This window comes from Myotis daubentonii, chromosome 14, assembly GCF_963259705.1.
Source record: "Myotis daubentonii chromosome 14, mMyoDau2.1, whole genome shotgun sequence".
NCBI lineage: Eukaryota > Metazoa > Chordata > Mammalia > Chiroptera > Vespertilionidae > Myotis > Myotis daubentonii.
Genome location: NC_081853.1, coordinates 1,053,657 through 1,175,552, shown reverse-complemented (window position 1 = coordinate 1,175,552; position 121,896 = coordinate 1,053,657). Strand labels below are relative to the sequence as shown.

The following is a 121,896-nucleotide window of genomic DNA, read 5'->3' as shown; positions in this document are numbered from 1 at the left end:
TGGAGAGGACTTCTGAGGTCTCTGCCCTAACTTCCTGGGCGCTCATGTATCGTAATAAAAATTAGGATGAAAATTGCAGCTAGTTAACTGAGAGCTTACAAGTTCTAGACACTGTGCTAAATGCTTCATACCATTTCACTCACGCCTCATGGCTATTTTACAAACTTCCATTTTCAGAAGGAGCCTGCGCCTTTGCTCCCAGAGTTTTAAGTAAGCAGCCCAGGTCACACGGGGAGTAAATTCTAGAGTTGGGCTTTGATGCCAGCTGGTTCCAATCCCTACGTTTTTTACTTTGCTGTTGAGGTTGCTTCTCTTCAAGGGTGGGTCGGTCAGGAGAGTTAGCTTCAGGCAGGGAGAGTGCTGGTGACCAGGATTCTAATGCCGAAGGGCCGTTCTGCCGCGACCTCAGGCCGCGGGTCACCTGACTCTCCCAGCAGCTGTGGGCGGCCCGTACCGTGTCCTCCCCACTCCCGGGAGAGCGCGGCTCCGCGAGGATCCCAGCTGCTCGCAGCCACACGCCAGCAAAGGGAGGGCCCAGGGTAGGGGTCCGAGCCACCCACCCGGGAGAGCCCGGCGCCCAGCGGCCCGCCTCTGCCTCGCGACTTCCGGTTCCGGGTCGGCTCGCGCGTGCGCGGAGACGGCAAGGAGAGTGCGTGGGGGCGGCGGGGAGCGTGCGCTGGGACGTGGGGAGCGTGCGCGGGGGCGGCGGGGAGCGTGCGCGCGGTGACGTGCCGGCGCCATGTTGGAGGGCTGGCGGTAGCGGCTCGGGAGGTGCTCATTCTCTCGGTCTCGCTCTCTCGCTCGCTTCCCCGGCTCCCTTCGGTCCCCCCACCCCCTGGTCGCCTGCGTGCGGGAGTGTGTGCGAGGCAGGGGGAGGGCGTCGGGGGGTGGGGGTAGGCCTTCCGGTCCCCGGAGACCCGCGGAGGGAGGCGGAGGCTGCGAGGGACTCCGGAAAGCCATGGACGTCGAGAGGCTGCAGGAGGCGCTGAAAGGTGGGGGTAGCGGCCGCTCTCCCTTCCTCCGCACGCTCCGCCGCCCTCTCTCCTCTCCGGGGCGGGTGGCTCCTCGGGCCGGGCGCGGGGGCAGGTGCGCTTCCCGGCTCCCCTCCCCCTCCCGCCTCCCCGGGGCCGGGAGCCCTGGGCAGCTCCCTCCCGCCGGAGCTGGGCTTTGTGTCCGCCGCCGGCGTCCCGCTGGGGGAGGGGAGCCGGGAGCTCGCGCCGGAGCCCTGATCCGGCCCCGCTGCTCTGGGCACTGGCTCAGTTCTCGCCAGGCCCCGCACGCCTGGCGTCGAGTTAGAGGAAAAAGCAAAGGTTTGGGGGTACGGGGAGCAACTTTAAATTTGTGTCTCAGGAAATTCAGAGCTTCTGGAGTCACCATTCCATCCTGATCCTAAGGTGGTCGGTCGGCTTCCGAGCAACAGGTTTGAGAACAGTGGTTTTCTAACAGCAGAGTGATGGCAGCCTTTGGAGAGTTGCGCTCCGGTCCCCGGAATCATTTGGGGACAGCTGCGCGAGATGGCTGGGGTTTCCTCAAATGCAGATGTTTGAACGGCAGTTGGGTAAACAATGCCTTGGGTCCTTGGACATTAATTTCAATCGGATTTTCAGATGGAGCTCCTGCTGTTGTTCCCCGGAACACACTTTGAGAAACATGGCGTTAAGGATGGTTTGTGAAGTGAGTGCCCTCTTTAGGCAGATGTTACATGGAAGTACAGCTAGGAGAGTTGAAGTGGCTATTTGGCTGAGAGGCTGGTTTTTTTCCTTTGTTCTTAATATGAGGCCAATTTTTTCCCCTTGTTCTTAATATGAGGAAGGACTGGAAAGAAACTTTGTTTTTAGAGGGCATTGGAAATGGTTGGTGGGCTGATGAGGAATACTGATAACTGTTCTCTCTTCCCTTACCTAGATTTTGAGAAGAGGGGGAAAAAGGAAGTTTGTCCGGTCCTGGATCAATTTCTTTGTCACGTGGCCAAGACTGGAGAAACAATGTGAGTTGAAAACATATGCCTTGTTATGGACCGATGTATCATTCAGAATTGTTTGGGAAAGGGGGAAAAAGTGTATTTCAGAAGAACTGAATCTGTGTAAAGCCCTAGTCATTTAAAGCAGTTATTTAGTGCATATATACTTTATGCATGATTTGTAATGAATTTAAAAAATTTGTTAAACTTTTTAAAATGTATCTTATGCTTTGGTACATTTGGAAAACTTGTTGTCTGAAAGAGCCAGAGGAAGGGAGGATGGGTATTCCGTTTATGACCCTTTTTTGGCCATAACAGGCTTATTTCCAGGATTTTGTGGCTTGATTCTATTTCAGATTCTTTTGTTGGTGGTATTTTCTCATATCGTCCTACATCCAAGCTTTGTTGTCATATTTATGTATGTGGGTATTTAAGGTGTCAGTTCTATATATTCTCTTCAGAAACCAGAGTGATAAATCTGGCAGATTCCAGATGCTATAGTTTTGAGTGTCCTGTAAACTTTATAGCATAGCTAACTTGTTATATCTGCTCAGCATTTTATTAGGTTTGTTTCCAAATGTTGTAAATCTGAAACTTATACAATGAAGTTAGTTCTGTTTTCAAAAGGAACATTTCATTGCATTGTTGTGTATTTGGTTAGCAGGAATTGTTTTCACACTCTGTCAAAGTTAATTCCTAGAGAGCAGTGTAGTTTAGGTGACTTTCCTGTAGTTTTGTCTTTGGATAGGGAGTGGGGAGCTGGAGGGAGAAAGGTTTCTTTGGGTGCAGGGTTAATAAGTGGAATTTCTCTGGGCTCCCCTACTTCTTGCCTATTTTAAAATTTTCTTTTTGAAGTCTATACTATAAGAATGTAAGCTTCAACAAGTGGTGAATATTTTCTTTGGCTTTATTAACAAACTAGAGGCCCAGTGCACAAATTTGTGCGCAGGTGGGGTCCGACTGAGTGCCCTGATTGGGGGTGATCAGGGGTGGGGCCAGCGGGGGAGAGGGGACACAGGGGGCAGCCAACCCTGCCCGCTGGTAGAACTCCTGCTCCAGGGGACAATTTGCATATTAGCCTTTTATTATATAGGAGGATGCTTGTTACTCACAAGATTTGCTTATGGTTGTAGTGTAACCTTAACTAGCCTAATTACATTTTTTTAAACTATATTTTTATTGATTTCAGAGAGGAAGGGAGAAGGAGAGAGAGATAGAAACATCAGTGATGGGAGAGAATCACTGATTGGCTGCCTCCTGCATGCCCCCCTTCTGGGGACCAAGCCCACAACCCAGGCATGTGCCCCCAACTGGAATCGAACCCGGGATCCTTCAGTCCGCAGGCTGACACTATCCAATAAGCCAAACCAGCTAGGGCAGTGGTCAGCAAACTCATTAGTCAACAGAGCCAAATAACAGTACAACAATTGAAATTTCTTTTGAGAGCCAAATTTTTTAAACTTAAACTATATAGGTAGGTACATTGTTATTAACTTAATTAGGGTACTCCTAAGCTGGCCTTTGCTAAAAACGTCCTCAATCTGATTGAGGTACGTTCGCTGAGGTCGACCCCTTCCAACTCTCCCATCCACACTCGTCTTGTTTACTTGTTTCGTCTATCTCCTTTCATTCATCCTCTCTATATGTCCAAACCATCCCAACATACCTTTCTCAATCCTCGACACTACATCTTCTTTCACTCCACAACGCTCCCTAAAATTAACTTAATAAACTTTACTTTTGTCCCCCGCGGCAATTTGCGGACGCGACTAGCACTAACCACTGCACATGAGACTGCTGACTGACTGGCTCACTCAACTCGTGCATGAATCACGCGCACCTCCCCCGTGCCACGTCTCCCGTCGCCCAACTGATCGACACCCCCCCACTTCTAACGCCACTTCTTCAAAATAGACTCGCCCAGGCTGAAAACCGACTTCTGCACATGGGCCACGAAGTTTCAATCGCACTGTACGTGCGCGCCTGCATGTGGTATTTTGTGGAAGAGCCACACCCAAGGGGCCAAAGAGCCGCATGTGGCTCGTGAGCTGTGGTTTGCTGACCACTGAGCTAGGCATTAACTAGCCTAATTTTAGGAAGAAGAAAAAACTCGTTGCTTTAGTGGTAACATGCACAAGCTGAACCTCCTTAATGCTTTATTAAAATTACCAGCCAACTTAACACATTGAGGACGGATCACCAGAATTCTCATGTTTTCTTTTCTAAGGCTTGTGGCCAATCACAAGAATTCTTGAAAATGATATTAACTTGTAAGAACATGTAATAAATTCAAAATGCAATGGGTATTTAATTTTAAAGCGTGCCTTTAACATTTATGTAAAACGTTTTTTGTACTCATTCAGTAGAAACGTATCTGGCCACTGGGTAAAGCTAGCAATAGAACTACTAGTCCACAATGTGTTAGGACTGTGATTATGATGTGTTGTTCAGTTTTATATTTATATTTGTTGCATTTAAAAAATGGAATCATTTAGGTTTTAGGGGAAAAAAGTCATTATAATATCTAAAAAATTTCAAAATAACTGACTGGTGGCCATATAGATAAGCTTAAAAATGAGTACATGTCCGGTTTCAAAAATAAATTGATGTCTAAATCATAAATGCTTAGATTGCCACTATTTCTTTCAAGTCGCTGTTTGGTGTATACTTACCCCTTTCTACAAAAAGTATTTTTTTATTTTCAGAGTTTTGATACACAAGATTATGTTAAACTATTTGGAGATAAATACTTTAAAACCTCTCCCATTATTCTGCTTATCAGGTCTGTACAAACTACCTTCCCTTTTTGATAAAATACATTGGCCATAAATGTATAAACAATGGAAAGTTTCTAAAATACAGCTTTTTAATATCCTGACTGGATTACCAGGTGGCTAGATAAATTTAACCTGATTTTCTAGACAATTATTTTGTTCTTATTAGAGGACTTAAACAACATGTGTCTGCCATCCCTATTAGGTATTTGTACATTTTAGAGTATTTTGTATTAAAACTAGAGGCCCAGTGCACAAAAATTCGTGCACGGGTAGGGTCCCTAGCAGCCGCCGGCTGGGGCCTTCTTTCGTTCTGTGCTGCCCCCTGATGGTCAGCACACTTCATAGCAAGCGATCGAACTCCCATTCGGTCAAACTCCTGAGGAGACGCTTTACATATTAGGCTTTAACTTATATAGTCTAGAGGCCCAGTTCATGAAATCTGTGCACTTGAAGGGGGTGTCCCTCAGCCTGGATTGCGAGAGGGCGCAGGCAAGGCCGAGGGACCCCACTGGTGCATTATTAGGGCTGGGGAGGGACCACAGGAGGGCTCCAGGGTGTGTCCAGCCTGTCTCACTTAGTCCTGATGGGCCGGACCCAAAAGCAACCTAACCTACCGGTCTACCAGTCAGTGTCTGCCCCCTGGTGGTCAGTGCACATCATAGCAACTGGTCGATAGGTCGGCATTCTGCCTGCTGGTGGTCAGTGCATGTCATAGTGGGCAGTTGAGCAGCCTTAGCATATCATTAACATATTACCCTTTGATTGGTTGAATGGCTGACCAGACACTTAGTATATTAGGCTTTTATTATATAGGACTAGGGGCCCGGTGCATGAAATTCGTGCACTGGGTGTGTGTGTGTGTGTGTGTGTGGGGGGGGGGGAGTGTCCCTCAGCTCAGCCTGCCCCCTCTCACATACTGGGAGCCCTCAGGCGTTGACCCCCATCACCCTCCAATCGCAGGATCGGCCCCTTGCCCAGGCCTGACGCCTCTGACAGAGGTGTCAGGCCTGGGCAGGGGACCCTCATTTCCCCCCATCACTGGTTCTGCCCCCAGCCCAGGCCTGATGCCTCTGGCCCAGGCATCAGGCCTGGGCAGGGGACCCCCAGACCCCTCCGATTGCTGGCTCTGCCCCTTGCCCAGGCCTGATGCCTCGGCCAGAGGTGTAGACCCCCATCACCGTCCGATCGCCTGATCGGCCCCTTGCCCAGGCCTGACACCTCCGCCAGAGGTGTCAGGCTTGGACAGGGGACCCCCATCTCCCCCCGATCACTGGCTCTGGCCCCCGCCCAGGCCTGAGGCCTCTGGCCCAGGAATCATGCCTGGACAGGGGACCCCCATCTCCCTCTGATCGCTTGCTCCGCCCCCCGCCCAAGCCTGACGCCTCTGACCCAGGCTTCAGGCCTGGGCAAGGGGACCATCATATCCCCCAATCCTCGGCTCCGCCCCCAACCCAGGCCTGATGCCTTGGCCAGAGGAGTTGACCCTCATCACCCTCCGATCACCAATCACCGGATCGGCCCCTTGACCAGGCCTGAGGCCTCCGGCAGAGGTGTCAGGCCTGGGCAGGGGACCCCCAGCTCCCCGTGGTTGCAGGCTCCGCCCCTGCCCAGGCCTAACACCTCTGGCCTAGGCATCCAGCCCGGGCAGCGGCCCCGTGATCGCGGGCTTCGCTTTAGGCCCAGGCAAGGGACCCCTAGCTCCTGGGACTGCCAGCTTCGACGGTGTCCAGCTCCCATCGCTGGCTCCACCCCTACTTCCTGCTATCACTGGCCAGGGCGGCAAAGGTGCCTGATTCTGCGATCATGGCTGGGGGGCAGGGCAAAGGTGGCCCCAGGGCTTCCTTTGCCCTGCCCCCCAGCTCTTAGCTCCCCCCTGGGTTTCCGATCACTGTCAGTGGCAGGGGGCTTCTTCCTGCTTTCCCTTTCGCCTCCCTGTATTGTGCCTACATATGCAAATTAACCGCCATCTTGTTGGCAGTTAACTGCCAATCTTAGTTGGCAGTTAATTTGCATATAGCCCTGATTAGCCAATGAAAAGGGTAGCGTCGTACGCCAATTACCATTTTTCTCTTCTATTAGTGTAGATAGGATGATTGGTAGTGGTAGGTTGTCTATTGAGTATGGAAACATTTTTTTAAATTTATCATTTAAGCAACTGATGTTTATACATTTAGCTTTATTATACATTTAGTCTTTGTTGTTATTTTTTAAATCAACATGGGTATGCCTTAACTTTTAATACTGAAATTTGCAGTTTCTGTCATTTATGGCTAAACTGAGCTTTGTCTAACTTCTAAGGTTATAACATAAAATGAAAATGTACAGAACAGGAAGTCAGGTCTCACGTTTTAGGATGGATGAGTTGCTTAAGATAAGAATTCTATAGTTCTGTTTTTATTTTCAATAAGATGCATCATTAACAAAAGAAATATTACAAACTTTGTTTATAGAATGAAAATCAGTCGGCAAACTGTGGCCCCTTGAGTGTGTCTCTTCCACAAAGTACCACATGCGGGCGTGCATGTACAGTGCGATTGAAACTTCGTGGTCACACTCAAGGGGCCAAAGAGCCACATGTGACTCTTGAGCTGCAGTTTGCCAACCACTGGCTTAGGCTATTCTTTTTTTTTTTTTTTAGTTGATTTGACCTTTGTGTTTTTAGCTTCAGAGAGATCTTAGTATTATAAGTACAGGTTCTTACTGAGGAGGAGGTTGGTGGAAAATTAAAAAGCTTTGGAACAATTTTCCTTTCTAGTCTATTAAAAACTACCTGTGAACATCTGTTGTAGGAAGTTGGGGAAGATTCCAAAACATGGGGTACCAAACTGTTATGAAGAGGGAGATATCTTCTTATCTGTCTATCCGTAACAACCCCCAGGTTGTTTTCGGCAATTTGAAAAATAATACTTTTATGTTGAAAGATTACTTTCTTCTGAAAATGGAGCGACACTTTTCCAAAGGTTACAGTTTCTAACTTAATAAGTGCTGAATAAACAGAATCGTGGTGGTTTTAATAATGATATAAATAATTTGATGGGTTTTAGTTGCAGTTGTTCTTCTTGATAATCAAATTGTCTCTTTGGCCAGTGGGAACCTCTTCTAATTGATTTTAGAGTCTTTTGACTTGAGCATAATAGTCTTTGATAGAATCCTTATCTCTGGTATGAGAATATGTTCTAAGTTTATTTCCTGCCCTAGACCTGGAATCAGCCATTTCTTGAAGAAGCCCTGTCTTCTTTTAGTGGAAAATAGAGCTTAAAGACTACAATCTGGGTGCTAGAGATGCTTATTATGTTGAGTTGGTCATTCTAGCCCAGTGATGGCGAACCTATGACACGCATGTCAGAGGTGACACGCGAACTCATTTTTTTGGTTGATTTTTCTTTGTTAAATGGCATTTAAATATATAAAATAAATATCAAAATTATAAGTCTTTGTTTTACTATGGTTGCAAATATCAAAAAATTTCTATGTGTGACACGGCACCAGAGTTAAGTTAGGGTTTTTCAAAATGCTGACACGCCGAGCTCAAAAGTTCGCCATCACTGTTCTAGCCTCTTCAATGGACAGAACGAGATAAAATACTTCATGATTCATATTGATACTTCAAATTCAAAATTAGGACTGTTCAGGGTTTATTACTTCTTCCACACCAAAAATCCTGGTTCTTAAGGGCATAGTAGATTTAGGATATTCCATAATTACTGACTTTAACATTATACGCCACCAATATAATTACTACTAAGAATGTTAAAAATTTTTTTACATGCACTCTCCCAATTTTAGCTACAATTTAAAAAAAATTAGTTGGTGTCCACATTATCTGAGCATGATTGTTTATCAATCATTTACTTGTAGTTTTATATTAGTTATATATGTAGTGTTCACCACTAATCCTTACGTCGGTATATCTAGTCAGTTTGGTTGTCAGAAGCTCATTCTCTAGCCCAGTGATTCTCAACCTTCCTAATGCCGCAACCCTTTAATACAGTTCCTCATGTTGTGGTGACCCCCAACCATAAAATTATTTTTGTTGCTACTTCATAACTGTAATTTTGCTCCTGTTATGAATCATAATGTAAATATCTGATATGCAGGATGTATTTTCATTGTTACAGATTGAACATAATTAAAGCATAGTGATTCATCACAAAAACAATATGTAATTATCTATGTGTTTTCCGATGGTCTTAGGCGACCCCTGTGAAAGGGTCGTTCAACCCCCAAAGGGGTCGCGACCCACAGGTTGAGAACCGCTGCTCTAGTGGATTCTTTAGGCTCTTGGAAACAGTATTTACGGCGTTCTTGTGTGTTGCTAACATTTTGTGCCCTGTGTTCTTGAAGTTCGGTTTGTCTGAAAATAAAATATTTTACATTTTTTGCCATTGAGTAGCTTAAATATGTTAATTTCATTGTTTGTTCCCCTCCCCCAATTGAAGGAGTTACTGTCAAAAATCTGATGATAACCTGATTTTCTTTACTTTGTAAACCACCTATTCTTTTTGCCTAGATTCACAAAGGATTTTTTTCTTTAAAGTGCAGTGATTTTTCTAAACTACTAGAGACCTAGAGCATGGATTCGTGCACCTGTGGGGTCTCTTGGCCAGGCCTGCGGGAATCAGGCCGAAACCGCCTCTCCAGAATCCCCCGAGGGTCCCAGATTGTGAGAGGCCGGTTCTTGGGTGGTGCGTCCTGGAAGCGGGCTCCCTCCACTCTGGTTCCATGTGCGTCACCCAAGAACTGCAGCTGCCAAGTCACTGCAGCTTGGCAGCTCCCGCGTTGAGTGTCTGCCCCCTGGTGGTCAGTGCACATCATAACTACTGGTCGGAGCGTCTGCCCCCTGGTGTGTCATAGATAGTGGTTGGACAGTCACTTAGGTTTTTATATATATAGATATCTTAGTGTTTGCGTCAGTATAGTCAGGTAATGTGGTGTGTTTTTAGAAGATGTATTTTCAAGTTTTTCAGCTTTTTTTTTTAATTTCAGGAAAATGATTTTTTTACTCAACATGATTATTTTGAGATGGACCCAATATTAAAGATATCAATAGTGCATTCCTTTTTTACTTGAGTATTACATGAAAATACTACAGTTTTTTATATATTCACCTGTTGACGGATATTTGGGTCATTTTCAGTTTTTTAATTATAAAAAAAGCTGCCGTGAACATTTGTGTGCAAATCTTTGTATGGGCACGTGTATTTTCTTTTGGATCAAAACCTAGAAGTGGGGTGGTTGTACGATATTTACCTCTTAAATACTGTCAAACTTTTCCAGAGTGATTGTACCAGTTTGCATTTCCATTGGCATTATGAGAGTTGAGTTTAGTTTCTTTTTTTTTTTTAAATATATTTTATTGATTTTTTACAGAGAGGAAGGGAGAGAGATAGAGAGTTAGAAACATCGATGAGAGAGAAACATCGATCAGCCGCCTTCTGCACATCTCCTACTGGGGATGTGCCCGCAACCAAGGTACATGCCCTTGACCGGAATCGAACCTGGGACCTTTCAGTCCGCAGGCTTACGCTCTGTCCACTGAGCCAAACCGGTTTCGGCAAGTTTAGTTTCATACAGCCTTTTCAGCACATAGTATGGTGGATCTTTTTCACTTTAGCCCAGGGGTGGGCAAACTTTTTGACTGGAGGGCCACAATGGGTTCTTAAACTGGGCCGGAGGGCCGGAACAAAAGCATGGATGGAGTGTTTGTGTGAACTAATATAAATTCAAAGTAAACATCATTACATAAAAGGGTACGGTCTTTTGTTTTTTTAGTTTTATTCATTTCAAACGGGTCGGATCCGGCCCGCGGGCCGTAGTTTGCCCACGGCTGCTTTAGCCATTCTGATCAGTGCATATTGCGTAGAGGTTTTATTTTGTAGTACCCTAATGACTAATGATGTAGAGCACCTTATGTTCATTTGCTATTTGTATATCTTTGTTGGTAAATTGTTTGCCCAAGTGTGCCCATTTTAAAACTGGGTTGTTCTTGTGTTGGGTTTTAAGAGTTCTTTACATATTATGGATACAAGCCTTTTATCTGACACTAGAGGCCCGATGCATGAAAATTCATGCACTGGAGGGGGGTCCCTCAGCCCGCCCTGCCCCCTCTCACAGTCGGGAGGCAACCCTGGGATCAGGAGAAGGCAGTGCCCCATCACAGTCGACAGTTGGACATGCCTCTCACAATGTTGTTGCTGCTGCTGCTGCTGCTGCTGTTGCTCTGTGACATCTCTCTGTACTGTGGCTCATACTTGACACGCTGGGGTTGCGCCCCGGGTTCATGATGGTCAAGGCCTGGCTCTGGGGGTTCAGGCCTCCCATTGCCTGCTGCTACAGAGGGACAGCAGGTCGTGCCCCGCTGGCTTGCATGGCATTCAGATTCAGCAGGCTAGGTTAGAGGTGAAGGCAGGGCTGGCTGGACGCTTACTTGTTTGTGTGCTATTTGATGAGAGCTGCCATCAGCTGAGGTTTTGACTTGAGGATGTTGAGCATATGCTGCTGCTGGGGGAACTGGGAGACTTCAGGGTCCGCAGCAGGTCCTGCATGGCATCTGGAGAGATGTTCTGAGGTGGCTGCACCTTGGGTCTGCATAGACATCACGGGTCTGGGCATGCCTCACATTGACAGTTGCTGGGGGATGGGTGTCGGCTGCCACTGCTGGGGCTCGGGGGGCAGAATAACAGGCCCACTGACCTGGTTGGGTCACATTCAGGCCCATGGGGGCCATCTGGCTCTCAGGGGTCACTGTGCCTCAGGGGCATACCGTTGTTGGTGCTCACCCAGTACAGATGCTGCTGCTGCTGTGCCTCCCGTGCAATCTGCTGGGCGCCTCCACTGTTGCAGGTGGTCCTGGGTGGGGGGCGGTGGGGCTGGCACCTGGTTAGTGGGCTTCCCGGTGCAAACTGTGGTGGGGGCTGAGTTGTGGCCACGCTGGAGAAGTTGGCTAGTGACATGCTCACAGGCAAGGTCTGGGCATAGTCGGGGCTGTGGTGTCCAGGGTGTGCTGAGATGCAGTGTGAGGGGTCAGGGTGGTGCTGAAGGAGGGGAAGGAAGACTTGGCTGAGGCACAGTGCGGTTGTTGATGGTGGCATCTGCTGGCACATGAGCTATGCGTGCTGCTGGCGGTGCTATAGCTTCTGCTGGCTGAGCTTCTGCTTGATGTTGAGGTAGTAGGGAATGGGGCATGTGTTTTCTTGGCAGTGTTTGGCACGGTAGCAGCAAAGAGCCATGAACTGCTTGCGCACTCCGCAACCTCCATGGGTCTTGTGCTGGCAGCCCTTGGTGTGCTTCACAACCCATCTCATCTGGCAGGACAGCTGCGGGCACTTGGCATTGCGGCACTGGCGGACATGCCTCAGGGACTAGATGCAGCACTGGATGGCCTGGTGCCTCCACTCCTGGAGGCTCCTGAACTGCAGCTCACCACCACCCCTGCGGGAGCAGAGGCAGCTCTGCCTCTGCTCCTGCTCCCGTGGTGGCCCACCTCCTCCACTCTGGCTCCCGCCTCCTTCACTCCTGCTCCCCGCCCCCTTTGCTCTGGCTCCCCTGCCTCCTCTGCTCTGGCTCCCCGGCCTCCTCCACTCTGGCTCTGCAGCGGCGGTTACCGCCTCTTCCCCAATGGCTTCCTTGGCAGCGTTAGCGCTCTTTCTTGAGCAGCCAGCAGAAGAGTTCTCAGGACCCCCTCCTGCCTGGACTCGCCAAGAAATAGGCTGTTTTGGAGCCAACTTTCATTGTACTTGCTGCGGCGATGGAGCAAGCATTCTGCCAGGCTGCTCACGCTGTCCGCTCTCAGCGGCTGCCCTCTGGGACTGGAGGACTCTGGCGGGGTGCTGCCATCTTGTGGCTATGGGTGCCGCCATCTTTGTGGCAGAGTGACGGTTAATTTGCACATTTCCCTTTTATTGGGTAGGATACTTGTGGCCTGGAGCACGAATTCGTACACATTGAAAGGAAATTAATTAGAAGAGATATTTTAATATCGTTATTCGCCCTTTCCTTGTAATAGAAGTGTCAACCAAATTCACAATCAACAATGACAGATCGAAACACACACATGCAATTGGCACCAGCCAGAGCATTATATGTATCACGCATGTGTGAGTCAACTTAGCCTTTTATAGATATAGAACAAACTTGCTTAATTAGACCTGCTTTCTGATTTAGCTAAACTTTTTCCAGCCTAGTGAAGCACCCCAACTTCTCTTTCAGGTGATTGTCAGCAACATAGCAGTAAATATCAGTATGAAGCAGATTATTATTGTAGATCACGCAGGGAGAACAAAGGGTAAAATATTTAACTGCATCAGTGTTTGACGATATTCTGCACAGTGAGGAAACCTGAAATTATTTTCAAGGTCCGCCGTTTCTTCTTTTCAGTCAGGTCAAGTTTCTAAGCTTTTAAAATCTCCGTTTTCTGGCTAATGAAAAGAAAATAGGATTCCACCGAGTCTCCTACCTACCTACTCCAGGACTTCTGTGAGGATCAAATGAGATGAGGCATGGAAGACGCTTCACAGACATTTGGTTAAAATGTAAAATGTTTCCATTTGGCTATAAAGCAGGTCCTGTTCCTGTGCTGAAGAAACTGCAAGGATGCTAGTCGCTAGGAAGAGGAAGCTGGGTGTTGCTACATGACATCATTACCCGGACGGTTGGACGCTTAGCATGTTAGCCTTTTATAGACATAGATAATTTGGTACTACTCTGTGGCTTGTCTTTTCATTCTCAACAGTGTCTTTCAGCGTGAAAATTTTTCTTTTAATTCCATTTTGAATTTTTTTAAATTTCCTCCTTTGAAGGACTGTATTACCTGTTAAGTTCATTTGTTCTTGTGTACTTTCTAGTTTAGTCTTTATTTCCCAAAGTAATTTTTTTCTTTTATTTCAAATTCTTTGCTGAATTTTATCGCTTCATTTTCTAATTCTGACTTGTAACATTTTTCTCAGTGTCTAGTTCATTTTGAAATAGTATGATACAATTGTGATCTGATTTTAAAATTAAGAGGGTGAGTTCTTTGGACAAGTCCAAAATTTTTAGCTTCCTTTTGTTGTCTATAGGGATGTTACTCTGCTTCTTATTCTCCATTTTTTCTTATAACTTCATATTCAATATATTTTTGTTGTGTGTTTTTACATGAAGTTAGTTTTCCTGAACTTTGAGGAGGAGGCATGGTTCAGAGTATCTTTTCTAACTTCCCAGAGCTCTTTCATTGTGTTTTTGTGAAGTGTTTCAGAACATGGCAGTGTGCTTTCTTCTCTATTTCTACTTTCATTTAGACCTTCGTCTCTATTGTTCCTTTCTCATTTTGGGGTCATTTCTGCATGGGAGTTGGTTGGATCACTTTCAAGAGCTCATCGGGGCAAGATGGCTTCTTCCTTTCATCTCTCCCTGCATGTTCCTTCTATGGGCTCACTTCTGGAGTAGGCAGAACCCATCTTGTTTTTAGCTGCTGTTCCCGAATTGTCCTGCCATTACTTCTAGTCAATACCTATTGGATTTTTGTGGTTTTCCTATTTATTCCTAGGTCCTTCAGGTGCACCATGACTTTTCTCTGCTTTCTCTGCATACGTCTTTCTTTTTCTTTTTTTCCTTGCACAGGTCTTGATAATGCACAGGTCATGCGACTATCACTTGCTCTTGACCCATTTGTGTGTGTGTGTGTGTGTGTGTGTGTGTGTGTGTGTGTGTGTGTGAGAGAGAGAGACTACCTTGTTAGCTAGTTTAGTTTAGTTGTAAAAGTTTTTGTTTATTGGTTTTAGGCTTTGCAGTCTCATTGTATCCGATATGTGGGGTTTTGGAGAGAAGAAAACTATAGCACTGCTGCCATCCTCTGAGAATTACACGTTTTAGGAAAACATTTGTTTATGTATTTACTTATTTTTAACATTTTTATTGATTTCAGAGAGGAGGGAAGAGGGAGAGAGATAGGAACATCAATGGTGAGGGAGAATCATGGATCGGCTGCCTTCTGCATGCCCCCTACTGGGGAATGAGCCCGCAACCCGGGCATGTGCCCTTGACTAGAATCAAACCCGAGACCCTTCAGTCCGCAGGCTGACACTCTATCCACTGAGCCATACCAGCTAAGAAAAATTTTAAAGTCAGGTCCTGTTAAGTTAGTTTCCTCATCTATGAAAAGTACCTCATAGTATGAATAGATAATAATGGAAAACTTAAGTGCTTGGCAAACAGTAAGTGCTCAATAAATAGTAGTAGTTATTATGTTAATAATGCTTTTCCTCCCTGTAGTTTCAAGTTCTTTGCTCGCCAATTTTGACATGTAAGAAAATAAAAGGTTTCGTAAAAGTAGTTATTGAAGGTTTTTTAGCAGGGGGAGATAAATCAGAGCTTTCCCTTGGGTAACTTGTGTCTAATTCAGGAAAGTCAAGGAGATTATTATGGGACTTTAAACTAGAAGAAATGAGAATTTGAAATACAGCAGTGTTATTGGGAATGGACATCAAGACTCAGACAGCAATATGGTTATGGTTCTGTAGACATTTATCTTTCCATCGTTCTCATCTTGCCAGAGTTCCTGTATAGGCTTTCTAAATCAGTGTTCACCAACCGGTGGTCTGTGAGGTCTGAAAGGCTGGCAACCGCTGTTTTAAATGGTTCCCTAACTTCAGTTTTGCTTGTCTGGTCTAGTCTCTAATCTCTGCTATTAGCAGTGGTTGTGCAACAATGTAAATATCATATTATTTCCATGATTAAAATCTTACCACCCTACTCCTTGCTGAAGTTAAAATTTAGATCCTTATGACATTTTAAGGTTTATGATCGAATCTCTACTTACCTTGCTATCCCTTTGTTTTCCTGCTCTCCTAAACATAGTAAACCCTCAATTTTGCAGACCTGGATTTAACGGACAAAATTTCTGGTCTGTTATGTAATGTGAAAATTAACACCCTCTTAATTTTAAAATTTTTTAACCAAGCTATCTTTATAAATAAATTAACATGTTATTTTTTTTCTACAACTATAGTCTACTTTTTAAATCTAGAAATCAATGTTCGTAAACAATGTTTGGGGAATGATTAGCACATAATCACACCGTATCGCGCTGGCAGGTTCTGTCTTGGCATGGTGTGGCTTTCTGCAGCCGTTTTAACGTGTGCCAGCTGATGTTCCAATGCGCACTAAGCCACGCTCCAGCCGTGTGCATTTGTTTGCTCGTGGTGACTGGTGAATGCATGTATTTACTAGATCTGTTCAGTATAAATTTAAAATACCATTCTGTGAAGTTAAACTTTTCACACATATTTAATTTTAATTACATAAATGTGTCTACAGAAGTAAAAACTGGTGAACTAATTTGCCAAATTTTTAACATACATATTCAGGGAATAACGGACCTTCAGCTTTAATAGACACCACATTATTCCATTGTATCAAGGTTTTGCTGTACTGTACTCACAAATTCTCCAATATATCATGCTCCCTCATCCCATTGCGTTTCTACATACTACGCCCTCTCTCTAGAACAGATCTTTCTTTTCCTTTGTGCTCATCTTTTAAGATAATCTTCTAAGATAATATACTATGGGGTCTAGAAAACTTTCCTTGACCCTGGTTAAGCATATCTTAGCCTCCTATAGTATTTAATGATTATTATACTTCTATATTTTGCTATGCTATCATTTTTTATTTAGAGTATGAATTCTCTGAAGACAGCTGGACTCTTCTTTTGTATCTTTTCCTACCACAGAGTAGCTTAGAGATGCACTCTGTTCACACTGATGTCAGTCCTCAGCAGGCCTGTGAGGTAGATTCTGTTATCCCCATTTTACAGATGGGGAAACAAAGGAAGGCTTACCTGTCTTAGGTCATACAGATGAAAAAATGACTGAACTGAAATTTGAACCCAACCAAGCTTGTAGACCAGCCATGGGCAAACTACGGCCGGATCCGACCCGTTTGAAATGAATAAAACTAAAAAAACAAAAGACCGTACCCTTTTATGTAATGATGTTTACTTTGAATTTATATTAGTTCACACAAACACTCCATCCATGCTTTTGTTCCGGCCCTCCGGCCCAGTTTAAGAACCCATTGTGGCCCTCGAGTCAAAAAGTTTGCCCACCCCTGTTCTAGACTCTAGCACTACCCAATTCTTTCTAAACAGTTTTTTTGTTTTTTTTTTTACCTTTTTGTTTGGATTGTCATCAAAATTTTGCATCCACACAATTTAGTGAGTGTATTAATAAAACAAAGGTAAGTTCAGGGCCATGGTTTTACATCTACAGGCAATTTTGTTAATCCTCACTCGATATTTTTCCATTAATTTTTAAAGAGAGAGTTGAAGGAAGTGGGGGAGACAGAGAGAGACACATTGATTGCTTGTCATCTGCAAGCACCCCGACTGGGGCTGAGGAACAAGCTTGTAACTGAGGTATGTACCCTTGGGACCTACTAAAATCAAACCTGGGACTCCTCTCTGGGCTGACACTCTCTCCACTGAGCCAAACCGGGGCTAGGGCTACTTTTTTCTTTTTTTTTTCAACATTCCACATATAAATGATACCATGCAGTGTTTGTCTTGCTCTGTCTGGCTCATCTCATTTAGCATAATGCCCTCCTGGTTCATTAATGTTGTTAGAACTGACAGGATTTTTAAAGGGTGAATGATATTCCATTGTATACACAGTGAATCTCAATGTTGTCTATAGGTTCTGCCACTTTACGTGAAAAGACCTATAATGAACCATTTTTACCATAGGCTAATTGATATAAAACAAAGAGTTAAGTTCCTATGGCATCTCATTAATGTTATAACAAAACAATCTTGAATGAAGTGATGTTTTTTGAGGACCTGTTGTATACATTACATTTTTTTTAAAATATATTTTATTGATTTTTTACAGAGAGGAAGGGAGAGAGATAGAGAGTTAGAAACATCGATGAGAGAGAAACATCGATCAGCTGCCTCCTGCACATCTCCTACTGGGGATGTGCCCGCAACCAAGGTACATGCCCTTGACCGGAATCGAACCCGGGACCCTTCAGTCCGCAGGCCGATGCTCTATCCATTGAGCCAAACCGGGTTCAGCTACATTGCATTTTTTTAAATTCATTTATCTGTTGCAAACACTTTGGTTGTTTCCTTTGGCTGTTGTGAACAATGCTGTAATGAACATGGGAGTACAGATATCTCTTCAAGATAATGGTTGTTTTTTACCTTTATGTATATACCCAAAAGTGGAATTGCTGGATTATATGATAGTTCTATTATTACTTTTTGGAGGACTCTCTATGCTGTTTTCCACAGTGGCTGCACTAGTTTACATTCCCACCAACAATGTACAAAAGGGTTCCCATTCTGTACATCCTCTTGTCCTTTTCATAATTGCCATCCTAACACCTAATGAGGTGTTATCTCATCGTAGTTTTTTTAAAATATATATATTTTGATTGATTTCAGAGAGGAAGGGAGAGGGAGATAGAAACATCAGTGATGAGAGAGAATCATCAATTGGCTGCCTCCTGCACATCCCCTCCTGGGGACCGAGCCTCGCAAACCTGGGCATGTACCCTGGACCAGAATCAAACTTGAGACCTGTCAGTCCACAGGCTGACGCTCTATCCACTGAGCCAATCAGGTAGGGCTATCTCCTAGTTTTGATTTCCGTTTCCCTGATGATTAGTGATGTTCAGCACCTTTTTTTGTATCTGTGGCCATCTGTATGTTTTCTTTAGAAAAATCTTTATTAAGATCATCTGCTCATTTTGTTGTTTTGTTTTGCTATTGAGCTGTATGATTTTGGATACTAACTCTGTATTTAATATGTGGTTTGAAAACATTTTCTCTCATTCCATATGCTGCCTTTTCATTTTGTTCATGGTTTCCCTTACTCATTGGAGGCTTTTTAGCTTGATGTAGTTCTATTTGTTTAATTTTGTTTTTGATGTCAATTCCAAAAAATCATTGCCAAGACCAATGTCAAGAAACTTACTTTCTATGTTTTCTTTTAGAAGTTTTACACTTTCACATCTTTCATTCAAGTATTTAATCCATTTTGAGTTGATTTTGTGTATGGCGTAAAGTGGAGTACTCAAGTTTCATTCTTTTTTTTGCATTTTTCTATTTTTTTCCTCAGGTTTGCAACATTTATTTCTTTTTCTTTTTTTTTTTCACCTTGTCACACCACTGATGGAAGCAAAACAACACAACACGCTGCCGCTTCACCCAAAAGCGGTGTTTTTCCTTTGCCCTTTCTTGACGGCTCAGTGGGTAGGTTTGCAACATTTAATGCTTGGAAAAAGTTAAATGACTTTTGTCTGACTCATGACTTTTTAAAAAATTTAATCATTGTTGTTAAAAGTATTACATATATCCCCTTTACCCCCCATTGACTCCTTCTAAGTCCCATACCCACAGGCCTTCACTACCCTATTATCTGTGTCCATAAGTTATGCATATCTTTACTACATAATAAAAAGGGAATATGCAAATTGACCGTCACACCATCGCACATATGGCGGCACCCACAGCAGAGGCCAAGTTCCCATAACAGGCCTTAACGAGCAATCAGTGGGGACTTGAGGCTGGACCACCCTCCCCACCCCCCATGGGGCTTGACAGGGCAACTCAGGCCGAGCCCTGCCACTCGGCGGGTCTTGACAGGGGACCTCAAGGTGCACCCCCCGCCCCAATGCCGGGCAGGGGACCTGAGGCTGTGCCCCCCACCCCAGTGCTGGGGGACCTGAGGCTGTGCCCCCCGCCCAGTGGGGCTTGATAGGGGACCTGAGGCTACGCCTACCACCCAGCACCAGGTCAGGTCTGGGGACCTCAGACTGTGCCCCCCACCCGCGGGGCTTGACAGGGGACCTCAAGGTGGGCTAGCCGCCCTGGTGCTGGGCCAGGGGGCCTCAGGATGCTCTCCCCACCCTGGGCCGGGGGACCTCAAGCCATGCCCCCCACCCCAGCACCAGGGGACCTGAGGCTGCGCCCCCTGCCCAGTGGGGCTTGACGGGGGACCTCAAGGCACTTCCCTCACCCTGGCACTGGGCCGGAAATTTCACACCACGCCCCCCCCCCCCTCCCCGTCCGACGGGGCTTGACGGGAGACCTCAGCCTGTGCCCCTTGCCTGGCAGGGCTTGACAAGGGTGCAACCAGCCAGGTCTGGATCTAGCCTAATGGGGGTGGAGCTAGCCAGGTCTGGGTCTTGCGTGATTTCGAGGCACACGTGGGTGGGTGGGGACTAGACTCTGGGTCCCGTGGTGTACCCTAGACACTGACAGGAGGACGATTTTCATATACATTTTACTAATTTTATTTCATCTCTTGACAGTTATAGAGAGAGGGCAAATAGCAATATTAAAATATTTCCTCTAATTAATCCCCTTTTAATGTGCACGAATTTCGTGCACCAGCCACTAGTATGCATATAAGTTTTTTGGTTGATTTCTTCCCACCCAACTCAGCATTCCCTCTGAGATTCCACAGTTGGTTCCATGTATCTCGGTCTCTGGATCTATTTTTTTCTACAGTTTATTTTGTTGGTTAGATTCCACATATGAGTGAGATCATGTGACACTTGTCTTTCTCTGACTGACTTATTTCGCTTAGCATAATACTCTTCAGGTCCCTGCATACTGTACCAAAGGATAAGAGATCCTGCTTTTTTTTTTTTTCCTGCTGCATAGTATTCCATGGTGTAAATGAACCACAGTTTTGTTTTTGTCCTCTCATCTACTGATGGGCACTTGGGCTGTTTCCAGATCTTGGCTATTGTAAATTGTGCTACTATAAACATAGGGGTGCATATATTCTTTTTGATTGGTGTTTCAGGTTTCTTAGGACATATTCCTAGAAATGGAATCAAATGGCAGGTCCATATTTAATTTTTTGTAGAAACTCCATTTTTTTTTTCCGTAATGGCTGTAGCAGTCTGCATTCCCACGAGTAGTGTACTAGGTCTCCCTTTTCTCCACATCCTCGCCAGCCCTTGCTGTTTGATGATTTGTTGATGGTAGCCATTCTGACAGGTGTGAGGTGATACCTCATTATCATTTTAATTTGCATTTCTCTGATGATCAGTGACTTTGAGCATTTTTTCATATGTCTCTTGGTTATCTGTATGTCCACTTTGGAGAAATGTCTAGGTCATTTGCCCATTTTTTAACTGTATTGTTTGTTTTCCTTTTTTTAAGTTGTATGAGTTTCTTATATATTTTGTATATTCTTTTTTTTAAAATATATGTTTATTGATTTCAGAGAGGAAGGGAGAGGAAGAGAGAGATCAAAACCTCAATGATAAGAGAGAATCATTGATTGTCTGCCTCCCGCACACCCCACATGGGGGACCAAGCCCACAACCTGGGCATGTGCCCTGACCGGGAATTAAACCTGTGACCTCTTAGTTCGTGGGTCGATGCTCAACTGCTGAGCCACGCTGGCCGAGCTATTTTGGATATCCTTTATCATATGTATCCTTGGCAAATATGTTCTCCCATACAGTGTGCTTCCTTTTCCTTTTGTTGATGGTTTCTTTTGCTGTGCATAAGCTTTTTTATTTTTATTTTTTTAGATATATTTTTATTGATTTCAGGGAGGAATGGAGGGGGAGAGAGAGATGGAAACATTAATGATGAGAATCATTGATTGGCTGGCTCCTGCATGCTCCCTACTGGGGATCGAGTCTGCAACCTGGGCATGTGCCCTTGACCAGAATTGAACCTGGGTCTCTTCAGTCCACAGGCTGATGCTCTATCCACTGAGTCAAACTGGCTAGGGCTGTGCATAGCTTTTTATTTTGATGTAGTCCCATTTGTTTATTTTCTCCTTAGTGTCCTTTGACCTAGGAGAGATTTTGATGGCTATGGTTTCTTCTAGGTTTTTTTTTTTAAGGTTTCATGACTTACATTTAAATCTTTTATTCATTTTGAGTTGGTTCTTGGGAATGGTGTAAGTTGGTGGTCTATCTAGTTTTCACTTTTTTTGTATGCATCTGTCCAATTTTCCCAATACCAATTATTGAAGATACTGTCTTGACTCCTTTGTATGTTCTTGCCTCTTTTGCCAAATATTAGTTGAATGTAATGGCTTGGGTTGATTTCTAGGGTCTCTGTTCCATTGATCTATATGCCTGTTCTTATGCCAGTAGCAGGCTGTTATTACAGTGGCTTTGTAATATAACGTGATATCTGGTATTTTGAACCCTCCAACTTTGTTCTTTCTCATGATTGTTACAGCTATCATGAGAAAGGGGTCTTTTTAGTTCCATATAAATTTTGGAGTATTCTAGATCTGTGAAATATGCTGTTGGTATTTTAATAGGGATTGCATTCAATCTAGAGATTACTTTGGGTAGTTATGGACATTTTAATTATGTTAATTATTCCAATCCATGAATACAGTATATTCTTCCTCTTGTTTATATCTTCCTCTGTCTTCGTTTTCAATGCCCTGTCGTTTTCAGAGTGTAAGTCTTTTACCCCTTTAAGTTTATTCCTAAGCATCTTCATTTATTTTGTTGCAGTGATAAGTAGGATTGTTTATTTAGTTTCTTCTTTCTGTTAATTCACTATTGGTGTATAAAAATGTCATTGATTTCTGGGTGTTAATTTTGTAGCCTGCAAATTTGCCAAATTCACTTACTAAATCTAGTAGTTTTTATGGTGGAGTCTTTAGGGTGTTTTATGTGCCATATTATGTCATCTGCAAGTAATGAGAGTTTTACTTCCTCCTTTCTAATTTAGATGTCTTTTGTTTTTGCTTGTCTCATTCCTGTGACTAGGACTTCCAGTACTATGTTGAATATGAGTGGTGAAAGCGGACATCCCTATCTTGTTGTTCCTGTTATTAGGGGAAATGGTTTTAGTATTTGCCCATTGAGCATGATGTTTGCTGAAGGTTTGTCATATATAGCCTTTATTATGTTGAGATATAGTCCCTCTATTTCCACTTTGCTAAGAATTTTTATTAAAAATGGGTGTTGGGCCCTAGCTGGTTTGGCTCAGCAGATAGAGCGTTGGCCTGGGGACTCAAGGGTCCCGGGTTCGATTCCGGTCAAGGGCATGTACCTGGGTTGCGGGCACATCCCCAGTAGAGGGCGTGCAAAAGGCAGCTGAATCGATGTTTCTCTCTCATTGATGTTTCTAACTCACTCTCCCTCTCCCTTCCTCTCTGTAAAAAAATAAAATATATTTTTTAAAAAATGGGTGTTGGATTTTGTTGAATGCATTTTTCTGCATCTATTGATATGATCATGTGACTTTTGTCTTTCAATTTATGTGATCTATCACGCTTATTAATTTGAATATTTTACCAGCCTTGAATCCCAGAAATAAATCCCACTTGGTCATATTGCTGGATCCGATTTGCTAATATTTTGTTGAGGGTTTTAGCATCAATGTTCATCAGGAATATTGGCCTGTAGTTCTCTTTCTCTGAAGTGTCTAACTGGTTTGGGAATTAGGTAATGCTGGTCTCCTAAAAAGCTTGGAAATGTTCCTTCCTCGTGGATTTTTTTGAATAGTTGGAGGAGGTGCTCGCTTCGTCAGCACATATACTAAAATTGGAACGATACAGAGAAGATTAGCATGGCCCCTGTGCAAGGATGACATGCAAATTCATGAAGCATTCCATATTTAAAAAAAAAAAAAAAGAATAGTTGTAGGAGGATAGGTGTTAGTTCTTCTTTGAATGTTTGTAAAATCCTTGTAAGGCCTAATGGACTGCCAGGGCTTTTGTTGTTGTTGTTGTTGATTACTGCTTCATTTTCATCATTTTTTATTGGCCTATTCCAGTTTTCTAATTATGTTTTTGGAAGACTGTATTTTTCTAGGAATTTGTATGTTTCATCTGTGTTGTCCAGCTTGTTGGCATATAGTTGTTCATAGTGTTTCCTTTTAATCCTTTGTATTTCTGTGGTATCCATTGTTACTTCACCTCTTTTGTTTCAGATTTTATTTATTTGGGTTCTCTTTGTTTCCTGATGAACCTGGCTAAAGGTTCATCAATTTTGTTATCTTTTCGAAGAACCAGCTCTTGGTTTTGATATTTTGTTTGATTTTTTAGCCTCTATGTCATTAGTTTTTGCTCTAATCTTTATTATTTCCTCCTTCTACTTACTCTGGGCTTTTCTTGTTCTCGTTCTAGTTCTTTAAGTTGTAGGGTTAAATCGCTTATTAATTTTTTTTGAGGCAGGCTTGTAGTGCTATGAATTTCTCAGGCTTGCTTTTTGATGTGTCCTACAGATTTAGGGTTGTTGTGTATTCATTTTCATTTGTTTCCAGGAACTTTTTTATTTATTTCTTAATCTTGTTGGTAACCCTTTCATTGTTTTTTCCTGCTATTTAGCCTCCATGTTTTGGAGTTTTTTTTTTTTATTGTAGTTGATTTCTAATTTCATTCCATTGTGATCTGAGAAGGTACTTGATATGATTTCAATCTCCTTAAACTTGTAGAGACTTGTTTTGTGTCCTAACATGTGGTCTATCTTTGAGAATGATCCGTGTGCACTTGAGAAGAATGTACATTCCGTAGCTTTTGAGTGAAATGTTCTATAAGTGTCAATTAAATCTATTTTGTCTAGTATGTTGTTTAGAATCACTTTTTCCTTGTCAGTATTTTGTCTGGAAGCTCTATTCAGTGATGTCAGCAGGCTGTTAAAGTCCCTTACTCTGACTCTATTGATGTTGATCTCTCCCTTGAAGTCCTCCAGAAGTTTCTTGGTAATATATTTAGGTGTTCCTATATTGGGTGTAAATATGTTTATCAGGGTTATATGCTCTTGTTGGATCAGTCCCTTTAGTATTTTGTAGTGACCTTTATTGTCTCTTGTGATGGCCTTCATTTTGAAGTCTGTTTTGTCAGATGTTAGTATTGCCACCCCAGCTTTTTTTCATTTCCATATGCATGGAAAATTTTTTTCCAGCCCTTCATCCTCATTCTATGTGTCTTTTGTTCTGAGGTGACAGCAAATATATGGGTCATGTGTTCCTATCCATTCAGCTACCCTATGCCTTTGATGGGAGCATTTAACCCATTTACATTTAAGGTTATTTTTTTTATAGGTACTTATTGCTATTTTAATTCTTTATGCCTATGTTTCTCTCCATTTATTCTCATTACAGCAGTCCCGTTAGCATTTCTTACAGTGGTAGTGTTAAACTCCTTTAGCTTTTTTTTTTTTTTTTTTTTTTTTTTGGTCTGGGGAGCTCTTTATTTCACCACATATTTTGAATTATAGCCTTGCTGGATATAGTAATTTTGGTTTCAGATTCTTGCTTTTCATTACCTTGAATACTTCATGCTATTCCCTTTTGACCTGTAGAGTTTCTCGTGAGAAATCAGCTGACAGCCTTATTGGAGCTCCTTCTCTCTTTGTCTTTAATTCTGGCATTTTAATTATGATGTGTCTGGGTATGAGTCTTTTTGGGTTCTTCTTGCTTGGGACTCTCTGTGCCTCCTGGACTTGTGTTACTTTTTCCTTCACCTGGTTAGGGAAGTTATCTGCCATTATTTCTTCATACACAGTCTCTATCTCTTTCTTACTTTCTTCTCCTTCTAGCATATCTGTGATGTGAATATTAAATTTCATGTTGTCCCACAACTCCCTTAAGCTGTCCTCCTGTTTTTAAATTGTTTTGATTTTTTCTTTTTAGCTCTCTGATTGAGTTATTCTTTTCTGCCCAGTCTTGTAATTCAATGATCCGATCCTCATCTTCTCCCAATAGGTTGTGTATTCCTCCCAGTGTTCTTTATTAGTGCTATGTCATTCTTCATTGCTACTATATCTTGTCTCATGCTGTTAAGCATCTTTGCCATCATTATGCTGAACTTTTATGTGTGATAAATATATTATCTCCATTTCATTTAGCTCTTCTGAAGAATTCTGTTCCTTCGTTTGGGACTTTTTTTTCTCCCCATTTTGGCTGCCTGTTTGAATTTGTGTCTGTTTTAGGTAGATCTGCTATGACTCCCAATCTCTAGAGCAGGGCAATCTCAGACACTGTTTGTGACTGATCCTAAGTACCCTGTTTGAAGCAATTAGCAATCCACAGCTTGTTGCTCCCTCTGCTGGGACTGGGACCAAGATGTGCACCAGGGTCTGCTTTTCCTAGCCCAGGGCCTGCGATTATCATGCAAGGAAAGACTCAGAGCCTCCAGAGACCAGCCTCTGCTTTGCAGTCCCATCGACACTTAGACTTGATTAGCCTCAGGCTCTTGATCACAGGGTAGGTTGAGAGGTCTTCCAACAGGGCGGGACAACTTCTTTACCCCCAGGCAAAGACCGCTTAGATATCAAAATTGTATCTAAAGATTTCCACCACAGGGTGAGGGAATGACTCAGGAAAGGAAACCAAGGTGGCTGCCCTCCAATCTCTAACCCCAGAACCCCAAGCCTGGACTCCCCTCACACAACTCCAGTCTACTCAGCTCTCCCTCTGCCAGAACCCAATGTGAGTGCCTCACACGAAAATTTGTGTGTTGGCCCTTTAAGATGGTGCCTGCATTTCCAGCCCTGTCTCCAGCTGTCTGGCAGACAAGAGCCCTGTTGCTTTTCATAGCCAGATGTTTTGTGGGCACCTTTCTCAGTTCTTGTGGTATGGGCTTGGGATTCTCAGTGGGAATCCTCCCATAGCTGAGATGTCCCTCCAGAACTTCAGTTGCTGTCTGTGGGAGCCCAGCCACCCCTTTCCTGTCTCCACACTTCCAGTCTCGGTGAGGTCTCCACTTTCTGTCTTTGGCTATCAGGGTTCTCTCCAGCTAGTCCTCAGTTGATTTTTCAGGGTGGTTCTGTATTTTAGTTGTATTTCCAGTTTGGACCTGCGAGAGTGTCTGTAGCTTCCACTTACTCTGCCACCATTTTGGAATCTTCCAGTTTCATTCTTTATTTAGCATGTAGCTATTTAGTTTTCCCAAGACTATTTATTAAAGAGATAGTCCTTTCCCCATTGTATACTCTTGGCTCCTTTGCCAAAACTTAATTGACCCCATATTCTTGGCTTTGTTTTTGGGCTTTTTGTTCTGTGTTTTGCTAGTGCCATACTGTTTTGGTTACTGTAGCTTTATTGAATAGTTTGAAATCTGGCAGCATGATGCCTCCACTTTGTTGTTCTTAAGATTGCTTTGGCTTTTCTGAGTCTTGTGATTCCATACAAATTTAGGATTTTTTTCTATTTCCGTGAAAAAATGACATTGGAATTTTGATAGGGATTGCTTTGACTCTTTTGATTGCTTTAGGTTGTGTGGACATTTTAACAATATCTTCCAATCCATGAACATGAATCTTTACATTTATTTGTGTCTTAAGTTTATTTCATTTTTGTCTTAATAGTTTTCAGTATACCAATCTTTTAGCTTCCTGGGTAAATTCTCAGTATTTCATTGTTTTTGAGGCTATTGTAAATAGAATTGTTTTAAAATTTATTAATTTTTTTTAGAGAGGAAGCAGTAGAGGGGGACAGAGAGAGAGAGAAACAGACATCAATTTGTTGTTCCACTTATTTATGCCTTTATTGGTTGCTTCTCATGTGTGCCTTATCCAGAAATCAAACCCCTAATCTTGGTGTACTGGGACAGTGCTCTAACCAACTGAGCAACCCAACCAGGGCAGGATGTTTTACATATAATATGTTGTCTGTAAATAGAGACAGTTTTACTATTCTTTTCTGACTTAGTTGCCTTTTGTTTATTTTTCTTGCCTAATTGGCTAGGACTACCAGCAATATCCTATATAATAATAGGCTAATATTGCAAATTTTCCCTTTGACCAGGAGTTCAACAGGGGGCGGAGCCAGCCAGCCAGCTGCCCACAGTCCCTCCCCAAAGCCAGTCTGGCCTGATCGGCCCTGATTGGGGTGTGCTGGCCAGACCCCACTCATGCATGAATTCATGCACCGGGCCTCTGGTGTTGAATAAAAGGGCACACCTTTTTTGATATTTGAAAAAAGGCTTTCAGTTTTTCACCATCAAGTATGACTTTAGCTGTGTCAGTTTTGTTTTAAAAACATTTTCATTAAATTTTTTTCCAGTTTATCTTAGTTTTATTATATGTAGGTGGAGATTCTGAGGAAGGATTATCCATGTTCAGGTAGTTCTTAGATCAGAGTACAAATGTTTCTTGTAGTAGATGCTGTGCTTTAAATGATTTTTTCCCCCTTTTTGATATGTAGATAAAGGAAAAAACTTTCTAAATCTATTTATTTTTCTATTTGTTTGTTCATATATTTGTTTGTTTTGAGAGATAGAGAAACATCAAACCTGTAACTTGGATTTGTGTGCTGACTGGGAATCAAACCCTGTCACCTTTTGATATATGGGACAACGCTCCAACCAACTGAGCCACACTGGCAAGGGCATATCTTTATTTAAATAATTTACTTAGGAATTTTAAAGTAGCACACAACTCTGGGTCAAACTTCCAAACACCAATAAATAATAAATTTTATAGAGATTTTCAATAAGGGGCTGAAGGTTGAGCCAGGAGTCAAGTGCAAATCAGCTTAACCCAAACGCACTTTTTTTGTTTTAATTGGTATGGGGAGGTAGATGAGTAAAGTAACTTGAATCTTTAGAATGTTAGATAGAATCCTTATCATGAATATACAAGTTGCCAAAAAAGAAATCTGAGCTTACACTGAGGTCCTGTCCGAATGTTTTCTTTACCTGTTGAAGTTTTCATTTTCATCTGATTGCATTCTTTATGTGTACAGCCATCCTGAGATATTTGTCACTCTAACTTGAAAAACTCACTTTCAGCCCTGGCCAGTGTGGCTCAGTTGGTTGGAGTGTTGTCCCATGCACCTAAGGGTTACAGGTCAGGGCACATGCCCAGGTTTTGGGTTTGATCCTGGTGGGGGCATTTATAGGAGGCAACTGATTGATGTTTCTCTTCTGACATCAATGTCTCTCTCTCTCTCTCTCTCTCTTTCTCTCTCTCTCTCTCTCTCTCTCTCTCTCTCTCTCTCTCTCTCTCTCTCCATCTCATTCTCTCTTTCTTCCTCTCTAAAATTAGTGAAAACATATCTTCAGGAGAGAATTAAAAAAGAAGAAAAATTTACTTTTGGTGACAAATTCTCTTCAGAATTTTTGTCATAAGTTTATTGCTTTGGATCAGGTACTATACCATCTTCAGATATGAAGTTCTGTTCTAAGCAGGGAAATGTGTAATATTTCAAAGGTAATTTTAAAATAGAAAAAAATTAGACAAATATATATTTTAACATCACTTCCACATTTATATAAAAACAGTTTTTATTGCCCTGGCTGGTTTGGCTCAGTGGATAGAGTGTCAGCCTTGGTACCGAAGGGTCCCGGGTTCGTTTCCGGTCAAGGGCATGTACCTCGATTGCAGGATCCTCCCCGGCCAGTCCCTGGTTGGGGCTCATGCAGGAGGCAACTGATTGATGTGCTTCTCTCACATCAATGTTTTTCTCAGTCTTTTCCTCTCTCTTCCATTTTCTCTAAAAATCAGTGGAAAAATATCCTTGGGTGAGGATGACAAAAAAAAATAATTCTCCTAAGAAAAGTGTTTGTTTTTGAAGCAGTCAGTACAAAATGTGAGTCCAAAAATTATGTTCATACTTGTGTCACATGGTAAATACTTTTTCCATAATACAATCAGAGTAAGAAAGAGACCATTTTAAATGGGTGGGGATGAGACTGTCATTCTTAGTGGGGACAATTTTTCTCTCCCAGGGAACATTTAGCAATGTTTAGGAACTTTAGGGTTGTCACACTTAGGAGTGTTGGGGGATTGGGTGCTATTGACTTCTAGTGGGTAGAGGCCAGAGATGCTACTTCACATCCTACAACACAGGACATCCCCCTTTGACAATGAATTATTCAGTTCACAATGTCATTAATGCCAAATAGATGAACTCCATAATGAGGGATGGTAAGGGATCTACACACACACACACACACACACACACACACACACACACACACAAATGTCTTGTGGCCAGTAAATATAGGTTAAAATATTCATTTTCACCAGCAGTGAGTAAAATGCAAAATAAAGTGTTTTTCTACTGTCTGATAATTGGAGTTTTAAAAGGTTATGATACTGGAATGAATCAGGTGTTTCTATACCAATGGTACTGTAAAAGTGCTGCAGCATTATGGAAGGGCTTTTGAAAGTAGGTGTCAAAGTTTTGATATTTATACTTCAGACTCGTGACTTTATCCTAAGGTAATAAACAGATGCCTGCAAAGTTAGGACATTAACCATATAATAATTTTTAATTGTAATGAACTGGAAGTAAACCTAAATTTTTTTTGCTGGTTTGTTTCTTGGGATTATTTTAAAATTAAATTTATTGGGTTGACATCCTGTCTAATAAAAGAGAAACATGGTAATTAGCCCTACCTCTGCTACCCTTTCCATTGGCTAATCAGGGTGATATGCAAATTAACTGCCAGCCAAGATGGCAGCTGGCAGCCAGGCAGCTTGAAGCGAACATGAGGCTTGCTTGCTTCAGTGACGGAGGAAGCTAATGTTCCCCGCCTGCCGCTGCCGGCCTCTGACCTTGCAATTTGAAACATTGTTACAAATATAGAAGCTAAACAAAACCCCAGAAACCTGCTTTCAGCCAGCCGGGATCTCAGAGCTGGAGTTGAAACAGTGTTTTGATTATAGAACCCAAACAAACCAGATACCTGCTTTCAGCAGTGGAGGCCTAAGAGCTGGAGCCAAGCCTCAGAGCTAAAGCTGGCCCAGAATAAAAAAAAGAAAGAAAAAGAAAAAAAGGAGCGGTTGGGAGCTTCAGTCACTGCCAGCCTGAAAACAGCCCACAGCCCCTCACCCAGACTGGCCAGGCACCCCAGTGGGGACCCCCACCCTGATCCAGGACACCCTTCAGGGCAAACCAGCCGGCCCCCACCCATGTACCAGGCCTCTATCCTATATAGTGAAAGGGTAATATGCCTCCCAGCACCGGGATCAGCGGAACCGCGAGGCCTCCCGGCACCGGGATCAGCGTGACGGGGCAGCCCCCAAACCCCCTGATCACCCTGCTACTCTGTGTGTGACAGGGGGCGGGGCCACAACCTCCCTATCTGCCCTGCTCTGTTCGTGAGAGAGGAAGGCACCCCAACCCCCTGATCGCCCTGCGGCTCTGTGTGTGACAGGGTGCGGCACTCCAACCCCCCCCTCCCCTCACGGGCCCTGTTCTGTGTGTGACGGGGTAGAGCCATAACCTCCCCATTGGCCCTGCCCTGAGTGTGACAGTGGCGGTGCCTCAACCCCCTGATCGGCCCTGCTCTGTGGGTGATAGAGGGCAGCGCCCCAACTCCCCTATCAGCCCTACTCTGTGAGTGACGGGGGGAGCTCCTCAACCCCCTGATCGGCCCTGCTCTGTGCATGACAGGGGTGAGCTCCCCAACCCCCTGATTGGCCCTGCTCTGTGCATGACAGGGGGTGGCGTTGCAACCTCCCCATGGACCCTGCCTTGAGTGTGACGGGGGCGGTGCCCCAACCCCCCAATCGGCCCTACCCTGACCGTGTCTGAGGGTGGCATCGCAACCTCCTGATCTGCCCTGCTCTGTGCATGACAGGGGGCGGCGCCCCAACTCCCCAATCAGCCCTGCTCTGAGCCCGACCAGGGGCTGCACCTAGGGATTGGGTCTGCCCTCTGCCACCCGGGAGCAGGCCTAAGCCAGCAGGTCGTTATCTCCCAAGGAGTCCCAGACTGTGAGAGGGCACAGGCCGGGCTGAGGGACCCCCTCCTCCCCCCTGAGTGCACAGATTTTTGTTCATCAGGCCTCTAGTTGGTTTATAAAATTATATAAGTTTGAAATGTACAGTTCTAAGATACATCATCTGTATGTTGCATTGTGTGCCCATGACCCAAAGTCAAACAAACCTCCCTCTGTCATAATACATTCCATACCCTGTACTCTTCACTAACCCACCTAATCCCTTTTTCCTCTGATAACCACCATACTGTTGTGTGTGTCTGAGTTTTTGTTTGTCTTGTTAGTTCATTTTCTCCACATCCTCTCCAACACTTGCTATTACTTGTCTAATAGCCATTTTAACAGGTGTGAGTTGGTATCTCATTGTGGTTTTTATTTGCATTGCTCTAATAGCTAGTGAAGTTGAGCATCTTTTTGTATATCTGTTGGCCATTTGTGTGTCTTCTTGGGAGAAGTATCTGTTCAGGTCCTCTGTCTATTTTTTAATTGGGTTGTTTTGTTGTTTTATGAGTTATTTATATATTTTGGACATTAACCCCTTTTCAGAGTTGTTTGCAAATATCTATTCCCATTAGGTCATTTGTCTTTTTATTTTATTGACAGTTTCTTTTGCTGTGCAGAAGCCTTTTAGGTTGATATTGCCCCATTCATTCATTTTTGCTTTAACTTCCCTTGCCTTTGGAGTCAAATTTATAAAATCTCTAAAATCAAGGTCTGTAAGTTTAATAGTACCTCTGTTTTCTTTTATGTAATTTATTATTTTAGGTCTTATATTTAGGTCTTCGATCCATTTTGAGTTAATGTTTATATGGGGACAGCAATCTAGTTTTATTCATTTGCATGTGGCATTCCAATTTTCCCAGCATCGTTTATTAAAGTGGCTTTCCTTTCTCTATTGAATGTGTTTGGCTCCTCTGTTAAAAACTAGTTGCCTACATACATGTGGGTTTATTTCTGGGCTCTTAGTCTAAGTGTCTGTTTTCTGTCAATAGGATGCCATTTTGATTATTGTCGCTTTGTAGTATAATTTCAAGTCAGATTCATTCCTCCGGCTTTGGTCATTTTTTATCAGGTTTGCTTAGGCCAGTAATGGCGAACCTTTTGAGCTTGGCGTGTCAGTATTTTGAAAAACCCTAACTTAACTCTGGTGCTGTGTCACATATAGAAATTTTTTGATATTTTTGATATTTATTTTATATATTTAAATGCCATTTAACAAAGAAAAATCAACCAAAAAAATGAGTCCGTGTGTCACAGGTTCGCCATCACTGGCTTAGGCTATTCAGGCTTTTTTCTGGGTCCACATAAATCTGATGACTTTTTTGTCCTATTTCTTTAAAAAAGCATGGGTATATTTCAGGGGATTATAGTAAATCTGTATATTGCTTTGGGTTATATGGCCATTTTAACTGTTGATTTTTTTCAATCCATGAACGCAAAATCCTATCCAATAAAGAGGTAATATGCAAACTGACCATCACTCCAACACAAGATGGCCGTCCCCATGTGGACACAAGATGGATGGCAGGGGAGGGCAGTTGTGGGCGATCAGGCCAGCAGGGGAGGGCAGTTGGGAGGGACCAGGCCTGTAAGGAAGAGCAGTTGGGGGGAACCAGGCCTGTTGGGGACTACCAGGCCTGCAGGGGAGGGCAGTTAGGGGCAATCGGGCCGGCAGGGGAGCAGTTAGGCGTCTATCAGGCTGGCAGGGTAGTGTTTAGGCGTCAATCAGGCAGGAAGACAGGCGAGTGGTTGGGAGCCAGCAGTCCTGGATTGTGAGAGGGATGTCCGACTACCCTTTTAGGTCCGATCCCACTGGGGTCCCAGATTGGAGTGCAGGCTGGGCTGAGGGAACCCCCGCCCCCCCACCCCGTGCACAAATTTTGTGCACTAGGCTTCTAGTATCTTAATAATGTCTTGTACTTTTCAGTGTATTGAAAGGTTAGTATTAGGTATTTTCATCTGTTGTAATTGCAGAAGTATTGCTTTTTTCGTTCCATTTTTTAAAATTTCATTGTTGCACAGGATTTTTGTACATTGATTTTGAATCCTACACTTGACTGTATTTTTTATTGTTCCTGATAACTTCTTGGTGTAGTCTTTAGGGTTTTCTATATAAAGAATCATGTCGCCCTAACTGGTTTGGCTCAGTGGATAGAGCATTGGCCTGCAGACTTAAAGGTCCCAGGTTTGATTCTTGTCAAGGGTGTGTACCTTGGTTGCAGGCACATTTCCAGTAGGAGGTGTGCAGGAGGCAGCTGATCAATGTTTCTCTCTCATCGATGTCTCTAACTAAACTCTATATCCCTCTCCCTTCCTCTCTGTAAAAAAATCAATAAAAATATATTTTTAAAAAAAATCATGTCATCTGCAAAAAATGACAATTTTACTTCTTCATTCCTAATTTGGATGCCTTTTATTTCTTTCTCTTGCCTGATTGCTCTGGCCAGGACTAGCGGTGGTGAGAGTGGACATCCTTGTCCTTTTCCTGACCTTAGAGAAAAGCTTTAACTATTTTTACTATTGAGTATGATATTAGCTGAGGGTTAGTCATACATGGCCTTACTTGTGTTGAGGTACCTTTTTTTCTACACCCATTTTACTGAGAGTTTTAATCATAAATTAATATATTTTGTCAAACGTTTTTCTGAATCTGTATACTAGTATATTTTTATCCTTCATTTTGTTAATGTAGTGTATTGTACTGTTCGATTTGCGTATGTTGAACCATCCTTGTGCTCCTGGAATGAACCCTATTTCAATTTGCTAGTATTTTGTTTAGGATTTTTTTTTCATCTGTATTCATCAGAGATATTAGTGTGTAGTTTTCATATTTTGTGTTATTTTTGCCAGGTTTTGGCATCAGGGTTATGTTGACCTCATAAAAAGTGTTAAGGAAGTATTGATTCTTTTTCAATTTTTTGGAAGAGTTTGAAAAGGGCCCTAACCAGTTTGGCTCAGTGGATAGAGCGTCGGCCTGCGGACTCAAGGGTCTCGGGTTCCATTCCGGTCAAGGGCATGTACCTTGGTTGCGGGCACATCCCCAGTAGGGAGTGTGCAGGAGGCAGCTGATCGATGTTTCTCTCATCGATCTTTCTAACTCTCTATCTCTCTCCCTTCCTCTCTGTAAAAAATCAATAAAAAATATATTTTAAAAAAAAGGATTAGTATTAAATTCTCTTTTTCATATATTTTTATTGATTTCAGAGAGGAATAGAAACATCAATGATGAGAATCATTGCTCGGCTGCCTCCTGCATGTCCCTTACTGGCGATTGAGCCTGCAACCAGGGCATGCGCCCTGATCGGAATTGAACTCTGACCTAGTTCATGGGTCTGGGGCGGCTCAACCATTGAGCTACACTAACCAGGCATTAAATGTTCTTGAATGTTCGGTAGAATTCACTAATAAAACCATCTGTTTCTGGACTGTTAAGGTTTTCATTGTTGTTGCAATTCTCTCACTGTTGATTGGTATTTTTAGATTTTATACTCATTCATGATTCAGTCTAGGAAGGTTATAGATTTCTATGAACTTAACTGTTTCTTCAAGGTTACTGAATTTGGTAGCATACGATCTTTCCTAGTATTCTTGTATGATTCTTTGTATTTCTCAAGAGTCCGTTGTATTGTAACTTTTCCTTTTCTTTTTTTAAAAAATCTTCACCTGAGGATATGTTTTCTGGGTTTTGTTGTTTATTTTTATTGTTTTAGAGAGAGAGAAACATTGATGTGAGAAAAATGATTTGGCTGCCTCCCATATGCTCCCCAGCCAGAGATCAAACCCGCAACCCATTTGTTTAGGGGGTGATGCTCCAAGCAACTGAGCCACCCTGCCAGGGCACGTTGCCTTTTTTATTTCTGATTTTATTTATTTTCGTCTTTTATCTTTTTTCTTTATTGAGTCTAGCCTGGGTTTTCTGAATTTTATTAATCGTTTCAAATAACCAACTCTTTGTTGCATTATTTTTTTGTAGAGTCTTTTCCAAGTCTGTTTCATTTAATTCTGCTCTAATGTTATTTCCTTTCTTCTGCTGACTTGGGCTGCTTTTGTTCCTTTCTTTAAGGTTTTTTACGATGTAGTGTTAGGTTGTTTACTTGGGATTTTTCTTGTTTCTTGAGATAAACCTGTGATGACATACACTTCTCTCTTATTACTGTTTTTGCTTCTTTCCAAAAGTTTTAATATGTTGTGTTGCCATTCTTACTTGTCTCTATGTATCTTTTTATATCATTTATTTCTTTATTTGACCCAGTCATGTTTTAGTGGCATGTTGTTTCATGTCCACATTGGTGGTTTTTCCCACTTTTTGCAGTTGATTTCTAATGTGGTTGAACAACATGCTTGGTATGATTTCATTCTCCTTAAATTTGTTAAGGTTAGTTTTGTGCCCCAGCGTATGTTGAGAATGTCCCATGTGCGCTGGAGAAGACCGTTATCTAATTTGGTGTTCTAGGATGAAAGGCTCTGTAAATATCAATTATGTCCAGTTGGTCTAATGTGTCCTTTAAGGCCAATGTTTCCTTATTGATTTTCTATTTGTATGAACTATCTGTAGTTGTTAATGGGTATTTAGGTACGTTGTTATCATTTTGTTTTTACCAGTTTCTCCCTTTAGTTCTGTTAGTAGTTGCTTTATATAAATTATTTTGGTGCTTTTTGATTGGGTGCATATATATCCGTGTTTTATTTTTTGCCCCTTTTATCATTATAAAATGTCCATTTTTGTCTCTTGTTACCTTTTTTATCTTTAAATCTCTTGTCTGATATGGCGACACCTGCTTTTTTCTGAATGGCATTTGCTTTGAGAATCATTTTCCACCCTTTCACTTTCAGTCTCTATATGTGTCTTTATAGATGAGATGTGTCTCCTGAAGGCGGCATATGGTTGAGTTTTTTAAGTTAAGCACCTCAGTTTTGGATTGTGTGTATGTTGGGGAGGGTTACCATTAGATTTATGCAGAGGGAAGTTTCATATGTACAGTAGTTATTTATTCTTGAATGCATCTTATCTCTATTTCACTTTGCAACGTTCAGACCTTTACCTATTACTTTTGGGTGGAAATTCCTCTCTTTCAGTAGCTTGAATATGTGATTCCACTCTCCTTGCTTGTAGAGTTTCTGCTAATTAATCTGACATTAATCTAATGGGATTTCCTTCATAGGCAATTGCCTTGAGAATTTTCTTAAAATTTTATTATAACAAAATAGTGTTATAAATGCCTTGAGAATTTTCTTGTCATTAATATTTGACAGCTTTAATACAATGTACCTTGGAGAAGGCCTTTTGAAATGCTCTATTAGTTTCTTGGATTCGAGGATCTACCTCTTTCCATAGGTTTGGGAAGTTGTTGGCAACTGTTTGAAAGGGCTCTCTGTCCCTTTCTTTTGTATGTATGTATTTATTTATTTATTGCTTAAAGTATTACAAAGGGTATTACATATGTGTCCATTTTATCCCCCCGCCCTAGACAGTCCCCTAGCCTCCTCTATTCCCCAGTGTCTTATGTCCATTGGTTATGCTTATATGCATGCATACAAGTCCTTTAGTTGATCTCTTACCCCCCTACCTCCTGCCCCCCACCCTCCCCGGCCCTCCCGCTGCAGTTTGACAGTCTGTTTGAGGCAGCTCTGCCTCTGTATCTATTATTGTTCAAAAGTTTATAATGGTCTCTATTGTCCATGAATGAGTGAGATCATGTGGTATTTTTCCTTTATTGACTGGCTTATTTCACTTAGCATAATGCTCTCCAGTTCCATCCATGACGTTGCAAATGGTAAGAGTTCCTTCCTTTTTAGAGCAGCATAGTATTCCATCGTGTAGATGTACCACAGTTTTCTAATCCATTCATCTACTGATGGGCACTTAGGCTGTTTCCAGATCTTAGCTATGGTGAATTGTGCTGCTATGAACATAGGGGTGCATATATCCTTTCTGATTGGTGTTTCTGGTTTCTTGGGATATAGTCCTAGAAGTGGGATCACAGGGTCAAATGGGAGTTCCATTTTCAGTTTTTTAAGGAAACTCCATACTGTCTTCCATAGTGGCTGCACCAGTCTGCATTCCCACCAGCAGTGCACAAGTGTTCCTTTTTCTCCACATCCTCTCCAGCACTTGTCGTTTGTTGATTTGTTGATGATAGCCAGTCTGACAGGTGTGAGATGGTACCTCATTGTTGTTTTGATTTGCATCTCTCGGATGATTAGTGACTTTGAGCATGTTTTCATATGTCTCTTGGCTTTCTGAATGTCCTCTTTTGAAAGGTGTCTATTTAGGTCCTTTGCCCATTTTTTGATTGGATTGTTTATCTTCCTTTTGTTAAGCTGTATGAGTTCCCTATAAATTTTGGAGATTAGGCCCTTATCAGATATGACATTGGCAAATATGTTTTCCCACACAGTGGGTTTTCTCGTTGTTTTGTTGATGTTTCTTTTGCTGTGCAGGAGCTTTTTATTTTGATGTAGTCCCATTTATTCATTTTTTCTTTAGTTTCAAGTGCCCTAGGAGCTGTATCAGTGAAGAAATTGCTTCGGCATATGTTTGAGATTTTGTTGCCTTTGGATTCTTCTAGAATTTTTATGGTTTCCTGTCGTACATTTAAGTCCTTTATCCATTTTGAGTTTATTTTTGTGTATGGTGTAAGTTGGTGGTCTAGTTTCATTTTCTTGCATATATCTGTCCAATTTTCCCAACACCATTTGTTGAAGAGACTATCTTGGCTCCATTGTATGTTCTTGCCTCCTTTGTCAAATATTAATTGAGCATATTGGTTCGGGCCGATTTCTGGGCTCTCTATTCTATTCCATTGATCTATATGCCTATTCTTGTGCCAGTACCAGGCAGTTTTGAGAACAGTGGCTTTGTAATACAACTTGATATCTGGTATTGAGATCCCACCTACTTTGTTTTTTTTCAGGATTGCTGCAGCTATTCGGGGTCTTTTTTTTATTCCAGATGAATTTTTGTAAAGTTCGTTCTAGATCTCTGAAGTATGCTGTTGGTATTTTAATGGGAAGTGCGTTGAATTTATAGATTGCTTTGGGTAGTATGGACATTTTAATGATGTTGATTCTACCAATCCATGAACACAGTATGTTCTTCCATCTGTTTATGTCTTCCTCTATATCTTTTTTCAACGTCCTGTAGTTTTCTGAGTAGAGGTCTTTTACCTCTTTAGTTAAGTTTATTCCGAGGTAGCTTAATTTTTTTGGTGCAATGGTAAATGGGATTGTTTTTATAATCTCTCTTTCTGAAAGTTCATTATTGGTGTATAGAAATGCCTCAGATTTCTTGGGGTTAATTTTGTATCCTGCTACATTGCCAAGTTCATGTATTAAGTCTAGTAGCTTTTTGATGGAATCTCTAGGGTTTTGTATGTATAATATCATGTCGTCTGCAAAGAAGGACAGTTTTACTTCCTCTTTTCCAATTTGGATGCCTTTTATTTCTTCTTCTTGCCAAATTGCAATGGCTAACACTTCCAGTACTATGTTGAACAGGAGTGGTGAGAGGGGGCATCCCTGTCTTGTTCCTGTTCTTAGGGGAAATGGTGTTAGTTTTTGTCCATTGAGTATGATGTTGGCTGTGGGCCTGACATATATGGCTTTTATTATGTTGAGGTATGATCCTTCTACTCCCACCTTACTGAGAGTTTTTATCAAAAATGGGTGTTGAATTTTGTCAAATGCTTTTTCTGTTTCAATTGATAAGACCATGTGGTTTTTTTCTTTCAATTTGTTTATGTGATGTATCACATTTATTGATTTGCGGATATTGTACCATCCTTGCATCCCTGGGATAAATCCTACTTGGTCATGGTGTATGATCTTTCTGATATACTGCTGGATCCGATTTGCTAAGATTTTGTTGAGGATTTTGGCATCTATGTTCATGAGGGATATTGGCCTGTAATTCTCTTTCATTGTGTTGTCTTTACCAGGTTTTGGTATTAGGGTGATGCTGGCTTCATAGAATGAGCTTGGAAGTGTTCCTTCCTCTTGAATTTTTTGTAGTAGTCTGAGGAGGATAGGTTTTAGTTCTTCCTTGAATGTTTGGTAAAACTCCCCTGTGAAGCCGTCTAGTCCTGGGCTTTTGTGTGATGGAAGCTTTTTGATGACTGCTTCAATTTCTTCCATGGTTATTGGCCTGTTGAGATTTTTATTTTTATTTTTTAATTAAATCTTTATTGTTCAGATTATTACATTTGTTCCTCTTTTTTTTTCCCCCCATAACTCCCCTCCTCCCAGTTCCCGCCCCACCCTCCGCCCTCACTCCCCACCCACTGTCCTCATCCATAGGTGCACGATTTTTGTCCAGTCCCTTCCCACATCTCCCACACCCCTTTCCCCCCCAAGAATAGTCAGTCCATTCCCTTTCTATGTCCCTGATTCTATTATAATCAACAGTTCATTCTGTTCATCAGATTATTTATTCACTTGATTCTTAGATTCACTTGTTGATAGATGCATATTTGTTGTTCATAATTTGTATCTTTACCTTTTTCTTCCTCTTCCTCTTCTTAAAGGATACCTTTCAGCATTTCATATAATGCTGGTTTGGTGGTGATGAACTCCTTTAGCTTTTCCTTATCTGTGAAGCTCTTTATCTGACCTTCAATTCTGAATGATAGCTTTGCTGGGTAAAGTAATCTTGGTTGTAGGTTCTTGCTATTCATCACTTTGAATATTTCTTGCCACTCCCTTCTGGCCTGCAAAGTTTCTGTTGAGAAATCAGCTGACAGTCGTATGGGTATTCCCTTGTAGGTAACTGAGTTTCTTTCTCTTGCTGTTTTTAAGATTCTCTCTTTATCTTTTGCTCTTGGCATTTTAATTATGATGTGTCTTGGTGTGGTCCTCTTTGGATTCCTTTTGTTTGGGGTTCTCCGCGCTTCTTGGACCTGTAAGTCCATTTCTTTCACCAGGTGGGGGAAGTTTTCTGTCATTATTTCTTCAAATAGGTTTTCAATATCTTGCTCTCTCTCATCTTCTGGCACCCCTATAATTCTGATGTTGGTACGCTTGAAGCTGTCCCAGAGGCTCCTTACACTATCCTCGCATTTTTGGATTCTTTTTTCATTTTGCTTTTCCGGTTGGATGTTTTTTGCTTCCTCGCATTTCAAATCATTGACTTGATTCTTGCGCTCCTCTGGTCTGCTGTCGGGCGTCTGTATAATATTCGTTATTTCATTCTGTGTATGCTTAATTTCTAGTTGGTTCCCCAATATAAGATCGAGGGTCTTATTAGTTTTCGTGTAGATCTCATTAAGTTTATCGGCAGCTTCTAAACAGTTCTTGAGAGACCTTAAAAGTGTGGTTCTGAACTCTATATCTTCCATTGACAATTTTGTCCTGTTTCTTTGTCTCCGCATTTTGTTATGCTTCCTTGGTGTACCCCCTAGTGGTCTTTGTTCGAAGTCTTATAGTTAAATCTTGATTGTAGCTAATTCCAGGGAGGGTTTGACCTCCAAGCCAAGTGGCTATGAGAATCAGCTGTGTCAGCAGTGAGAGAACTTCTGTCCTCTAGGGAGGTGCTAATCTAGCCTTTGCCTGAGGCTATCCGGCAAATGCCTCTGTGCAGGGCTTGGGCGGGGCGGGTCGCACAGGATCAACAGGGTGGGCTGGAGAGAGCAGTTATGGCGGCTCTCAGTCCTGTCCCCAGGGGCTCTGCCTCTCTGAGTCCCAGCACCCACTGCAAAGCTCGGAGAGAAAGCTGCACTCGCTCTGACCGAAGCCAGACAGTCCTGCTTCTCCTGTTTGAGTCTGGGTCCCTAAAGACTCGCCCGGATCTGGTGCTCAGAGTCTGCGACTCCCTCCCGATTGAAAACAACAACCGCGCCCTCCGCCGACAGCCCGCTCCGCGCACTCCGCACCTCAGAATTTGACTTCACCACTGCGCCTCCTCTGAGTGTCCGTGTGCGTTTCTCTTTCCTCCTAGTTGTAGGACTTCCACTCAGCCAGCGTTCCTGTGGTTCTGGGTGATGTCCGTTCCGTGTTTTAGTTTCACTTTTGAAGTAGTTGTTCAAAGCAGCAAACTCTGGCGTTAACCTATGCCGCCATCTTGGTTCTCAAAATTCCTCGAAGCCCTGTTGAGATTTTTAGATTCTTCCTGATTGAGTTTTGGAATGTTGTATTTTTCTAGGAATTTGTCCATTTCCTCCAGGTTGTCTAGTTTATTGCAGTAGAGCTGTCCATAGTATTTTTTAACAATCATTTTTATTTCTGTGGGGTCTGTTGTTATTTCGCCTCTATCGTTTCTGATTTTGTTTATTTGGGTTCTCTCTCTCTGCTTCTTGGTGAGTCTGGCTAGAGGTTTGTCAATCTTGTTTATCCTTTCAAAGAACCAGCTCTTGGTTTCATTGATTTTCTGTATTGTTTTTTTGGTCTCTATGTCATTTATTTCTGCTCTAGTCTTTATTATCTCACTCCTTCTGCTCACTCTGGGATTTTCTTGTTGCTCTCTTTCTAATTCTTTGAGTTGTAGAGTTAGGTGATTTACTACCATTTTTTCTTGTTTGTTGAGATAGGCCTGTAGAGCTATAAACTTCCCTCTCAGGACTGCTTTCATTGCATCCCATAGGTTTTGGATTGTTGTGTTTTCATTGTCATTAGTTTCCAGGATGTTTTTAATTTCTTCTTTGATCTCATTGGTAACCCAATCAATATTTAATAGCATGCTATTCAGCTTCCAGGTGTTTGAGTATTTTGGGTTGTTTTTATTGTAGTTTATTTCTAATATTATGCCATCGTGGTCTGAGAAGATGCTTGGTATGATTTCAATCTTCTTGAATTTGGGGATACTTTGCTTGTGACCCAATATATGGTCTATTTTTGAATATGTCTTATGAGCATTTGAGTAGAATGTATATTCCCGGGCTTTGGGGTGAAGTGTTCTGAAGATGTCTATTAAGTCCATCTGATCTAGTGAGTCATTTAGGATTGCTGTATCTTTGCTGATTGTTTAGAGGGCTTATCCAGTGCTGTCAGTGGTGTATTAAAGTCTCCTACTATGATTGTATTGTTGTCGATCTCTCCTTTGATATCTTCCAGGAGTTTTTTTTATGAATTTGGGTGCTCCTGCATTGGGTGCATATATGTTTACCAGGGTTATATCTTCTTGTTGTATTGAACACTTTAGTATTATGAAGTGGCCTTCCTTATCTCTTGTTATGGCCTTCACTTTGAGGTCTATTTTGTCCGATATAAGTATTGCTACCCCAGCTTTCTTTTCATTTCCATTTGCCTGAAAGATATTTTTCCATCCTTTCACTTTAAGTCTGTGTGAGTCCCTTCTAATGAGGTGGGTTTCTTGTAGACAGCAGATGTATGGGTCATGTTTTTTTATCCATTCAGCCACTCGATGTCTTTTGGTTGGAGCATTTAGTCCATTTACGTTTAAAGTTATTATTGAAAGGTACTTGTTTGTAGCCATTTCTTTTTTGTGTGTGTGTGGCTGTTTTCTTTCTGAGCTTTTTGTTTCTTCTTTTTATACAAGTCCCTTTAGCATTCCTTGCATTGCTGGCTTGGTAGTGATAAACTCCCTTAGCCTTTTTTTGTCTGTGAAGCTTCTTATTTCCCCTTCAAGTTTGAATGATAGCCTTGCTGGATAGAGTATTCTTGGATTCAGTCCTTTGCTTTGCATCACTTTGTAAATTTCAGTCCATTCTTTTCTGGCCTGATGTGTTTCTGTTGAGAAATCATTTGACAATCTAATGGGAGATCCCTTGTATGTAACTTTCCGTCTCTCTCTTGCAGCCTGTATGATTCTCTCTTTGTCCTGAACATTTGCCATGGTAATTAGGATGTGTCTTGGTGTGGGTCTTTTTGGGTTCACTTTGTTTGGGACTCTCTGGGCTTGTGTGACTTTTTTCTTCCCCACCTCAGGGAAGTTTTCTGATATTATTTCTTCGAATAGGTTTTCTAATCCTTGTTCATCCTTCTGTTGTTCTGGTACTCCTATTATTCGTATGTTGTTTCGTTTCATGTTGTCCCAAAGTTCCCTTAGGCTCTCCTCCTGTCTTTTAATTTTTTTCTCCAATTGCAGTACATTTTGGGTGTGTTTTGCTTCCTTGTCTCCTAATTCACTAATTCGGTCCTCCGCTTCTCCTAGTCTACTGTTGATTCTTTCAATGGAGTTTTTCATTGCACCTATATCACTCACTCTTCATTTCTTCTTGGGTCTTACTTAAGTTGTTGATTTTTTCATCTGTTTCTTCTAGCTTCTTCCATATGTTATCGATTTTTTCATCTGTTTCTTCTTACTTCTTGCAGAGGTTGTCGATTTTTTCCTCCATCCGGTTTATGCACTCTAGGACCCTTATTCTGAATTCTTTATCTGTCATGTTGCATGCCTCTGTATTACTTAGCTGCTTTTCTGGAGAGTCCTCCTTCTCTTTCCTTTGAGGGTTTCTTTGTCTACCCATGTTTGATCTCACTGACATATCTAGACGTTGAGTTGTTCAGTGGTTGCTCCCTTGGTGGCAGTGACTCCTTGGTCTGTGGTTGCTCTTCGGGCGGTTGCGGTAGCAGCTGCTCTTCAGTTGGCAGCAGCTCCTCTGGTGGGTGCTGTTCACAGCTGTGATTGCTCTTCTGGCTGGTGGGGCGAGGTTTCACGTACAGCTGCTGTTTCTCAGCAGAGGATGTGGTGCTCAGGAGGTTGCTGTTGCTTGGATCTGCTGCGTTGATTTAAAGGCACAAAATACAACACAACAAGGCACCATGTTCCAGGCACTATACACAAATATATTCACGATATTAATAACCCCAAATAAAGGTGACCACCTGAATTAAGAGAATTAGGGGATAAGGAAGAAGGAAGAGAAAAAGATAAAAGAGAAAAAAGAAAAGTAGGGACCAAAAAAAGGAGTGCAATAATGAAATTGGGAAAAAGGAGGGGGGAAAATAAAAGCGAGAAAAGAAAAGAAAAGAAAAGAAAAAAAGAGCGAAAAGAAAGAATGAAGTGGAAGAGGGGGAAGAGACTTTTTATATGAGGAGAATACTCCTATAGAACAGCCATTAATCCCAACAAATTCCAGCAACAGCTCCCTGGAGATGAATGCAAACTAGAAACAACCAATAATGTAACGATGAAAATAGAATGGAGAACACTAATCCCAAAATAAAATAAAGAGAAAATAAAATGGCACTTTAAAAAATGGTAAAATGGTAGCAGTAATAATACTGGTTAAAAATAAGAAGGTAGTAATTAAAAGGGTAAAATCAGTTGATGGAAAAAGAAGAGAAAAAAAAGAAAAGAAAAAAAAAGAAAAAAAATTGGTTTCTTAGTTAAAAGGTGAAAAAAGAAAAAAAAATTGCAGTAGTGAAGGTCCTTCGGTTCTTCTATTGTTCAGTGTGGCTCGCCTTAGATCTGCCAGGTATTCAGGAGAGTGTTGAGTTTCCCTGCGATATACTGTTCCTCTGTGTTGTGAACCACAGTCCTTATTGTAAAACAGGCCGCATTTATTTCCCAGACTGCCTTATTTTGTGTTTAGCAAAGAGTCAGTTTGTGGGTCAGCCTCTGGGTGGCAGTGTTCTGGGTTTGGCCTCTGAGGCTATAGGGCCTCTCTGTCCAGTGGAAGTTCACTGCCCAGAGCTGACTGCGTAATAGTTAGTTACCGGCGCTGTGTTGTTGCTGGGATTGAAAATCCCTCTATTGGCCAGACCCTGTTAACTCCCAGGGACTGATAAGGTTATTTTAATCCTTGATCTTGTTCAGGGTGGAATCTGGGTGTGGCTGTGCTCCTTGCCTGGGGGCTGGGGGGAGGAGTCTCACTCTCTGGAGAGAATGGCTGCCCCAGTCCTGGGCTCAGGGGTGTCTCAGCACTCAATTCACTGCCACCTCTCCCGGCTCCCCCTCTCTCCCCAGTCTCTCCCCAGATTCCACTCCTCCGCACACTCTCCCTCTCTTCAGCACAGGTGAGTGTCTGTATCCGAAATGTCCCATGAACAGGATTCAGTGAAAACAAACAAACAAACGCCGGCCACGGAAACGGGGAAGGCTTGGTTTCTGTAAGCTTCTTCTCTTACCGGGACTGCATGGTCAGGTCAGCTCTTCAGGCTGCCCCCTTTAGGCTCAGTCCTCCGTGATCACAGAACCCAGCTCTCAATTTCCCTGGCGGCGCCAGTAATCCCGCGGTTCTCCTTTCCCCCGTCAGGGGCTGTGCCTGTCCCAAGGGACGCGGCTGTCTGCCATGCGGTCTCCCTCCGACCCTCTGGGCTCAGAAGTCTGGCAAACTTTCCTGCCGAAGTCCCTGGTTTTTTTACCTTTCCAGGGGAGTTCTGCTCTTCTCGGCTGCAAACCGTCTCACCAGCTGAGCAATTTCGCCAATTCGGTGTGGGTGTTACTAGTTTCAGCTGCTCATTCCATTTGCTCCCGGACACGACCTGGGACGCGTCTGCCTATATCGCCGCCATCTTCCGTCTCCCCTCATTCAACAACTAATTATTGAGGGCTTCTTTGTTCCTTTCTACTGCTTCCTGGTATACCTATTATTCTTAAACTAATGGTCCGGTGCATGAAATTTGTGCACATTAAAAGGGAATTAATTAGAGGAAATATTTTAATATTGCTATTTGCCCTTTCTCTATAATAGAAGTGTCAGAGATTAAAGATGATTAGTAAAATGTATACGAAAATCTTCTTCCTGTCATAGTCTGGGGCATGCCGCAGGACCCAGAGTCAAGTCCCCGTGCTCACCTCAAAATCTTGCGAGACCCAGACCCGGGTGGCCCCTCCCCTGTCAAGCCCCGCCAGGCGAGGGGTGCAACCTCAGGTCCCCCAGCCCGGCGCCGGGGCCGGAGTGTGTGTGGCTTGAGGTCCACCGGCACAGCACCAGGGCGAAAGGTGTGGCCTGAGGTCCCTTGTCAAGCTCCGCTGGGTTGGGGGGAGGCACGGCCTGAGGGCCTCCATCAAGCCTCACTGGGCGGGGGGTGCAACCTCAGGTCCCCCAGCCCAGTGCTGGGGCGGGGGTGTGTGGCCTGAGGTACCCCAACCTGGCGCCACGCAGCCTCAGGTCCCTGCTGATTGCTCATTACGGGTACCCCACCTCTGCTGTGGGGGCTGCCATTTTGTTACACTGTGATGGTCAATTTGCATATCCCCACTTTGTTAGATAGGATTATTCTTACTGATGGAGTCAGATAGTTTCTCTTCATCTGCCTCATTTCTAGATATGTCTTCCATATCAGTAGTTCTTTTCTCCATCTAGTCAGTTCTATTTCCTAAGCTTGCCAGTTCATTCTAAAGTTCTTACCTGATAAAGTATTCATTTTGTTTGTTGATCTTACTTCTGAGTTCATTTAACTATTTGTATTTTCTTGCATCTCTGCGTTTCAGAACTGCAATCTTGAATTCTCTGCCATTTAAGTCATATATTTTCAAGTCTTTAAGTTTACTTTCTGAAGATTTTTTATTTTCTTTTTGAGCTGCCTTGTTTCCTTGGTTATCCATGGTATTTGATGTATTCTCTGTCTAGACATCTATGGTAATGAAATAGGTTTTTTCTTTTTCTTTTCTTTTTTTAAAGAGTGGCACATCTGTAATAGGTTGATAAGAAGTTCTGCTTTTGTTTTCCAATAGGTGGTGATGAAGCAAAAGTCTTTTTAGTTTCTTTTGCAGTGATCTGGCTTCTCAAATTTTGTGGGGGTGGTAGGGGTGGAGGAAAATGCTCTGTATTATGTGGGAAGGTGGGCATCTCTTCTGTGACCAGGCTTCCTGGGTCTCAGGGCACCGCCCCTGTAGGGAAAGTGAAATCCCACACTGCCTACTGCCTTTGTGGCTTTATTCTCCCATGATGATGACTGGCAGACCTCAGCAGCCTCACCTTTGTATCTCCACCCTGGGATTATCCCCACCTGTCTCTCAGGGGGAAAATGTTTCTGTGGCTTTAGTTCTCAGGTTTGCAGATAATGTGCTCTGCAACCTGACACGGCTACAGCTTCTTCTGTCTCACCCCCCACCCCCAAACTCCACACACACATACACTCACTCACTAGCTCTGAGAGGGCAAGGGGAGGCTGCCAGGCTCTGTGCTTTGTTTTTCTGTCTGGAGATGGTGGTTACCAGACATCCAGAGTGGCACTTCTGTGCTCTCTCTGCCCAGGTCACTGGGTTCAGCACAGGGCCTACAGAACACTCCTCTGGAAACACTCACTGATCTCTCTGCTCACTGTATCTTCCTACTCCTCCCGGCTGACAGCAACCTGATTCCTCCTTCTCCTAAGACTGGAAAGTGAGATCTGAGTTCCAGCTTTGGGCTGCTGGCTGTTTCCAAGGCGTCATTTCAGCTTTTTCTCTTCCCTCCTCCCTTGGGCCCTCCCACTCTCCCATCTTTGGATGTTTCAATGCACGGATCTCAGAAATGTTTGTGTGTTGAGCAGGGAATCTTTTGTTAAATTATGGCTATTCAAGTTGTAACTTACAGGGCAGAGACCAAGGGGGCTGTCACTCCCTAGATTTTTTTTTTTTTTTAGATATATTTTATTGATTTTTTACAGAGAGGAAGGGAGAGAGATAGAGAGTTAGAAACATCGATGAGAGAGAAACATCAATTCAGCTGCCTCCTGCACATCTCCTACTGGGGATGTGCCCGCAACCCAGGTACATGCCCTTGACCGGAATCGAACCTGGGACCTTCCAGTCTGCAGGCCGACGCTCTATCCACTGAGCCAAACCGGTTTCGGCCCTAGATTTTTATTTTTTTTTTTTTAATGGTAGCTGTTCAGTAATGGTGCAACCATATGTGATGCAAATTAAAAGTCTTTAGAGACTATCCCATGCATAAGGTGGAGGAACTAAGGAATATTAAACTAGGGTGCCAAATTTAAGAAGTAAAAAGAATAGAATAAAGGTTAGTGAAAAATACATGAAGATGTACCTGATTGCTAGGCAGGTTATGGACCATTTTTATTATGTTTCTATTTGTAAATTCTACTTTTTTACAATGACTACGGTTGCTATAACCAGAAAAGGAAAACATACACATATCTTTTATTTTTAAACTCTAATAAATTTTGTAGTAATCTTATTGAATAGACCTGTGTTTTCTCATATACCAGATTGCAGGCTCTATCCTGGCTACATGGGGGGTTTCTCTCTGTCTTGTCTCTCCCCCTCCCTTCCACTCTCTCTAAAAAAAATCAATGGAAAAATAGCCTCAGGTGAGGATTAACAACAACAGCAAAAATCTGAGTATGTATTTTGGAGGGGAATTTTTTTATGTGGAGGAATTGATTCTAAAGTTGAAAATGTTTCTTGAGCACCTGACTGTTTAGAATAAATTTATTTTCATGTTGAAAATAAGGTTTTTTTGTTGTTCTTTTCTGGTTTCTACTCACCCAATAAATAAGTACATTTCTGAGAAAATTATTTTTGTCATCAAATTTTCAGTTGATTTGCTCAAGACTTGTTTTTGTACTCAAATTATATAATTGTCAGGAAAGCATTTTTTTTGTTTTTATTAAATAGTTGTGTTGCAACAAAAAGCTATATATCTTTTCCATTTTATAAAGGTGTGTTTTTCCATGGTGTAATTCAAATTGCATCTCTTGGATCTAATTTAGAGTAATTGTACTAGATATTTGAAACTTAAAATACAGTGTGTTCATAATTTATTACAGTTGAGCTACTTAATTCCTGACTGATAATTTAACATCATAGGGTTTTTTGAAAAATATATATTTATATTGATTTCAGAGATTAAGGGAGAGGGAGAAAGAGATAGAAACATCAGTGATGAGAGAGAATCATTGATTGGCTGCCTCCTGCACACCCCCTACTGGGGATTGAGCCAGCAACCTAGGCATGTGCCCTTCACTGGAATCGAACCCGGGACCCTTCAGTCCGCAGGCCAATGCTCTATCCACTGAGCAAAAGTGGCTAGGGCTTTCGTAGGGTTTTTAAAGCGCCCCACAGTTCGTTTTACCTAGGCCTCATCACTTCTTGTCTGATTATTTCAGTGAAACAGGTTTACTTTTGTTTGTTTTACTGTGAAATTATTGTAGTGAAGATGATGATGACTACTAATAGTACAGTTTGGTACTGCTGCCTTGATTTGTGGTGAAGTGTCATCATTTTTACCCATTGCTATTTTTGCATCAATAGCCCCAAAATCAACAGAGACATTTTGTTACGTTAACAAATGGGGGTGAGGTGGGATTCTTTACTAGATTATATGAGCACTAGAGGCCTGGTGCATGAAATGTGTGCACGAGCATTGGGGGTGTGCCTCAGCCCAGTCTGCACTCTCTCCAATATGGGACCCCTTAGGGGATGTCTGATTGCTGGAACTGCTTCTGCCTGCCAGCCTAATCACCCCCTAACCGCTCCCCTGCTGGCCTGATCGCCCCCAACTGCCCTCCCCTGCAGGCCTGGTTGCTCTTAACTGCCCTCCCCTACAGGCCTGGTCCCCCCCAACTGTTCTACCCTGCCAGCCTGGTCGCCCCTAACTGCTCTCCCCTACAGGCCTGGTCCCCCCCAACTGCCCTCCCCTGCCAGTCTGATCGCCCAACTGCCCTTCCCTGCCGGCCATCTTGTGGCAGCCACCTGTGACAACATGAGGGCGGCCATCTTGTGGTGACTTCGCGCGAGGGCATAATGCCATCTAGGATTTTATTATATAGGATTATAGCTTAGGGTATGGCTTCATTTTGACTCATACACTTAACATTATAAATATGAACTTGGGCCAATATCTAATAATGTATTTTAAATGGGACAGTTAAACCTTCCTGGTTAGATTTGCTATGTGGCAGAGAATGTAAACAAAATAGTGTTATAAATGCTAAGAATAGGGTGTAGCACATAATTGGCGTTCAGCCAGAGGTAGTTCATTTAAAAAAATTTTTTTATCAGAGATTAGATTTCATTTGGGTCAAGAGTTGTGAGCAATGGATGGAACCAGTTCGGAGCTTATGATCCAGATTGATCAGGCATGGTGCATACTGCTGAACAAAGACATTCTTACTTCTACTTATTAGATCTTCATTTTGGTGGCATTAGTTACAGTAAATTTTGTATTTGTGCTTTGTGTTCAAGAATTGTAAAGCTACATGGTATTAAATTTTTAAAATTTTTTTTCTTGCAGGATTCAGTGGTCCCAATTTAAAGGCTATTTTACTTTCAAACTGGAGAAAGTGATGGATGATTTCAGAACTTCAGCTCCTGAACCAAGAGGTCCACCCAACCCTAATGTTGAATATATTCCCTTTGATGAAATGAAGGAAAGAATACTGAAAATTGTCACTGGATTTAATGGGTATGCACTTAATACTATTTTAAAGGCTTGCTCTTTAGATTTTTCTTTAAGTTTTGATGCATCTGGTTGTCTGACTATCCATTAGATTTAGTTCTGTGATATATAGTTACTGATTTTCAGCTTACAAATATTTAAAATATGTACAGTATTAAGTTTGTTTTTTTTTTGGTAAGAGTTTATTTGAGCCAAACTGATGACACATGTTGGAAAGCAAGATCTCCAATGCAGATGACAGTTTTACAGTTTCTTTCATGCATTTGAAATTGAGGGGAGTAAGGGAGATTAGAGAAGGTGAGAAAAAGCAAGTTGGGGATTGAATTGCAGCATAAATCATTTGCTCTCCAGAAGAAGGGGTCTGTCAAGAGACATTTCAAAAGGTGTTCTCACATGCAGAGAAACAGTGGTCAGGGCTTGTTTAAGGCAAAGATAAATTGTTGGGTAAAGAAGTTTTATGCCTGGGGCCTGACTACCAGCCATGACCTGCCCAGTGATGAATTGATGATCAGATCACCCTTTTAGGTTATATTCCATAGAACCCCTTTTACATTTACAGTTCCTTTATTTGGTCATAAATCAATTCCAAAGATTCATTGATGAACCTTTTGGTCCAATAGTGTGGCCTCACTGCACTAGGAGGGCTCATTCTTAAGAAGTCTCAATATGGACATTGTCTTGTTGACAGTTGGGGATGGGATCTGAGTTAAGGCTGAATTTTCTCCCAAAGGGAAGGGCAGGTAGATGGAAGGCAGTCTTAGGGCTGCCTTTGTCTTCACTGACAAAAAATACCACTCTGGGTCATTTCTATAACTAGCATGATCTAAGTTTTGTCATGTCTCATCCTATCTAATAATAGACAAACATGGTAATTAACCATAATTTCGCTACCCTTCCCATTGGCTAATCAGCGAGATATGCAAATTAACCACCAACAAAGATGGCGGCCAGCAGCCACACAGCTGAAGTGAGCAGGAGGCTTGCTTGCTCCAGTGATGGAGGAAGCCAAGGTTCCCCGCCTGCCGCGGCCCTGCTCTGAGCTCCACTCTAAGCAACAAAGTTGCAATTATAGATGCTAAACAAACCCCAGATACCTGCTTTCAGCAGGCCATGGCCTCAGAGCTGGAGCGGCAACAAAGTTTCAATTATAGCAGGTAAATAAATCCTAGAATAAAAGAAAAAAAAAGAAAAAAAAGGAGAGTCTGGGAGCTTCAGTCGCTGGTGGGCTTGGCCAGCCTGAAAACCCTCAGCCCCTCATCCAGACTGGCCAGGCACCCCAGTGGGGACCCCCACCCTAAAGGGGGTGTGGCCAGCCTGAAAATAGCCATCAGCCCCTCATCCAGGCTGGCCAGGCACCCCAGTGGGGACCCCCACCCTAAAAGGGGTGCAGGCAGCCTGAAAACAGACATCAGCCTCTCACCCAGGCTGGCTAGGCACCCCAGCGGGACCCCCACCCTGATCCGGGACACCCTTCAGGGCAAACCAGCCAGCCCCCACCCATGCACCAGGCCTCTATCTTATATAGTAAAAGGGTAATATGCAAACTGACCCTAACAGCAAAAAGACTGGGAATGACTGGTCACTATGACACACACTGACCACCAGGGGGCAGACGCTCAATGCAGGAGCTGCCCTCTGGTGGTCAGTGCGCTCCCACATGGGGGAGCTCTGCTCAGCCACAAGCCAGGCTGATGGCTGCCAGTACAGTGGTGGTGGTGGGAGCCTCTCCTGCCTCCTCAGCAGCGCTAAGGATTTCTGACTGCACCTTAGGCCTGCTCCCTGCTGGCAAGTGGACATCCCCCGAGGGCTCCCGGGCTGCCAGAGGGATGTCTGACTGCCAGCTTAGGCCCAATCACCCAGGGAGCAGGCCTAAACCAGCAGGTGGTCATCCCCTGAGGGGTCCCAGACTGTGAGAGGGCACAGGCCGGGCTGAGGGACCTCCCCACCCCCGAGTGCACAAATTTTTGTGCACTGGGCCTCTAGTATATATATAAAAGCCCAGTCACCAGAATGGCAGAACGACCGGTGGCTATGATGTGCACTGCAGCAGCCAACCAGCCTGATCAGCCCCCCAAACCCGATCAGGGGCGGGGCCAGCTGCCAATCCCCTGCAGCCCCCATTGGGGTGGACTAGCTGGACCCCACCTGTGCATGAATTCGTGCACCTGGTCTCTAGTGAATAAAAAGCAGGAAGTTTTACTTATTTTGGGTAGTTGACTAAAATATAATGTGGCTATTATAATGAGACCCCCAAGAGGGGTCTGGAAAAAGTACAGAACCACCTGATACCTAAAAACGTTTGTTACATAATTTCTAAGGCAGGCATAGTCATAACTGAGAGGTGCTTATCATCTTCTGGCATGATAGTCTTTCCAACTTTTGAATGTCTTCTCTAAAGTTATTTTAATATACATGATTAATCAGATTTTGCTTAGTCCTGAAAACTTTCACATTGTTTTATGTGTGCACACAAACACAGACATTTCTTATAAGTTTCTGCACTTCAGAACCTCTTACACATCTTTTAAACGTCATATGTGAGATTTTTATACTCTTAGGTCTGGTTTGTAGATATAAAACACATACTTCATATTTTATTTTTGTTTGCTTTACAGTTTAAGATTATTCTAGCCTTCTTTGTTACTTTGTTCTCTTACTTCCCTAACCTATTAGTGCTTACTGGATTTTCTGCTGCTTGGTCAGTTTGGAAAATAGAGTTTTTGCACTTTTAAATGTATTTATGTCATTGCTGGTTGAACATATTTACTCTAGTAGTTAAAATGTGTTTATTTACTTTTTCTTCACTCCCTTGCATTCTATTAGCATAAGTAATTGCTAATCAGAATAATTTAGTAACCTTCTTTCCTTACTCTACCCCCCCCCCCCTCCGAAAACAAACAAACCAGTGTTGTCTCGTGGTAATATGGTCTGAGGTGATGCTCTCTCTAATAATTTTTTTTTTTTAATTGAAAGGTAGGAACTAGCAGAAATCTAATGAATTTTTTCTTGATGACTTTATTTGATGCAAATAAAATTCCTACTACAGTAGGCTCTGTAAAAGATGATTCACTTGATTAAAATCTGAATTTCTGCAGTTTGGTTTAAGATACAAAATCCTCCTGTATAATAAAAGGGTAATATGCAAATTGTCCCCTCCACCGGGAGTTTGACTGAAGTTCAACCAGGGGGTGGGGCCGGCTGGCTGGCCTGATTGACCCTGATCGGTGTGGGCCAGCCAGACCCCACCTGTGCACGAATTCATGCACCAGGCCTCTAGTATATGTATATGAATATTGATGTATGTGTATATTTTATCCACATGTTAAAGTCTGAATATAGAAAGAACCTATTGATGTCAAGCATGTCAAACTCGCGGTTGGCGCACCGCGAGTGTGATATGCTTGCACTTTAAGTAAAGATAATACTGCAGAAAACGAGTGGCATTTCTGTCTTTTGTGGGACTTCAGAGGCAACAAAACTGAACCCATTCAGCCTTTAAAAATTGTGATATTTAAGTTAGTTTCCACTTAAATAGTGTTAACTAAAGCACAAAACAAAAGTGAATTGGCTATTGTAGCTTTTTTCTTAAATAAGATGTCTGGTTTAATGATTATCTCTTTAGTCTTTTTTTTAAATTATTTATTTTTTTTATTTTTTATTTATTGCTTAAAGTATTACAAAGGGTATTACATATGTGTCCATTTTATCCCCCCGCCCTAGACAGTCCCCTAGCCTCCCCTATCCCCCAGTGTCTTATGTCCATTGGTTATGCTTATATGCATGCATACAAGTCCTTTGGTTGATCTCTTACCCCCCTACCTACTTCCCGCTGCACTTTGACAATCTGTTTGAGGCAGCTCTGCCTCTGTATCTATTATTGTTCAAAAGTTTATAATGGTCTCTATTACCCATGAATGAGTGAGATCATGTGGTATTTTTCCTTCATTGACTGGCTTATTTCACTTAGCATAATGCTCTCCAGTTCCATCCATGACGTTGCAAATGGTAAGAGTTCCTTCCTTTTTACAGCAGCATAGTATTCCATTGTGCAGATGTACCACAGTTTTCTAATCCATTCATCTACTGATGGGCACTTAGGCTGTTTCCAGATCTTAGCTATGGTGAATTGTGCTGCTATGAACATAGGGGTGCATACATCCTTTCTGATTGGTGTTTCTGGTTTCTTGGGATATATTCCTAGAAGTGGGATCACAGGGTCAAATGGGAGTTCTATTTTCAGTTTTTTAAGGAAACTCCATACTGTCTTCCATAGTGGCTGCACCAGTCTGCATTCCCACCAGCAGTGCACAAGTGTTCCTTTTTCTCCACATCCTCTCCAGCACTTGTCCTTTGTTGATTTGTTGATGATAGCCAGTCTGGTACCTCATTGTTGTTTTGATTTGCATCTCTCGGATGATTAGTGACTTTGAGCATGGTTTCATATGTCTCTTGGCTTTCTGAATGTCCTCTTTTGAAAGGTGTCTATTTAGGTCCTTTGCCCATTTTTTGATTGGATTGTTTATCTTCCTTTTGTTAAGTTGTATGAGTTCCCTATAAATTTTGGAGATTAGGCCCTTATCAGATATGACATTGGCAAATATGTTTTCCCACACAGTGGGTTTTCTTGTTGTTTTGTTGATGGTTTCTTTTGCTGTGCAGAAGCTTTTTATTTTGATGTAGTCCCATTTGTTCATTTTCTCTTTAGTTTCAAGTGCCCTAGGAGCTGTATCAGTGAAGAAATTGCTTCGGCATATGTCTGAGATTTTGTTGCCTTTGGATTCTTCTAGAATTTTTATGGTTTCCTGTCGTACATTTAAGTCCTTTATCCATTTTGAGTTTATTTTTGTGTATGGTGTAAGTTGGTGGTCTAGTTTCATTTTCTTGCATATATCTGTCCAATTTTCCCAACACCATTTGTTGAAGAGACTATCTTGGCTCCATTGTATGTTCTTGCCTCCTTTGTCAAATATTAATTGAGCATATTGGTTCGGGCCGATTTCTGGGCTCTCTATTCTATTCCATTGATCTATATGCCTATTCTTGTGCCAGTACCAGGCAGTTTTGAGAACAGTGGCTTTGTAATACAACTTGATATCTGGTATTGAGATCCCACCTACTTTGGTCTTTTTCAGGATTGCTGCAGCTATTCGGGGTCTTTTTTTACTCCAGATGAATTTTTGGAGAGTTCGGTCTAGATCTCTGAAGTATGCCGTTGGTATTTTAATGGGAAGTGCGTTGAATTTATAGATTGCTTTGGGTAGTATGGACATTTTAATGATGTTGATTCTGATTATCTCTTTAGTCTTTTACTCTACTGGCCTCTTTGTTATATTTTTTATTTATCTTTTTTTTTATTATGTTTTTATTGATTGGAGAGAGGGAGGACTGGAGAGGGATAGAGATATAAAAATATCTATGAGAGAGAAACATAATCTATCAGCTGCTTCCTGCATACCCTCTTACTGGGATCAAGCCTGAAACCCAGACATGTGTCCTAACAGGGAATCACACCATGACCTATTGGTTCCTGGGTCAAGCTTAACCATTGAGTCACACCCGCTGGGCTGTATTTATCTTTTTTGTGAAGAAAGTTGCTTATACACATAGAGATGAGGTAGTTAATTATCTGAATTTGTTTATCTTGTAACTTCAAGTCAAATTCATATTTATTTTTTAAATATTTTTATTGATTTTATTTTGTGTTTAATTTTCATTGTGGAGAATATTAGAGATGTCCCCCATTGCCCCTCTTTACCCATTCCTGTCCCGCACCAGGCCTTGACCACCCTACTATGTATGTCCATAGGTAAGATCTATGGTTAATTTCTTCCTGTTCCTGCCTTCCCCCTTCCCTCTGAGATTTGTTGGTCTGTTCCATTCATCCATATCTCTGATTCTATTTTATTCAGTTTATTTTGTTCATTAGATTTCTTGTTCATTTTTATTTTTATATTCAATTGTTGATATGTATTTGCTGCCATTTTTTTCACTTTTTTTCTTTATTGATTAAGGTATTACTTATGTGTCCTTATCCCACCAACTATTCCCCCCCCCCCCCCCCCATGCCCTCACACTCCTGGTGTCTGTGTCCATTGGTTATGCTTGTATGCATGCATACAAGTATTTTGGTTGATCTCTTCCCTTTACCCCCACCCTCCCCTACCTTCCCTCTGAGTTTTGAGCATTTGATCAATGCTTCTCTGTCTCTGGATCTGTTTTTGTTCAGCAGTTTATGTTGTTCATTATATTCCATAAATGAGTGAGATCATGTGATATTTATCTTTCTCTGACTGGCTTATTTCGCTTAGCATAATGCTGTTGCAAGTGGCAAGAATTCCTTCTTTTTTACCTCAGTGTAGTATTCTATTGTGTAGATGTACCACAGTTTTTTAATCCACTCATCTGCTGATGGGCACTTAGGCTGTTTCCAGATCTTAGCTATGGTAAATTGTGCTGCTATGAATATAGAAGTGCATATATCCTTTCTGATTGGTGTTTCTAGTTTCTTGGGATGTATTCCTAGAAGTAGGATCACTGGGTCAAATGGGAGTTCCATTTTTAGGTTTTTGAGGAAACTCCATACTGTTCTCCACTGTGACTGCACCAGTCTGCATTCCCACCAGCAGTGCACGAGGGTTCCTTTTTCTCCACATCCTCTCCAGCACTTGTCGTTTGGTGATGATAGCCATTCTGACAGGTTTGAGATGGTACTGCATCGTTGTTTTGATTTGCATTTCTTTTTTTAAAAATATATTTTTTTATTTCAGAGGAAGGGAGAGGGAGAGAGAGATAGAAACATCAATGAGGAGAGAGAATCATTGATCGGCTGCCTCCCGCATGCCCCCCACTGGACATCGAACCCACAACCTGGGCATGTGCCTTTGACTGGAATCGAACCAGGGACCCTTCAGTTCACACGCTGAGGCTCTCTTTACTGAGCCAAACCAGGCAGGGATCGGATGATTAGTGACTTTGAGCATGTTTTCATATGTCTCTTGGCCTTCCTTATGTCCTCTTTTGAAATGTATCTGTTTAGGTCTGTTGCCCATTATTTGATTGGGTTGTTTATCTTCCTTTTAAGTTGTATGAGTTCCCTGTAAATGTTGGAAATTAAACCCTTATTGGAGATAACATTGGCAAATATCTTCTCCCATGCAGTGGGCTTTCTTGTTTTGTTGATGGTTTCTTTTGTTGTGCAGAAGCTTTTTATTTTGATGTCAGCCCATTTGTTTATTTTCTCCTTGGTTTCCATTGCCCTAGGACAGGAGTGGGGAACCCCTGGCACGCGTGTCAAACATGGCATGCCAGTAACTTTTGCTGGCACACGAAACCCTCTCTTATAATTTTTCATTTACAGTTTTTCAGTAAACAGGGACAGATTGCAGTCATACTAAGATATATAACTAATGTAAAATGTGTAACCTTATTTCCTTGGAATTAAAAGGAATATTTTTTTAAAACAGATATATCTTTGGTTTTGTGCCTCTATAGTTGGTTTTTGGAGCATTTGTGTCTTCCTGCATTCTCCGTTAAATAGTAGGTGGGACCAGGATGATAATAGGAACTAAGATTTATTGAACGCTTCATAAAATATTTCAGGTACTATTAAGTGATTTATGTATATCATGTAAGAAGTGTGCTTTCAGAATCCCTGTTTTCCTAATATAAGAACATCATGATTTAAGACAAGTAAATTCAACTTAGGCAAGGTCCCCCAGTCACCTAGCCAGTGTGTGTGTGTGTGTGTGTGTGTTAGATTTTGTAGGCATTCTTATTTTAAAAATGCTGGCTAGTCATGGCCTTTTTAAACGTATGTGTTTTTTTCAGTTCCTTAAATATTATAAAAAATTCCATGTTACAGTGTGGGCAAAATAAAGGTAATATATTACAGAGTAAACTGAATGCATTATTTTTGAAATAACCCAAAATATTTTTCTACTAAGTTATTTTATAGTATGCCTTTTCTAATGAACATCTTTCCCCCATTACCCAAATTTAGGGATTCTGGTTCATGTTTTTCATTGAAAGTGAGTTGTGTCCTTTCTTGTTCCTTTTTTTGGGGTACATGTATCTTAATTTAGTGAATTTTATTGGGGAAAGCCTTAATATTTTCAGGAGATAAAATATAAGCTATTTTGTGTGCTATGTGTAATGGGAGAGTAACAGAAACCAAACCTTTCTTATAGTTGTACCAAGCATTCATTTTGATTTATCTGGTTTATTCTTATGCCTCCTTTCAAAGACCTACCTCAAATTAAATGTTCCCACGTTCATGCTTACTTCCCTGGCATGCATTTTTTTCTATCCTCATTGCACTGTGTGTACTTAATATTATTACCTTTTATTATTATAACTATTTACATGTCTATCTGCTTGGCCAGTAAGTTTTTCTAGCGTATAATAGGCCCTCCTATTTATTTGACAATATATTTTTTTAAATGAATCTTTGTTTTTCAGATTATTACAGTTGTCCCCCCTTTTTCCACCCAGTTCCCACCCCACCCTCTGCCCCTACCCCCCACTGTCCTCATCCATAGGTGTACGCTTTTTGTTGCCGGGTCAAAGGTCATACACATGGAAAATGTAGCTATTTCCATCCACGACGTCTCCCTGTGCTCGGAAAGGTCTCTCACGACTTGTTCACGCTCTACTCAGAAAGGGTACAGAGACACGTAACGGCTTTTTAAAATAATGTGTCCTCTTATGTTTAAAATAAGGATTTCGCTACCAAAAGTGAGGAGAAAGCAACACTACAGCTGCTCTCGCTCCTCTCGCCCTTCGGGTGATAGTTGTGCGTGGGCTGCGAGCTGGTTCGCGGGCAGTTGACGAAGCGTCTGGGTGGCTCGCGCGGTTCCACCGGCTTCCCAGGGGCCGTCGCAGCCTCACACAGCCTCGCAGGGGCCATCAGAGCCTCGCAGGGGCCGTCGCAGCCTCGCAGGGGGCGCCGCATCCCACGTTGGGGATAAAGGTGCGAGACAGAAGCTCCTCTCGCTGTCTCTCCTGCTGCTCCCTTGCGTATCGCCGATGCTGGAAGTTTCTGAGAGCAGTGTGCAGGTGCTGGACATCATACTTTAACTGGTCAACACGAAGTCTGGCATTCTGTCTTTTGTTGGGCGGCTCCTTGCTGGACAAAATCTCCAGGCGTTCTTGCTGGCTGAATATCTGGTATGCTTGCTTGGATTTTGTTTTCTACTAAGTGCCCAGACTGCTTGTCTGCTGCCTCCCGGCGTCTCATGTGAGACTGGATCTGGTGGACCTGCTTGTGCGTTTGCTGGTACAGCGGTTCCATGTCACTGGCCCAGCCGGGTCCAGCTCCGGCTTCCTCCGAACCTGATTCTGTTTCTTGAGTGTGTCCCTTATGGATGCGAGGAGTTGAAATCTGCAGTTTGTTGGATTAGGCTGCAAAAGCGCAGGCGGTTCCTTTTGTGCCACTGGCACAGCTTGGCTGGGGATGTAAATTGAGTAGGGCGGGATCTCAGGGAATCACCAAGGTGGAGCAAAGGGCAATGGCGTCTCTGCGACTCCTCGCCTCTCTGCGACTCCCTCCGCGTCTCCGCATCCCCAAGTGCCAGCAAGCAAGCCTCCCTCGCTCTCTGACCCACTGCAAAGCCATCCCGCCTCTCCCCATAGGGGTCTGGGACCCCAGAGTCCCGCCCCAAACAAGCTCAGTGGATTTGAGAGTCTGTAACCCCTTCCGATTGAAAAAAAACCACGCATCCAGTTGCAGCCCGCCTGGCGTGTGCCCCCGTACCTCTGTTCTGGGCACCTCTGCACAGCCTACTCAGTCTCAGTGCGCTTCTTTCTTTCCTTCCAGTTGTAGAACTTCCACTGGGCCAGCTTTCCCATGGTTCTGAATGATAGCTGTTTGTCTTATAGTTGATAGTTTCAATGTTGTTGTGGGAGGCAGCAGGCACAGGTCTATACCTTATGCCGCCATCTTGGTTCTCTGAAAATATTAACTGTATGTAAAGACACCTTTTAGTGCAGTGTTCAAAATTACAATGTTAAAATATCCAATGGATTCTGTTATTTACAAGTAAATAATATATAATCCTGTTCAAGTGAGGAAGGAAGTGTTTGACATTTAGTGCCATCTCTTGGGCATTTGACAAAATGACTTTAAAGGCTTCTGAAAGTGTCTGTGAATGAAAATGAATTTTGCCGACATTGCTATGCAACGTAATTTACATCTTCCTCCTGAAAGCGGTAATGATAATCACCCAAACATAAATAGTTCATAATTGGCTGCAGTTTTACTTAACCTTCCTAGAGAAAATTAGCCAAACATTTAGTGTAAATGTGTTAAATGGGAAGCTTAAATATACTCATTTTTTAAAGCTCATTTTAATTTAAGAGAAAGTATTAGCTTTTGATGTGTGAAAGAAATTTACTTGATGGAAAGACATTATCTGTGTAAGTATTTGCCAGTTAAGGATTTTAAAAAAACTTTTTAAAAAAAAATGTCCTTTTATTGATTTTTTTTACAGAGAGGAAGGGAGAGGGATAGAGAGTTAGAAACATCGATGAGAGAGACATCGATCAGCTGCCTCCTGCACACTCCCCACTGGGGATGTGCCCGCAACCAAGATACATGCCCTTGACTGGAATTGAACCTGGGACCCTTTAGACCACAGGCTGACGCTCTATCCACTGAGCCAAACCGGGCAGGGCAAGGATTTTAAAATTCTTAACACAGGGTGTTTTTTTGTTTATTTTTGGTTAATATATAAACTTTTAATTACAGTGTCACTATGAGATATTTACTGAGGAAGTAACAGGTTGTGGTGGTGTGTTTAAGGTTTGGAGAGTAGTGATCTAGAAGAGGGACTAAGGTTCAGGTATATTGCTATCATGTAGTACACTTAAGATGTACCTATATATATATCAAAGCCTAAGTGACTGTTATGACCAGACAGCCGACCAGTAGCTAGAATGCACACTGACCACCAGGGGACAGATGCTTAACACAGGAGCTGCCCCCTGGTGGTCAGTTGCACTCCCACAACCAACCTCCCGTGGCCCGCCAACCTCCCGCAGTCCCTCCCCCCAGCTAGCCAGCCCCGATTGCCTGCCAGGCCAAGGGACCCCACTGTGCACGAATTCATGCAACGGGCCTCTAGTTATAATTATAACAGAACCATACCTCTAGTACTTTTCCTTTGGAGTTATTTGTTTTATTCTATCTGATAACAAAATAGTTTATTTGAAGACTTTAAAGAAATCTTTGTGTGCAAAAGAATGATTGAGGAAAAAATTTTGAGTTGAAACAAATTTGTTATTTTCAGTTTTTAAACTTTCTGTTAATTTTGGATATTCTGTATTGCTTTTTAAGGCAAGGAAGGGAAAATTGTTTTCTTGTAAATAAAATGATAGGTGTGCCTGTTGTCTTGCCTATTTTTAAATGACTCATTCATTCCCCTATTGTAGCATTTTCTTTTGTAGCTTAACACATGGATAAAAGCTTTAAAAAGTGAAACTGATAATGTTTCTAATTTTCTTAATAATTAATGGACCTCAAACTACAAAATTATATTCTTTTACAGTATCCCTTTTACTATTCAGCGGCTATGTGAATTGCTAACAGATCCAAGGAGAAATTATACAGGAACAGACAAATTTCTCAGAGGAGTAGAGAAGGTATATATTTTGTTAATTGAAATTATATTAAACTGTAACATAATAGATTTAAAAAAAAACGCATTGAGTAAGAGTTGTTGTAGTCATCTTTTCTTGAAATAAGTTTCTCAACCTACTTGAAGTTTTTCCCAAATTGTTGTCTGAATTGTGGTCAGAGTTTCGGAGAGATTTAATAGAGGGGCAGAGGAGAGCTTATATCAATTAAGTTTAGGAAAGCAACTTAGGATTCTCTCCTGGATATTCATAGTATACATCAATATATGAAATGTTCTATGAAGTTCTATAATTGATATTTTAACTTTATTAGAGTGTTTTGCAAACGTGTTAATCCATGGAATTCATTTATTTCAGTTCTGGAATTGAGATGTACACAACTCTGGAAAATCACTGATACAAAGCATTAAATTAGATGTTGAGAAAGGTAAAGGTCAGCTTGAAGAATGAAGAAAACATTAGGTTTTCTGTGAGTGAGGTGATATTAGTAATAAGGAAAGGGCATTTCGGACTGAGGGAAGAGCATGATGAGCAAAGACAGCAAGGTGTTTGAGGAAGTTGACTTAGGTAAAGAAGGTGAAGGAGCCCTGGAAACCAAGATGGGACCAGTGGGTGGCTAATCCCCTCACTTGGTGATTGATCCTAGTCCAGTGTTCATTTTAAGATTATAATTCAAATTCAGTTTATTTACCCTGGGAGCTGGAATCCAAAACTGTTACTTAGTCATTTACAGTAGATCATAAGGCCTTACCAGATTAATGTTTTTAATCTCTTGTGGTATATGATACTACACATCAGGTTTGATTAGTACTGCTTATAAGGAAATTCATTTATACTTGGCCTAAAACTTCCATGTCTAAGTATCTTGGGGGTGATTCTAACTACAATAAGGAGAGGGTGGTTCTACTTTATTACATGAAATATATAATGTTAGGGCTCCAAAGTAACTAAAGTAGAGTAAAAAAAATAAATGCATTAGTAGGATATTAGATTTTGGTCTTTTGTTTGTAAGTTTTATTTTAAAATTTTTGTTAGTAAAATCAGAATAAATAGAAACTTAACCTACCAGGATGAATTTGAGAAATTAAAAACAAATGATTAAACTTACACTGTAGTACTTTTCCTCATGTTAAATCACCAATGTTTGCTTGCAGAATGTGATGGTGGTTAGCTGTGTACATCCTTCTTCAGAGTAAGTAGAGAGACTTTTCTATTTCTAATATGTTAGTCTTAAAAAATTGCATTTATTTTATATGTAATGAAACATAATTACATTTATAAATACCTGTGAATCTATCACCCAGTTTCCAAAATTGAATATTACCAATAATATTACCTGTGTGTTTTTGCAATAAAGGGGTTTGGATTAAGGAGATTTGTGATTTACCATAATCTTCACATTGTTGGATTTATGTATTGTCATGGCACTCAGGGCCCTGGGATCTTATCCTAGATACCTTTCCAGGGCATCTTTAGATATTTGGCTACTTGATTACATTCCTCTTCATGATGGAAAACTGTTTCCAGTTCTCCAGATTTATATAGCAAATTAAGATATCGGTTAAGGGTACAGTCCTTGGCACTATTAATGTTTTGTTAATGAGTGGATATCTTGGAAATTACAGGAAGTTTAGCAGTGCCCCTGGCCTCTACTCCCTGGCTGTCACTAGTATCCCCTTTTCCCCAAAAAAAGTCTTCAGACACTGTCCAATGTCTTCTGGGATGCAGTGTGGAGTAGAGGGGTTGTGAGGAGGACGTTGCCTCCCATTAGAAAAGTTGGTTTAACACGTTAAGTGCCAGCCTGTTTGGTCTTCTGGAAAGAAAGTATAGTGTCAGTCACCAGTGACTGGGCATTTAACATGTTAAGGTTAAAAAAATCTCTGATTTAATAGACAAAAACTGAATTTCTTTTCATAATTTTTTCAAGAATATACATGTTATTAAGATAATCCCATGATTGTTATTTCTCACAGAGGTCTTATTGTTTGGTTTTGCAACAGTGATATCTTACAAAAGATGAAAATTCTTGATTCCTGTCAAAACTAATACATAAAACCATCCATAACAGTGTTTGTTTTGTCCCATAGGAAAAACAATTCTAATAGTTTAAATCGAATGAATGGTGTTATGTTTCCTGGAAATTCACCAACTTATACTGAAAGGTAAGACTCTTGATTTTTAATATCCAAAGAAAGAGTTTTCATATTTTAGTTTTGAGTAGCAGGCTCGATATTCTTTTTTAAGAATTAGGATTAAGAGGATAATAAAATATACTAAACAGAATTAGTTAATGTGGATCTGAAAGTCAGAATGACCTTGAAAGGGATGACTTTTAGCAAAATGGGAAAATGATGTTCACTTGTCTTACCACAGGGCTAATATCAATGGGCCAGGAACACCTAGGCCACTTAATCGACCAAAGGTTTCTATGTCAGTCCCCATGACAACCAATGGCTTGCCTGAGAGCACAGATGACAAAGAGTCAAACTTACAGCAAACTGAGGACAAAAGTCACAGGTGTGTTTGAGATTTATATTTAAAAACAAAAACTGTTTATAAAATGTTAGCATTGGTGATTTTCAGCACTCATTGTTTACTATCTATAATTTACTAAGGTTTTGAGGTATAGGACAGGTTTTAATGTGATAGGAGCTTCAGCACATACTGAAGATGGGCATAGAAAAGACCAAAACTGCTAATTTGGGGAGGTCCTCCTTATAATGGGGTCTTACCAAAATAAGGTGGTCATGATGTATTTTAATTTTTTTTTGAAAGTTACTAGAAAATATATTTGTAAATGAGTTGAAATTTTGTGAATAATAATATATAGATCATAAAATGAAACATGTATATCTCATCAAATTTTCTGCATCATTTAAGGGAAAGAAGACTGAATGAGTGAGAGGATTTAAAGAGCATGCCCATATGGAAGACTTGTAGTTTTATTATAGGAGAGCATTTAACTTACTGGAGAATTGAACCAAAAAGGTCATATAACTTGTTGACTAGTTCCAAATGGTAAATATTCATTAAACAGTTTAGGTTCCCTTGAAAATTTTCTCGTGTTCTCTTGGCCCAGGTGGTATAATTTAACTTTGACACTGAAATACAATTTTAAAAAATAATTAGATTTTTAAAATGAGAATGTAGAGGATTAAGAAAATAATTTTATTAACGACACTTAAAAAAACCATTTACAGTCATTCTCCGACACCTGGATCAGAAAGCTCCTCAGTGAGCCCAATGAAAAATAAACATCCAGGTGAAGATGCTGTGGACGCTGAGGGGCATGAGGTAAAAAGACTGCGGTTTGACAGAGAAAGTGAAGTCAGGGAGACAGCCAGTCAGACGTCTTCCAGTGAAATCTCTTCCGTTCTGGTAGAAGAAACAGATGCATCATCTTCATGTCAGGATAAAGACAAAGAAAGTGGTTGTTCCAGGCAACACTGTACAGAAGAGGAGGAAGAGGAGGAGGAAGAGGAGGAGGAAGAAGGTATTTAGAAACCATCTGTAAAAGGGTGGAGTAAGGAGATCCTCAAATAAAGAACGTAACATAATGCTGCTGGGCTTTTCTCCCACATTTATACAGTTGCTGCTCAGTTTCAGGGAATATGATTTTGAGCTGTAGAATATCACAGTTCATGAAATTGGAGGTATTTTGAAAATAAAATTTAACTACAACATTTGCTTATTTTTAGAGTCTTTTATGACATCAAGAGAAATGATCCCTGAAAGAAAACATCAAGAAAAAGAATCTGATGCCTTAACTGTGAGTGAAGAGACTTCTGAGGAAAATACTCAGATGGAGGAATCTGGTCTGACTCAAGCCGGGAAAGATTTCCATTCTGAAGGTAGTGAGAACACAGGCCCTGGCAGTGGTGGCTCTGATTGCCATGAAACAGAGGAATTGGCAGAACCCACCTCTAATGAGACTGGAGAGGTTCTCTCAGAATCATCCATGGAAAACGATGATGCAGCCACAGAGGTCACAGAGGAACCAATGGAACAAGACTAATTAGAGACAGTATTTTACATACAGTTCTGGTTTTACACTGTATAAAACTTTTATGTAATAAAGTGGACCTTTAGTTTTACAAGAGAAGCAGGTTGTAATATAAAGTATTTTGTGGGATAAATCCTGAAAGAGTTGTACATGTAAGAACTATGAATATTGGTTCCATAGGTCCTGCTTACCGCTGACTGTTTTGGTTTGGTCAAATCAGTGGTTTGTGTGTATAGATTTTTTTTTTTTAGAATTAAAGTTTTTTAACTGGAAAGTAATTATAATTTTGAAAACCTTTTGGAGATTATTTAGTTTATACATACACAAAAAAGCTTTTTGTCTTGTCTTTTTCTGACAGCTCTAGCAGTTTTCATATTTTGGTCATAGTTTCAACATTTTAACGTGAATTTTAGGGTTTCATGCTGATTTCCAGATTTTATTGTTTGACTGTACAATGGAACTTTAAGTCATATATGCATACATATATATATATATACATATATATACACATATATATTATTCTAAGGGGGGAAATGTTATATTTTTCTGTTTCTATAAGAGATGAATAAATACAGTGGATACTTTTTCTATTGGTCATGACTGAGTTCACTCTTTGAGAAGACAGTTTCTTTCTCTTCTAAGTAACTCAAATAAAATTTGGCCCTTGTGAAACCCTGGAAATCTAGAGTCTGTTGAAATACCAGGTTAAACACATTCCAAGAGATCTGTTCAAACAAATTCTTTTGTATACCTCTGAGGTGCCTGAAACGACTTCATTATTTATGAGAAAATGTGCTTTATCTTGGAAATTGTGTTCAAACATGAGCTTACTATTTTGTAGAATGAATGCTTATAAAGCTGACATGAGAACGTCTCAGAACTGAGCAGTTTCCTTAACTTTTTGCTTGCTTTTCTGAACATTGTGAATATTACACATTTCTTTCTAAATTATTCTAGAGTATAATATGTCAATGATGTGAAACACCACTGTACTGGAAGAATTAATATATTACTTTAGTAATGTACTGGAGCTAAATGACTGAAGCTTTAGGGGTGCATAGAAATCACCATAATTTGTATGACATTTTGAAGTGAATTAAATATTTTTGAACATGCTTCTTCAACAGCCAGTGTTATATTTTTCAGATCAACAGAAAGCACAATAATTACTGTAAACTCAATATTTTCAAATTCACATATCTAATGTCATGTAAGATGCAATTTTCCTGTCAAATTACTGGCTGCCAAATTTATACCTGTTTCTTTGGCTGTACCTTTTGATATTTAGAATTTTTAAATTTCTGTAAAGTAGATTTTGTAGGATGTAATGTGTTCACTGCCTTTGTGACGCGGTATATAACTGTAAATTTCTGTGTGTAAACTGAATGCTTGGGCTTTCAATACAGTATTCATATAAAGCAATAAATACTAATGTTATGAAATATTTGAGTACATTTTTATCAAAAATAAAATCTCTTTTAGTTTCAGATACCTGAAGTAAACAGATGAACTTATAAAACTGATGCAAATAATTTCTGACACTGTATCATAATGCTTTTGGGTGATTTGGATGGCAACTACAATTTTGCATTTTGACTACTTAAATTGCTATGACTAAAAATACCAGGACGATTTAGCTTCGTTTATGTTTGTAGGGTAACATACTACTGACTGGCTTGACTTCGGTTCACAGCGGCTAGATATATCTATGAATATGTGGTAGTCGAAATAAGAACAATACTGATTTACTGTACTGGAGAAAAATCACACACACTTTTTTTAATGTTGCAAAAATGTCAAAATGAAGCAAATTTTAAATGCAATATTTTTTTTTAGTGACCTATTAACCTTATTTTGTTGAGGGGTATTTTGCCAAGGAGAACAGATTGTAAACATGTTAAGAAATCTTGAAATTTTCTTTAGCATATTTATGAAATTATTGTCAATGAACCTGTTCTTTAGGACCCTGTGACCTTTTGATATTTTTATTTTAATTGTGCCATGGACCATTTGTAAACAAATAGATTTACTTTGTTGCTTTAGGTTGAAGTTTTAGCAATCATGACTTTGAGGTCTGTGGTTTATTTGTAAACTTGCGATTGTTATTTTTGCAAGGCCAAATGTATATCTTTATTAAATAAAGTACAACAGTGGTGAATGTACCAAAATGTCACTTAACTCTATGAGAGATCTGCATTTTGATCTACAGCTTAATTTCATATTTATGTTTCATATGTTGATCATAGATCACACTTGTTGCTTTTTATACAGAAAATTGTAGAATGCTCATGAATATCTTTAGGATAGAAGGACTACCTCTGTAGTTAAACTGAGGAACCTTGTTCCGCTGATTTAAGATACTGGTGCCCATTTGGAAGTAAATTTCCACAGGTGTGCATAGGTGCACTTAGACTTTGCTTCGTGAAAATGTCAGTTCTACTCATAACTGATTTAGATGTGAATTTTTTTTAAATCCTCAACTGATATTTTTCCATTGATTTTTTAATTTAATTTAATTTTTAGAGAAGGGGAAAAGGAGAGAGTGAGAAAGAAACATAGATGTGAGAGAGAGACATGGGTTGGTTGCCTCCCCCATGTGCCCCGGCCAGGGCCAGGGATTGAGCCTGCAGCCGAGTTATGTGCCCTTGACCAGGAATTGAACCTGTCACCCTCCAGTCCATGTGCTAATGCTCTAACCAATGAGGGACCCGGCCAGGGTCAGGTGTGACTTTTTTTAAAGACTAATTTTAGGCACATTTTCTTAACATACCACCAGCAAAGTCAGATGAAAAGATCTAAAGAATTGTAATGATTAATTTTAATTTCAATGATTAAAATTTCCTTTTTGGCCAGCATGCAAAAAGAATTTGAAATTCTTGCTGGTCAAAAATGTGAAAATATACAGGTAATACATCTGTAGCACTTTTCCCTTTAAAATAAAACATTATCCTGCTACATTTTTTAAAATGTAGCTTTTCAGTTCTAAATAGCAGGGGAGAAATTAGTGGGAAAGTGTTAATTATTAGATAAACTTAATCCAGTTAGGATTTATTAACTATATCTGTCAACAGTGTGCTGAGCAGTGGTAGTAGGCCATAATGCTTTAGCATGGAAAGTCATCCATGAAATTGTGGCCAGAAGGTGTGACCTGTGAAAACATTGAGGCTCAAGATTATTTCGCTTTGCTGGTGTAGATAGGCATGTATTTATGCATTTTTACATTTGTAAAGTCAACTTCGTTGTTAATCCTCACAGGATATTTTTAACATTTTTTTAGAGTGAGTGGGAGGGGGAGAGAGTAAAATCAATGTGAGAGAGACATTGATTTGGTGCCTCTTGCACGTGCCCCCAGCAGGGTAGAGGATTGAGCCTGCAGTCGCGGTCCATGCCCTTGGCTGGATCCACCTGCGACACTTCCATCTATGGGCTGAGGCTCTGCCGCTGAGGAATCGGCCAGGGCAAAATCAGCAATTTTTAAAATAATATACTAGTTTACCTGTAAAGATGGTTGGGCAGCATCTAAAACCGCTACAATGTGTGATTATGAGAAATGTATCTTGTGGTAAGGATGAAAATGCAACTTGTAGAAGCAAAGGAAATAAAAAGTGGGGTAGCGTTTCAAATTGTCGTCTGAACAGGAATTTCTTCAATGCATTGGTTTTGATCAAATGAAGTTCAGTTCTTTCGAGATTTGTGCTATTAAAATGGATGAATGCAAAGTCACCTTGTCATTTCATATGCAATTATTAGGTTTACTGGGTTATCGGCCTACTATGAATGCTAGGATGTTAGAATACATCTAATATTTCACATTTAAAAAGTCAGTACACTTTTGGGAGTTTTTATTTCAACTTGGAGCCTAGATTACTTTGCCAAATGTATTATTTTCATAATGCAATAAAACATACATTAGAAGTCTATGTGTGGAATATTTTATTTGCTATAGTAATTCACAAAGTCCTCCCCTGCTCCCCCATCCTGCTGTCCTCATAGTTCAGGATCCATTCGCACTTCCTGGTCTACAGGGAGGGAGGTTAATGTATTCATTACTTTATAGCTCTGCTGCTTAAGTGGTACTATTTTTGCAAAGAGGATGCATCTGAGTTGAATGGACAATTATTCGTTGCTGAGCAACTCAAACTTAATATCTGACAGAATTTATATTTACTATGTCAAATTTCTCTTGGCATTAAGTTGTTGCTATAACATTTGTTTAGAATCATTTTAGAAATATCACTTTCAGACAACTACATGGTAAGATGTGTCAAATTCCTCTAAGTGGGTAGATTGCTCTCAATTCTGGATTCTCATTTCTTTATACGTATTGCACCGAAGGTGATACTCTGAAGTAAAAAAAAAAAAATGGTGGGGTACTAGCATGTTTCTACATGGGAATACATTTGAATTTTAGGTCATACTTAATTTCACTTATCTCTATACTTTATTTATTAGATGGCATAGCTAATACAGAGTTTTGAATTAATGATAGTAAGACTGATTCTTCAACTAACTAGGATGAGAGGTCTGGCTACTTGGCTGTCTAGAATGAAGAGTATACTGTTCCCTTGTGTTCTAACAGTCTTAGAACAACAGATATTTTTCCCCTTTAGTTTAATATTGAGAATTTGAGTATCCGATCTTTGAATTTATTTGTAAACTTCAAGGTTTTTCCAAAGGCAATACATTTATTAAAACTAAAATGTATCCTGAGATTACTTCCCACTTCAAGGTGCTGAGTTTATCCCTGAAGCTTTATGTGTTGCTTGATTTGTGCTGTTGGGAGCTGCATGCAGGCAGACAGTGAATCACTAAGAAATGTGCATTATAGTAACAACTTTTGTGACAAGATCAGTTACCCCGACCACAGAGGGGCACAACACTTCTCCACCATGGTGGGGGGCGGGTGTTTCTATGAGTGGAAAGTATCATTAAGCCGGCCAAGTTGTGCTTTAGATGTGGTGTAATGGTACTTGGTATTTGGTCAGTGATGCTGGCATCAAGAAGTCTTTGTGGTTGAGTAGGCTTTTAAGTCTTAATGCTGCCTATTTGAGGGATAAACATGGTATTTGTTGAGATTATTACAGTTGTTCCTCTTTTTTTCCCCCCATAACTTCCCTCCACCCGGTTCCCACCCCACCCTCTACCCTTACCCCCAACCCCAAACTATCCTCAGCCATAGGTGTACAACTTTTATCCAGTCTTTCCCACAATCCCCCCCCCCCCGAGAATAGTCCACTCCCTTTCTATGCCCTGATTCTATTATATTCATCAGTTTATTCTGTTCATCAGATTATTAATTCACTTAATTTTTAGATTCACTTGTTGATAGATGTGTATTTGTTCATAATTTGTATCTTTACATTTTTCCTCCTTAAAGGATACCTTTCAGCATTTCATATAATACTGGTTTGATGGTGATGAACTCCTTTAGCTTTTTCTTGTCTGTGAAGCTCTTTATCTGACCTTCAATTCTACATGATAGCTTTGCTGGGTAGAGTAATCGTAGTTGTAGGTTCTTGCTATTCATCACTTTGAATATTTCTTGCCAATCCCTTCTGGCCTGCATGGTTTCTGTTGAGAAATCAGCTGACAGTCATATGGGTGCTCCCTTGTAAGTAACTGACTGTTTTTCTCTTGCTGCTTTTAAGATTCTCTCTTTGTCTTTAGCCCTTGGCATTTTAATTATGATGTGTCTTGGTGTGGTCCTCTTTGGATTCCTTTTGTTTGGGGTTCTCTGCGCTTCCTGGACTTGTAAGTCTATTTCTTTCACCAGGTGGGGGAAGTTTTCTGTCATTATTTCTTCAAATAGGTTTTCAATATCTTGCTCTCTTTCTTCTGGCACCCTCATAATTCGGATGTTGGTACGCTTGAAGTTGTCCCAGAGGCTCCTTACACTATCTTCACATTTTTGGATTCTTTTTTCTTTTTGTTTTTCCAGTTTGGTGTTTTTTGCTTCTTCGTATTTCAAATCTTTGACTTGATTCTTGCGATCCTCTAGTCTGCTGTTGGATCTCTGTATAATATTCTTTATTTCAGTCAGTGTATGCTTAATTTCTAGTTGGTTCTTTTTCATATCCTTGAGGGTCTCTCTTGATTTCTTGAGGGTCTCACTAAATTTATCGGCGGTTTCTAGAAAATTCTTGAAAAACCTTATAAGTGTGGTTTTGAACTCTATATCCAGTAGTTTGCTTTCCTCCATTTCTGTCATTTGTGACCTGTTTCTTTGTCTCCGCATTTTTAGCTGACTGTGAGGACCCGCTGTGTCTACAGTAGAAGAACTGCTGTGCTGGAGACACCCTTATGGGGTAAGGACTTGCTTCAGTGGGGCTTTGGTGCTCACTGAGTCTGCTTCTTGAGTGTGTCCATTATGGATGTAGGGAGTTGAAATCTGGTATCTGGCCAGGTGTACCCTGGCTCCTGGATCTCCAAGGCAACCACTGTGTGAGTCTACCCAGCAGGAGCTACAGCGTTATCAGCAGATTTCTCCTCTTTGTTTGGGGTTTGGAAGTTTTGGAGCTCTCTAACCCAGCTGCAGTTTGTTAGGTTATGCTGAAAAAGCGCAGGTAATTCCTTTGCGCCACTGCACACAGCTTGGATGGGGATGTAAATTGAGTGGGGCTGGGTCTCAGAATCACCAGGGCGGAGCAAAAAGCAATGGCTGTCGTCAGCGACTCCATGCCTCTGCGTCCCCCAGTCCCTCTGCATCCCAAGTCCCACGCTCCCACAGCAACAATGATCTCTGCGAGAAAGCCACCCTCGCTTTCCAACCCGCTGCAAGACAGTTCAATTTCTCCCCGTAGGAGTCTGGGGCCCCAGAATCTCGCCGTAAATGGGTTCAGTGCATTTGGGAGCTTGTATCCCCTTCCGATTGGGAAAAAAAACGCACACCCAGGTGCAGCCGCCTCATTCGCACCTCCGTACCTCTGCTCTTGGTGCCTCTGCACCTCCTACCTGGTCTCAATGCGCTTTTTTTTTTTTCCTTCTAGTTGTATGACTTCCACTGGGCCAGCTTTCCCGTGGTTCTGGATGATAGCTGCTTTGTCTTATAGTTGTGGTTTTAATGTTGTTGTGGGGGGCAGCACGTACAGGCTTATACCTTATGCTGCCATCTTGGTTCTCTCCCCCAAATAACCTCTTGATAAACTTTAAGGGGGAGATTGACACCTCACTGACATCACTGGATAGATCTTCTAGACAAAAACTCACTGAAGAAACAGGCCTTAAATAACACACCAGATCAGATGGATCTGATATTTATAGAACATTTCATCCCCAAAAAAGAGGATATACATTCTTCTCCAGCCTCCCCAGAGCGTCTCAGCTGCACTTGTGGGTCTCACCTATGTGTCTCTTTAAGTAGAGGGACATTGCTATTGTTCCCCAAAGGGAACAATAGTTCTGACCTTTGAGAACTCTTCCCCAAAGACTTCTCAAAGCTCATAAATCTGCTCTTTTAGACCCCAATACTAACAACTCACACAGGCTGCCTTCTCACAAAGGACAAATACTTGTTCGCACCTGTATGTCCTGTGTACTTTTCTTTCCATTTGTTGGAATAAGTGAAATTTGAAAACATAGACTCCAAACTGAACAAACACTTGGAATTCTTAAATATATTGGAATTTAACACCAATCTCCTATACCTGCAACGTATTTCTAATATTCAATACAAAAACATAATGATCACAAGGCATTGCAAATCCTTTTGATTATGAATCACCAAATATTAAGATATATTTAGTAGTTTGTGTTACCTCCATAAACCTTTAAAAAACAAATAGGCAAGCTGCTGGATCCCCCTGACACACCTCAATCTATGGAGTTCAAATATACTGGTAACACTGTGGGAGGCATCTTAACAAACCCACATTAGGAACTGGGCCACATTTCCCCAAGAGATGCTTAACTAACTACTAAATCACTCATAGTAAGGACTAAACAGCTTCATGTGTAGTGGCCTGAAAACTTGCTACAGTTCTAATAATTTATATAAGAAAATTGCTGCCTCACACAACCACTTCAAAAATACAACTAAAAGACAAAACTGACATCATCCAGAACCACAGGAAGGCTGGCTGAGTGGAAATTCTACAACTAGAAGGAAAGAGAAAAGCACACTGAGGCTGAGAGGTGCAGACGTAAAATACAGAAGGTACGGAGGCACATGTGGAAAGGGCTGGCAACAGAGGATGCAGCTGTCTTTTTCAATCGGGAGGGAGACACAAGCTCCCGACTACTCTGAACGCCAGTTCCAGGCAAATCTCTGGGGACCCAGACTCATACGGGGAGAAACTGAACTGTCTGGCATTGGGAAGAACTCGAGGGTGGCTTTCTCTCAGAGATGCTTGCAGTGATTACCGCGGAACAGTGAGACCTTAGGCCTCTTAGGGCAGGGCTGAGGATCAGCCATAGCTGTTTGTGCTGCCCTGTTGATTCCCTGAGACCCCACCCAAGCTGTGCACAGAGGCTTTTGCATATGAATGCCCTGGCCCTTTGCAATCTGAAAATTACTGAACAGTAATTACGTTGCAGGTATAGGAGATTGGTGTTAAATTCCAATATATTTAAGAATTCCAAGTGTTTGTTCAACTGGGTCAGAGAAACCCAGAACATCCAAACGAAGGTCCAAGGCCCCACAGCAGCTTGCATTGCTTCACAGCTGAGACTCAGCTGGGCACCTTCAACCCCCAAACAAAGAAGAGGAATCTGCAGATCTCTCCATAGCTCCTGCTGGGTAGCCTCAGGAAGAGGCTAAATTAGCACCTCCTTAGAGATCCAAGAGCCAGTGTACCCAGTCAGATTACAATTCCTCAGATCCATAAAGGACACACTAGGGGGCAGGCTCAGTGAGCACCAAAGCCCCACTGAAGCAAGTCTTGCCCCATAAGGATGTCTCCAACACAGAAGTTCTCCCACCATAACCACAGCTGATTCTCACAGCCAATTAGCCTGGAGGTCAATTCCTCCCAGGGATACCTACAACAATCAAGGCTTAACTATAACAAGACAGTGCACAAACCCAAAAAGGTGTGTACCAAGAGTGTCCACCTCAGGTAATTGGGGAGGGTGAGCCACTGGGCCCTATAGGACACCTAGCACACAAAGCCACTCTACCAAAACAGGGAAGCAGCCAAAATGTGGAGATAAAGAAACAGGTCACAAATGACAGAAAAGTTGGAAAGCAAACTACTGGATATAGAGTTCAAAACCACACTTATAAGGTTTTTCAAGAATTTTCTAGAAACCGCCGATAAATTTAGTGAGACCCTCAAGAAATCAAGTGAGACCCTCAAGGATATGAAAAAGAACCAACTAGAAATTAAGCATACACTGACTGAAATAAAGAATATTATACAGAGATCCAACAGCAGACTAGAGGATCGCAAGAATCAAGTCAAAGATTTGAAATATGAAGAAGCAAAAAACACCAAACCGGAAAAACAAACGAAAAAAGAATCTAAAAATGTGAAGATAGTGTAAGGAGCCTCTGGGACAACTTCAAGCGTATCAACATCCGAATTATGGGAGTGCCAGAAGAAGAGAGAGAGCAAGATATTGAAAACCTATTTGAAGAAAAAAACACTGTCTAATTGTGGTAAAACTCTCAAAATACACAATGATACTGCCTGGAAATGATTAGGAATGTGTAAGAAAAACTTGAAATTTAAGTAATTAGAGACGTAATATCTCTATGGCTGTGTTCAATAACCACGATTGCAGATAGAAAGCTGTGAAATGAGGAAAATACTGATAATGTTTACAATTCTGGCTATTTTAGTTGTCGTTTTCAGGAAAACGTGCTTTCAAACATTAGGAATTCCTGTTTATAAATTTGTGAAAGAAACACTTGTAGTTGAAGTAAATAGAGATGTAATATCTCCATCAAGGTGTTGAATCACCGTGATTACAGGTAGAAAGCTGTGAAATGATTAGAATACTGATAATGTTTACAGTCCCGGCAAAGGAATTTGGAGTTTTCAGAAGAAAGTGCTTTCAAACATTATGATTTTCTGTTTACATAGCTCAGAATTTGTATATAAAGCCTTTAAATGACGAGATTACTGTTTATATTTATATTTGAGGCTTAATTGGATGGCGTTTTTTGAGTACAACAGTTCAAGTCCTAAAGACTCATGTATATACTGCTAAGAAAACTGTCTAATTTGGGTCAAACTCTTCAAATACACAATGATACTCCCCAGAAATGATTAGGAACATGTAAGAAACACTTGATATTCAAGTTAATTGAGACATAATATATCCATGGCAGTGTTGAATCACAGGGATTACAGGTAGAAATCTGTGATACGACGGGAAAACTGATAATGTTTCCAATTTCGGCAACGGAATTTGGAGTTAACGGAAGAAAGGGCTTTCAAACATTAAGATTTTCTGTTTATAGAGATCAGAATTTGTGTACAAAGCCTTTAAATGATGAGAATACTGTTTATGTTTACAATTAAGGCTGATTGGCTTTGGCGTTTCTTTGTGTTAATCAGTTAAAATGGTGACGATTCCAGTAAATACTTCTAAGAAAACTCTCTAATTGTGGTAAAACTGTTAAAATACACAATGATAGTTCCCAGAAATGACTAAGAACATGGAAGAAACACCTCAAGTACACGTAAATAGATTCTTACTACATTTACTGTCCTATTCAATCACGGAGGTTTCCAGTGGAAAGCTGTGAAATGACGAAAATACTGGTAATATTTACAACTCCGGGTACTTCAGGTGCGTTTTCACGGGAATGTGCTTTCAAAAATTAAGAGTCATGTTTACAGAGCTCAGAATTTGTGTATAAAGCCTTGGAAAGACAGGAATAGTGTTTATGTTTACAATTAAGGCTGATTGGCTTTGGCGTTTTTTTGTGTGAATCAGTTAAAATGGTGACGATTCCAGTAAATACTTCTAAGAAAACTGTCTAATTGTGGTAAAACTGTTAAAATACACAATGATAGTTCCCAGAAATGACGAAGAACGTGGAAGAAACACTTCAAGTACACATAAATAGATTCTTACTACATTTACTGTCGTATTCAATCACGGAGGTTTCCAGTGGAAAGCTGTGAAATGACGAAAATACTGGTAATATTTACAACTCCGGGTACTTCAGGTGGCGTTTTCATGGGAATGTGTTTTCAAATATTAAGAGTTCATGTTTACAGAGCTCAGAATTTGTTTATAAAGCCTTGGAATGACGAGAATACTGTTTATATTTACAATTGAGGCTTAATTGTGGTTGGAGTTTTTTGAAAAAAAAAAAAACAGTTTATGTCCTGAAGATTCATGTATATATTGCTAAGACAACTGTCTAATTGTTGTAAACCCTCAAAGTACTAATGATACTCCTCGGAAAAAAATTAAGAACGTGTAAGAAACACTTGAAATTCAAGTAAATAGCGTCGTAATATCTCTATTGCATTATTGAATCACCCGGATTACAGGTAGAAAGCTGTTAAATGACGGGAATACTGATAATGTTTACAATTCCTGCAATGGAATTTGGAGTTTTCAGAAGAAAGTGCTTTCAAACATTAAGATTATCTGTTTATAGAGCTCAGAATTTGTGTATAAAGCCTTTAAAGACGTGAATACTGTTTATATTTACAATTGAGACTTAATTGGTTGGCTTTCTTTGAATAAAACAGTTTAATTCCTGAAGGTACATGTATATATTGCTAAAAAAAAACTGTCTTATTTTGGTAACAATCTCAAAATACACAATGATACTCCCCGGAAATGATTAGAAACATGTATAAAACACATGAAATTCAAGTAAATAGAGAAGTAATATCTCCATGGTGGAGCTGAATCACCCGAATTACAGGTAGAAAGCTGTGAAATGACGAGAATACTAATAAGGTTTACAATTCCGGCAACAGAATTTGGTGTTTTCCGAAGAAAGTGCTTTCCAACATTAAGAATTCCTGTTCATAGAACTCAGAATTTCTGTATAAAGCCTTTAAATTATGAGAATACTGTTTATATTTACAATTGAGGCTTACTTGATTGGCATTTTTTGAATAAAACAGTTTAAGTCCTGAAGATTTGTGTATATACTGCTAAGAAAACGTTCTAATTGTGGTAAACCTCTAAAATACAGGATGATACTCCAGGGAAAAGATTAGAAATATGGAAGAAACACTTGAAATTCAAGTAAATACAGACATAATATCTCCAAGGCAGTGTTGAATCACCCGGATTACAGGTAGAAAGCTGTGGAATGACGAGAATACTGATCATGTTTACAATTCTGGCAATCAAATTTGGCTTTTTCAGAAGAAAGTGCTTTCAAAAATTAAGAATTCCTGTTCATAGAGATCAGAATTTGTGTATAAAGCCTTTACATTAGGAGAATACTGTTTATGTTTACAATGGAGGTTGAATTGGTTTGGCGTTTTTTGAATGAAACAGTTTAAATCCTGATGATTCAAGTATATACTTCTAAGAAAACTGTATAATTGTGGTAAAACTCTTAACAGACACAATGATAGTCCCGGAAAATGATTAGGAACATGTAAGAAACACTTTAAATTCAAGTGAATAGAGTCTTCATACATTTACTGCTGTGTTCAATTAACGAGAATATGGGTAGAAAGCTATGAAAAAACGAGTATACTGATAATATTTACCACTCCGGCTACTTTAGGTGGCGTTTGCAGAAGAATGTGCTTTCAAACATTAGGAATTCCTCTTTATAGAGCCCAGAATTTGTGTGTAAGACTTTAAATTAGGAGAATACTGTTTATGTTTACAATTGAGGATGAATTGCTTTGGCGTTTTTTGTGTGAATCAGTTTAATCCTGACGATTCAATTATATACTAATATGAAAACTGTCAAACTGTGGTAAAAGTCTTAAAATACACAATAATAGTCCGGTGAAATGATTAGGAACGTGTAAGAAACACTAGAAATACAAGTAAATAGTGCCTTACTACATTTACGGCCATGTTCAATCTCCTAGATTACCAGTAGAAAGCTGTGAAATGATGAGAATACTGATAATAATTACAACTTCGGCTACTTTAGGTGGCGTTTTCACCAGAATGTCCATTCGAACATTAGGAATTCATATATATATAGGGCTCAGGATTTGTGAAGAAAGGGTTCAAATGAGGAGTTTAAATCCTGATGATTCAAGTGTATACTTCTAAGAAAACGGTCTAATTGTGGTTAAACTCTTAAAATACGCAATTATAGTTTCCAGAAATGATTAAAAACTTCTAAGAAACACTTGAAATACAAGTAAATAGATTCTTACTACATTTACTGCCCTGTTCAATCACGGAGATTACCGATGGAAAGCTGGGAAATGACCAGAAAACTGGTAATATTTACAACTCCGGCTACTTTAGGTACCGTTTTCAAAACAATGTGCTTTCAAACATTAGAAATTCATGTTTTTAGAGCTTAGAATTTGTGTAGAAAGACTGTAAGTGAGGACTATACTGTTTATGTTTACAATTGAGGCTGAACACCTTTGGCTTTTTTTGTGTGAATCAGTTAAAATGCTGAGGATTCAAGTATATACTTCTAAGAAAGCTGTCGAATTGTGGTAAAACTCTTAAAATACACAACGATAGTTTCCAGAAATAATTAAGAACGTGTAAGAAACACTTGAAATACAAGTAAATAGATTCTTACTACATTTACTTCCCTGTTCAATCATGACGATTGGCAGTGGGAAGCTGGGAAATGATGAGAAAACTGATAACATTTAAAACACCGGCTATTTTAGGGAGCGTTTTCACAAGAATTTGCTTTCAAACATTAGGAATTCATGTTTATAGAGCTTAGAATATGTGTATATAGCCTTTAATTGAGGAAAATACTGTTTATGTTTACAATTGAGGCCGAATTGCTTTGGTGTTTTTTGTGTGAATCAGTTAAAATGCTGACGATTCACAAATATACTTCTAAGAAAACTCTCTAATTGTGGTAAAACTCTTAAAATACGCAATTATAGTTTCCAGAAATGGTTAAACACTTGTAAGAAACACTTGAAATACAAGTCAATAGATTCTTACTACTTTTTCTGCCATTTTCAATCACGGAGATTACCAGTGGAAAGCTGAGAAATGACCAGAAAACTGATAATATTTACAACTCCGGCTACTTTAGGGAGCGTTTTCAAAAGAATGTGCTTGCAAACATTAGGAATTCATGTTTATAGAGCTTTGAATTTGTGTTGAAGGCCTTTAAATGAGGATAATACCTTTTATGTTTACAGTTGATGCCGAAGTGCTTTGGCTTTTTTTGTGTGAATCAGTTAAAATGCTGACGATTGAAGTATACACTTCTAAGAAAACTGTCTAATTATTGTAAAATTCTTAAAGTACACAATGATAGTTTCCAGAAATGATTAAGAATGTGTAAGAAACACTTGAGCCGAAACCGGTTTGGCTCAGTGGATAGAGCGTCGGACTGCGGACTGAGGGGTCCCAGGTTCAATTCAGGTCAGGGGCATGTACCTGGATTGCAGGCACATCCCCAGTGGGAGGTGTGCAGGAGGCGGCTGATCGATGTTTCCCATCGATGTTTCTAACTCTCTATCTCTCTCCTTTCCTCTCTGTAAAAAAACAATAAAATACATTAAAAAAAGAAACACTTGAAATACAAGTATATAGATTCTTACTACATTTATTGCAGTGTTCAATCATGGAGATTGGCAGTGAAAAGCTGGGAAATGATGAGAAAACTGATAACATTTAAAACACCGGCTACTTTAGGGAGCGTTTTCACAAGAATTTGATTTCAAACATTAGGAATTCATATTTATAGAGCTTAGAATTTGTGTATATAGGCTTTAAATGAGGAGCATAGTATTTATGTTTACAATTGAGGCCGAATTGCATTGGCATTTTTTGTGTGAATCATTTAAAATGCTTACGATTCAAGTATGTACTTCTAAGTAAACTGTGTAATTGTGGTTAAACTCTTAAAATATGCAATTACCATTTCTAAAATGATTAAAAACTTGTAAGAAGGACTTGAAATACAAGTAAATAGATTCTTACTACATTTACTGCCGTGTTCAATCCCGGATATTAGCAGTGGAAAGCTGTGAAATGACCAGAAAACTGATATATTTACAACTCCGGCTACTCGAGGTACCGTTTTCAAAACAATGTGCTTTCAAACATTAGAAATTCATGTTTTTAGAGCTTCGAATTTCTGTAGAAACAATTTAAGTGAGGACTACACTGTCTATGTTTAAAATTGAGGCCGAATTCCTTCTGCGTTTTTTGTGTGAATCAGTTAAAATGCTGACGATTCAAGTATATCGTTCTAAGAAAGCTGTCGAATTGTGGTAAAACTCTTAAAATACACAATGGTATTTTCGAGATATGATTAAGAACGCGTAAGAAACACTTCAAGTACACGTAAATAGATTCTTACTACATTTACTGTCGTATTCAATCACGGTGGTTTCCAGAGGAAAGCTGTGAAATGACGAAAATACTGGTAATATTTACAACTCCGGGTACTTCAGGTGGCAAATCACGGGAATGTGCTTTCAAATATTAAAAGTTCATGGTTACAGAGCTCAGAATTTGTGCATAAAGCCTTGGAATGATGAGAATTGTGTTTATGTTTACAATTAAGGCTGATTGGCTTTGGCAATTTCTTCTGTGAATCAGTTAATATGGTGACGATTCCAATAAATACTTCTAAGAAAACTGTCAAATTGTGGTAAAACTGTTAAAATACACAATGATAGTTCCCAGAAATGATTAAGAAGGTGTAAGAAACACATCAAGTACACAAAGGAGATTCTTACTACATTAACTGTCCTATTCAATCACGGAGGTTTGCAGTGGAAAGCTGTGAAATGACGAAAATACTGGTAATATTTACAACACCGGGTACTTCAGGTGCGTTTTCACGGGAATGTGCTTTCAAATATGAAGAGTTCATGTTTACAGAGCTCAGAATTTGTGTATAAAGCCTTGGAAAGACGGGAATAGTATTTATGTTTACAATTAAGGCTGATGGGCTTTTCCTTTTTTTGTGTGAATCAGTTAAAATGGTGACGATTCCAGTAAATACTTCTAAGAAAACTGTCTAATTGAGGTAAAACTGTTAAAATACACAATGATAGTTCCCAGAAATGATTAAGAACGTGTAGGAAACACTTCAAGTACACGGAAATAGATTCTTACTACATTAACTGTCCTATTCAATCACGGAGGATTCCAGTGGAGAGCTGTGAAATGATGAAAATACTGGTAATATTTACAACTCTGGGTACTTCAGGTGGCGTTTTCACGGGAATGTGCTTTCAAATATTAAGAGTTCATGTGTACAGAACTCAGAATTTATGTATAAAGCCTTGGAATGATGAGAATAGTGTTTATGTTTACAATTAAGGCTGACTGGCTTTGGCGTTTCTTTGTGTTAATCAGTTAAAATGGTGACGATTCCAGTAAATACTTCTAAGAAAACTGTCTAATTGAGGTAAAACTGTTAAAATACACAATGATAGTTCCCATAAATGACTAAGAACATGGAAGAAACACCTCAAGTACACGTAAATAGATTCTTACCACATTTACTGTCCTATTCAATCACGGAGGTTTCCAGTGGAAAGCTGTGAAATGACGAAAATACTGGTAATATTTACAAATCCGGGTACTTCACGTGGCGTTTTCACGGGACTGTGCTTTCATATATTAAGAGTTCATGTTTACAGAGCTCAGAATTGGTGTCTAAAGCCTTGGAATGACGAGAATAGTGTTTATGTTTACAATTAAGGCTGTTTGGCTTTGGCGTTTTTTTTGTGGGAATCAGTTAAAATGGTGACGATTCCAGTAAATGCTTCTCAGAAAACTGTCTAATTGTGTGAAACTGTTAAAATACACAATGATAGTTCCCAGAAATGATTAAGAACGTGTAAGAAACACTTCAAGTACATGTAAATAGATTCTTTTTTTTTCTTAAATATATTTTATGGATTTTTTACAGAGGAAGGGAGAGAGATAGAGGGTCAGAAACATCGATGAGAGAGAAACATGGATCAGCTGCCTCGTGCACATCTCCCAGTGGGTATGTGCTCGCAACCCAGGTACATGCCCTTGACCAGTATCGAACGGGGACATTTCAGTCCGCAGGTCGACGCTCTATCCACTGAGCCAAACCGGTTTTGGCAATAAATAGATTCTTACTACGTTTACTGTCCTATTCAGTCACAGAGGTTTCCAGTGGAAAGCTGTAAAATGACGAAAATACTGACAATATTTACAACTCTGGGTACTTCAGGTGGCGTTTTTACGGGAACGTGGTTTCAAATATTAAGAGTCCATGTTTACAGAGCTCAGAATTTTTGTATAAAGCATTGGAATGACGAGAATAGTGTTTATGTTTACAAAAGGCTGATTGGCTTTGGCGTTTTTCGTGTGAGTAAGTTAAAATGGTGACGATTCCAGTAAATACTTCTCAGAAAATTGTCTAATTGTGGTAAAACTGTTAAAATACTCAATGATAGTTCCCAGAAATGATTAAGAACTTGTAAGAAACACTTCAAATACACGTGAATAGATTCTTACTACGTTTACTGTCCTATTCAATAACGGAGGTGTCCAGTGGAATGCTGTGAAATGACTAAATACTGGGAATACTTACAATTCTGGGTACTTCAGGTGGCGTTTTCCCGGGAATGTGTTTCAAATATTAAGAGTCCATGTTTACAGAGTTCAGAATTTGTGTATGAAACCTTGGAATGACGAGAATATGTTTATGTTTACAATTAAGACTGATTGGCTTTGGCGTTTTTTCGTGTGCGTAAGTTAAATGGTGACGATTCCAGTAAATACTTCTCAGAAAACTGACTAATTGTGGTAAAACAGTTAAAATACACAATGATAGTTACCAGAAATGATTAAGAACGTGTCAGAAACAATTCAGGCACACATAAATAGATTCTTACTTCGCTTACTGCCCTATAGAGTCACGGAGGTTTCCAGTGGATAGCTGTGAAATGACGAAAACTGGTAATATTTACAACTCCGGGTACTTCACGTGACGTTTTCACGGGAATGTGCTTTCAAATATTAAGAGTTCATGTTTACAGAGCTCAGAGTTTTTGTATAAAGCCTTGGAATGATGATAATAGTGCTTATGTTTACAATTAAGGCTGATTGGCTTTGGCCTTTTTTTTGTGTGAGTCAGTACAAATGGTGACGATTCCAGTAAATACTTCTCAGAAAACTGTCTAATTGTGGTAAAAGTGTTAAAATACACAATGATAGTTCCCAGAAATGATTAAGAACGTGTAAGATACATTTCAAGTACACGTAAAGAGATTCTTACTACGTTTACTGCCCTATTCAGTCACGGAGGTTTCCAGTGGAAAGCTGTGAAATGACGAAAATACTGATAATATTTACAACTCCGGGTACTTCACGTGTCGTTTTCACGGGAATGTGCTTTCAAATATTAAGAGTCTATGTTTACAGAACTCAGAATTTGTGTATAAAACATTGGAATGACGAGAATAGTGTTTATGTTTACAATTAAGGCTGATGGTCTTTGTCGTTTTTTTGTGTGAGTCAGTTAAAATGGTGACGACTCCAGGAAATACTTCTCAGAAAACTGTCTAATTGTGGTAAAACTGTTAAAATACACAATGATAGTTCCAAGAAACGATTAAGAACGTGTCAGAAACAATTCAGGCACACATAAATAGATTCTTACTATGTTAACGCCCTATTCAGTCACGGAGGTTTCCAGTGGAAAGCTGTGAAATGACGAAAATACTGGTAATATTTACAACTCCGGGTACTTCAGGTGGCGTTTTCACGGGAATGTGCTTTCAAGTATTAAGAGTCCTTGTTTACAGAGCTCAGAATTTGTGTATAAAGCATTGGAATGACGAGAATAGTGTTTCTGTTTACAATTAAGGATGATTGGCTTGGGCGTTTTTTTGTGTGAGTCAGTAAAAATGGTGACTATTCCAGTAAATACTTCTCAGAAAATAGTCTAATTGTGGTAAAACTGTTAAAATACACAATGAAAGTTCCCAGAAATGATTAAGAACGTGCTAGAAACAATTCAGGCACACATAAATAGATTCTTACTACGTTAACGCCCTATTCAGTCACGGAGGTTTCCAGTGGTAAGCTGTGAAATGACAAAAATACTGGTAATATTTACAACTCCTGTTACTTCACGTGGCGTTATCACGGCAATGTGCTTTCCAATATTAAGAGTTCATGTGTAAAGAGCTCAGAATTTGTGTAAAAAGCCTTGGAATGACGATAATAGTGTTTATGTTTACAATTAAGGATGATTGGCTTGGGCGATTTTCCTGTGAGTCAGTAAAAATGGTGACGATTCCAGTAAATACTTCTCAGAAAATAGTCTAATTGTGGTAAAACTGTTAAAATGCTCAATGATAGTTCCCAGAAATGAATAAGAACGTGTAAGAAACACTTCAAATACACGTGAATAGATTCTTACTACATTTACTGTCCTATTCAATCACGGAGGTGTCCAGTGGAATGCTGTGAAATGACGAAAATACTGGCAATATTTACAATTCTGGGTACTTCAGGTGGCGTTTTCCCGGGAATGTGTTTCAAATATTAAGAGTCCATGTTTACAGAGTTCAGAATTTGTGTATGAAACCTTGGAATGACGAGAATAGTGTTTACGTTTACAATTCAGGCTGACTGACTTTGGCTTTTTTTTGTGTAAGTTAAAATGGTGACGATTCCAGTAAATACTTCTCAGAGAACTGTCTAATTGTGGTAAAACAGTTAAAATACACAATGATAGTTACCAGAAATGATTAAGAACGTGTCAGAAACAATTCAGGCACACATAAATAGATTCTGACTTCGTTTACTGCCCTATTCAGTCACGGAGGTTTCCAGTGGAAAGCTGTGAAATGACGAAAATACTGGTAATATTTAAAACTCCGCGTATTTCACGTGGCGTTTTCACGGGAATGTGCTTTCCAGTATTAAGAGTTACTGTTTACAGAGCTCAGAATTTGTGTAAAAAGCCTTGGAATGACGATGCTAGTCTTTATGTTTACAATTAAGGATGATTGGCTTTGGCAATTTTTGTGTGATTCAGTAAAAATGGTGACGATTCCAGTAAATACTTCTCAGAAAATAGTCTAATTGTGGTAAAACTGTTAAAATACACAATGATAGTTCCCAGTAATGATTAACAACGTGTAAGAAACACTTCAAATACACGTAAATAGATTCTTTTTTTTAATTAAATCTTTATTGTTCAGATTATTACATTTGTTCCTCTTTTTTCCCCCCCCATAACTCCCCTCCTCCCAGTTCCCGCCCCACCCTCCGCCCTCACTCCCCACCCACTGTCCTCATCCATAGGTGCACGATTTTTGTCCAGTCTCTTCCCACATCTCCCACACCCCTTTCCCCCCCAAGAATAGTCAGTCCATTCCCTTTCTATGTCCCTGATTCTATTATAATCAACAGTTCATTCTGTTCATCAGATTATTTATTCACTTGATTCTTAGATTCACTTGTTGATAGATGCATATTTGTTGTTCATAATTTGTATCTTTACCTTTTTCTTCCTCTTCCTCTTCTTAAAGGATACCTTTCAGCATTTCATATAATCCTGGTTTGGTGGTGATGAACTCCTTTAGCTTTTCCTTATCTGTGAAGCTCTTTATCTGACCTTCAATTCTGAATGATAGCTTTGCTGGATAAAGTAATCTTGGTTGTAGGTTCTTGCTATTCATCACTTTGAATATTTCTTGCCACTCCCTTCTGGCCTGCAAAGTTTTTGTTGAGAAATCAGCTGACAGTCGTATGGGTATTCCCTTGTAGGTAACTGAGTTTCTTTCTCTTGCTGTTTTTAAGATTCTCTCTTTATCTTTCGCTCTTGGCATTTTAATGATGATGTGTCTTGGTGTGGTCCTCTTTGGATTCCTTTTGTTTGGGGTTCTCCGCGCTTCTTGGACCTGTAAGTCCATTTCTTTCACCAGGTGGGGGAAGTTTTCTGTCATTATTTCTTCAAATAGGTTTTCAATATCTTGCTCTCTCTCATCTTCTGGCACCCCTATAATTCTGATGTTGGTACGCTTGAAGCTGTCCCAGAGGCTCCTTACACTATCCTCGCATTTTTGGATTCTTTTTTCATTTTGCTTTTCCGGTTGGATGTTTTTTGCTTCCTCGCATTTCAAATCATTGACTTGATTCTTGCGCTCCTCTGGTCTGCTGTCGGGCGTCTGTATAATATTCGTTATTTCAGTCTGTGTGTGCTTAATTTCTAGTTGGTTCCCCAATATAAGATCGAGGGTCTTATTAGTTTTCGTGTAGATCTCATTAAGTTTATCGGCAGCTTCTAAACAGTTCTTGAGAGACCTTAAAAGTGTGGTTCTGAACTCTATTTCTTCCATTGACAATTTTGTCCTGTTTCTTTGTCTCCGCATTTTGTTATGCTTCCTTGGTGCACCCCCTAGTGGTCTTTGTTCGCAGTCTTATAGATAAATCTTGATTGTTGTAGCTAATTCCAGGGAGGGTTTGACCTCCAGGCCAAGTGGCTATGAGAATCAGCTGTGTCAGCGGTGAGAGAACTTCTGTCCTCTAGGGAGGTGCTAATCTAGCCTTTGCCTGAGGCTATCCGGCAAATGCCTCTGTGCAGGGCTTGGGCGGGGCGGGTCGCACAGGATCAACAGGGTGGGCCAGAGAGAGCAGTTATGGCGGCTCTCAGTCCTGTCCCAAGGTGTTCTGCCTCTCTGAGTCCCAGCACCCGCTGCAAAGCTCGGAGAGAAAGCTGCACTCGCTCTGACCGAAGCCAGACAGTCCCGCTTCTCCCGTTTGAGTCTGGGTCCCTAAAGACTTGCCTGGATCTGGTGCTCAGAGTCTGCGAATCCCTCCCGATTGAAAACAACAACCGCGCCCTCCACCGCCAGCCCGCTCCGCGCACTCCGCACCTCAGAATTTGACTTCAGCACTGCGCCTCCTCTGAGTGTCCGTGTGCGTTTCTCTTTCCTCCTAGTTGTAGGACTTCCACTCAGCCAGCGTTCCTGTGGTTCTGGGTGATGTCCCTTCCGTTTTTTGGTTACACTTTTGAAGTAGTTGTTCAAGGCAGCAAACTCCAGCGTTAACCTATGCCGCCATCTTGGTTCTCCTCGACTCCAGTAAATACTTCTCAGAAAACTCTCTAATTGTGGTAAAACTGTTAAAATACACAAGGATAGCTCCCAGAAATGATTAAGAACGTGTAAGAAACATTTCAAGTACACGAAAATAGATTCTTACTACGTTTACTGCCCTATTCATTCACGATGTTTCCAGGGGAAAGCTGTGAAATGACGAAAATACTGGTCATATTTACAACTCCGGGTATTTCACGTTTCATTTTCTAGGGAAAGTGCTTTCAAATATTAAGAGTTCATGTTTACCGAGCTCAGAATTTGTGTAAAAAGACTTGGAATGACGAGAATAGTGTTTATGTTTACAATTAAGGCTGATGGTCTTTGTCGTGTTTTTGTGTGAGTCAGTTAAAATGGTGACGACTCCGGTAAATATTTCTCAGAAAACTGTCTAATTGTGGTAAAACTGTTAAAATACACAATGATAGTTCCCAGAAACGATTAAGAACGTGTCAGAAACATTTCAGGCACACATAAATAGATTCTTACTTCGTTTACTGCCCTATTCAGTCACGGAGGTTTCCAGTGGAAAGCTGTGAAATGACGAAAATACTGGTAATATTCACATCTCCGGGTACTTCACGTGACGTTTCATGGGAATGTGCTTTCAAATATTAAGAGTTCATGTTTACCGAGCTCAGAGTTTTTGTATAAAGTCTTGGAATGACGATAATAGTGTTTATGTTTACAATTCAGGCTGATTGCCTTTGGCTTCTTTTGTGTGAGTCAGTATAAATGGTGACGATTCCAGTAAATACTTCTCAGTAAATTGTCTAATTGTGGTAAAACAGTTAAAATACACATTGATAGTTCCCAGAAATGATTAAGAACGGGTCAGAAACAATTCAAGCACACATAAATAGATTCTTACTATGTTAACGCCCTATTCAGTCACGGAGGTTTCCAGTGGAAAGCTGTGAAATGACGAAAATACTGGTAATATTTACAACTCCGGATAATTCAAGTGGCGTTATCACGGCAATGTGCTTTCCAATATTAAGAGTTCATGTTTACAGAGCTCAGAATTTGTGTAAAAAGCCTTGGAATGACGATAATAGTCTTTATGTTTAAAATTAAGGATGACTGGCTTTGGCGATTTTCGTGTGAGTCAGTAAAAATGGTGACGATTCCAGTAAATACTTCTCAGAAAATAGTCTAATGGCAGTAAAAGTGTTAAAATACTCAATGATAGTTCCCAGAAATGATTAAGAAAGTGTAAGAAACACTTCAAATACACGTGTATACATTCTTACTATGTTTATTGTCCTATTCAATCACGGAGGTTTCCAGTGGAAAGCTGTGAAATGACGAAAATACTGGTAATATTTACAACTCCGGGTACTTCAGGTGGCGTTTTCACGGGAAAGTGCTTTCAAATATTAAGAGTCCATGTTTACAGAGCTCAGAATTTGTGTATAAAGCATTGGAATGACGAGAATAGTGTTTCTGTTTACAATTAAGGCTGATGGTCTTTGTCGTTTTTTTGTGTGAGTCAGTTAAAATGGTGACGACTCCAGTAAATACTTCTCAGAAAACTCTCTAATTGTGGTAAAACTGTTAAAATACACAAGGATAGCTCCCAGAAATGATTAAGAACGTGTAAGAAACATTTCAAGTACACGAAAATAGATTCTTACTACGTTTACTGCCCTATTCATTCACGATGTTTCCAGTGGAAAGCTGTGAAATGACGAAAATACTGGTCATATTTACAACTCCGGGTATTTCACGTTTCTTTTTCTAGGGAAAGTGCTTTCAAATATTAAGAGTTCATGTTTTCCGAGCTCAGAATTTGTGTAAAAAGACTTGGAATGACGAGAATAGTGTTTATGTTTACAATTAAGGCTGATGGTCTTTGTCGTGTTTTTGTGTGAGTCAGTTAAAATGGTGACGACTCCAGTAAATACTTCTCAGAAAACTCTCTAATTGTGGTAAAACTGTTAAAATACACAAGGATAGCTCCCAGAAATGATTAAGAACGTGTAAGAAACATTTCAAGTACACGGAAATAGATTCTTACTACGTTTACTGCCCTATTCATTCACGGATGTTTCCAGGGGAAAGCTGTGAAATGACGAAAATACTGGTAATATTCACAACTCCGGGTATTTCACGTTTCATTTTCTAGGGAAAGTGCTTTCAAATATTAAGAGTTCATGTTTACCGAGCTCAGAATTTGTGTAAAAAGACTTGGAATGACGAGAATAGTGTTTATGTTTACAATTAAGACTGATTGGCTTTGGCGTTTTTTCGTGTGCGTAAGTTAAATGGTGACGATTCCAGTAAATACTTCTCAGAAAACTGACTAATTGTGGTAAAACAGTTAAAATACACAATGATAGTTACCAGAAATGATTAAGAACGTGTCAGAAACAATTCAGGCACACATAAATAGATTCTTACTTCGCTTACTGCCCTATAGAGTCACGGAGGTTTCCAGTGGATAGCTGTGAAATGACGAAAACTGGTAATATTTACAACTCCGGGTACTTCACGTGACGTTTTCACGGGAATGTGCTTTCAAATATTAAGAGTTCATGTTTACAGAGCTCAGAGTTTTTGTATAAAGCCTTGGAATGATGATAATAGTGCTTATGTTTACAATTAAGGCTGATTGGCTTTGGCCTTTTTTTTGTGTGAGTCAGTACAAATGGTGACGATTCCAGTAAATACTTCTCAGAAAACTGTCTAATTGTGGTAAAAGTGTTAAAATACACAATGATAGTTCCCAGAAATGATTAAGAACGTGTAAGATACATTTCAAGTACACGTAAAGAGATTCTTACTACGTTTACTGCCCTATTCAGTCACGGAGGTTTCCAGTGGAAAGCTGTGAAATGACGAAAATACTGATAATATTTACAACTCCGGGTACTTCACGTGTCGTTTTCACGGGAATGTGCTTTCAAATATTAAGAGTCTATGTTTACAGAACTCAGAATTTGTGTATAAAACATTGGAATGACGAGAATAGTGTTTATGTTTACAATTAAGGCTGATGGTCTTTGTCGTTTTTTTGTGTGAGTCAGTTAAAATGGTGACGACTCCAGGAAATACTTCTCAGAAAACTGTCTAATTGTGGTAAAACTGTTAAAATACACAATGATAGTTCCAAGAAACGATTAAGAACGTGTCAGAAACAATTCAGGCACACATAAATAGATTCTTACTATGTTAACGCCCTATTCAGTCACGGAGGTTTCCAGTGGAAAGCTGTGAAATGACGAAAATACTGGTAATATTTACAACTCCGGGTACTTCAGGTGGCGTTTTCACGGGAATGTGCTTTCAAGTATTAAGAGTCCTTGTTTACAGAGCTCAGAATTTGTGTATAAAGCATTGGAATGACGAGAATAGTGTTTCTGTTTACAATTAAGGATGATTGGCTTGGGCGTTTTTTTGTGTGAGTCAGTAAAAATGGTGACTATTCCAGTAAATACTTCTCAGAAAATAGTCTAATTGTGGTAAAACTGTTAAAATACACAATGAAAGTTCCCAGAAATGATTAAGAACGTGTTAGAAACAATTCAGGCACACATAAATAGATTCTTACTACGTTAACGCCCTATTCAGTCACGGAGGTTTCCAGTGGTAAGCTGTGAAATGACGAAAATACTGGTAATATTTACAACTCCTGTTACTTCACGTGGCGTTATCACGGCAATGTGCTTTCCAATATTAAGAGTTCATGTGTAAAGAGCTCAGAATTTGTGTAAAAAGCCTTGGAATGACGATAATAGTGTTTATGTTTACAATTAAGGATGATTGGCTTGGGCGATTTTCCTGTGAGTCAGTAAAAATGGTGACGATTCCAGTAAATACTTCTCAGAAAATAGTCTAATTGTGGTAAAACTGTTAAAATGCTCAATGATAGTTCCCAGAAATGAATAAGAACGTGTAAGAAACACTTCAAATACACGTGAATAGATTCTTACTACATTTACTGTCCTATTCAATCACGGAGGTGTCCAGTGGAATGCTGTGAAATGACGAAAATACTGGCAATATTTACAATTCTGGGTACTTCAGGTGGCGTTTTCCCGGGAATGTGTTTCAAATATTAAGAGTCCATGTTTACAGAGTTCAGAATTTGTGTATGAAACCTTGGAATGACGAGAATAGTGTTTACGTTTACAATTCAGGCTGACTGACTTTGGCTTTTTTTTGTGTAAGTTAAAATGGTGACGATTCCAGTAAATACTTCTCAGAGAACTGTCTAATTGTGGTAAAACAGTTAAAATACACAATGATAGTTACCAGAAATGATTAAGAACGTGTCAGAAACAATTCAGGCACACATAAATAGATTCTGACTTCGTTTACTGCCCTATTCAGTCACGGAGGTTTCCAGTGGAAAGCTGTGAAATGACGAAAATACTGGTAATATTTAAAACTCCGCGTATTTCACGTGGCGTTTTCACGGGAATGTGCTTTCCAGTATTAAGAGTTACTGTTTACAGAGCTCAGAATTTGTGTAAAAAGCCTTGGAATGACGATGCTAGTCTTTATGTTTACAATTAAGGATGATTGGCTTTGGCAATTTTTGTGTGATTCAGTAAAAATGGTGACGATTCCAGTAAATACTTCTCAGAAAATAGTCTAATTGTGGTAAAACTGTTAAAATACACAATGATAGTTCCCAGTAATGATTAACAACGTGTAAGAAACACTTCAAATACACGTAAATAGATTCTTTTTTTTAATTAAATCTTTATTGTTCAGATTATTACATTTGTTCCTCTTTTTTCCCCCCCCATAACTCCCCTCCTCCCAGTTCCCGCCCCACCCTCCGCCCTCACTCCCCACCCACTGTCCTCATCCATAGGTGCACGATTTTTGTCCAGTCTCTTCCCACATCTCCCACACCCCTTTCCCCCCCAAGAATAGTCAGTCCATTCCCTTTCTATGTCCCTGATTCTATTATAATCAACAGTTCATTCTGTTCATCAGATTATTTATTCACTTGATTCTTAGATTCACTTGTTGATAGATGCATATTTGTTGTTCATAATTTGTATCTTTACCTTTTTCTTCCTCTTCCTCTTCTTAAAGGATACCTTTCAGCATTTCATATAATCCTGGTTTGGTGGTGATGAACTCCTTTAGCTTTTCCTTATCTGTGAAGCTCTTTATCTGACCTTCAATTCTGAATGATAGCTTTGCTGGATAAAGTAATCTTGGTTGTAGGTTCTTGCTATTCATCACTTTGAATATTTCTTGCCACTCCCTTCTGGCCTGCAAAGTTTCTGTTGAGAAATCAGCTGACAGTCGTATGGGTATTCCCTTGTAGGTAACTGAGTTTCTTTCTCTTGCTGTTTTTAAGATTCTCTCTTTATCTTTCGCTCTTGGCATTTTAATGATGATGTGTCTTGGTGTGGTCCTCTTTGGATTCCTTTTGTTTGGGGTTCTCCGCGCTTCTTGGACCTGTAAGTCCATTTCTTTCACCAGGTGGGGGAAGTTTTCTGTCATTATTTCTTCAAATAGGTTTTCAATATCTTGCTCTCTCTCATCTTCTGGCACCCCTATAATTCTGATGTTGGTACGCTTGAAGCTGTCCCAGAGGCTCCTTACACTATCCTCGCATTTTTGGATTCTTTTTTCATTTTGCTTTTCCGGTTGGATGTTTTTTGCTTCCTCGCATTTCAAATCATTGACTTGATTCTTGCGCTCCTCTGGTCTGCTGTCGGGCGTCTGTATAATATTCGTTATTTCAGTCTGTGTGTGCTTAATTTCTAGTTGGTTCCCCAATATAAGATCGAGGGTCTTATTAGTTTTCGTGTAGATCTCATTAAGTTTATCGGCAGCTTCTAAACAGTTCTTGAGAGACCTTAAAAGTGTGGTTCTGAACTCTATTTCTTCCATTGACAATTTTGTCCTGTTTCTTTGTCTCCGCATTTTGTTATGCTTCCTTGGTGCACCCCCTAGTGGTCTTTGTTCGCAGTCTTATAGATAAATCTTGATTGTTGTAGCTAATTCCAGGGAGGGTTTGACCTCCAGGCCAAGTGGCTATGAGAATCAGCTGTGTCAGCGGTGAGAGAACTTCTGTCCTCTAGGGAGGTGCTAATCTAGCCTTTGCCTGAGGCTATCCGGCAAATGCCTCTGTGCAGGGCTTGGGCGGGGCGGGTCGCACAGGATCAACAGGGTGGGCCAGAGAGAGCAGTTATGGCGGCTCTCAGTCCTGTCCCAAGGTGTTCTGCCTCTCTGAGTCCCAGCACCCGCTGCAAAGCTCGGAGAGAAAGCTGCACTCGCTCTGACCGAAGCCAGACAGTCCCGCTTCTCCCGTTTGAGTCTGGGTCCCTAAAGACTTGCCTGGATCTGGTGCTCAGAGTCTGCGAATCCCTCCCGATTGAAAACAACAACCGCGCCCTCCACCGCCAGCCCGCTCCGCGCACTCCGCACCTCAGAATTTGACTTCAGCACTGCGCCTCCTCTGAGTGTCCGTGTGCGTTTCTCTTTCCTCCTAGTTGTAGGACTTCCACTCAGCCAGCGTTCCTGTGGTTCTGGGTGATGTCCCTTCCGTTTTTTGGTTACACTTTTGAAGTAGTTGTTCAAGGCAGCAAACTCCAGCGTTAACCTATGCCGCCATCTTGGTTCTCCTCGACTCCAGTAAATACTTCTCAGAAAACTCTCTAATTGTGGTAAAACTGTTAAAATACACAAGGATAGCTCCCAGAAATGATTAAGAACGTGTAAGAAACATTTCAAGTACACGAAAATAGATTCTTACTACGTTTACTGCCCTATTCATTCACGATGTTTCCAGGGGAAAGCTGTGAAATGACGAAAATACTGGTCATATTTACAACTCCGGGTATTTCACGTTTCATTTTCTAGGGAAAGTGCTTTCAAATATTAAGAGTTCATGTTTACCGAGCTCAGAATTTGTGTAAAAAGACTTGGAATGACGAGAATAGTGTTTATGTTTACAATTAAGGCTGATGGTCTTTGTCGTGTTTTTGTGTGAGTCAGTTAAAATGGTGACGACTCCGGTAAATATTTCTCAGAAAACTGTCTAATTGTGGTAAAACTGTTAAAATACACAATGATAGTTCCCAGAAACGATTAAGAACGTGTCAGAAACATTTCAGGCACACATAAATAGATTCTTACTTCGTTTACTGCCCTATTCAGTCACGGAGGTTTCCAGTGGAAAGCTGTGAAATGACGAAAATACTGGTAATATTCACATCTCCGGGTACTTCACGTGACGTTTCATGGGAATGTGCTTTCAAATATTAAGAGTTCATGTTTACCGAGCTCAGAGTTTTTGTATAAAGTCTTGGAATGACGATAATAGTGTTTATGTTTACAATTCAGGCTGATTGCCTTTGGCTTCTTTTGTGTGAGTCAGTATAAATGGTGACGATTCCAGTAAATACTTCTCAGTAAATTGTCTAATTGTGGTAAAACAGTTAAAATACACATTGATAGTTCCCAGAAATGATTAAGAACGGGTCAGAAACAATTCAAGCACACATAAATAGATTCTTACTATGTTAACGCCCTATTCAGTCACGGAGGTTTCCAGTGGAAAGCTGTGAAATGACGAAAATACTGGTAATATTTACAACTCCGGATAATTCAAGTGGCGTTATCACGGCAATGTGCTTTCCAATATTAAGAGTTCATGTTTACAGAGCTCAGAATTTGTGTAAAAAGCCTTGGAATGACGATAATAGTCTTTATGTTTAAAATTAAGGATGACTGGCTTTGGCGATTTTCGTGTGAGTCAGTAAAAATGGTGACGATTCCAGTAAATACTTCTCAGAAAATAGTCTAATGGCAGTAAAAGTGTTAAAATACTCAATGATAGTTCCCAGAAATGATTAAGAAAGTGTAAGAAACACTTCAAATACACGTGTATACATTCTTACTATGTTTATTGTCCTATTCAATCACGGAGGTTTCCAGTGGAAAGCTGTGAAATGACGAAAATACTGGTAATATTTACAACTCCGGGTACTTCAGGTGGCGTTTTCACGGGAAAGTGCTTTCAAATATTAAGAGTCCATGTTTACAGAGCTCAGAATTTGTGTATAAAGCATTGGAATGACGAGAATAGTGTTTCTGTTTACAATTAAGGCTGATGGTCTTTGTCGTTTTTTTGTGTGAGTCAGTTAAAATGGTGACGACTCCAGTAAATACTTCTCAGAAAACTCTCTAATTGTGGTAAAACTGTTAAAATACACAAGGATAGCTCCCAGAAATGATTAAGAACGTGTAAGAAACATTTCAAGTACACGAAAATAGATTCTTACTACGTTTACTGCCCTATTCATTCACGATGTTTCCAGTGGAAAGCTGTGAAATGACGAAAATACTGGTCATATTTACAACTCCGGGTATTTCACGTTTCTTTTTCTAGGGAAAGTGCTTTCAAATATTAAGAGTTCATGTTTTCCGAGCTCAGAATTTGTGTAAAAAGACTTGGAATGACGAGAATAGTGTTTATGTTTACAATTAAGGCTGATGGTCTTTGTCGTGTTTTTGTGTGAGTCAGTTAAAATGGTGACGACTCCAGTAAATACTTCTCAGAAAACTCTCTAATTGTGGTAAAACTGTTAAAATACACAAGGATAGCTCCCAGAAATGATTAAGAACGTGTAAGAAACATTTCAAGTACACGGAAATAGATTCTTACTACGTTTACTGCCCTATTCATTCACGGATGTTTCCAGGGGAAAGCTGTGAAATGACGAAAATACTGGTAATATTCACAACTCCGGGTATTTCACGTTTCATTTTCTAGGGAAAGTGCTTTCAAATATTAAGAGTTCATGTTTACCGAGCTCAGAATTTGTGTAAAAAGACTTGGAATGACGAGAATAGTGTTTATGTTTACAATTAAGACTGATTGGCTTTGGCGTTTTTTCGTGTGCGTAAGTTAAATGGTGACGATTCCAGTAAATACTTCTCAGAAAACTGACTAATTGTGGTAAAACAGTTAAAATACACAATGATAGTTACCAGAAATGATTAAGAACGTGTCAGAAACAATTCAGGCACACATAAATAGATTCTTACTTCGCTTACTGCCCTATAGAGTCACGGAGGTTTCCAGTGGATAGCTGTGAAATGACGAAAACTGGTAATATTTACAACTCCGGGTACTTCACGTGACGTTTTCACGGGAATGTGCTTTCAAATATTAAGAGTTCATGTTTACAGAGCTCAGAGTTTTTGTATAAAGCCTTGGAATGATGATAATAGTGCTTATGTTTACAATTAAGGCTGATTGGCTTTGGCCTTTTTTTTGTGTGAGTCAGTACAAATGGTGACGATTCCAGTAAATACTTCTCAGAAAACTGTCTAATTGTGGTAAAAGTGTTAAAATACACAATGATAGTTCCCAGAAATGATTAAGAACGTGTAAGATACATTTCAAGTACACGTAAAGAGATTCTTACTACGTTTACTGCCCTATTCAGTCACGGAGGTTTCCAGTGGAAAGCTGTGAAATGACGAAAATACTGATAATATTTACAACTCCGGGTACTTCACGTGTCGTTTTCACGGGAATGTGCTTTCAAATATTAAGAGTCTATGTTTACAGAACTCAGAATTTGTGTATAAAACATTGGAATGACGAGAATAGTGTTTATGTTTACAATTAAGGCTGATGGTCTTTGTCGTTTTTTTGTGTGAGTCAGTTAAAATGGTGACGACTCCAGGAAATACTTCTCAGAAAACTGTCTAATTGTGGTAAAACTGTTAAAATACACAATGATAGTTCCAAGAAACGATTAAGAACGTGTCAGAAACAATTCAGGCACACATAAATAGATTCTTACTATGTTAACGCCCTATTCAGTCACGGAGGTTTCCAGTGGAAAGCTGTGAAATGACGAAAATACTGGTAATATTTACAACTCCGGGTACTTCAGGTGGCGTTTTCACGGGAATGTGCTTTCAAGTATTAAGAGTCCTTGTTTACAGAGCTCAGAATTTGTGTATAAAGCATTGGAATGACGAGAATAGTGTTTCTGTTTACAATTAAGGATGATTGGCTTGGGCGTTTTTTTGTGTGAGTCAGTAAAAATGGTGACTATTCCAGTAAATACTTCTCAGAAAATAGTCTAATTGTGGTAAAACTGTTAAAATACACAATGAAAGTTCCCAGAAATGATTAAGAACGTGTTAGAAACAATTCAGGCACACATAAATAGATTCTTACTACGTTAACGCCCTATTCAGTCACGGAGGTTTCCAGTGGTAAGCTGTGAAATGACGAAAATACTGGTAATATTTACAACTCCTGTTACTTCACGTGGCGTTATCACGGCAATGTGCTTTCCAATATTAAGAGTTCATGTGTAAAGAGCTCAGAATTTGTGTAAAAAGCCTTGGAATGACGATAATAGTGTTTATGTTTACAATTAAGGATGATTGGCTTGGGCGATTTTCCTGTGAGTCAGTAAAAATGGTGACGATTCCAGTAAATACTTCTCAGAAAATAGTCTAATTGTGGTAAAACTGTTAAAATGCTCAATGATAGTTCCCAGAAATGAATAAGAACGTGTAAGAAACACTTCAAATACACGTGAATAGATTCTTACTACATTTACTGTCCTATTCAATCACGGAGGTGTCCAGTGGAATGCTGTGAAATGACGAAAATACTGGCAATATTTACAATTCTGGGTACTTCAGGTGGCGTTTTCCCGGGAATGTGTTTCAAATATTAAGAGTCCATGTTTACAGAGTTCAGAATTTGTGTATGAAACCTTGGAATGACGAGAATAGTGTTTACGTTTACAATTCAGGCTGACTGACTTTGGCTTTTTTTTGTGTAAGTTAAAATGGTGACGATTCCAGTAAATACTTCTCAGAGAACTGTCTAATTGTGGTAAAACAGTTAAAATACACAATGATAGTTACCAGAAATGATTAAGAACGTGTCAGAAACAATTCAGGCACACATAAATAGATTCTGACTTCGTTTACTGCCCTATTCAGTCACGGAGGTTTCCAGTGGAAAGCTGTGAAATGACGAAAATACTGGTAATATTTAAAACTCCGCGTATTTCACGTGGCGTTTTCACGGGAATGTGCTTTCCAGTATTAAGAGTTACTGTTTACAGAGCTCAGAATTTGTGTAAAAAGCCTTGGAATGACGATGCTAGTCTTTATGTTTACAATTAAGGATGATTGGCTTTGGCAATTTTTGTGTGATTCAGTAAAAATGGTGACGATTCCAGTAAATACTTCTCAGAAAATAGTCTAATTGTGGTAAAACTGTTAAAATACACAATGATAGTTCCCAGTAATGATTAACAACGTGTAAGAAACACTTCAAATACACGTAAATAGATTCTTTTTTTTAATTAAATCTTTATTGTTCAGATTATTACATTTGTTCCTCTTTTTTCCCCCCCCATAACTCCCCTCCTCCCAGTTCCCGCCCCACCCTCCGCCCTCACTCCCCACCCACTGTCCTCATCCATAGGTGCACGATTTTTGTCCAGTCTCTTCCCACATCTCCCACACCCCTTTCCCCCCCAAGAATAGTCAGTCCATTCCCTTTCTATGTCCCTGATTCTATTATAATCAACAGTTCATTCTGTTCATCAGATTATTTATTCACTTGATTCTTAGATTCACTTGTTGATAGATGCATATTTGTTGTTCATAATTTGTATCTTTACCTTTTTCTTCCTCTTCCTCTTCTTAAAGGATACCTTTCAGCATTTCATATAATCCTGGTTTGGTGGTGATGAACTCCTTTAGCTTTTCCTTATCTGTGAAGCTCTTTATCTGACCTTCAATTCTGAATGATAGCTTTGCTGGATAAAGTAATCTTGGTTGTAGGTTCTTGCTATTCATCACTTTGAATATTTCTTGCCACTCCCTTCTGGCCTGCAAAGTTTTTGTTGAGAAATCAGCTGACAGTCGTATGGGTATTCCCTTGTAGGTAACTGAGTTTCTTTCTCTTGCTGTTTTTAAGATTCTCTCTTTATCTTTCGCTCTTGGCATTTTAATGATGATGTGTCTTGGTGTGGTCCTCTTTGGATTCCTTTTGTTTGGGGTTCTCCGCGCTTCTTGGACCTGTAAGTCCATTTCTTTCACCAGGTGGGGGAAGTTTTCTGTCATTATTTCTTCAAATAGGTTTTCAATATCTTGCTCTCTCTCATCTTCTGGCACCCCTATAATTCTGATGTTGGTACGCTTGAAGCTGTCCCAGAGGCTCCTTACAATATCCTCGCATTTTTGGATTCTTTTTTCATTTTGCTTTTCCGGTTGGATGTTTTTTGCTTCCTCGCATTTCAAATCATTGACTTGATTCTTGCGCTCCTCTGGTCTGCTGTCGGGCGTCTGTATAATATTCGTTATTTCAGTCTGTGTGTGCTTAATTTCTAGTTGGTTCCCCAATATAAGATCGAGGGTCTTATTAGTTTTCGTGTAGATCTCATTAAGTTTATCGGCAGCTTCTAAACAGTTCTTGAGAGACCTTAAAAGTGTGGTTCTGATCTCTATTTCTTCCATTGACAATTTTGTCCTGTTTCTTTGTCTCCGCATTTTGTTATGCTTCCTTGGTGCACCCCCTAGTGGTCTTTGTTCGCAGTCTTATAGATAAATCTTGATTGTTGTAGCTAATTCCAGGGAGGGTTTGACCTCCAGGCCAAGTGGCTATGAGAATCAGCTGTGTCAGCGGTGAGAGAACTTCTGTCCTCTAGGGAGGTGCTAATCTAGCCTTTGCCTGAGGCTATCCGGCAAATGCCTCTGTGCAGGGCTTGGGCGGGGCGGGTCGCACAGGATCAACAGGGTGGGCCAGAGAGAGCAGTTATGGCGGCTCTCAGTCCTGTCCCAAGGTGTTCTGCCTCTCTGAGTCCCAGCACCCGCTGCAAAGCTCGGAGAGAAAGCTGCACTCGCTCTGACCGAAGCCAGACAGTCCCGCTTCTCCCGTTTGAGTCTGGGTCCCTAAAGACTCGCCTGGATCTGGTGCTCAGAGTCTGCGAATCCCTCCTGATTGAAAACAACAACCGCGCCCTCCACCGCCAGCCCGCTCCGCGCACTCCGCACCTCAGAATTTGACTTCAGCACTGCGCCTCCTCTGAGTGTCCGTGTGCGTTTCTCTTTCCTCCTAGTTGTAGGACTTCCACTCAGCCAGCGTTCCTGTGGTTCTGGGTGATGTCCCTTCCGTTTTTTGGTTACACTTTTGAAGTAGTTGTTCAAGGCAGCAAACTCCAGCGTTAACCTATGCCGCCATCTTGGTTCTCCTCGACTCCAGTAAATACTTCTCAGAAAACTCTCTAATTGTGGTAAAACTGTTAAAATACACAAGGATAGCTCACAGAAATGATTAAGAACGTGTAAGAAACATTTCAAGTACACGAAAATAGATTCTTACTACGTTTACTGCCCTATTCATTCACGATGTTTCCAGGGGAAAGCTGTGAAATGACGAAAATACTGGTCATATTTACAACTCCGGGTATTTCACGTTTCATTTTCTAGGGAAAGTGCTTTCAAATATTAAGAGTTCATGTTTACCGAGCTCAGAATTTGTGTAAAAAGACTTGGAATGACGAGAATAGTGTTTATGTTTACAATTAAGGCTGATGGTCTTTGTCGTGTTTTTGTGTGAGTCAGTTAAAATGGTGACGACTCCAGTAAATATTTCTCAGAAAACTGTCTAATTGTGGTAAAACTGTTAAAATACACAATGATAGTTCCCAGAAACGATTAAGAACGTGTCAGAAACATTTCAGGCACACATAAATAGATTCTTACTTCGTTTACTGCCCTATTCAGTCACGGAGGTTTCCAGTGGAAAGCTGTGAAATGACGAAAATACTGGTAATATTCACATCTCCGGGTACTTCACGTGACGTTTCATGGGAATGTGCTTTCAAATATTAAGAGTTCATGTTTACCGAGCTCAGAGTTTTTGTATAAAGTCTTGGAATGACGATAATAGTGTTTATGTTTACAATTCAGGCTGATTGCCTTTGGCTTCTTTTGTGTGAGTCAGTATAAATGGTGACGATTCCAGTAAATACTTCTCAGTAAATTGTCTAATTGTGGTAAAACAGTTAAAATACACATTGATAGTTCCCAGAAATGATTAAGAACGGGTCAGAAACAATTCAAGCACACATAAATAGATTCTTACTATGTTAACGCCCTATTCAGTCACGGAGGTTTCCAGTGGAAAGCTGTGAAATGACGAAAATACTGGTAATATTTACAACTCCGGATAATTCAAGTGGCGTTATCACGGCAATGTGCTTTCCAATATTAAGAGTTCATGTTTACAGAGCTCAGAATTTGTGTAAAAAGCCTTGGAATGACGATAATAGTCTTTATGTTTAAAATTAAGGATGACTGGCTTTGGCGATTTTCGTGTGAGTCAGTAAAAATGGTGACGATTCCAGTAAATACTTCTCAGAAAATAGTCTAATGGCAGTAAAAGTGTTAAAATACTCAATGATAGTTCCCAGAAATGATTAAGAAAGTGTAAGAAACACTTCAAATACACGTGTATACATTCTTACTATGTTTATTGTCCTATTCAATCACGGAGGTTTCCAGTGGAAAGCTGTGAAATGACGAAAATACTGGTAATATTTACAACTCCGGGTACTTCAGGTGGCGTTTTCACGGGAAAGTGCTTTCAAATATTAAGAGTCCATGTTTACAGAGCTCAGAATTTGTGTATAAAGCATTGGAATGACGAGAATAGTGTTTCTGTTTACAATTAAGGCTGATGGTCTTTGTCGTTTTTTTGTGTGAGTCAGTTAAAATGGTGACGACTCCAGTAAATACTTCTCAGAAAACTCTCTAATTGTGGTAAAACTGTTAAAATACACAAGGATAGCTCCCAGAAATGATTAAGAACGTGTAAGAAACATTTCAAGTACACGAAAATAGATTCTTACTACGTTTACTGCCCTATTCATTCACGATGTTTCCAGGGGAAAGCTGTGAAATGACGAAAATACTGGTCATATTTACAACTCCGGGTATTTCACGTTTCATTTTCTAGGGAAAGTGCTTTCAAATATTAAGAGTTCATGTTTTCCGAGCTCAGAATTTGTGGAAAAAGACTTGGAATGACGAGAATAGTGTTTATGTTTACAATTAAGGCTGATGGTCTTTGTCGTGTTTTTTTGTGAGTCAGTTAAAATGGTGACGACTCCAGTAAATACTTCTCAGAAAACTCTCTAATTGTGGTAAAACTGTTAAAATACACAAGGATAGCTCCCAGAAATGATTAAGAACGTGTAAGAAACATTTCAAGTACACGGAAATAGATTCTTACTACGTTTACTGCCCTATTCATTCACGGATGTTTCCAGGGGAAAGCTGTGAAATGACGAAAATACTGGTAATATTCACAACTCCGGGTATTTCACGTTTCATTTTCTAGGGAAAGTGCTTTCAAATATTAAGAGTTCATGTTTACCGAGCTCAGAATTTGTGTAAAAAGACTTGGAATGACGAGAATAGTGTTTATGTTTACAATTAAGACTGATTGGCTTTGGCGTTTTTTCGTGTGCGTAAGTTAAATGGTGACGATTCCAGTAAATACTTCTCAGAAAACTGACTAATTGTGGTAAAACAGTTAAAATACACAATGATAGTTACCAGAAATGATTAAGAACGTGTCAGAAACAATTCAGGCACACATAAATAGATTCTTACTTCGCTTACTGCCCTATAGAGTCACGGAGGTTTCCAGTGGATAGCTGTGAAATGACGAAAACTGGTAATATTTACAACTCCGGGTACTTCACGTGACGTTTTCACGGGAATGTGCTTTCAAATATTAAGAGTTCATGTTTACAGAGCTCAGAGTTTTTGTATAAAGCCTTGGAATGATGATAATAGTGCTTATGTTTACAATTAAGGCTGATTGGCTTTGGCCTTTTTTTTGTGTGAGTCAGTACAAATGGTGACGATTCCAGTAAATACTTCTCAGAAAACTGTCTAATTGTGGTAAAACAGTTAAAATACACATTGATAGTTCCCAGAAATGATTAAGAACGTGTAAGATACATTTCAAGTACACGTAAAGAGATTCTTACTACGTTTACTGCCCTATTCAGTCACGGAGGTTTCCAGTGGAAAGCTGTGAAATGACGAAAATACTGATAATATTTACAACTCCGGGTACTTCACGTGTCGTTTTCACGGGAATGTGCTTTCAAATATTAAGAGTCTATGTTTACAGAACTCAGAATTTGTGTATAAAACATTGGAATGACGAGAATAGTGTTTATGTTTACAATTAAGGCTGATGGTCTTTGTCGTTTTTTTGTGTGAGTCAGTTAAAATGGTGACGACTCCAGGAAATACTTCTCAGAAAACTGTCTAATTGTGGTAAAACTGTTAAAATACACAATGATAGTTCCAAGAAACGATTAAGAACGTGTCAGAAACAATTCAGGCACACATAAATAGATTCTTACTATGTTAACGCCCTATTCAGTCACGGAGGTTTCCAGTGGAAAGCTGTGAAATGACGAAAATACTGGTAATATTTACAACTCCGGGTACTTCAGGTGGCGTTTTCACGGGAATGTGCTTTCAAGTATTAAGAGTCCTTGTTTACAGAGCTCAGAATTTGTGTATAAAGCATTGGAATGACGAGAATAGTGTTTCTGTTTACAATTAAGGATGATTGGCTTGGGCGTTTTTTTGTGTGAGTCAGTAAAAATGGTGACTATTCCAGTAAATACTTCTCAGAAAATAGTCTAATTGTGGTAAAACTGTTAAAATACACAATGAAAGTTCCCAGAAATGATTAAGAACGTGTTAGAAACAATTCAGGCACACATAAATAGATTCTTACTACGTTAACGCCCTATTCAGTCACGGAGGTTTCCAGTGGTAAGCTGTGAAATGACGAAAATACTGGTAATATTTACAACTCCTGTTACTTCACGTGGCGTTATCACGGCAATGTGCTTTCCAATATTAAGAGTTCATGTGTAAAGAGCTCAGAATTTGTGTAAAAAGCCTTGGAATGACGATAATAGTGTTTATGTTTACAATTAAGGATGATTGGCTTGGGCGATTTTCCTGTGAGTCAGTAAAAATGGTGACGATTCCAGTAAATACTTCTCAGAAAATAGTCTAATTGTGGTAAAACTGTTAAAATGCTCAATGATAGTTCCCAGAAATGAATAAGAACGTGTAAGAAACACTTCAAATACACGTGAATAGATTCTTACTACATTTACTGTCCTATTCAATCACGGAGGTGTCCAGTGGAATGCTGTGAAATGACGAAAATACTGGCAATATTTACAATTCTGGGTACTTCAGGTGGCGTTTTCCCGGGAATGTGTTTCAAATATTAAGAGTCCATGTTTACAGAGTTCAGAATTTGTGTATGAAACCTTGGAATGACGAGAATAGTGTTTATGTTTACAATTAAGGCTGATGGTCTTTGTCGTGTTTTTGTGTGAGTCAGTTAAAATGGTGACGACTCCAGTAAATACTTCTCAGAAAACTCTCTAATTGTGGTAAAACTGTTAAAATACACAAGGATAGCTCCCAGAAATGATTAAGAACGTGTAAGAAACATTTCAAGTACACGGAAATAGATTCTTACTACGTTTACTGCCCTATTCATTCACGGATGTTTCCAGGGGAAAGCTGTGAAATGACGAAAATACTGGTAATATTCACAACTCCGGGTATTTCACGTTTCATTTTCTAGGGAAAGTGCTTTCAAATATTAAGAGTTCATGTTTACCGAGCTCAGAATTTGTGTAAAAAGACTTGGAATGACGAGAATAGTGTTTATGTTTACAATTAAGACTGATTGGCTTTGGCGTTTTTTCGTGTGCGTAAGTTAAATGGTGACGATTCCAGTAAATACTTCTCAGAAAACTGACTAATTGTGGTAAAACAGTTAAAATACACAATGATAGTTACCAGAAATGATTAAGAACGTGTCAGAAACAATTCAGGCACACATAAATAGATTCTTACTTCGCTTACTGCCCTATAGAGTCACGGAGGTTTCCAGTGGATAGCTGTGAAATGACGAAAACTGGTAATATTTACAACTCCGGGTACTTCACGTGACGTTTTCACGGGAATGTGCTTTCAAATATTAAGAGTTCATGTTTACAGAGCTCAGAGTTTTTGTATAAAGCCTTGGAATGATGATAATAGTGCTTATGTTTACAATTAAGGCTGATTGGCTTTGGCCTTTTTTTTGTGTGAGTCAGTACAAATGGTGACGATTCCAGTAAATACTTCTCAGAAAACTGTCTAATTGTGGTAAAAGTGTTAAAATACACATTGATAGTTCCCAGAAATGATTAAGAACGTGTAAGATACATTTCAAGTACACGTAAAGAGATTCTTACTACGTTTACTGCCCTATTCAGTCACGGAGGTTTCCAGTGGAAAGCTGTGAAATGACGAAAATACTGATAATATTTACAACTCCGGGTACTTCACGTGTCGTTTTCACGGGAATGTGCTTTCAAATATTAAGAGTCTATGTTTACAGAACTCAGAATTTGTGTATAAAACATTGGAATGACGAGAATAGTGTTTATGTTTACAATTAAGGCTGATGGTCTTTGTCGTTTTTTTGTGTGAGTCAGTTAAAATGGTGACGACTCCAGGAAATACTTCTCAGAAAACTGTCTAATTGTGGTAAAACTGTTAAAATACACAATGATAGTTCCAAGAAACGATTAAGAACGTGTCAGAAACAATTCAGGCACACATAAATAGATTCTTACTATGTTAACGCCCTATTCAGTCACGGAGGTTTCCAGTGGAAAGCTGTGAAATGACGAAAATACTGGTAATATTTACAACTCCGGGTACTTCAGGTGGCGTTTTCACGGGAATGTGCTTTCAAGTATTAAGAGTCCTTGTTTACAGAGCTCAGAATTTGTGTATAAAGCATTGGAATGACGAGAATAGTGTTTCTGTTTACAATTAAGGATGATTGGCTTGGGCGTTTTTTTGTGTGAGTCAGTAAAAATGGTGACTATTCCAGTAAATACTTCTCAGAAAATAGTCTAATTGTGGTAAAACTGTTAAAATACACAATGAAAGTTCCCAGAAATGATTAAGAACGTGTTAGAAACAATTCAGGCACACATAAATAGATTCTTACTACGTTAACGCCCTATTCAGTCACGGAGGTTTCCAGTGGTAAGCTGTGAAATGACGAAAATACTGGTAATATTTACAACTCCTGTTACTTCACGTGGCGTTATCACGGCAATGTGCTTTCCAATATTAAGAGTTCATGTGTAAAGAGCTCAGAATTTGTGTAAAAAGCCTTGGAATGACGATAATAGTGTTTATGTTTACAATTAAGGATGATTGGCTTGGGCGATTTTCCTGTGAGTCAGTAAAAATGGTGACGATTCCAGTAAATACTTCTCAGAAAATAGTCTAATTGTGGTAAAACTGTTAAAATGCTCAATGATAGTTCCCAGAAATGAATAAGAACGTGTAAGAAACACTTCAAATACACGTGAATAGATTCTTACTACATTTACTGTCCTATTCAATCACGGAGGTGTCCAGTGGAATGCTGTGAAATGACGAAAATACTGGCAATATTTACAATTCTGGGTACTTCAGGTGGCGTTTTCCCGGGAATGTGTTTCAAATATTAAGAGTCCATGTTTACAGAGTTCAGAATTTGTGTATGAAACCTTGGAATGACGAGAATAGTGTTTACGTTTACAATTCAGGCTGACTGACTTTGGCTTTTTTTTGTGTAAGTTAAAATGGTGACGATTCCAGTAAATACTTCTCAGAGAACTGTCTAATTGTGGTAAAACAGTTAAAATACACAATGATAGTTACCAGAAATGATTAAGAACGTGTCAGAAACAATTCAGGCACACATAAATAGATTCTGACTTCGTTTACTGCCCTATTCAGTCACGGAGGTTTCCAGTGGAAAGCTGTGAAATGACGAAAATACTGGTAATATTTAAAACTCCGCGTATTTCACGTGGCGTTTTCACGGGAATGTGCTTTCCAGTATTAAGAGTTACTGTTTACAGAGCTCAGAATTTGTGTAAAAAGCCTTGGAATGACGATGCTAGTCTTTATGTTTACAATTAAGGATGATTGGCTTTGGCAATTTTTGTGTGATTCAGTAAAAATGGTGACGATTCCAGTAAATACTTCTCAGAAAATAGTCTAATTGTGGTAAAACTGTTAAAATACACAATGATAGTTCCCAGTAATGATTAACAACGTGTAAGAAACACTTCAAATACACGTAAATAGATTCTTTTTTTTAATTAAATCTTTATTGTTCAGATTATTACATTTGTTCCTCTTTTTTCCCCCCCCATAACTCCCCTCCTCCCAGTTCCCGCCCCACCCTCCGCCCTCACTCCCCACCCACTGTCCTCATCCATAGGTGCACGATTTTTGTCCAGTCTCTTCCCACATCTCCCACACCCCTTTCCCCCCCAAGAATAGTCAGTCCATTCCCTTTCTATGTCCCTGATTCTATTATAATCAACAGTTCATTCTGTTCATCAGATTATTTATTCACTTGATTCTTAGATTCACTTGTTGATAGATGCATATTTGTTGTTCATAATTTGTATCTTTACCTTTTTCTTCCTCTTCCTCTTCTTAAAGGATACCTTTCAGCATTTCATATAATCCTGGTTTGGTGGTGATGAACTCCTTTAGCTTTTCCTTATCTGTGAAGCTCTTTATCTGACCTTCAATTCTGAATGATAGCTTTGCTGGATAAAGTAATCTTGGTTGTAGGTTCTTGCTATTCATCACTTTGAATATTTCTTGCCACTCCCTTCTGGCCTGCAAAGTTTTTGTTGAGAAATCAGCTGACAGTCGTATGGGTATTCCCTTGTAGGTAACTGAGTTTCTTTCTCTTGCTGTTTTTAAGATTCTCTCTTTATCTTTCGCTCTTGGCATTTTAATGATGATGTGTCTTGGTGTGGTCCTCTTTGGATTCCTTTTGTTTGGGGTTCTCCGCGCTTCTTGGACCTGTAAGTCCATTTCTTTCACCAGGTGGGGGAAGTTTTCTGTCATTATTTCTTCAAATAGGTTTTCAATATCTTGCTCTCTCTCATCTTCTGGCACCCCTATAATTCTGATGTTGGTACGCTTGAAGCTGTCCCAGAGGCTCCTTACACTATCCTCGCATTTTTGGATTCTTTTTTCATTTTGCTTTTCCGGTTGGATGTTTTTTGCTTCCTCGCATTTCAAATCATTGACTTGATTCTTGCGCTCCTCTGGTCTGCTGTCGGGCGTCTGTATAATATTCGTTATTTCAGTCCGTGTGTGCTTAATTTCTAGTTGGTTCCCCAATATAAGATCGAGGGTCTTATTAGTTTTCGTGTAGATCTCATTAAGTTTATCGGCAGCTTCTAAACAGTTCTTGAGAGACCTTAAAAGTGTGGTTCTGAACTCTATTTCTTCCATTGACAATTTTGTCCTGTTTCTTTGTCTCCGCATTTTGTTATGCTTCCTTGGTGCACCCCCTAGTGGTCTTTGTTCGCAGTCTTATAGATAAATCTTGATTGTTGTAGCTAATTCCAGGGAGGGTTTGACCTCCAGGCCAAGTGGCTATGAGAATCAGCTGTGTCAGCGGTGAGAGAACTTCTGTCCTCTAGGGAGGTGCTAATCTAGCCTTTGCCTGAGGCTATCCGGCAAATGCCTCTGTGCAGGGCTTGGGCGGGGCGGGTCGCACAGGATCAACAGGGTGGGCCAGAGAGAGCAGTTATGGCGGCTCTCAGTCCTGTCCCAAGGTGTTCTGCCTCTCTGAGTCCCAGCACCCGCTGCAAAGCTCGGAGAGAAAGCTGCACTCGCTCTGACCGAAGCCAGACAGTCCCGCTTCTCCCGTTTGAGTCTGGGTCCCTAAAGACTTGCCTGGATCTGGTGCTCAGAGTCTGCGAATCCCTCCCGATTGAAAACAACAACCGCGCCCTCCACCGCCAGCCCGCTCCGCGCACTCCGCACCTCAGAATTTGACTTCAGCACTGCGCCTCCTCTGAGTGTCCGTGTGCGTTTCTCTTTCCTCCTAGTTGTAGGACTTCCACTCAGCCAGCGTTCCTGTGGTTCTGGGTGATGTCCCTTCCGTTTTTTGGTTACACTTTTGAAGTAGTTGTTCAAGGCAGCAAACTCCAGCGTTAACCTATGCCGCCATCTTGGTTCTCCTCGACTCCAGTAAATACTTCTCAGAAAACTCTCTAATTGTGGTAAAACTGTTAAAATACACAAGGATAGCTCCCAGAAATGATTAAGAACGTGTAAGAAACATTTCAAGTACACGGAAATAGATTCTTACTACTTTTACTGCCCTATTCATTCACGGATGTTTCCAGGGGAAAGCTGTGAAATGACGAAAATACTGGTAATATTCACAACTCCGGGTATTTCACGTTTCATTTTCTAGGGAAAGTGCTTTCAAATATTAAGAGTTCATGTTTACCGAGCTCAGAATTTGTGTAAAAAGACTTGGAATGACGAGAATAGTGTTTATGTTTACAATTAAGGCTGATGGTCTTTGTCGTGTTTTTGTGTGAGTCAGTTAAAATGGTGACGACTCCAGTAAATACTTCTCAGAAAACTGTCTAATTGTGGTAAAACTGTTAAAATACACAATGATAGTTCCCAGAAACGATTAAGAACGTGTCAGAAACATTTCAGGCACACATAAATAGATTCTTACTTCGTTTACTGCCCTATTCAGTCACGGAGGTTTCCAGTGGAAAGCTGTGAAATGACGAAAATACTGGTAATATTCACATCTCCGGGTACTTCACGTGACGTTTCATGGGAATGTGCTTTCAAATATTAAGAGTTCATGTTTACCGAGCTCAGAGTTTTTGTATAAAGTCTTGGAATGACGATAATAGTGTTTATGTTTACAATTCAGGCTGATTGCCTTTGGCTTCTTTTGTGTGAGTCAGTATAAATGGTGACGATTCCAGTAAATACTTCTCAGTAAATTGTCTAATTGTGGTAAAACAGTTAAAATACACATTGATAGTTCCCAGAAATGATTAAGAATGGGTCAGAAACAATTCAAGCACACATAAATAGATTCTTACTATGTTAACGCCCTATTCAGTCACGGAGGTTTCCAGTGAAAAGCTGTGAAATGACGAAAATACTGGTAATATTTACAACTCCGGATAATTCAAGTGGCGTTATCACGGCAATGTGCTTTCCAATATTAAGAGTTCATGTTTACAGAGCTCAGAATTTGTGTAAAAAGCCTTGGAATGACGATAATAGTCTTTATGTTTAAAATTAAGGATGATTGGCTTTGGCGATTTTCGTGTGAGTCAGTAAAAATGGTGACGATTCCAGTAAATACTTCTCAGAAAATAGTCTAATGGCAGTAAAAGTGTTAAAATACTCAATGATAGTTCCCAGAAATGATTAAGAAAGTGTAAGAAACACTTCAAATACACGTGTATACATTCTTACTATGTTTATTGTCCTATTCAATCACGGAGGTTTCCAGTGGAAAGCTGTGAAATGACGAAAATACTGGTAATATTTACAACTCCGGGTACTTCAGGTGGCGTTTTCACGGGAAAGTGCTTTCAAATATTAAGAGTCCATGTTTACAGAGCTCAGAATTTGTGTATACAGCATTGGAATGACGAGAATAGTGTTTCTGTTTACAATTAAGGCTGATGGTTTTGTCGTTTTTTTGTGTGAGTCAGTTAAAATGGTGATGATTCCGGTAAATACTTCTCAGAAAATAGTCCAATTGTGGTAAAACTGTTAAAATACACAATGATAGTTCCCAGAAATGATTAAGAACGTGTAAGAAACACTTCAAATACACGTAAATAGATTCTTACTACGTTTACTGTCCTATTCAATCACAGAGGTGTCCAGTGGAATGCTGTGAAATGACGAAAATACTGGAAATGTTTAAATTCTGGGTACATCAGGTGGCGTTTTCCCGGGAATGTGTTTTCAAATATTAAGAGTCCATATTTACAGAGCGCAGAATTTGTGTATAAAGCATTGGAATGCCGAGAATAGTGTTTCTGTTTACAATTAAGGCTGATGGTCTTTGTCGTTTTTTTGTGTGAGTCAGTTAAAATGGTGAAGACTCCAGTAAAGACTTCTCAGAAAACTCTCTAATTGTGGTAAAACTGTGAAAATACACAAGGATAGCTCCCAGAAATGATTAAGAACGTGTAAGAAACATTTCAAGTACACGGAAATAGATTCTTACTACGTTTACTGCCCTATTCATTCACGGATGTTTCCAGGGGAAAGCTGTGAAATGACGAAAATACTGGTAATATTCACAACTCCGGGTATTTCACGTTTCATTTTCTAGGGAAAGTGCTTTCAAATATTAAGAGTTCATGTTTACCGAGCTCAGAATTTGTGTAAAAAGACTTGGAATGACGAGAATAGTGTTTATGTTTACAATTAAGGCTGATGGTCTTTGTCGTGTTTTTGTGTGAGTCAGTTAAAATGGTGACGACTCCAGTAAATACTTCTCAGAAAACTGTCTAATTGTGGTAAAACTGTTAAAATACACAATGATAGTTCCCAGAAACGATTAAGAACGTGTCAGAAACATTTCAGGCACACATAAATAGATTCTTACTTCGTTTACTGCCCTATTCAGTCACGGAGGTTTCCAGTGGAAAGCTGTGAAATGACGAAAATACTGGTAATATTCACATCTCCGGGTACTTCACGTGACGTTTCATGGGAATGTGCTTTCAAATATTAAGAGTTCATGTTTACCGAGCTCAGAGTTTTTGTATAAAGTCTTGGAATGACGATAATAGTGTTTATGTTTACAATTCAGGCTGATTGCCTTTGGCTTCTTTTGTGTGAGTCAGTATAAATGGTGACGATTCCAGTAAATACTTCTCAGTAAATTGTCTAATTGTGGTAAAACAGTTAAAATACACATTGATAGTTCCCAGAAATGATTAAGAACGGGTCAGAAACAATTCAAGCACACATAAATAGATTCTTACTATGTTAACGCCCTATTCAGTCACGGAGGTTTCCAGTGGAAAGCTGTGAAATGACGAAAATACTGGTAATATTTACAACTCCGGATAATTCAAGTGGCGTTATCACGGCAATGTGCTTTCCAATATTAAGAGTTCATGTTTACAGAGCTCAGAATTTGTGTAAAAAGCCTTGGAATGACGATAATAGTCTTTATGTTTACAATTCAGGCTGATTGCCTTTGGCTTCTTTTGTGTGAGTCAGTACAAATGGTGACGATTCCAGTAAATACTTCTCAGAAAACTGTCTAATTGTGGTAAAAGTGTTAAAATACACAATGATAGTTCCCAGAAATGATTAAGAACGTGTAAGATACATTTCAAGTACACGTAAAGAGATTCTTACTTCGTTTACTGCCCTATTCAGTCACGGAGGTTTCCAGTGGAAAGCTGTGAAATGACGAAAATACTGATAATATTTACAACTCCGGGTACTTCACGTGTCGTTTTCACGGGAATGTGCTTTCAAATATTAAGAGTCTATGTTTACAGAACTCAGAATTTGTGTATAAAACATTGGAATGACGAGAATAGTGTTTATGTTTACAATTAAGGCTGATGGTCTTTGTCGTTTTTTTGTGTGAGTCAGTTAAAATGGTGACGACTCCAGGAAATACTTCTCAGAAAACTGTCTAATTGTGGTAAAACTGTTAAAATACACAATGATAGTTCCAAGAAACGATTAAGAACGTGTCAGAAACAATTCAGGCACACATAAATAGATTCTTACTATGTTAACGCCCTATTCAGTCACGGAGGTTTCCAGTGGAAAGCTGTGAAATGACGAAAATACTGGTAATATTTACAACTCCGGGTACTTCAGGTGGCGTTTTCACGGGAATGTGCTTTCAAGTATTAAGAGTCCTTGTTTACAGAGCTCAGAATTTGTGTATAAAGCATTGGAATGACGAGAATAGTGTTTCTGTTTACAATTAAGGATGATTGGCTTGGGCGTTTTTTTGTGTGAGTCAGTAAAAATGGTGACTATTCCAGTAAATACTTCTCAGAAAATAGTCTAATTGTGGTAAAACTGTTAAAATACACAATGAAAGTTCCCAGAAATGATTAAGAACGTGTTAGAAACAATTCAGGCACACATAAATAGATTCTTACTACGTTAACGCCCTATTCAGTCACGGAGGTTTCCAGTGGTAAGCTGTGAAATGACGAAAATACTGGTAATATTTACAACTCCTGTTACTTCACGTGGCGTTATCACGGCAATGTGCTTTCCAATATTAAGAGTTCATGTGTAAAGAGCTCAGAATTTGTGTAAAAAGCCTTGGAATGACGATAATAGTGTTTATGTTTACAATTAAGGATGATTGGCTTGGGCGATTTTCCTGTGAGTCAGTAAAAATGGTGACGATTCCAGTAAATACTTCTCAGAAAATAGTCTAATTGTGGTAAAACTGTTAAAATGCTCAATGATAGTTCCCAGAAATGAATAAGAACGTGTAAGAAACACTTCAAATACACGTGAATAGATTCTTACTACATTTACTGTCCTATTCAATCACGGAGGTGTCCAGTGGAATGCTGTGAAATGACGAAAATACTGGCAATATTTACAATTCTGGGTACTTCAGGTGGCGTTTTCCCGGGAATGTGTTTCAAATATTAAGAGTCCATGTTTACAGAGTTCAGAATTTGTGTATGAAACCTTGGAATGACGAGAATAGTGTTTACGTTTACAATTCAGGCTGACTGACTTTGGCTTTTTTTTGTGTAAGTTAAAATGGTGACGATTCCAGTAAATACTTCTCAGAGAACTGTCTAATTGTGGTAAAACAGTTAAAATATACAATGATAGTTACCAGAAATGATTAAGAACGTGTCAGAAACAATTCAGGCACACATAAATAGATTCTGACTTCGTTTACTGCCCTATTCAGTCACGGAGGTTTCCAGTGGAAAGCTGTGAAATGACGAAAATACTGGTAATATTTAAAACTCCGCGTATTTCACGTGGCGTTTTCACGGGAATGTGCTTTCCAGTATTAAGAGTTACTGTTTACAGAGCTCAGAATTTGTGTAAAAAGCCTTGGAATGACGATGCTAGTCTTTATGTTTACAATTAAGGATGATTGGCTTTGGCAATTTTTGTGTGATTCAGTAAAAATGGTGACGATTCCAGTAAATACTTCTCAGAAAATAGTCTAATTGTGGTAAAACTGTTAAAATACACAATGATAGTTCCCAGTAATGATTAACAACGTGTAAGAAACACTTCAAATACACGTAAATAGATTCTTTTTTTTAATTAAATCTTTATTGTTCAGATTATTACATTTGTTCCTCTTTTTCCCCCCCCCATAACTCCCCTCCTCCCAGTTCCCGCCCCACCCTCCGCCCTCACTCCCCACCCACTGTCCTCATCCATAGGTGCACGATTTTTGTCCAGTCTCTTCCCACATCTCCCACACCCCTTTCCCCCCCAAGAATAGTCAGTCCATTCCCTTTCTATGTCCCTGATTCTATTATAATCAACAGTTCATTCTGTTCATCAGATTATTTATTCACTTGATTCTTAGATTCACTTGTTGATAGATGCATATTTGTTGTTCATAATTTGTATCTTTACCTTTTTCTTCCTCTTCCTCTTCTTAAAGGATACCTTTCAGCATTTCATATAATCCTGGTTTGGTGGTGATGAACTCCTTTAGCTTTTCCTTATCTGTGAAGCTCTTTATCTGACCTTCAATTCTGAATGATAGCTTTGCTGGATAAAGTAATCTTGGTTGTAGGTTCTTGCTATTCATCACTTTGAATATTTCTTGCCACTCCCTTCTGGCCTGCAAAGTTTTTGTTGAGAAATCAGCTGACAGTCGTATGGGTATTCCCTTGTAGGTAACTGAGTTTCTTTCTCTTGCTGTTTTTAAGATTCTCTCTTTATCTTTCGCTCTTGGCATTTTAATGATGATGTGTCTTGGTGTGGTCCTCTTTGGATTCCTTTTGTTTGGGGTTCTCCGCGCTTCTTGGACCTGTAAGTCCATTTCTTTCACCAGGTGGGGGAAGTTTTCTGTCATTATTTCTTCAAATAGGTTTTCAATATCTTGCTCTCTCTCATCTTCTGGCACCCCTATAATTCTGATGTTGGTACGCTTGAAGCTGTCCCAGAGGCTCCTTACACTATCCTCGCATTTTTGGATTCTTTTTTCATTTTGCTTTTCCGGTTGGATGTTTTTTGCTTCCTCGCATTTCAAATCATTGACTTGATTCTTGCGCTCCTCTGGTCTGCTGTCGGGCGTCTGTATAATATTCGTTATTTCAGTCTGTGTGTGCTTAATTTCTAGTTGGTTCCCCAATATAAGATCGAGGGTCTTATTAGTTTTCGTGTAGATCTCATTAAGTTTATCGGCAGCTTCTAAACAGTTCTTGAGAGACCTTAAAAGTGTGGTTCTGAACTCTATTTCTTCCATTGACAATTTTGTCCTGTTTCTTTGTCTCCGCATTTTGTTATGCTTCCTTGGTGCACCCCCTAGTGGTCTTTGTTCGCAGTCTTATAGATAAATCTTGATTGTTGTAGCTAATTCCAGGGAGGGTTTGACCTCCAGGCCAAGTGGCTATGAGAATCAGCTGTGTCAGCGGTGAGAGAACTTCTGTCCTCTAGGGAGGTGCTAATCTAGCCTTTGCCTGAGGCTATCCGGCAAATGCCTCTGTGCAGGGCTTGGGCGGGGCGGGTCGCACAGGATCAACAGGGTGGGCCAGAGAGAGCAGTTATGGTGGCTCTCAGTCCTGTCCCAAGGTGTTCTGCCTCTCTGAGTCCCAGCACCCGCTGCAAAGCTCGGAGAGAAAGCTGCACTCGCTCTGACCGAAGCCAGACAGTCCCGCTTCTCCCGTTTGAGTCTGGGTCCCTAAAGACTCGCCTGGATCTGGTGCTCAGAGTCTGCGAATCCCTCCCGATTGAAAACAACAACCGCGCCCTCCACCGCCAGCCCGCTCCGCGCACTCCGCACCTCAGAATTTGACTTCAGCACTGCGCCTCCTCTGAGTGTCCGTGTGCGTTTCTCTTTCCTCCTAGTTGTAGGACTTCCACTCAGCCAGCGTTCCTGTGGTTCTGGGTGATGTCCCTTCCGTTTTTTGGTTACACTTTTGAAGTAGTTGTTCAAGGCAGCAAACTCCAGCGTTAACCTATGCCGCCATCTTGGTTCTCCTCGACTCCAGTAAATACTTCTCAGAAAACTCTCTAATTGTGGTAAAACTGTTAAAATACACAAGGATAGCTCCCAGAAATGATTAAGAACGTGTAAGAAACATTTCAAGTACACGAAAATAGATTCTTACTACGTTTACTGCCCTATTCATTCACGATGTTTCCAGGGGAAAGCTGTGAAATGACGAAAATACTGGTCATATTTACAACTCCGGGTATTTCACGTTTCATTTTCTAGGGAAAGTGCTTTCAAATATTAAGAGTTCATGTTTACCGAGCTCAGAATTTGTGTAAAAAGACTTGGAATGACGAGAATAGTGTTTATGTTTACAATTAAGGCTGATGGTCTTTGTCGTGTTTTTGTGTGAGTCAGTTAAAATGGTGACGACTCCAGTAAATACTTCTCAGAAAACTCTCTAATTGTGGTAAAACTGTTAAAATACACAAGGATAGCTCCCAGAAATGATTAAGAACGTGTAAGAAACATTTCAAGTACACGGAAATAGATTCTTACTACTTTTACTGCCCTATTCATTCACGGATGTTTCCAGGGGAAAGCTGTGAAATGACGAAAATACTGGTAATATTCACAACTCCGGGTATTTCACGTTTCATTTTCTAGGGAAAGTGCTTTCAAATATTAAGAGTTCATGTTTACCGAGCTGAGAATTTGTGTAAAAAGACTTGGAATGACGAGAATAGTGTTTATGTTTACAATTAAGGCTGATGGTCTTTGTCGTGTTTTTGTGTGAGTCAGTTAAAATGGTGACGACTCCAGTAAATACTTCTCAGAAAACTGTCTAATTGTGGTAAAACTGTTAAAATACACAATGATAGTTCCCAGAAACGATTAAGAACGTGTCAGAAACATTTCAGGCACACATAAATAGATTCTTACTTCGTTTACTGCCCTATTCAGTCACGGAGGTTTCCAGTGGAAAGCTGTGAAATGACGAAAATACTGGTAATATTCACATCTCCGGGTACTTCACGTGACGTTTCATGGGAATGTGCTTTCAAATATTAAGAGTTCATGTTTACCGAGCTCAGAGTTTTTGTATAAAGTCTTGGAATGACGATAATAGTGTTTATGTTTACAATTCAGGCTGATTGCCTTTGGCTTCTTTTGTGTGAGTCAGTATAAATGGTGACGATTCCAGTAAATACTTCTCAGTAAATTGTCTAATTGTGGTAAAACAGTTAAAATACACATTGATAGTTCCCAGAAATGATTAAGAACGGGTCAGAAACAATTCAAGCACACATAAATAGATTCTTACTATGTTAACGCCCTATTCAGTCACGGAGGTTTCCAGTGGAAAGCTGTGAAATGACGAAAATACTGATAATATTTACAACTCCGGGTACTTCACGTGTCGTTTTCACGGGAATGTGCTTTCAAATATTAAGAGTCTATGTTTACAGAACTCAGAATTTGTGTATAAAACATTGGAATGACGAGAATAGTGTTTATGTTTACAATTAAGGCTGATGGTCTTTGTCGTTTTTTTGTGTGAGTCAGTTAAAATGGTGACGACTCCAGGAAATACTTCTCAGAAAACTGTCTAATTGTGGTAAAACTGTTAAAATACACAATGATAGTTCCAAGAAACGATTAAGAACGTGTCAGAAACAATTCAGGCACACATAAATAGATTCTTACTATGTTAACGCCCTATTCAGTCACGGAGGTTTCCAGTGGAAAGCTGTGAAATGACGAAAATACTGGTAATATTTACAACTCCGGGTACTTCAGGTGGCGTTTTCACGGGAATGTGCTTTCAAGTATTAAGAGTCCTTGTTTACAGAGCTCAGAATTTGTGTATAAAGCATTGGAATGACGAGAATAGTGTTTCTGTTTACAATTAAGGCTGATGGTTTTGTCGTTTTTTTGTGTGAGTCAGTTAAAATGGTGATGATTCCGGTAAATACTTCTCAGAAAATAGTCCAATTGTGGTAAAACTGTTAAAATACACAATGATAGTTCCCAGAAATGATTAAGAACGTGTAAGAAACACTTCAAATACACGTAAATAGATTCTTACTACGTTTACTGTCCTATTCAATCACAGAGGTGTCCAGTGGAATGCTGTGAAATGACGAAAATACTGGAAATGTTTAAATTCTGGGTACATCAGGTGGCGTTTTCCCGGGAATGTGTTTTCAAATATTAAGAGTCCATATTTACAGAGCGCAGAATTTGTGTATAAAGCATTGGAATGCCGAGAATAGTGTTTCTGTTTACAATTAAGGCTGATGGTCTTTGTCGTTTTTTTGTGTGAGTCAGTTAAAATGGTGAAGACTCCAGTAAAGACTTCTCAGAAAACTCTCTAATTGTGGTAAAACTGTGAAAATACACAAGGATAGCTCCCAGAAATGATTAAGAACGTGTAAGAAACATTTCAAGTACACGGAAATAGATTCTTACTACGTTTACTGCCCTATTCATTCACGGATGTTTCCAGGGGAAAGCTGTGAAATGACGAAAATACTGGTAATATTCACAACTCCGGGTATTTCACGTTTCATTTTCTAGGGAAAGTGCTTTCAAATATTAAGAGTTCATGTTTACCGAGCTCAGAATTTGTGTAAAAAGACTTGGAATGACGAGAATAGTGTTTCTGTTTACAATTAAGGCTGATGGTTTTGTCGTTTTTTTGTGTGAGTCAGTTAAAATGGTGATGATTCCGGTAAATACTTCTCAGAAAATAGTCCAATTGTGGTAAAACTGTTAAAATACACAATGATAGTTCCCAGAAATGATTAAGAACGTGTAAGAAACACTTCAAATACACGTAAATAGATTCTTACTACGTTTACTGTCCTATTCAATCACAGAGGTGTCCAGTGGAATGCTGTGAAATGACGAAAATACTGGAAATGTTTAAATTCTGGGTACATCAGGTGGCGTTTTCCCGGGAATGTGTTTTCAAATATTAAGAGTCCATATTTACAGAGCGCAGAATTTGTGTATAAAGCATTGGAATGCCGAGAATAGTGTTTCTGTTTACAATTAAGGCTGATGGTCTTTGTCGTTTTTTTGTGTGAGTCAGTTAAAATGGTGAAGACTCCAGTAAAGACTTCTCAGAAAACTCTCTAATTGTGGTAAAACTGTGAAAATACACAAGGATAGCTCCCAGAAATGATTAAGAACGTGTAAGAAACATTTCAAGTACACGGAAATAGATTCTTACTACGTTTACTGCCCTATTCATTCACGGATGTTTCCAGGGGAAAGCTGTGAAATGACGAAAATACTGGTAATATTCACAACTCCGGGTATTTCACGTTTCATTTTCTAGGGAAAGTGCTTTCAAATATTAAGAGTTCATGTTTACCGAGCTCAGAATTTGTGTAAAAAGACTTGGAATGACGAGAATAGTGTTTATGTTTACAATTAAGGCTGATGGTCTTTGTCGTGTTTTTGTGTGAGTCAGTTAAAATGGTGACGACTCCAGTAAATACTTCTCAGAAAACTGTCTAATTGTGGTAAAACTGTTAAAATACACAATGATAGTTCCCAGAAACGATTAAGAACGTGTCAGAAACATTTCAGGCACACATAAATAGATTCTTACTTCGTTTACTGCCCTATTCAGTCACGGAGGTTTCCAGTGGAAAGCTGTGAAATGACGAAAATACTGGTAATATTCACATCTCCGGGTACTTCACGTGACGTTTCATGGGAATGTGCTTTCAAATATTAAGAGTTCATGTTTACCGAGCTCAGAGTTTTTGTATAAAGTCTTGGAATGACGATAATAGTGTTTATGTTTACAATTCAGGCTGATTGCCTTTGGCTTCTTTTGTGTGAGTCAGTATAAATGGTGACGATTCCAGTAAATACTTCTCAGTAAATTGTCTAATTGTGGTAAAACAGTTAAAATACACATTGATAGTTCCCAGAAATGATTAAGAACGGGTCAGAAACAATTCAAGCACACATAAATAGATTCTTACTATGTTAACGCCCTATTCAGTCACGGAGGTTTCCAGTGGAAAGCTGTGAAATGACGAAAATACTGGTAATATTTACAACTCCGGATAATTCAAGTGGCGTTATCACGGCAATGTGCTTTCCAATATTAAGAGTTCATGTTTACAGAGCTCAGAATTTGTGTAAAAAGCCTTGGAATGACGATAATAGTCTTTATGTTTACAATTCAGGCTGATTGCCTTTGGCTTCTTTTGTGTGAGTCAGTACAAATGGTGACGATTCCAGTAAATACTTCTCAGAAAACTGTCTAATTGTGGTAAAAGTGTTAAAATACACAATGATAGTTCCCAGAAATGATTAAGAACGTGTAAGATACATTTCAAGTACACGTAAAGAGATTCTTACTACG

General features: G+C 40.0%; 1 protein-coding gene and 2 non-coding genes across 6 annotated transcripts; 2 read left to right on the top strand and 1 right to left on the bottom strand.

The window, feature by feature from the left end:
- The first annotated feature begins 429 nt into the window (after nucleotides 1–429).
- On the top strand, nucleotides 430–67,705 carry PPP4R2 (protein phosphatase 4 regulatory subunit 2). 4 transcript variants are annotated; one of them, XM_059662948.1, is made up of 9 exons: nucleotides 430–771; nucleotides 1,906–1,987; nucleotides 50,465–50,635; nucleotides 62,173–62,266; nucleotides 63,415–63,452; nucleotides 64,348–64,422; nucleotides 64,634–64,777; nucleotides 65,461–65,753; nucleotides 65,959–67,705. In XM_059662948.1, coding segments are annotated over exons 2-9 (1,134 nt in total). In that variant the 5' UTR covers nucleotides 430–771; nucleotides 1,906–1,985; the 3' UTR covers nucleotides 66,276–67,705. The 4 variants fall into 4 exon arrangements, with proteins under 4 accessions (XP_059518931.1, XP_059518929.1, XP_059518928.1 ...); XM_059662945.1 differs by having other exon boundaries at nucleotides 713–992; XM_059662949.1 differs by lacking the exon at nucleotides 430–771 and adding an exon at nucleotides 1,313–1,420.
- On the bottom strand, nucleotides 18,871–19,001 carry LOC132215934 (small nucleolar RNA SNORA21). Its single transcript, XR_009448637.1, has one exon. It is a non-coding gene; the product is annotated as a small nucleolar RNA SNORA21 (small nucleolar RNA).
- LOC132215972 (U6 spliceosomal RNA) lies at nucleotides 23,227–23,333 on the top strand. The gene has a single exon (XR_009448661.1). It is a non-coding gene; the product is annotated as a U6 spliceosomal RNA (small nuclear RNA).
- Nucleotides 67,706–121,896: the final 54,191 nt, after the last annotated feature.

What these genes read in the sequence shown, in the direction of transcription:
- PPP4R2 (XM_059662945.1), top strand. Translation starts at nt 959, where the DNA reads ATGGACGTCGAGAGGCTGCAGGAGGCGCTGAAAG. An exon ending in GCTGCAGGAGGCGCTGAAAG is followed by an intron (nt 993 to 1,905) that starts GTGGGGGTAGCG and finishes TCCCTTACCTAG; the next exon opens with ATTTTGAGAAGAGGGGGAAA. An exon ending in GGAAGAGGAGGAGGAAGAAG is followed by an intron (nt 65,754 to 65,958) that starts GTATTTAGAAAC and finishes GCTTATTTTTAG; the next exon opens with AGTCTTTTATGACATCAAGA.